The sequence below is a fragment of the Panthera pardus genome, unplaced genomic scaffold, assembly GCF_024362965.1.
Source record: "Panthera pardus isolate Hobbes unplaced genomic scaffold, ASM2436296v1 HiC_scaffold_16, whole genome shotgun sequence".
Classification (NCBI taxonomy): domain Eukaryota; kingdom Metazoa; phylum Chordata; class Mammalia; order Carnivora; family Felidae; genus Panthera; species Panthera pardus.
The window spans coordinates 95,188,610-95,332,365 of NW_026526721.1; the positions used below are offsets into that span (position 1 = coordinate 95,188,610).

The following is a 143,756-nucleotide window of genomic DNA, read 5'->3' on the forward strand; positions in this document are numbered from 1 at the left end:
TTTGGTCCATGGAAATGTAACACCTTTCCATTTATTTAGATTTTTTAATTTTTTAATTTTAATTTTAATTTTAATTAATTTTTTATTCTTTATTTTTGACAAGAGACAGCAAGACAGAGTGCAAGTGGGGGAGGAACAGAGAGAGGGAGACACAGAATCCGAAGCGGGATCCAGGCTCTGAGCTGTCAGCATGGAGCCCAAGGTGGGGCTTGAACTCACGAATTGCGAGATCATGACCTGAACCAAAGTCTGACGCTTAACTGACTGAGCCACCCAGGTGCCCCTATTTAGATTTTTTTAATTGCTTCCAACAATGTTTTATAATTTTCAGAATATAAGTTTTATGCTTCTTTTGTTAAATTTGTTCCCAGGTATTTTATTCTTTTAATACTATTATAAATGGAATTTTTCTCTTAATTTCATTTTTGGATTGTTCATTACTAAGTGTATAGAAATTCAACTGATTTTTGTATATTGATCCTAAAACTTTGACAAATTGTTTAATACTAATAGTTTCTGATACTAATAGTTTCTAATTATTGCTGCAGGGTTTTTTTTAATGTTTCAAGTTTTTATTTAAATTCTGGGTAGTTAACATATAGTGTAGTATTGGTTTCAGGAGTAGAATTCAGTGATTCATCACTTACATATAACACCGAGTGCTCCTCACAAGTGCCCTCCTTAATGCCCATCACGCATGTAGCCCATCCCCATACTTACTCCCCCCATCCCCCGCCAACAACCCTCAGTTTGTTCTCTATAGTTAAGAGTTGCTGCAGTTTAAAATTTACTTTCTATTTTACTTATTACTAATTCATGCACAGATTCTGGAAGAGCTTCAAAACTCCCTCCAACATGGCCAGATAAATAAAAAGTCATTCCTGCCCCAGTCTTTTTTTTTTTTTTTTTTTTAACTGAAATATTCCTCTTAAAATCCTTTGTTTTTGACCACTAATGGACTAGTTGAGCCTAAACCTGGTGCCTGTCATTCTGGGATTTCCCTTTATAAATATCTTGGGATCTTTTTCCTTTCTGAATCCCATGTTTTTCTTTATCTTCCCTAACTGCCTCATTTTCATGGAGCACAAAATCCATTGGCTTCCTGAGAAAGTATATATGAAAGGGAAATTTTTTTGAGACTTAACTTGTTCGAAAAGCTCTATTCCTTACCTTCCACAAGGCAGTTTACTTGGGAATGTAGAATTCTACATTGAAAATAACTTCCCAGAGTTTTGAAGACACTATTCTATAGTCTTCTAGCTTTTAAAGTTAATGCTAGAAAGTCCAGTGCCAATTTCAGTCCTGATCTTCTTTATGGACCTAAGTTTTTCCTCTATACCAGCTTTTAGGATCTTCTATTTGTCATTGTTTAGAAATTTCATGAATAAGTGCTTTGATACTGGTGTTTTCTTCCTCATTCTTTTTTTTTTTTAATTTTTTTTTAATGTTTATTTATTTTTGAGACAGAGAGAGACAGAGCATGAACGGGGGAGGGTCAGAGAGAGGGAGACACAGAATCTGAAACAGGCTCCAGGCTCTGAGCTGTCAGCATAGAGCCTGACGTGGGGCTCGAACTCACGGACCGCGAGATCATGACCTGAGCCGAAGTCAGCCGCTTAACCAACTGAGCCACCCAGGCGCCCCTCTTCCTCATTCTTTTGATGACTATTTGGGAGCCCATTTCAATGTAGAAACTCCTACTTTCCAGTTCTGGGAAATCTTCCTATATAATTCCCCCCCCCCCTTTTTTTTCTGTCTTTCTGGAGAGAATAAGCTATTACTGATAGTTTTAATTGTAGCTATTTATTTTTAGTTTTTTCTATAATATAGGAACCATACTCTGTTACACTACAGTTGCTATTTCTTTTTTTCTTTTCAAATTTTTTTAGCACTTATTTTTTTTTTGACAGAGAAGCAGAGCATGAGCAGGGGACAGGCAGAGAGAGGGAGACGCAGAATCCAAAACAGGCTCCGGGCTCTGAGCTGTCAGCACAGAGCCCGACGTGGGGCTTGACCCACAAACTGTGAGATCATGAACTGAGCTGAAGTCGGACCCTTAACCAACTGAGCCACCCAGGAGCCCCTATCATTGCTATTTCTTTTTAATATGCTTAATAATTTAATATTCAGAATGTCAGAGCACACAACCATTAAATACTTGGTCTCCCTTGAACATATCAGTTATTCTTAGAACCACAGGTAAATATATATTCATTGATCAACATCAGTTAGTCCTTATGCTGATGTTACTTCAAGTACTTTTGTTGTCTAAAGATCATTCTCTAGATTAAGATTCCCCAGGAAGAGTTCATGGCAACAGTATTTCCTTAGTTCTTAAGTGTTCATAACAGTATGCCTGAAGTTCAGCTTGGTTAATTATAGAATCCTTGGCTCATTTTCTTCCTTGAGTATTTTAAATATGTATTCCACTATCTAGGAAAAATAATAAACTATTGTTGAAAAGTCTGCTGACAGTCTGATTGCTTTTTCTTACATTTGTAAGACTTGGTCTTTTTGCCTTTTCTTTCTTTCTTTCTTTCTTTCTTTCTTTCTTTCTTTCTTTCTTTCCTTTTCTTTCTTTCTTTCTAAAGCTCATTTGTTTTACTTGAGTATCTCTTGGTGTTATCTATTCCAGGCAGATTTTCCTAGGTATGCTATATGCCATTTATTTATTTATTTTTTAAATTTTTTTAACGTTTTATTTATTTTTGAGACAGAGAGAGACAGAGCATGAACAGGGGAGGGTCAGAGAGAGGGAGACACAGAATCTGAAACAGGCTCCAGCCTCTGAGCTGTCAGCACAGAGCCTGACGCGGGGCTCGAACTCACGGACCGTGAGATCATGACCTGAGCCAAAGTTGGCTGCTTAACCGACTGAGCCACCCAGGCGCCCCAGCTGTATGCCATTTAAATATGCTAGATCAAGTCTTTAGTTCAGAAATAGTTTTATGAATTAAAGGTTTTAGTATTTTCTTTGGATTTCTTCTTCAGGGAATGCCCTTATACAGATGTTGGTTTGACTTTGCCTATCATCTATTTATATCTCTCACCTTCTAAATTTTTTTATATTGTAGGACAATTTTTAAATGTCTGAAAATTCTTTTATGCTCCCTCTTTCAAAGGGTAGAACCTAATTTCCCTTACCTTGAGTGTGGGCTGGACTTAGTGACTCACTGCCAATGCAAAGAATATGATGGAATCGGTGGTGAGTAACTACGTCCTCATTGGCATCACAGCTTTCTGTGTCACTCATGAATCATGTACACCACAGGGTATACCTTAGGAGAGCAGAGTGGGCCAGGATTGCTTTCCTAACTCAAAGGCCTTTCTACTGTTATAAAGAGTTAATATTGCCTTGTGCTTGGGGCACCTGGGTGGCTCAGTCCTTTGAGTGACTCTTGATTTTTGCTCCAGTCATGACCCCAGGGTCGTGGGATCTAGCCCCACATAGACCCCTGCATCAGGCTCCACACTGAACATGAAGCCTGCTTAAGATTCTCTCTTTTGCTTGGGTGCCTGAGTGGTTCAGTCAGTTGAGCTACTGACTGGCTCAGGTCATGATCTCACATTTCATGAGTTCAAGCCCCGTTTTGGGCTCTGTGCTGTCAGCTCAGAGCCTGGACCCTGCTTTGGATTCTGTATCTCCCTCTCTCTCTGCCCCTCATCCACTCATGCTCTGTCTCTCTGTCTCTCGAAAATAAATAAACATTAAAAAAATAAAAATTTTTTTTAATTAAAAAAAAAAAAAAGATTCTCTCTCTTGCTCGCTCTGCCCCTCTCCACAACTTGTGTGTACGCTCTCTCTCTCTAAAATAAAAAAAATAAAAAATATTAAAAAAATATATTGCCTTGTGCTTTTTGAAAGTACCTGCCTCCTCCCCCACTTTATCTGGATCTTCTCTTGCCTTTCTCCACAGTGTTTCTGTGCTGCTCCATTTAGCATCTACCCCCATAGATTCTCCTCTGAGAGGGACTTTGTCCTGCAAAGGAGATTCCGTTGGTTACTGCTGAGACTTAATAGGGCCTAGACTGTCCCATACAACCTAACCTTTCCTTTGCCTTCACTCTTAGCACCCCTTTCAGGTTCTGTCACTGCTCTAAAAATAAGCTAAATTAGCTTTCTATGCTGACTGAGGACATTTAGATTTTGGAGTAAGTACCTTTGGCAGTTTTTGTTGTTTTTTTTTTTAATGAGTTTACTGGTGCTCAGTGCCACCAGAAGACCCTTTGCCTGTTTTCTACTGCCTCCTGCCACTTGCTGATACCATGTGGGTCTTATTGGTGCTCTCCTTGTACTTGGGAATTCGCAGGATACCTTATTACTTTTATAGTAGGTCATTGTTGTGCATTTGTGGTGGCGGTAGCTATTGCTGGAGAATTAGGTAGATTAAAAAATATACCGAGGCGCCTGTGTGGCTCAGTCTGTTAAGTGTATGACTTTGGCTCAGGTCAAGATCTCATGGTTCATGGGTTTGAGCCCTGCATCCGGCTCTGTGGTAACAGCTCAGAGCCTGGAGCCTGCTTCAGATTCTGTGTCTCCTTCTCTCTCTGCCTCCCCACCCCCCCCCCCCCCCACTCATGCTGTCTCTCTCTCTCTCTCTCTCTCTCCCTCTCAAAAATAAATAAACATTTAAAAAATTTTAAAAACATAGGGGCTTTTTCGGATAGTAGAAATAATATGCACTCATTGAAAACAATTAGGAAAACACAGATGAAAGGGTACCTGGGTGACTCCGTTGGTTAAGTGTCCGACTTTGGTTCAGGTCATGATCTCTCAGTTCATGAGTTTGAGCCCCACATTGGGCTGTGCACTAACAGCGTGGAGCCTGCTTGGGGTTCTCTCTCTCCCTCTCTTTGCCCCTCCCCTGTTCATTCTCTCCCTCTCTCTCAAAAATAAACATTAAATTAAAAAAAAATACACCATTTTACTCTTGCACAGAAAGTATCACAGTTTTAATTTTTAGAAGTCTGGATTTTCTCTTTCCTACATCTTCTGGTTCTTGGTTTATGGACCCTACATCAACTCTTAATTCTGTAAGTATAATAGTGATTTTTAAAATAACCTTTTAGGGGCGCCTGGGTGGCTCAGTCGGTTAAGCGTCCGACTTTGGCTCAGGTCATGATCTCACAGTTCGTGAGTTCGAGCCCCATGTCGGGCTCTGTGCTGACAGCTCAGAGCCTGGAGCCTGCTTCAGCTTCTGTGCCTCCTTCTCTCTCTGCCCCTCCCCTGCTCATGCTCTGTCTCTCTCTGTCTCAAAAATAAATAAACATTAAATAAATAAAATAACCTTTTATTCTCCCTGCATTGTTCTTATTTTCTTTAAGTTCCCTTTTTGTTATTGTTTCTGATCTCATTTTCCTGTCAGTCTTCCCTCCACTATCTTGAGATCTTTGGCCCTCCAAACATATATAGAATTAAGCATTCTATCAGGAGCTCTGTGTATATATGTAGGACTTCTCAATGAGTGAGCTTCTTCATTATTGCTTGGCAGAGATTCATGTAGTTGAAGGACCCTCAACAGTCAGTATCACTTTCCCCAGCTTGGTGTACTCCCCATATACCTCCATGGGGTGGGGATAGAGGGTGATCGAGCTTAATTGCCAGTGTGTTCTTAGAGAAACTAAAGGAGGAGCAAGGAGGGGTCTCATGGTTCAATATAGAGACATAGAGACCTTCCTTAACTTCCCTATCTAATAAGGCACTGAAAACATGACCAGTGTCTCCGTGTCCAGATCCTCTATGTTTCAACTTGTCCTAAAAATAAACTTTCCATCTTTTGCCAGGGTGGGAACGAGGCCATCTCTTGTCTGCCCTGGGGTGAGAAATAAAATTTAATTATTTAACTTCTTACAAATTGAGGTGCCTGGCTAGCTCCGTCAGTAGAGGATGTGACTCTTCATTTCAGGGTTGTGAATTTGAGCCCAATGTTGAGTATAGAGATTACTTAAAAATAAAATCTTAAAAAAAGAAACAACAAAACTTCTTACAGATTTTTAACTACTCACTCTGTTTTGAGCTCCACCCATACTTACCTCTTCCTTCAGAGTTGTCTAGGACAATTATTGGTTCACTTATGAAGTCTTTTGGGATTCTGAAATTTTTAACATTTGTTCCCCAACTCTTACAGGCACTTAAATTTAAAGTCAGTTAAATTCTTTCTTATGCTCTCTAGATTCCAAAATTTTGTTGGCATCTACCCAGGTCTCCTTATCCTTAGAGATCTATGAAGTGTTTTTTTAAAAATCCCTTGTTATTTAAATGGAGTTCAAAAGCAGAAACAAATACATGTTTACCTCTGCCAGCCTTTTAATAATTCCTTTTCTGCTTAAACTGAGAATAGTTGTATTAATGATAATGCTAGAAATAAATCTATGATAATGTGTTTTCTAGAGAAGTGTTCTGAATTGGGCTGAACTAAGCCCATGCATGCCACGTAATAGTTCTTTTTAAAAATTACCTAGGATTTTTACTTTATATTCATTAAAACCTATTTAGGCATATTTAGGCATTTATTTTAGAAAATCATATCACACTTGTATATACATAAGGAAAATGAAAGCAGAAATTAAGGTTTTTCTAAAACTTCCTTATATTTAATGTCCTAGTCCTCTGAATTATATATGTATGTTTGTATGTATATATATATATATGATTCTTAATTGTGTTAAAAAAAACCCCACATAACATAAAATTTACCATCTTAAGCATTTTTTGGAAGATTTTATTTTTAATCTCTACACCCAACATGGGTCTGGAACCCACAGCCCCGAGATCAAGAGTTGCATATTTCGCCAACTGAGCCAGTCAGGTGCCCCCCATCATATCCGTTTTTAAGTGTACAATTCAGTAGTTTTAAATATATTCACACTGTTGTGTATGAACTTTTCCTTCTGTAAAACTGAAACTCTGTAACCATTAAACAACTCCCCATTTTCCTCTTGTCTCCGCCCCTGGCAGCCACCATTCTATTTTCTGTTTCTATGAATTTGACTACTTAGATACCTCACATAAGTGGAACCATTCCATATTTGTCATTTTGTGACCAGCTTATTTCACTTAGTATAACGTCTTCAAGTTTCATTCATGTTGTAGCATGTGTCAGGACTTCCTTTTTAGTGAAGTAAGTTTTGTGGAGAAAGAAAAATGCATCTCCCTTTAACAAGCAGCGTTGAAAATATGACTCACTCTGAAACGCTGGCTCAAAAATTTTAAATAAGTGGTAAGGCCAAACCTGAGGATGGAAAAGAAAGAAAAGGCATTTCTCACTTCCCCCGAATAAATAACAGCTTGGTTGCAAGAGAAATAACATGTCAAATATGTATTATCCTTGGGGTTTCATGGCAAAAAACCTTACCTACTGATAATATAGTAAATATCAAAAGAATACTCAATTAATGTTAAGTTGAATTGAAACGCCAGCCCTTAGTTTCCCCAAAGGGCTCTTAAATAAGCGTGTCTGATCCTGGGAGAAGAGACAAAGCCCAGTGTTTAGCTGCTGCAGTCTGGTTATTATGTTGTGATCTGCAAATTTCCCAATTCCGTTTCCAGGGTTTGCCTCCACACCGTGAAGCCCAGTATAGGGGCAAAGGGAAAATGGAAGGTCTGCGTAAGCCTGAATTGGCATGGGAAGCCAGAGTACTTGTTCAAGTTTGTATATAGAGAGGAATTTCCTGAACCCATTTTGGGGCAAAAAATTATTTTTTTCAGAATGAGCATGGTAACCCACTACTTCCCTGCTGCCTATTGAGAAATGTGCAGATACTTTCTACTTGGCACTCACACATCTGCCTTCCTTATACTTGGTCTTTTTCTAATTCCCTGGCTTCCTCTCTGTTGTTTCCTTCCCTTCCCTTTCTCTCCTTTCTGCCTTGCCGGTTCCCCTACTGAACTTTTGTTTCCTCTTCCATCCCCTTGAGTCCTGCGTCCTGTGTTGTGCCTTGCCTCCCCTGGCCTCCTTCCCATTCTGCCCACTGTGTACTTGTCTGCAGACAACCCAGAGGGGCCTCACAGGCTGGGTGGGGTTTCACTTGGGTAAATTACCACATCCTGGAGCATCATCCAGCAGTATTTTCTTAAGACTTGGGAATTGAAGTCAGCGCATTTAGTGGGGGGAGAAGTGAAACCATTTAGTGGGATGGCACTCCAGAGAACGGCTCTGTATAAATCAACAAATGGTGACATTGCATGAAAATGACCATGAGGGGAGTCTTAAGTGGGGACCAGAGGACCAGCAAAAGGACAAGGGCCCATAAGGTGATGATGGAATCAGGATGGGACAGCCAGGGCTGCTGGTTGTGGCTGGGTTCATTAGCCAGTGGTCTTTCCCACCACCTAACCCACTGAAGCTTGGTCAGTGGTAGGGCTGCACTGGGGCCAACTGTCTGGTTCCATTGCTGTCTGTTCGTGGGTAAACCTGGGCTCCACCCTGTTCTAGTTTGAAAAGAAAATTTAGAAAGAAAAAGATGCTCAATTTTGACTTCTAAAATAATGCTCCAGGTGTATAGAATATTATTACTTCTTCCTGGCTTGAAGAGGTGGACTCTCCAAGGTCATTTTAGAAGCCCCTCTGCAAAATGTTCCTTGAGTCATTCTTGAACGTACTATTACAGAAAAAACCTATCTTATGGGGGAGAAGCCATGAACATTGTAATTTCAAGAATAGTCATTAGGCCCTGGCCCAAGAATGGGATCTAAATTTTATTAACAAAATCTAACATTCCATTGACAGGTTGTGTGGTTTTTTTTTTTGTTTTTTTTTTTGTTTTTTTTTATTGAGAGACAGCGACAGAGCATGAGCATGGGAGGGGCAGAGAGAGGAGGAGACACAGAATCTGGCAGCCTCCAGGCTCTGAGCTGTCAGCACAGAACCCTACGCAGGGCTTGAACTCACAAACTGCAAGATCATAACCTGAGCTGAAGTTGGATGTTTAACTGACTGAGCCACCCAGGCGCCCCATCCATTGACAGTTTTATCCCCAATTTAAGTATTTAACCCTCCCTTAGAATGAAAGCAAATCTCAGAAGGGGGCAATAGATCACCCCTTATGAATCTTTAGCCTTAACTCACACTCCTCACCTCCATTCCCCACATCCTTTGTTCCAGATGAACCAGAATTCACTGGTGGAGCCAACCAGAGGCTTTTGCAGGCCTTCATGCCTGAAACTTTTGAGCCTGATTTTTCTACTTGGGACCCTTTTCTCTCTCTTGTTTAACTTCCCATTCTTCAAAATGCAGGCAATGTCACTCCCTGTTCAAAGTCTGTTCTGCAAGGCAAGCATAGCCCAACTGAGCCTTCCCTGCCTACTTACTTAGGTCTGTCTTCCCTGATGGCTCTTACCCCAGTGGACTCTTTGGCTTACAGGCTTATCTTCCCACTAGGTTAAGCCTCCATCAAAGATGTGAGCTGTACCTTGTTCATCATTGAATCTCACATCTAGAACAGTATCTGACCCAGAGTAGGTTCTGTTTATGGAGTGAGTGAAGTTTTTACTGCCAGTGTGTCTCTAATGGGGGTGGCGGTGCAGGGCTGGGGGGGTGGGGAGGGAAGAAGCCAGGAGAAGCAGCATCAGAGGAGGCTGCTGAGAGGAGGCTGGGCTTACCGAAGGCAACCCCCCTGGGTGATAGTTTTGCAAAGGGCCAGTTTAGAGACATGCTAAATCCTCTTTTACTACTGTCCCTCAGAAGGTAACTATAATTGCTGAAATTTCAAATGTATTAACACATTTGATGCATTTGCCAAAGTGGTGTTTAACGACCTGTATTTCACATAATAAAGTAGGGCAAAGTTAAAAACCCAAGTTTGCTTTAGATTTGTATCTGCCACCATCTGTTGGTTCCCGGATCCTGGGTTACATCATTCTTATTTTTACATTAAACATTACCAGTAATAAAAACAAAGAAAGGGGGGAAATAAAAGCTCATGTAAGGAAATTGATTTCACATGGTCTCGACAGAGTCTTTTGCTTCTCAGTAATTCCAGAAACTGAAAACAACAGGAAGATGTCTTATTGAGAAAGACCACTTTCAACTTGACCATGAGTCAAAGAAGGAAGAAAAATTCCTCAGATGGAGAAACCAAACCCCGGACTTCGTTTGTCAACAAATTCTTCAGGAGCTCAAAACTCAGGCCCACCAAAGCTGAAAGCAGAAAAAAGAGCAATGACCTTGAAGCTGCTGATTTCCAACCCAGCGATGACGCACAGAAAACAGAAAACATCTTAGATACTGGTAAACTGACTGCTGTTATTTCTCTATTTTTTAGAATAATGTTTTCCCCTAAAGACATCATATGGGTTAAACTAAACCTAATATGAGTCTCTATTCTAAGCATTTACTATGTTACTTAAATACTTTAAATACTTCAAGAATTTTACTTTTAAATTATTAGCATTTAAATTACATGTAACACTACAGGAAGGTATAGAGAAAATACCTTGTTTCCTTTCATTTTGATACAGTATTTTGTTCATATACATGCATTTATGGTCAACCAGCCAGTCAATAAACATTGATCGAGTACCTACTGTATGTCAGCCATTATTGTGTTAGAAATGCAGCCACATAACACAGGACCTTATGTACACAAGGAACCAGATGCAGACATAATTTCAGCGTGATAAATGATACAAAGAAACAAAAGCAGGCTAAGGAGACTAAGAATGATGGATGGGGTACTACTTTAGATGGGGTTGCAGGGAAGGAGTCTCTGATTTGGTGGCACCTGAGCAGAGATCTGAATAAAGTAAGCCAAGTAGAGTGAATGAATAAAGCCAGTCACGTAGATGCCTGTGGGAATAGCTTCCCAGGCAAAGGCAGCTATAAATGTGAAGGTCCAGGGTGGGACTGAGCCTGGAGTACTTGAGAGCGAGCCCAAGGTCAGGGGTGCTGAAGCAGGATGAGAGGAGAGAGGACAAAAGTAATAGGACAGTCACAGAGGAGGTAGCTGCGGGCCAGAATGGGCATCTTTTGCAGTTATAATAATAGCTTGCAAATCCCTCTTGAGCTTACACGGAGCTGTGGTCCTACTTCTGAAACATATTTTTATACTGTTCAATCCCCACGTTGCTACATGATGTTTATATGCCTAATTTTAACAGCTGCATGATATTCCATCCTGTGCCTGTCAGTGAATATTTTTGTCTTTCCCTCTTGCCTCTTCCATACGTCATTGTATTTCAGCTTTGTTTTTTAGTACAAATTCTTAGAACAGAGATTACAAATTCAAAGGTTATAAAAATAAATATTGCCCAATCTTTCCTAAAAGCTATGTGTCATGTACAATGCCATTAATATATTGTCTATTAGAGGGGCGCCTGGGTGGCTCAGTCAGTTGAGCGACTGACTTTGGCTCAGGTCATGATCTCATGGTTTGTGAGTTCGAGCCCCTTGTTGGGCTCTGTGCTGACAGCTCAGAACCTGGAGCCTGCTTCTGATTCTGTGTCTCCCTCTCTCTCTGCCCCTCCCCCACTCATGCTCTGTCTCAGAAATAAACAAACATTAAAAAAATTAATACATATATATGTATAATATATATATATGTATAATCTATTAGATTAAATGTATTTTTAAGCATTTTAATCTTTTAATGCAAACATACCCAAAAGTAGAGAGAATAGTATAAGGACCCCCCATGATCACTTCCCTCTAACAATTATCAACCCATGGCCAATCTTGTTTCATTTATACCTACCCTCATTTCTGTCAGATTATTTGCAACAAATACCAAAAATAATATCATTTTGGCTAACTTGGTTGGTTGAGCATCCAACTTTAGATTTTGGCCCAGGTCATGATCCCAGGGTTGTGGTATCAAGTCCCGTGTTGGGCTCCCCACTGACCATGGAGCCTGCTTAAGATTCTCTTTCTCTCTCTCTCTGCCCCTCTAACCTGCTCATGCTTCTCTCTCTCTCTCTCTCTCTCTCTCTCTCTCTCAAAAAAAAAAAATATATATATATATATAATTTTATTTGAAAGTAGATTAAGTACATTTTAAATATTTTTTAGAAATAGGAAGTTAAAGTCTACTTAAAAAGAAAGACAACCTCTATCAGAAAATTGTTGATATTTGTTCTAAAGTATGAGTTGAAGTTTTAGGAACATAGTTAATGAATACCTATAACCATGATTAAATTAATAGTGCAAGGCCAGGCAGCTGGTTTTCCCCACTGACCAACACCGGCCACTCAAGCCATGCATGGCTTGTCCATTTCCACGTCTCCCCAAAATCAATGGTACCTGGAGTCATGTTAATTCTGCCCCCAAAATGACTCTTGGATCTGGTTCCTCCTCTCCATTGCTGTTCTGGCTTTCATTGTTTTTTGTTTTTTTACCTAGACCACTGAAACAGCTTCCTAACTGGTTTCTCTGCTTCTATTCTTGCTCTCTTGCCAACCTGTACTCCATAGTGCCACTGGGTCCTCTTCCTAAATCACAGATATGATATCTTTCAGCTGCTTAAAATCCTTCACTGAGTCTTTCTTGCCTTGAAGAGAGTGTCCACAATCCCAAACATGGTCTTCAAGGTGTTTGTGATCAGATGGATCTCTCTTCATGACCCCTGCCTTCCCCCCAACCTCATGTTCATCCTCTACTCCTGACATTCAGATTTACTTGCAGTTTCCTGAGCTGGCCACATTCTTGCAAAGGGGTTCCCTGTGCCTACAAAGACCTTCCCTTCTGTCACCATCCTCCTGCACTCCTCCCCCCATTTATCCTTCCCTCATGTCCACCCACCTGACTGACTCTCACTCACTCTTAAGGTGCATTCACACACCCCTTTCTCTTGTAAGATTGCCATGACCTGCCCATGGGAACTGAGGTGCTTACTGTCACTATCGTGTGCTCATGTACCCTCTGCCTGCCTCCACCATTGCACTTCTCCTCTGTATTGTGAGCATGGATTTCCTGTCTGCCTGTTTTTTTTTTTTTAATGTTTATTTATTTTGAGAGAGAGAGCAAGCAGGGGAGATGCAGAGAGAGAGAGAGAGAGAGAGAGAGAGAGAATCCCAAGCAGGTTCCACGCTGTCAGCACCGAGCCCAATGTGGGACTTAAACCCACGAACTGTGCAATCATGACCTGAGCTGAAACCAAAAGTCAGACGCTTAACCAAGTGAGTCATCCAGGTGCCCCTGCCTTTTCCATTGGACACGTAGCTCATAGAAAACAGGAACTTGTTATCTTGGTTCCCTGCACAGCAACGCCCACGTTACAAACATACAAACATCATTATGTTTTATGAAACCACTGGGATTCGTGGTTGTTTATGACCAAGAAACCAACCCTGGCAGATATAAGTTGGAAAAGAACTTAATGTGAAGATACTGCTTAGCTCACAGAATCACATGGAGAAGCAGGGGCTTGTCTCAGCGGTAAAGCAGTCAGGAAAAGGTCCCGAATCACTCCATAGAACTGTTCACGTGTCACAACTTTGTGCTCTCCATAGGGCACCAGTCACCACAACCCAGCCAACTGGTAGCAGCTCTGACTCAACTGCCTTATATCTTGAGCTGTGACATAAGCTATCCTTTGAAGAAAGGGTTTTATGTATTAAAAAAAATGAAATATATGGTTTGTAAGTTCATGTCCATGGATCTCATAAATTAGTACTAATATTCATTCATTCATTCATTCAATTATTTGTTCATTCAACAAATATTTATAACATACCTCTCATGTAAAAGGCCCTGCAGAGTCCCATCTCCCTGGGAAGCCCTAGGAAATGTAAGTCACCATGCTCCTGAGAAATGAACAAGGCAGAAATTAGAGTTTCTGTTTTACAGATGAATCACCCAAAGCTCAGAGAAGCCAAATTACTTGCTTACCTGCAGGACCCACAATTTGAACCAAGTCTTCCACTTCTGCGGTCTTAGACTTGCCCATCAGATGAACCGTTACAGAATACCCAAGCAGGATGTGGTCTTAGAAGAGAGTCCTGAATCTGTCTGCGGGTGACCTTTGAGAAACAATTTGTTTGAATAGGTGAATGTGGTCACCAGAACATAGAGGTTGATTGATAAATGTGGTGAAGTGAGACCAGCAAGTACAAACCACCTTTTCCAAACATTTGACAGTAAAGGAAATGATTGACAGAACAGTGGCTTGAGAAGAAAAAGGTTTGGGAAGGCTGGAACTTGAGCATGATCGTAGGTCGATCCTATGGGGATAAAGGCTTAAAAACAAAAGAGAAAGCATAAGGTATCATGCAGAGAAATATTTTAACACAAAAATTTATTTACATATTAAAAATTTTTAATGTTCATTTATTTTTGAGAGTGAGGGTGAGAGAGAACATGAGCCAGGGAGGAGTAGAGAGAGAGGGAGACACAGAATCCGAAGCAGGCTCCAGGCTCTGAACTGTCAGCACGGAGCCAGACACGGGGCTCTAACCCACGAACTATGAGATCATGACCTGAGCAGAAGTCACACGCTTAACTGTCTGAGCCACCGAGATACCCCCTAACCCAAAAATTTAAACACATACACACACATAATGGGTTCTGGAGCAGTCTGTTCTAGGTTCACATTCTGACTCTGCTACTTACAGTCTCTCTGTGTCTCAGGTTCTAAATCTATGAAACAGTGTGATTGAGACTCTTTGAATTAAGCTTAACAAAATGTCCTGGACTCACTGCATGCAAGAGTTAGTCCCTCCCCATCCCCCCATCCCTAACTCCCTTCTGCTCTACTCAAAATTCGGGTTGCCACATAAAATACATGCAATATTTGGGGCATACTTTTACTAAGCCATGATTCCTTGTTTACTTGAAGTCTAAATTTAATTGGACAGGCTGTTTTTGTTTTCCTAAATCTGGCAACCATACCGAAAATAAAATACATTGTATGCAGTGCACCCTGATAGAAATGGAAGGCCTGTGTAAAGAGATAAAATGGTGGATGGTGCTGCCTCCTACTGGGAGAATGTGGCGACATCAACCATCCCTACACAGACCACACCCTATAGGCGTTTGCTTAAAAATAGCAATCTACACATTCAATGCAATCCCAATCAAAATTGCCCTGACATTCTTCTCAAAGCTAGAACAAACAATCCTAAAATTTGTATGAAAACCACAAAAGACCCCAAATAGCCAAAGTAATATTGAAGAAGAAAACCAAAGCAGGAGACATCACAATCCCAGACTTTAGCCTCTATTACAAAGCTGTAATCATCAAGACAGTATGGTATTGGCACAAAAACAGACATATAGACCCAGAATGGAATAGAATAGAGAGCCCAGAATTGGACCTACAAATGTATGGCCAACTAATTTTGACAAAGCAGGAAAGAGTATCCAATGGAAAAAATACAGTCTCTTTAGCAAACTGGGAGAACTGGACAGCAACATGCAGAAGAATGAAGAAGCCCACTTTATTTCACCATACACACACAAAAAAAACCCCTCAAAATGGATAAAAGACCTAAATGTGAGACAGGAAACCATCAAAACCCTAGAGAAGAAAGCAGGCAACAACTTCTTTGACCTCAGCCACAGCAATTTCTTACTCAACACATCTCCAAAGGCAAGGGAATTAAAAGCAAAAATAAACTTTTGGGACCTCATCAAGATAAAAAGCTTCTGCTCTGCAAAGGAAACAATCACAAAACTAAAAGACAACCGACGGAATGGGAAAAGATATTTGCAAATGACATATGAGATAAAGGACTAGTATCTAAAATCTATAAAGAACTTACCAAACTCAACACCTAAAAAATAATCCAAGTGAAGAAATGGGCAGAAGACAAGAATAGACACTTTTCCAAAGAAGACATCCAGATGGCTAACAGACACATGAAAAGATTCTCAACATCACTCATCATCAGGGAAATACAAATCAAAGCCACACTGAGATATCACCTCACACCGGTCAGAGTGGCTAAAATTAACAACTTAGGCAACAACAGATGTTGGCAAGGATGTGGAGAAACAGGAACCCTCTTGCACTGTTGGTGGGAATGCAAACTGGTGCAGCCACTCTGGAAAACAGTGTGGAGGTTCCTCAAAATATTAAAAATGGAAGTATCCTATGACCCAGCAATAACACTACTAGGAATTTACCCAAGGGATACAGGAGTGCTGATTCATAGGGAAACATGTACCCCAATGTTTATAGCAGTGCTTTCAACAATAGCCAAATTATGGAAAGAGCTCAAATGTCCACCAACTGATGAATGGATAAAGAAGATGTGGTTTATATATACAATAGAATATTACTTGGCAATGAGAAAGAATGAAATCCTGCCATTTGCAGCAAGGTGGATGGAACTGGATGGTATTATGCTGAGTGAAGTAAGTCAGTCAGAGAAGGACAGATATCATATATTTTCACTCATGTAGATCTTGAGAAACTTAACAGAAGGCCATGGGGGAAGGGAAGAGGAAAAAATAGTTACAAACAGAGAGGGAGGGAGGCAAACCATAAGAGACTCTTAAACACAGAGAACAAACTGAGAGTTGATGGGGGGGTGGGAGGAGGAGAAGGGAAGAGGGGTGATTGGCATTGAGGAGGGCACCTGTTGGGATGAGCACTGGGTGTTGTATGTAAGCAATGAACCACAGGAATCTACCCCAAAAACCAAGAGCACACTTTACACACTGTATGTTAGCCAATTTGACAATAAATTATAATAGAAAAAATAGCAAGCTGCCAGACACACTGTGGAGAGGTAGCGTTCTTATTACTCTCCTAATATTTAAATCTAAATTGATTACTACTGAAGTCCTACCATTAATTTTCACTGGTACCAATATAGTATTTCTTTTTAGCTATGTGGTTTTTATACTTTGTCAGGGTTAGTAGAATATTACTGCACATTTAGAACTTACACTTCTGTATTGGATTCCAGTAAACTTTTTTTATATGTTTTAAATAGTACACTTTCATTTATAAAACCTCTAAAAAGTCACTGTCAGTGACCCTTTTTTGCATATTCATTTTTTCTTCCAAAAGGATGATGTATTTTATATGTGTCTCAAACTCTGGCACATGGGGTAGGTGCAGCACTCGTATATAATAGGTGTTCAATAAATGGAAAGCTTTTAGGGGCGTCCGGGTGACTCAGTCGGTTGAGCGTCTGACTTCGGCTCAGGTCATGATCTCATGGTTCGTAGGCCTGAGCCCCGTGTCGGGCTCTGTGCTGACAGCTCAGAGCCTGGAGCCTGCCTCGGACTCTGTCTCCCTCTGTCTCTGCCCCTCCCCAGTTCACGCTCTCTCTTAGAAATAAACATTAAAAAAAAATGAAAAAGTAAGGCTTTTATTATTTTAGTGTTATCAGGTTAGTACTGTGTTAGTACAGAGGAACTTGGTGAGGGTGCCACGTAAGTAGTCTCTAGTGACAAGAAGGACAAATGAGTCTTCCTGAAAGTGTCCTGTGGCAGGAGTTGAGAAAAGCTCTCCCAGGCACCACTGTCTCTGCATCTGTCAATGGAATGGTCTACGAAATGAGCAGCAAGTGTTTGATTCGTTCCCTGTAGCCAGCTGAAGCCCATTGGCAGTGATTGCAACGCTTTGCCTTTGGCAAATTTGGCAATTTGTTTGGTCAAATTACCTGTGTTCCCCACCATGAGCATTCACCAGAGACATCTGTGCGTCTCTCAGCTGTGCTCGGCTTCAACCCTGTGCTAACAAGTTTACTACTCAGTCCAGGGAGAACAACACTGTCTACGAGAGGAGAAACCTAGGTCAGGCCAGGAAAGAACAGCCACCGAGTTCCTCAGGCTCCTTTGTAAGAAAAGGGTCATGGGAGTGATCACTGTCCAGCACCCGGAGGCAGGACAGCAGTTAAGTTCTGTCCCCTGGTAAATGCTTCCTCTTCTGGGTTGAGGTTTCTCCAAGGACCAGCTCAGGGTTGTTGTTAGTCTGTTTACTTGTCTTATTGCGATCGCCGTGCATCTTTAACACTATCTGCATTAACAGCAAGTTCTTCTTTCTCCTGATAATGTAGCTAAGCCTCTCACTTCAGAAATGGAGTTGGGATCCAGGATGGAGAAAAACGAGCAGTTCCTGCAGAAGCTGGGCAGAAAGGCTGTCAACAAGTGTCTGGATCTGAATAACTGCGGATTAACGACCGCGGACGTGAGGGAAGTGGGTCTGTATGCAGCTGACTTGGCACAGAGGGACCCAGGGCCTTTGAGGGGAGATGAGCAGGCAAAACACACCCATCACTCACCTGACCACCCGAGGTCTGCAGGGTGGCCCCACCCAACTCAGGAAGAGCAGCGGCACCACTATTTAAAACAACAACAACAAAAGACAAATTAATCTTTCCTCAAGCTACAAAGATTTGAGCCAAGTTTAGGAGGAAGGTTCATTTGTCTGTTTTTCCTGAGTAATTTTACTTCCCTACTGATTGCTTCTTCTTCCCTGAAAAACATTTGTTTTGCGTACGATCTAAACTCGTGTGGCTCATCCGTAGAGCCAAGCCCCGCTGGGCATGTAAAAGGGTGTTGTGTTCTGTCATCTGTGGAATGAGAGTGTAACCATCATGTGTCACACGTAAGCAGGAGTCCGGTCGTGAAGACCCCCCCTCACACAACCACTGCCACCTTATCTTTTCTCTTTCTCCCAGATGCCTTGAGTCAAGTCTTTTATCAAATTAGATGTGTCCACCAACACAGAGGTGTCAAAACAGCTGAATTTTGAGTGAGGGGTCCTTGACTATTTTAATTAAAACGCATGCCATTATATTTTGGACAACTCTCTTTAAATGTTTTTTTTTTTTTTAAGTTTATTTTTGAGAGAGAGAGAGAGAGAGACTGAGTGGGGGAGGGGTAGAGAGAGAGGGAGACACAAAATCCAAAGCAGACTCAAGCTGTCAGTACAGAGTTTGACACAGGGCTTGAGCCCACGAATCGCAAGATCATGACCTGAGCTGAATTCGGCCGCTCAACCAACTGAGCTACCCACGTTCTCCTTTGGACAGCTCTCTTAAGAGAGAACCCTGACTGCACCTGTGTTTCCAGATGGCTGTGTGTCAGAGTCACTAGCAGAGCTGGTGCAAACACAGGCAATTGAGTTCAGCACAAACCCGCTGACTTGAAATCTCTGAGCGCGGGCCCCAGCAATCCTGCTTTTAATTGTTTTTCCTTCTTAATGTGTTCAATAGACTTATGCTTTATAAAGAATTCTGGTGAACAAGTTGAAAGGGCTCAACTGCTTTGAAACCTAGTAACAAACAAAAGGCAAAAACAAATTTCACTCCTAAGCATGGCCTCAGAGTTCTGGAAGGTCTGGAGTTGCTGTGCCTGTAGCTATAAGACCTCAGCTTGCTGCTTCTGATGGCTGCCCCTTAACCTTCAAGACATATTTAAAAACAAACAAGCAAAGATGCTTTACTTCCTCTCAGCTGGCGGCTGGCGTCTCCAGTCTCCAGTCTCCACTCTCGGGTCTTGTCGCTCTGGGAGATAAAGATGGCCTTTGAGAATGTTTTTCACAGGCAGTAACTTCACTTTTAATGAGTGATGGCAGATACTCAGAGAAGATTCTGGTCAGGCTTTGTGCTTATCTAAAATCTCCACAAGTCGGTCCATTTATTTTTTTTTTTTATTTTTATTTTTTTTTAATTTTTTTTTTTTCAACGTTTTTTTATTTATTTTTGGGACAGAGAGAGACAGAGCATGAACGGGGGAGGGGCAGAGAGAGAGGGAGACACAGAATCGGAAACAGGCTCCAGGCTCCGAGCCATCGGCCCAGAGCCTGACGCGGGGCTCGAACTCACGGACCGCGAGATCGTGACCTGGCTGAAGTCGGAGGCTTAACCGACTGCGCCACCCAGGCGCCCCAAGTCGGTCCATTTAAATATAATGGGAGTTTCAGAAGGTTGTGATACCCAGGCAATGATGATCACAAAGAAAGGGTAACTAGTACCCTCAATCTCAGCAACCCTGGCCAACAGTGCAGTTCTCTGCTTTCAGCCTGAGGATCCACTAGGATGAAGGGGTGAGGGACGTCAGGGTGCTCTGCAAAAATGGAAAGGACTAGTGTACATATTACAGTGACAATGCTAGTAACAGTAGAACTACCGTTTCTACTACAATAAAGGAGTTCTATGAAATCTTAAGATACCACTGCATTTTTGGCAGAAATAGAAAATGCCCTAGGAAATGCAGTCTGTCCCGATTGCATGGATGAGGGAGCCGTGCTTTGCTGAAAGTCAACATGTCCACCCCTCCCTCTTCTCTTACAGTGTAATAGGCACTGGGTCCCATGTACTACCAGTTACACATTGCATGTGCAAATCTGTCTTTTCTCTTGTTCCCTTCCAGTTGCTTTGCTGCCTCTTCTCCCAGACTTGGAAAAACTGGATATTTCCTGGAATGATCTTATAGGTGGAACCCTCCATTCAGTCACCCAGCAAATGCATCTCGTCAGCAAGTTAAAAATCCTGAGGCTGGGAAGTTGCAGACTTACCACTGATGATGTTCGAGCACTGGGTATGATGAATGCCTCACTGCTAGCAGCTCTGAAGCATCAAGGGCAAACTATCTGGGTCACAGCCCCTCCGGGGCTCATGGATGAGAGCACAAGGACGATGAAATGCCATGCTGGGCACTTGTATAACTTCTGAAAAGCTAAGTAGCCTGCACCTAGCATTGTGCTAAGCCCCAGGATAGAGAAAGGAGAAAGGTTGGTCAGGTATCTGCTCTCATGGAATTTAAATGGAGATAATTGTCAAATTTGCTTACTCACTGTTACTCACCTGTAAAATTGAGGTAGATAATAAGTTATCTTCCAATTCGAAAACAACCTCTTCTATTTTTCCACCCCCATTTAAAAAAATTGACCAAAACAAGATTTTAAAACTAAAAGCAATGGTTTAAATAGAACTAGAACCTCAAGTTAGTTAATTAGTGAACATAGAATAACATAGAATGTAGGATACAATTTCTCATGTTACCCAACCCTTTACTAAAATGCTTGCTGGTTTCAGCTGCCATTAACATTTTTAAAAATTCTCTTGGTCTGGAGTTTCTTATTTCAATGACATATTTTGATCATTTACATCTCTGCAAAGATTTCTGTAGAGACAACACAGTTCATGTCAAATGTCTTCTCTCTGCCCTCTGTGGAAGATCGAGGTCAGTTGATGCCCCTGGCCTACCCTTCCTGTAGTCGAGGAGAAACACCATCCATCTGAGAGCAGGCCAGGTCCTAGTGCAAATCCTACCCCCCACTTCTAACTAGCTTTGAGACCATGGACAAATGATTTAAACTTCCTGAGCCTCAGCTTTCTTATCTCTGAAATGGGGTTCATATCCACCTCAGAAAACTATTGTGAGGATTAACTAATTTCTTTAAAGCATTTACTACATGCCCAGCATGTGCTCAATAATGGATAGTCCCTCCTTTTGCTCTTCCCTCATCCAAAACTAACTTTCAGTGATTTTAAGTAATCAATTTAGCAGCTGGTTATTGTGTAGCAGAGTTGCAAATTCAACTCACTGCCACTCAGGCACAAAAAGAAAATGTTGTTTCTTTATTTTCTATGATGAGTCTAATCTTTGTTATGATCTTCCAGCCTTAAGAAGCCAGGGAATGGAATTTCTGCCCTGGGACTCACTCCGAACTTGCCAGGTTCAAGAGAGAGTCTGCATCTTTGTTGCTGTGATGTTTTATGCCTTGTTCCCTTTCCCAGACTCCTCTCTGGAAGGGCTTTTGCATCTTCTCCCATCAGAAGGGGTCTTCCTTAGCCTTGATGGCAGATGGGGTACCTGGAGAATAGATGGTTGACTGATGAGAGACTGTAAATCAGGAGGCGTTCCATCATTGCTACACTGGTTACAGTTGCTTAGTGCAGGATGATAGATGGGTGGCTCTCCAGTACCATGTGCACTGCAGACATGGTTAATCAGTCATGCGCTCGCTCTGTCTCTCTCTCTGTCTCTCCCTGATCCTGAGGAATGCTTCAGGGCGATGCCACCCCAGAAAAGCCACCCCAGCTGACTGGCAATGACACACAAAATGATTCCTGTGCTGGGAGAACATGCATTTTAACATGAGGCTCCTTCACTCCATACAGTGAATAACCAATGGTAGAAGTCCAAGCCCAGTAGTGGACAGTGGAGGAGAGGCTTCCGGACACAAGGGACTTTCCAGCACCCTTAATTGTTTGGTGTCGAGACTGACTCTGTATGCTGAGAAAGTGCATTTTCATGTATGTGCCTCTGTTCTACCCAAGGCCGTGGAAGTCATTCCTAAAGAGGATTTCCTTGCTCTTCCCTATTCTCTCTCCCAGCCTCCATTCTGGCCCTCGGATGCTTTCCTATGTGAAAGGGTTTCAGAAATGTCAAGTTCCACCCCATTCTCACTGCATCCTCCTCCACCCGCCAGGGCTGCATGGCTGTTATGAGCGGCTGATGCCTTATGCTTTGTTACTAGTTCTCTGCAGTGCTCAGTTTCAGTTGTGTGTGCTACTCGTGATGTCAGGGTGAGCTTCACCCCTGTGGTGGCCAGTGCCCTGTTTTGCCTCACCTCTTCCTCTGGCCCAGCTTCCCAGCAATGATGACCCCAGACAGGGTGGATGAAAGTAGTTGGAATAGTATAAATATTTATCACCACAAAAACAACTCAATGATAGGTGGGGTTCTTTTTAATTTTTTAATATTTATTTATTTTTGAGAGAGAGCGTGCACAAGCTGGGGAGGGGCAGAGAGAGAGGGAGACACAGAATCTAAAGTAGGCTATAGGCTCTGAGCTGTCAGCACAGAGCCCGACGCAGGGCTTGAACTCACGAACTGTGAGATTATTACCTGAGCTGAAGTCAGATGCTTAATTGACTGAGTCACCCAGGTACCCTTGGGGTGTTTTGCTTTGTTTTGTTTTGCTTACAATTTTTATACATAGGCATGGTTCTGAACTGTGGAGGGACTAGAATTGCTGTGCCTGTACATACAGAAGCACCCACTGCTGGGAGTGGGCTGGAGGTGGGTCATTTTCTTCACTCTGTTCCTCAGCACCTGGCACCTAACCAGTCCCTCGCCTGGCTAATACTAGTCCATAAACAATGGTTGTACTGATTTTGACATGGATCCCCTGCTTTGTGGACTAGCAATCAATCCAGTCTTTGGGTTCTTTGGTAACAGGAGAAGCACTGGAGGCAATACCTGAGCTGGAAGAGCTGAACTTGTCCTGGAACAGTAAAGTGGGAGGAAACTTGCCTCTGATCCTCCAGAAGTTCCAAGAAGGGAGCAAGATACAAACGCTTGAGCTTGTAGATTGCGACCTCACATCAGAAGATGGGGCGTTTGTGGGTAGGTGGGATTTGGATGAGTCCTTCCCAGAAAATAAGTGTGAAGATGCCCATGATCAGACAGCCTGGGGGTCAAAGTTGGCTGTGCTTTCTCTTACCCTGAATTGGAACAGTGGCACACTGTACCCCCAGGTCACATGAAGCTGCCCTCCCCTTTTTCCCCAACAGTCACACCCCGCATTTTTACTGAGCTGCTCTTGTTTGTTTCTCTTCCCTCTAGGTCAGTTGCTACCCATGATGCAAAATCTTGAAGTACTTGATCTTTCCATTAACAGAAACATCGGTGGCAGTCTAAACAGTATTGCTCAGGGATTAAAAAGTACCTCAAATCTGAAAGTACTGAAGTTACATTCATGTGGACTGTCACAAAAGAGTGTCAGAATATTGGGTGAGGTTTTCATATACATGTGCAATTTTACTTTATAATTGCTGTTAGGACATTCAACAAAATATGCACAGTGGTTAGGCTGGGGAATAAGATGATAGGTAATTTAAATCTTCCTTGTTTTATTACTTTCTAAGTCTTTTACGACAAGCATATACTTGCACGATTACAAAAACAACCTTTTAAAATGACTGCCTCTGAAAAGGCCAGGGTATTTTGGGTTTGAGATAGACATGGGGCAAAATAAAAGTTATGTGCTACTAAAGCTCTCCATTTTTCTCTTACTTTTGAAAAATGTCAGCATTATTTTATGCTTAGTAGTAGGAAGGAGTTGGTACTGATAAAAAGAACAGCATCAGTGGCATCTGTAGTTAAAATTTATTGCCTATATAGAGTATCCACAGTAAGGGAGACCATGAAATGAAATTGTGTTTTTCCCTTCAACTTACAGAGCCTGTAATATCCTTCTCACTGGCAGTTTGCCTAAGTCTAGAATTCTCTGAAATGCCAATGCTCCAGTGTAGGAGGAGGAGAGCCATTAGTTGCAGGGTTTGACCAGAGCCATTGGCACGCGTTGCAGACCACGGATGGTGTGTGTTAGAAGCCACGGTCAGGTCCAAAGACGGCCAGGTGGTAGGAAGTCTAAAGTTATTCCTTCGCCTTGGCTTTTCTCAGCCCAGTGTATTTTCTCCATCTCCCTCTACACACCTGCCTTCCACCTTGTAATTTGTCAAAATGGGACTTTTGACTTTCTTTGTAGATGCTGCTTTTAGGTACTTGTGTGAACTGAGGAAATTAGACCTTTCCTGCAACAAGGAGCTGGGTGGAGGTTTTGAAGACGCGTCAGCTCAGTTGGCCATGTTGGAGCATTTAGAAGTCCTGGATCTTCACCAGTGCTCGCTGACGGTAGATGACGTGATGTCGCTGAGTAAGTGTGAACTGTAGAGCCAAGGAAGGACTTTTGGAACCTCAGTGTATGTTTGGAAACTTGGTAAATTCGAGGCGTCCCCTTAAACTTACAGTTTATGGAGTTACTGAAAGCGTCACATCCTAAAAAGTTCTGTGGATGCCCCCAATCTAGTATTTGGCATGTATTAAGTGCCCAGTAAGTATTAGCACATCTAAATTCCCCCTAAACACGTTTGTAAATGATGGATGTGGCACTTGAAGGAGAAAATTTTGAATATGTGTTTCTGTTTAGAAATGAGTCTGTGAGTCACAAAGTTTATTTCAAACAGGGATGTGGAGAGAAAGCTGAACAAAGGGCCTTGAGGCTTTCTGACTAACAAGTGAAGCCAAGCCCTTAGATACAGACAAAGTTACACAAGTCAGCGGGGTGGTGCATAATGGGTGTACGTTACAACTTTAGGGCACACACCCACTTTCCACCATAGACACAATCCTGTAATTACCCCACATAATGTATAAATGCAGTTTCTTATAACAAACAGCGCAAGTGCAGCCTTGCCATTAAGGTTTTTAGTCCATCTGTGACCACAGTAAGCCTTGAAAATACCTCCAGAATCAGACCACGGCTCACCACCTAGACTTCTACTACCCTGGTTCAGGCCACCGTCCTCTCGGGCCTAGGTTACTGAGAGCCCAAATGGTCTCCCAGTTCCTCCTCTATCACTGTGACCTTATTCTCTACCCTTCCCCTCCTTGACTCTACCCCTATCATTTGTGCGTGCTGACCTCTGTCCCTGGGGCCTTTGTCCTTGCTCCCTCTCCAGGTCAGGGGCCCCTCCTGTGTTGGGAACACCTTCAGAACCTCCCCTTTGCTCGGGCCCACAGTTGGTACCCCACAAATGCTTGTTGACTATGACTGATTAAAAGAATGAATCCATGAAAAACAAGACTAGAAACAATTTTTTAGTTGTTTTTAGTACGATTGGGGAAGGAAACGAGTTAAAATAGGTTCTTAGGTCTGATGTCTATATTTTAGACCTGTTGAATTACATTTTTTTTATTTTTATTTTTTTAATGTTTATTTATTTTTGAGAGAGAGAGAGAGACAGAGTGTGAGCAGGGGAGGAACAGAGAGAGAGGGAGACACAGAATCCAAAGCAGGCTCCAGGCTCCGAGCTATCAGCACAGAGCCTGACACAGGGCTCAGACTCATGAACTGCAGGATCATGACCTGAGCCAAAGTTGGACGCTTAAGCAGCTGAAACTCCCAGGCATCCTGAGACCTGCTAAATTACATTTTAGACTCTTATGCCTCAATTTGAAAAACAGAAGCGTCCAAGCCTTTCATTAAAGATTTTAAAGTAACAATCTGTTTCTGGGCTCCAAGTGGAGCCTTATGGAATATCACCATCCCCTTTACTTCTGAGTGTCATGCTTGGAGAAGACACTCCTGGGTTATGAATGCACCAGATCCCAAAGAATGAAGTTCCCTCGGTACAACTGAGTAACGTTGTTACTCATCTTGTTACTCAGAGGAAGGGTACGGTGCTAGAGCACCTCCATTGTTATCACTGGCATAGCACAAGGGATGGATTAGCCTCTCTTACTACATTTGCAGCCACCAACACGGGTGGATGGCCTTGGAAAGCTAATGATTATTTAATGACTGTAGCAAACTGTCTAATTTTGAAAAGATGGAAATGAACATACATCCCGTGTATACCTTATGGTATTAAGTAATTCCCCATTCTTCTTTCTGATCGTTCTAGACAGCTCCAAAGAAATGGAATTACAGATCATTTAGCCAATCATCTAGCTGTATGGAGCACTGTGCCAAGGGCAAAGGCAAATTCACAGTCAGGGAGCTTCAGTCTGGCAGGGACAGGAATAAACCAACTACATGGTGAAGAGCAGAGTGCTGTGGGGGTTGGAAGAGGAAGAAACAGTTACATCTGTTGGGATTGCACGTGCCTGCCTTCTCTCTTCTGCCTTTCTCCCGTCTTCCGTCCCTCCTCCCACAAATGTGTGTGTGCCTCCAGTGTTCTAGACTTTGATGCACACTCTGGGGATGAAGCAGGCCCTACATACAGACCTCACAGAAGCAAAAATAAATAGGGTGGCGTGATAGTGACCAAGGGGTTATGTGACCAAGGTGTCCCTGGAAGGCTCTCAGGGGTGAGCCAGCCCCACAGAGATGCCAGGATGCTGTATCTCCCACACTGGAAAGAGCGAGGCCAAAGGTTTGCAAGCACGAAAAGTAGCAGAAAGATAGTGAAGCAGGAGTAACTCCTGGCACAGCAGGGCCCTCAGGATCCCAAGCCAGTGCTGTCACCAACAGACCTCCATCCTGACTGCTTGCTTTCATTGCCTTCCTCGTACTTATTACTTTATTCTGAGAAAAGAATGATGACACTGAACATTAATTGAGCTGTTAATGTGTGCCAGGCCATGTACCAAGTACTTTAAATATACTCAGTTGTTTTATCTTTCCAATGACCCTGTGAAGTACTGTTATTCTTCTCATTATTGAGATAACTGAGATTCAGGGAAGTTAAGTGACTTCTCTGAAGTCATACAATTCTTTAGCAGCAGAGGCAGCATTAGAACCAGTTTTGTCTCCATAATCTTTGGTCTTAACTTCTAGCCTGAAGAGAGGCTTGGAAGCAGAAAAGCCCAAGCTGTACATTGGGAAGTGTGGCTGGTGTGCGTGTGTGCAGGGGTGTGTCAAGGAGGGAGATTGCGGGACCCAAACACCCAGAGGACTCTTTGTGAGATGGTGCCTAAAACACGTCACTGCTGACATTTTAACAGCCCAGGTAATCCCTTTACTCTCGAGTCTTCAAGAGTTGGATTTATCTGCCAACAAAAAGATGGGCGGCTCTTCTGAAAACCTACTCAGCCGGCTCCGATTTTTACCAGCCCTGAAGTCCTTACTCATCAACAACTGTGCTTTGCAAAGTGAGACGTTTACTGCCCTCGGTAAGAGAATTCCCCAGATCCCTACAAGCATGTACAGTAACACATGAGAACACATATTCCATACATCGGAATTTCATGCCAAGGCTCGGCCATAGGCAAACTTGTGAAGTACTAATTTGTCTTCTCTTCAGGAAATATGCTTCCCTAAAAGTGGCCTTCTGAAGGCCGCATGAATGATTCTGGCATTTGCAAATCTAACATTTAAAATGTAGACCGTACATGGGGCACCTGGGTGGCTCAGTGGTTAAGCATCCGACTTCGGCTCAGCTCATGATCTCATGGTCCGTGAGTTCAAGCCCCACATTGGGCTCTGTGCTGTCAGTTCAGAGCCTGGAGCCTGCTTTGGATTCTGTCTGCCGCTCTCTGTCCTCCCACCCCATTCATGCTCTGTCTCTCAAAAAAAAAAACAAAACAAAAAAAAACCCAAATAAATGTTAAAAAAAAAATTAAAATCTAGACTGTACGCAGCCAACTCTGGAGGTCCATATCCATGGTAACTTGTCATTTCACTGAGGTGACAATATAAACTGGATTGCTGGGAGTCTTATGGGAAAAGCGAGGCAGTTGCCAGTGTGTGAGCCTAGCTGACTGCCCAACATCTACTTCCCAGCATGATTTGTTGTCTTCTCTAGGAATCCAGGCCTGCTGGAAGGTCATGGATACAGCCCAGCCTAGATCAAGGGTCTAGAGAATCTGGAATTTCTGCCTTTTTGAGGGGCAAGACCATCACCTTCAAGCAGAGGGAGATATTCTGAGGCAGAGGCACTTTGTGTCATTTTACTGAATTTGCCACCCAACAAAACACATTGCACACACATTGCTCTGTGCTGACAGAGCAGAGCCTGCTTGGAATTCTCTCTCCCTCTCTCTCTGCCCCTCCCTGGCTCACACTCTTTCATGCATGCTCTCAAAAATAAATAAAAATAAACTTGAAAAAAAAAGTAAATTGGATCTTACTACTACCCAGTTTAAACAGACTCAATGGCTGCCTGCATCACCTCTGGTAAAATCCACATTCCTTCATGGGGTCTAAAAGGCGCAGGTGATCTCGGCCACTCTCCCCCTTGCTCCCTGAACCAGCTTCTTTTGGTTCCTTCCTGTCCCTGGGCTCGCCTTTGTCTTCAGGCCTTTCTGTTTTCTGGATGGAACGCCCCCACACCCTATTCTTTCTTGGGGAGCCCTGACTTCAGGTCTCAGCATGAATGCTCCCTGTTAATACAGCATCTCTGATCTAAATTAGGAGCCCCGTATCTTTTTTATAGCTTTTATCAGAATTTGCAGTTATGTATTTGTTTTTCTCAATGTGCATATTTCCCCCAGTTTATAACCTCCTTGAAGGCAGAGATGACACTTCTTCTTCACTGTATATACCCTAACCACATTTTAGGTATTTCTGACATTAGCTAAGCAAGTAAAACAAAGTAACTTCTCAAAGGGGTCTGTAATCCCCCAGATGGTTAGGTAAACACACGCACGCACATACATGATGCATGCCATTGCTCAGACTAATGTTCAGTTAGGAAAGTGCCACAAAAAATAAATTTAGGGGCAACATGATGTCCCCAATGTGTTTTTTTTTTTAAATTTTTTTTAATGTTTATTTTTTGAGAGAGAGCACATGTGTGCAGGAATGGGGCAGAGAGGGAGGGAGATAGAGGATCCAAAGCAGTTTCTGAGCTGACACCAGAGAGCCTGACGTGGGCTATTCAAACCCACGAACCTTGAGATCATGACCTGAGCCCGACCTCAGATGCTTAACCAACTGTGCCACCCAGGTGCCCCCATGATGTTTTATAAATAATACTTTCTATTTGGAAAAAGTTGGATATTTTTTAAAGAAAATTTTATTTTTAATTTTGTGTCTTCTGCCATCAGAGGATAATAACTCCTTTCAATTATTGCTGCATAATGAATCATAATCAAGCAGATATTACACTGAATGATATCAGTTTGCATTAAGAAGTAAACACATATTTCTCCACCTTAATTTTAGAAGAAAAAGCTCCATTTCTCATTGATAGGTCCCTGTACCATGTAGGTGATAGGGATTTTCTTTTTAGATATTATAAAAGGATATATATTTGCCCCTTGGACACCTGTTATTCTTTAGAAAGAAGATTGGAATTAAAGCATAATTAACTATATCTTGGCAATAAGTTGTTTGGGTTAATTGCAATATTAGGGGCAACTGAGAATCGAGCAGAACCTCTTTTAATCTTCTTTAAAAATCTCTCCAAAATACACTAGTTCCCTTCCTTGTCTCTGTCACTGAAGGTAGGTAGACACAAACATATTCTGGTGTTTCAGAGTCTTGAGGAGACTTGGCCCCCTGTCTGAACCTTAGCGGTAACTGTACAAGGGAATACGTAAAACCAGAACACGTACTGGAAATCCTGACCAGCTGTCCAAATCCTTTGCCTCTTTCTCCCTCCTGGATGTCAACTGAAGGAGGAAAATCCCAGTCAATAGTGAATTCCATTTCGCCGAGTTTTACTTTTCCAAAGTTTCCAGCATTTCTCTCAAATAAAAATAGACAACCGAAGCTGTGGTCATGAATTTCGGGAAAAAGACAACAGTCTCCACAACTGTCTTAACTTTAGTTCTATTAATATGTTGCCCCAGGTTGCTCAGTTTCAAAGAGGGAAGCCTAAATGCTTGCTCTTCTTACTATTCTCAATTTTAGCTGAAGCCTCTGCTCACCTCCCTGCTCTGGAAGTTTTCGACCTTTCTTGGAACAAATGTATTGGTGGCAACCTGAAGCTGCTTCTGGAAACACTGAAGTTCTCAGAGTCCCTTCAAGTGCTGAGACTGAGCAGCTGTTCCCTGGTGACAGAGGACGTGGCTGTCCTGGGTTCGTATCTACTGGTCCCAAAGCAGTGCTGGCACAGGGAGCCCAGTGCACCTGTCCTGCAGGAGGAAGGAAAGGAGGGAGGGCAGCCAGACCTGTGGCTGAGCCCCCTGCAAAGCTTCCCTTCTCTCTGACACCTGCTTAGAAGAGATCTGGTGAAAATGAATAAGGGCAATTCAAAGGCCAGGAAGAGAGTGGCGGGCTTTTCACAAAGGAGATGGGCATAGATGTGGTAATGGGTCATTCCAGCTTCTGCTCCTTGCTTTCCCCATAGCAGGAGAGTTGTGGCGTTCTCTCGCCAGCTTGGTGTTACGCAAATTTCAGTTACCTATGGTCTGCCTTCACAAAGTTTGCCCTGTCCACGTTGTACCTGCACTGTTACTTAATTTTTTCTTCATATTAACTCTTTAACTTAAATGCTTTTATTTAAACAAGAAACAGGGGTGCCTGGGTGGTTCAGTAGGTTAAGATCAGACTCTTGATCTCAGTTCAGGTCATTATATCATGGTTTGTGGGATTGTGCCCCTTGTTGAGTTCTGCACTTACAGCGTGGAGCCTGCTTTCGATTCTCTCTCCCTCTCTCTGCCCCTCCGTGCCTCAAAAACAAAACAAAAACAGGAAACTGATCATCACTATAGCTGAAATACAGGCATCACTTCTCATATATAGACATTGTTAGACTGTTGCCATATGAAAGCTTTGAATAGAGGTTCATTCTTGGTTAGAAAAAGGGGAAGAGAGAGCTTTAGAGGCATATTAGCATCAATCTGACGCTTTCTCCATGTCAATTTAGAAAGATGGAATGAGAATTGAATAAGGAATAGCTTGTACACTGTGGGATTCAGAGTCTATAATACCATTCTCACATATCCCCTAAAATCGCCTCTATACGTCCACTTCCCATTGGAAAACAATGAATTGGAGACTACACCTGTGTCTCTCATCTACTCTTGTCCCCACACCTCTATCGCTGTGTAACCACCAGCTGCCAGATCTCTGAAGCAATGAGCACCCCTCCAAACACATTTTAGTTAATAACAAGTATTAATGTGTGTGGTTAGCCATTGCCACTTTTCTATTGCTTTGATTATTTTAACAAACATCCTTTAAGAATTTCTTAATCACTTGTACCTTATTTTTTTCCTTTATAAATAACAGCACTTTCCCAGAGTAAACTACGTAAGTATTTCCACAACCTATGATCCGATTACCCAGATTTTAAAAATATATAATAAATATAAAATTGTGAAATAATCATAATTAGGATACTCACATGATTGGCAAATTCAAACAGTACAGGAAAGTGAAAACAATGTCTGGGATTTGCTTTAAACTATAATAATACGATCATCTCAAAAACCATAGATTCATCTCAGTATATAGAGAAAAAGCACTTGACAAGACTCAACATCTATGCATGATAAAAACCCTCAACAAAGTGGGACTGGAGGGAACACACCTCAACATAATAAAAGCCATATATGCCAAACCTACAGCTAACATCATATTTTCCCCTCAACGGGGAAAAACTGAGAGCTTTCCCCTAAGGTCAGGCACAAGGCAAGGATGTTCACTCTTGCCACTCTTATTCCACATAGTACTGGAAGCCCTAGCCACAGCAGTCAGACAAAAAAAGAACCAAGAGGCATCCAAATTGGTAAGGAAGAAGTAAAACTTTCACTATTTGCAGATGACATAATGATATATCTAGAAAACCCTAAAGTTCCACCAAAAACTATTAGAACTGATAAATGAATTTGGTAAAGTTGCAGGATTCAAAGTCAATATACAGAATTCTGTTCCATTTCTATACACTAATAATGAAGCAGCAGAAAGATAAATTTAAGAAAATAATCGCATTTACAATTGCAGCAAAAATAATAAAATAATAAAATACCTAGGAAAAAACGAAGGAGGTAAAAGACCTATATTCTGAGAACTATGGAACACTGATAGAAGAAATTGGAGATGACACAAACAAATGGAAAGATATTCCACAGTCATGGGCTGGGAGAACAAATATTATTAAAATGTCCACAGCTACCCAAAGCGATCTACAGATTTAATACAATCCCTATCAAAATACCAACAGCATTTTTTACAGAACTAGAACAAATAATCCTAAAATGTGTATGGAAACCCAAAAGACCTTGAATAGTCAAAGCAATCTAGAAAAAGAACAAAATTGGAGGTATCTCAATCCTAGATTTCAAGATATACTACAAAGTTGTAGTAATGTCAACAGTATGGTACTGGCACAAACATAGACACATAGATCAATAGAACAGAACAAGACCCAAGAAATAAATCTATGCTTATGTGATCAAGTAATCTATGGCAAAGGAGGCAAGAATATACAATATTGGGCAGAGACAGTTTCTTCAATACATGGTATTGGGATAACTGGACACCTACATGCAAAAGAATGAAACTGAGCCACTTTCTTACACCATACACAAAAACTCAAAATGGATTAGAGACCTAAATGTGAGACCTAAAACCATAAAACTCTTGGAAGAAAACACAGGCAGTGATCTGGACATTGGCCTTAGCAACATTGGCCTAGATATAACTCCTCAGGCAAGAAAAACAAAAGCAAAATTAAACTATTGGGACTACACCAAAAAAAAAAAAAAAAAGCTTTTGCACAATGAAGGAAACCACCAAAAGCATGAAAAGGCAACTTACTGAATGGGAGAAGATATTTGCAAATGATATATTCAATAAGGCATTAATATCCACAATGTATAAAGAATTTGTACAATTCAACACCAAAAATCCGAAATAATCCAATTAAAAAATGGGCAGAAGAACTGAAGAGAGGTTTTCCCAAAGAAGACATACAGATGGCCAACAGACACATGAAAAGATGCTCACTATCATTGGTCAATGGGGGGATGCAAATCAAAACCACAATGAGGGAGCGCCTGGCTGGCTCAGTCAGCGGAGCATGGTGACACTTGATCTCAGGGTTGTATGTTTGAGCCCACATTGGGTGTAGACGTTGCTTTAAAAAAATCTTAAAACACAACACAATGAAGAGTCACCTAACACCTGTCAGAATGGTTAAAATCAAAAAGTCAACAAGCGCTGGAGAGGATATGGAGAAAAAGGAACCCTCATGCACTGTTCATGGCAATGTAAATTGGTGCAGCTACTGTGGAAAAGTGTATGGAGGTTCCTCAAAAAATTAAAAATAGAAATATCATGATCCAGTAATCCTACTACTGGGTACTTACCCAAAGAAAACATAAACACTAATTTGAAAAGATATATGCACCCCTGTGTTTATTGCAGCATTATTTACAATAGCCAAGATATGGAAGCAACCTAAGTGTCCACAGATAGATGAATGGATAACGAAGAGTGATATGTATGTATACATATAATATTTCTGAGCCATAAAAAAAGAACGAGATCTTGTTTTAAAAGATACACACAAACCTACACTTCCCTCTTTTTTTCTTAATTAAGTAAGCTCTACACCTAACATGGGGCTTGAACCCATGACCCAAAGGTTGAGTCACATGCGGTACAGACTAAGCCAGCCAGGTGCCCCAAGAATGAGATCTTGCTATTTGTGACAACATAGTTGGACCTAGAGGGTGTAATGCTAAGTGAAATAAGTAAAGAAAGACAAATACTATAGGATTGCACTTATGTGTGGAATCTAAAATGCAAAACAAAAAAAACTCTTTTATTTAGTTATTTATTTTATTTTATTTTATTTTATTTTTTTTACGTTTTATTTATTTTTGAGACAGGGAGAGACAGAGCATGAACAGGGGAGGGTCAGAGAGAGGGAGACACAGAATCTGAAACAGGCTCCAGGCTCTGAGCTGTCAGCACAGAGCCCGATGCGGGGCTCGAACTCACGGACCGCGAGATCATGACCTGAGCCGAAGTCAGCCGCTTAACTGACTGAGCCACCCAGGTGCCCCAAAAAAGTCTTTTTTAAAAAAATGTTTATTTTTGACAGAGAAACAGAGCATGAGTGGGGGAGGGGCAGAGAGAGGGAGACACAGAATCCGAAGTAGGCTCCAGGCTCTGAGCTGTCAGCACAGAGCCTGATGCGGGGCTCGAACTCACACACCGTGAGACCATGAACTGAGCTGAAGTTGGACTTTCAACCAACTGAGCCACCCAGGCGCCCCACAAAAAAATGGACTCTTAAATACAGAGGACAAACTTGTAGTTACCAGAGAGGAGGTAGGTGGGGGATGGGTGAAAAAGGGAATTCAGAGGTACAAAATAAGTAAGTCCTGGAGATGAAAAGTACAGCACAGGGAATACAGTCAATAACATTCTAGGATAAATAAAAATAGAATATAGTCATATCTTGGAGATATTGTGGGTTCAGTTTCAGACTACCACAATAAAGAAAAGACTGCAAAAAAGCGAGTCCACTCAATTTTCTGGTTTCCCAGTACACTATACTATAGTCTATTAAGTGTGCAATATGTTATGTCTAAAAAAAAGAACATATTTGCCTTAGTTTAAAAACATTGCTGAAAAGTGCTAACCATCATCTGAGCTTTCAGCAAGTCATAATCACTGATCACATAACAAATAAGGAAAAAGTTTGACATATTCTGAGAATTACCAAAATGTGACATAGAGACACAAAGTGAGTAAATGCTGTTGGAAAAAATGGTGCTTGGTGCAGAGTTGCCACAAACTGCCAATTTGTTATTTAAAATAAAAAAAGCACTGTCTGCAAAGCACAGTAAAGTGAAGTGGAATAAAACGACATATGCCTCTACTGAAAGAAAGAAAGAAAGAAAGAAAGAAAGAAAGAAAGAAAGAAAGAAGAAGATGGGAAGTGGGTGAAACAAGACTGATGTAATGAAGCCGAATGCTGGGGACACAGGAGTTCATGCTCCTATGTTTTGTACCTTTGAAAATCTCCACAATAGAAAAATACTTCAATAGGAAAAGCATGCATATTGTCTTTAACACTTAGGTCTTGAGAATATGATGAGTCATGTTGTAGAGCAAGGAAGAGATACACATGAACATGGACACCTAGGAATGGAGGGCAGCTGTTGAGTGCCTGGAATGCTAAGCTCCAAATAAATGCACAGTGGAACCAAACTGTGGGAAAGATTAAAGTGATGGGGATGAAGCATCCTGTTTGTTCTGGAAGCCAGGACACGCGAAGAATGACTGAAAGACCTGGGCACGTTTAGTCCTAAAGGGGGAGAAGTTGACGGGACCAGACTCTGGTCCAACACAGCAGGGCTGGTGTGAGGGAGGAGCTGAGGTGTCCAGCAGGCTGTGGGGGCAATCGGTGAAAGTCACTGGAAGGCAGAAAGGGACCCGGAGGAAGGGCTTTCTCCTGCTTGGAACTCTCTCACTGTTGGGGCAACCTGAGGGGATGCTTCAGGCAGGAGCAGGCTGGTGTCCAGTAGAGGAGCCGTGAAAGAGAGAGTCCTCTCTGATCATTGATCTGGAGGTTGGATGAGGAGACCTCCAAAGCCCCTGCCCACTCGAGATTCTGTGCTACTCATCTGATCTCTGTAATCCATCCCTGCTTTCAGCTGGCAAGGGAAGCACACACTGTTTGCTTTGGGTAGCTCTCCTGTCTCCCCTTACAGGTGTTATCACCTTTTCATTGCTTCATCACTATTATTTATTAAGTGCCATTTTAGGTAGTACTGTGATATGTGCTCTTCAAAGGGAAAATTGCTCTGTGTATTAGAGGTCCCTAAGGTGAATTAGAAACTACCCAGGTGTCTTTTGAGCTTGGAAAGTGCTCAGTTAAATATTTGCTGAATGAAGAATGACTGAATGAGCAGTGAACAATTAAACAGTATTAAACAGCAAGAAGACTATTTACAAATAAATGGTCCTCATTAAAGCCAATGAGCCATCACTCCCATATTTAATTAGAGTCTCAGGAAGAGCTGGGACTCTAGTTGAGCCAAGAGCAGGAACTTGACAAAAAAGATATTCTTTGGGTTGGGATTTGGAAAGAAGAAAGGAACAATTTTCAAGCTGTATTGGGATACACAGAGGATAGCTTTGGTAAGTTCAGATGCCCTGATTAAAGCTGGTAGCTAATAACAAATCATTAAGAATTGCCAATCTTGTCATTACCAACCTTGGGGCTACTGTGTTACTGGAAGTGGCAAACAGCCACAGTAGAAAGTATTCTTGTATTTTAGCACTTAGTGTGATCTCATTTTTCAGCATCACTAATACAGACGGGTCATCTAGCCAAGCTGCAGAAGCTTATCCTGAGCTATAACGACAGCATCTGTGACACAGGATGGGCTATCTTCTGCCAAAACATGTGGTTCCTCAAAGAGTTAACGGAGCTGGATATCAGCCTTCGGCCATCAACTTCCCGGGACTGCGGACAATGGTTTAGACATTTGTTATGTGCTGTCACCACACTTCCCAAGATCACGGAGATAGGGATGAAAAGGTGGATCCTCCCTGCTACACAGGAGGAAGAACTCGAACGTTTTCACCAAGATCACAGATGCGGCATTCACTTTGACCTTGGTGAATTTCAGGAAGCTGATTTCCCACGGCTTAACTAAGCTATAAACCATTATCTGGAGGAGGAAAAGAACATGAATGAATCCCAGTGTAATCAAAGGAGCATCAACTTCTGGGCTGTTTAGTGGGATTCATGTTACAAAAGCTTTGTAAATATGTATATGGTAATCTAATATGAGCATGTCTTTATTCTCAAATGACAAGGATGACATTTTCCCCTGGAGTTTCATTTATTTTGGAAATCTAATTCACTTACTATTTAGAAGGCCTGCCAAAGATGTTTAGATTCTGGTAACACATTTCCTTTTTTCTTGCCCTGGAATTTTCTCCCTCTTGTTTTCCTACATGATAAATGTTCTAAATATAAGGGTGTGTAAGTACATGTGTGAATGTGTGTATGAGTGTGAGTGTGAAATCTAATGTGAAAAGCACTAGCTATGTAATAGTTTTATGTTATCATTATTATTATATGTATCTTAATGTAAACTACTTGCATTTTTATCAGGAAGTGTGCCCTTCCATGGCTTATTATTTTATGTCCTGGTGCTTTTTTATCTCAGATATAAACCGTGAATGCTAATAATGGTCACTGACATAAATCTTAGTAAAAAGGTGGTCAAAAAATCAAAACCCAGTATCAAAAACACATCTTGTTAAAATTTTTATTGTTGAAAGAAACTAACATACTAGCTCTGGGCATTTTTTTGGCATGGTTTTTGCTACATAAAACCTACTTAATTAAAGTTTTTGTCTTGCTCTAAGTGATTTTTAAAATACTGGGGTATGTTTTGCAGGAGCATGGAACTCACTGCATGGCAGAAGTGTGTGTTTGCTCACACATTTCTATTCTCATACACTCTAATCATGTTTTGCTTTCTTGTTGCTACACTAATAATTTGTGTTGCAATTATTGCTTGAAAGACATGTGGAATTTGAAATCAATATTACTCCAAAAGAAAGCCATCAGGATAAGAAGCTTTTGGGTGATGTAAATGGGGATGTTTTAGGTAATTGTGGTATTCATTCTCTGGGCATCCCCATGGATTCCATGGGCACTTGTGCTCCTGTGTTTATGTGAACACATGTAAAACCTATGAATTAGGCAAAAACTGGAAACACCAATATCCTTCAGTGGGTGAATACTTAAACAAACTATTGTACTAGGTGATACTACTCAGCAATAAATTGATACATCAACAATGCAGATGGACTTCCAGTTCCACTGAATGAAAAAGCCAGTCCCCAAAGGTTATATAGTCTGTGATTCCAATTATAGGACATTCTTGAAATAACAAAATTACAGAGATGGAGAAAAGGCTAGGGATCAGAAGAGGGGTAGGTCATAGGTGTGACAAAGGAATAGCACAAAGGAGACTTGTGCCACACAAGTCCGCATGACAAAACCGTGTTGAACTACACACTCACACAGAAGCACACATACTACCGAAGGAATCTGAATAAGCTCAGTTGATGGCACCAATATAAATTTTCTGGTTTCGTTATTAGAGTTATGTGAGATGTCAACACTGAGGGAGGGCGAAGGGGCATGGACCTCCCTGTCCATTTTTTCAGAACTTCCTATGAGTCTCTATTTCAGAATTAAAAGTTGTAGGGGTGCCTGGCTGGCTCAGTAGGAAGAGCATAGAACTCTTGATCTTGGGATCATGAGTTCAAGCCCCATGTTGAGTGTAGATATTACTTAAATAAATAAACAAAAAAAAGTTGTACAGAAGGTAGTACAATGAACCTCCATTTGCCTATCTCATGTGTCTATACTTACTGACTTATGGCCGATCTTGTTTCGTTTGGATCCCCCACACTTACCTCTCCCTGATATTATGCCACAGTTCCCAGGCATCATATCATTTCATCCATAAATATTTCAATAAAGTGAGAATCTTTATTTTTACACATAACCATAATTCTATGAATAATTTTAGTGTGCTAGGTATCTGATTCCTAGATGTTTTGCCTTCGTAATCCATCGGGGTTCATTACCTCAATTCATTATAGAATTATTTCTTATTTTTCTTCACAGCTTTTCCTTTTGCATTTTCCCCCCTTTCTTATCTTTTGGAGAAGTCTTTCCTTTCTTTTGCAATTTTAGTTCTTCAAATCTCCCCAATCCTTTCCGGACCATTATTCCGCGCCACCATGCCTGAATCTGAAAACAAGATAAACCCAAACAGCATCAGCTGGTATCACTCTGGACTGCGAATGGTGATCTCTTTGTTCTGGATATGTAGTTCTAAAGATGTGGAGAATGGAATGTCATTAGAACTCCACCTTATTTTCTCTCTCTCAATTGGCCAGTCATCTTGGCAAATGTAAAAAAATAAGAGAGGAAAGAAAAGAAAGAAAAGAAAAATTCAGTGCTTTTATGTCCCGGGCACTGTTTTAGACATTTAGGAAACAGCAGTTAAAAGCGAATGTCACTGGGGCACCTGAGTGGCTCAGTTGGTTAAGCGTCTGACTTCAGCTCAGGTCATGATCTCACAGTTCATGGGTTGGAGCCCCGCATCAAGCTTCTCACTGGGTGGAGCCTGCCAGGAATTCTTTCTCTCCCTCTCTCTCTGCCTCTCCCCTGCTCATTCTCTCTCTCTCTCTCTCTCTCTCTGGCTTTCTCTCTCTCAATAAATAAATAAAAACTTAAAGAAAAAGCTAATGTCACTGATCTCACATTGCAGGAAGGAGAGGATACAGGATAGATGGTAATAAGTGCCATGGAGACAACAGAGCACAGTAAGGGGAAATCAGGAGGGCTTATACCTGTCTTCCCTCCGTTACTGGATTGCTGTGCTTCTACCTACAGCCAGCCCTCACTCGTTCTGAGATCCTGTGCCCTCCCACCTACTCAGAAAGATCCCACCTCTGAACCTTCCAGTGCCTCCCCACTTCTCTCAGAAAAAAAGCTCAAGTCCTTACAGTGGCTTACAAGGCCCTATCCGATCTGCCCCCTCCCTCTCGACCTCACTGACTCTTACCTACTCCCCCACCTCGCTCACTGTGCTCCAGCTGTGCGGGGCTCCCCACTGTCAGACCCTCCTGGCACAACCTCAGCTCACAGCCTTTGTGTGTACTGCTTCCTCTGCCTGGAACACTCTTTCCAATATTCAGATGGCTTGCCCTCCAGTTCTTCCAGTAGTTGCTCACTTGTCATGGCTGTAGACTGAACCGTGCCCCCTCACTCCCTGCTCTTATGTTAAATGTCCTAACCTCCGATGTGAATGTATTTGGAGATGGGCCCTTGGGAGGTAATTAAGCTTAGATGAGGTCATGAGGGTGGGGTCTTCACGATAAGATTAGTGCCCTTATAAGAGACACCAGAAAGCTCGTTCTGTCTCTCTGTCATGCGAGGACACAGCAAGAAGACAGCCATGTGCAAGGTAGAATGAGAGCTCTCAACAGAAGCGGACCATGCCGGCACCATAATCCTGGACTTCCAGCCTCTGAGACTGTGAGAAAATTTCTGTTGTTTAAGACACCCAGTCTGTGGTATATTGTTATGGGAGCTTGAGCTGACTAAGCCAGTCATTTTTCCAATGGGCCTACCCTGACCTTCCTATTTAAATTGAACCTCCCTCAACACAACCAACCCCCCTCCCATGCACGCACACACACACAACTTCTGGCCATCTCAGTTCCCCTTAGCTTGAACTTTTTTCCCATGCCAGTTATCACTTTCTAACAGACTATATAATTTTATGTTTTATATTTCATCTTTTCATTTTCATCACACTAGACTTTAGGCAATAAGAGGACAGAAAAAAAATCTGTTTTGCTCACTGATGCAATTCCAGTGCCTAGAACAGCGCCTGGCACATAGCAAAAAGCAAAAAATAAGTATTTGCTGAATGAGTGAACAACTGAATGAATGAAGTGGGTGGGCTATGCTGTTTTATGTAAGGTGGATCACAGGCAGGTATGAGGAGATGTGAGCAGGGACTGAACTAAGTGAGAGCCTTGTCCATATCTGAACAGAGGGAGGAGCAGGGGAAAAACACCAAGGATCGTTTGTGATGTGAAAACGGGACAGATGAGATGGGAAGTGACAGCAGCAGCACATCCGTTCAGGTGGGGATTTTCCCAGGGAACAGTATCGCCCTCTAGAGGCATTCTAGACATTCACGGGGTTTTCTGTTATCTCCAGGCTTAGCAGTCTTCCAGTTGTGTAACATGTACCCGGTGCACAGAGACTTTTCCAGGGTGTGCAGGCTTGGGTGATCTGGAGGCGATCCATCTCCAGAGCTTCAGCTTGCACGTGCACCCCTTCCTACAATGTCTCTGCCTAGGAAAACAACTGCTGGTTTTCTCCATTCCCACTTCTGCCTTCACAACTGCCACCTGAATCTGACTAGGGTGTGTTGAGCTGGACTCCAGAAACCTCTGGGACACCACAAAAAAAGAGACAATTTAGAGCAGCAGTATTGAAATAAATAAAACAAATGAACAAACAACACCATAAAACAGACTCTTAAATACAGAGAACAGTGGGGGCATGAGTGGACTAGGGGACTGGTGGTGACTAACTGTGGTGAACACTACATGATACACAGAATCGTCAAATCAATATGTGATGTGACCCAAAACTAATATAGAATTGTATGTCGATTACATTTCAATAATAAAAGACTAGCAGTATTGATGTTGGCTCTAGGGACTAGGTAACCAATCCTTTTGTAAAGCAAGTGTTTCCCAGCTCTTTGCCCTCAAGAAAATTGGAAGAAGCCCAGTTGATTTGCCAGCTAAGAGCCTGCTATGAGTTTTTGGGATATAAATCTGGAAGAAGTTCAGAGATGTGTGAAGCATTACCATTTGAAACAAAACAATATGGGCACACACACACACACACACACACACACAAAGCTTCTTCCATTCTTTTCAATTTAGCTATGTAAACAAGGTTCATTTATAAAATGAAAAATGGGAATAGAACTGACATCAATCCTATCACATTCTAGCAATAAGTAATGTTTATGTGGGAATATATAAACTATGTGGAAAAGTCTCTCATCTGTGTATGTATTTCTTCCCCCAAATCCTATAGGTCAAATAATTAACCACCAAAATTTGCAATGGATTTTATGCTGTTTTGTTCAGTTTTACACTACTAAGAATTGTAATATGACTCAATCCAGGATGTAGAAACACTATGGCCACAGAAAAAAATTTAATTTTAAAACTTAATTTGTATAAATATTTTTGCCTGAAAGTATGAAAGATGATCTATAAATGACTTAGAATTACATATATAAAACATTAAGATCAATTCTTAGGGGAAAGTGAAATAGACATACATGTTCGAGAAGAAAACGGATATAAAATCTTTGCCTAGAAAATAAGTTTGCTCAAGTATTTTGTAAATGGATGTGACTGACAAAATCATAGTGGTATTTAGAATCCACTGGATACATTTAAGATACTGATCTAAGAGCTCTATTTCAAGATGTCAATATTCAAAACTCACTGGCAAGTAAATCCTTTGCAATAATTTAAACTTAGTGGCAAAAAAATTAAATATCAACTTTATTATTTTTTAATATTTTTTAAATGTTTATTTATTTTTGAGAGAGGGAGAGAGACAGAGTGCAAGCAGGGGAGGGGCAGAGAGAGAGAGGGAGACACAGAATCTGAAATAGACTTCTGAAACAGCACAGAGCCTGATGCAGGGCTTGAACCCACTGGCCATGAGATCATGACCTGAGCTGAAGTTGGACGCTTAACCTACTGAGCCATCCAGGCACCCCTAAATATCAATTTTAAAATGTGCAAGAGGATGCATGGTTTTTCACAATACTTTTAGGAAGTATCCAAAAAATATTATTTTCATTCTTCCAGTGTAGCTATTCCTGAGAATATACATATTAAAATAAATAATACAAATTAACTTTCCTTTTTCCTTTATGTTGCAGCTTAGGCATTAATTTTCATTTATTAAAATTGTGTTGGGGCACCTGGGTGGCTCAGTCGTCTAAGCACCTGACTCTTGGTTTCGGCTCAGGTCACAGTCTCACAGTTGGTGAGTTCGAGCCCTGCATCAGGCTCTGTCCTGACAGCACAGAGGCTGCTTGGGATTCTCCATGTCCCCCTCTCTGTGTCTCTCAAAGCAAATAAATAAACATTTTTAAAAAATTATGTGGTTTTGGTAGGTTATATTATCTGAGTTTAACTTCAGAAGAAGAAAGAAGGTATCACATAATATTTATCACAGAAGAGAGGGTGTTAGGTTTGATACAGATAAGGGCCATTGACAGAGGAGATCAAAGACTGACTCTTGTTCTGGGTAAAAAGGAAAATCATGGATTTCAGCAGAGCAGTGATAAGATCTGACCTACGTTTTAACAGCATTGGTCTGACTGCCAAGTGGAAGGTATACTGTAGGGGGTGCAGCTATACAAGCGGGGGCACTAATGGGAGGACTAATGTGGTCATCAGGCTGTGGGGCAATGGGGGCTTGACCAGCTGAATAAAGAATACTGAATACTGACTGAAGTGGACCCTGGCCTGTCCTAGTCTGTCTGGGGGTATCCTATGTCTCCATGGGCGAGGTGGGCAAGGAGAGGACAAGATTCTTTGCTCTCCCTGTTTTAAAGGCTCTTTGCCCTTCGATCCTAGTTAATGGCACAGAAGAACTCTGGTCTCTACACCCCTGCTCCATCAGTACTTTCACTTCTGATTTTTCAGCCTTAGCTTAGTAAATTTGTTAATATAAGCTCTTCAGTCCTTTGAATAGTCCAAGAATTTTAGACTGTTTTGGGGATTTGAAGTTTTGAGTTCTTTCAGCTGTTTGTCACCTCCTTATCTGACAAAGACGTGAAGGACAAAAATGCAAAAAAAAAATGCTGAGATGGTATTCCAAGTTTCTCTTGCTTAATTCTGAGGATATAAAGGAAGTAAGAGGCTCTACTCTCGGTGAGGACAAGGTATAGATGTGTAAAGAGCAGCCCCAGAATAGTTTGTAATATATTTAACATTAACCCCTCTCCAAAGCAACTGTGTGCTATCCAGAATTTTTGCTGACGTTACCTTTGTTGCCATTATTTTCATGTTTCTTTTTGTCTTAAAGTATGTCCATATAGCCTGATTGCCTTCGGCGCACACTTCTCCCGGGGGGTCCTCCATAGGATTGTTCATCAGTGTCAAAACCTTTAGATTCCTCAGGCTATCCAAATTCTCTGGAAGACAGGTGATCAAGTTGTCCTCAAGCAGTAATTCTTTCAAAGCTGAAACAGTTGTTTTTTTTTTTAAATGATAGGTTTATCTTAAGAACAAGCAAAATTAAAATGTACGCTCTTTAGTCTACTTGCTCTGAAATATTTGTTTCCTGTGCTGTCGTGTCACAAAAGACACAGATTTCATAAGGCAGACCAAGTTCTCTTCCTTATAACAGTTCAGGGTTGTGAGAGCCAGTGCATGAGAGACAGAAAAGTAGTACACGCTAAAAAAAATTGATAATGGTTCATTCCTCCAGGGGCCAAGGACAGGATAAAGATGTATGGTCAGAAGCATTACTAAGGAACAAGCCCACCCTCACCTCTAACCTTTGAATGTCTTGGGGTCCACTCATATTTCTTCATCCTCTTTTCATTAAAGAAAAAGAATCACAGTTTGAAAACTATCTCTAAACCTGAAGATTCAGCACACTATGGGCAAAAACATTTTTTTTTTATTTGGTCCCCCTAGAAGCTCAGCAAAAGGTTGTTAAATGGATGGATGAACTGATGCATGTACAAATAAAGACTGGTTTAGCCTAGCGTAAAATGTTTGGGTGTTTAAATATGAATCATATAGGACTTTTCATGCCAATCATACAGCCCCAAAAGTCCTGCCTTGCTGGTTTCATCACTCAGGGTCAACACTTTCCCTTTCATTCAAGTGACTTAGTGACCTAGTGCAAATCTGCTACAGGACCCCAACTCCAAATTCTGGCATGTAGTAGGTATTCAGTAAATTAGTGTTGGTTGTATGATGACATTCTGGGTGAATGCTAATTTTCTTAGCAGCTGGTACTTACTCCTCTATTCAATTTACAAGAAACAGTCTAACTGTCTTTGTGAAGTTCTTAGCTGTGCTCATCAGGCATCTGGCCTTCCTTGTCTCACTAGTGAGGCCTGCGAGGAGGTAATAGGGTAGGGCTCAGCTCTCTGAACATTGAGATTGGCCTTTGGTAAATCAAGGAAATGGGACATGCTGGCCTCACACTCCACTAGGCTGAGGATCTACTAAGATTCCTCACCTTGTGCTTGGCAAATGGAATCTGGAAGTTGCTTAAGCAGGTTGTGGCAGCAGTTAAGAATTTCCAGGTTAGGCATGGATCCCAAGGATGTGGGCAGGTACTCCAGATGATTGTTCTCTATATACAGCTCTTTAAGATTCTGAAAAACAGAGGTGCCTGGGTGGCTCATTCAGTTAAACATCTGACTTCGGCTCAGGTCATGATCTCACAGTTCATGGATTTGAGCTCTGTGTCAGGCTCTGTGCTGAAAGCTCAGAGCCTGGAGCCTGTTTCTGATTCTGTGTCTCCCTCTTTCTGCCCCTCTCTTGCTCACACTTGTCTCTATCTCTCAGAAATAAACATTAAAAAAATTAAAAAAAAAAGATTCTGAAAAACATGTCAGTAGACCATAATGATCCTTACATTCTGAAAAACATGTCAGTAGACCATAATGATCCTTACATTGATCCTTACAATGATCCTTACATTCTAATAACCAGAATCATTGGTGAATTCCCATGCTCTTTCAGTGGGGATACTATTCATTAGGATAAAGGGGGAAACATACTTAAAGAGCCAACATCCAAACATAAAAGTATTTTTGGGTAAAACCATTGGACATGGTTCCCATCTACGCAGGGAAAAGAAAACATGGGAATCTAGCATTTGTTTCACAAGAACTTTATGGAAAAATAATTTGATAATATAAGTATATATATCATTTGCTCGCTTTCAAAAGCTAATTGCCTATAGTAGTGTTACAGAACTGAAATTGCCTCAGGTATCAATCCAACACTGCCCAAGCAGGAGAAGCCAAAATGTGTAGATAATGAGTTAACTATTTGCAAATTCACTGGGCAAAAATATAATGTTTGCATGTCACCCTAAGATTCCAGAGAGCATGGCATAGCATGTCAAGGAGCAAGATGATGAGGACAGTTCTGAACACAGGGCAAAGCAATGGAGAATCAGGAAGAGGACCTCTGTGCCACAGGTTGAGAAGCACCTGTGCTATATATACATGCTGTTGTTCAGTTCCACAACCAGGGGCGGGGGTCTGTCGTGGCCCGCACCTACTTTATCATTAGTAAGAGCGCAGTACCACCGACATGGAAAAAAAAAATCAATTCTTTAAAGTATGCATGGATTAAGACACAGTGGTAGGGCTCCTTTGAATGAAGTGATCTTGTTGCTTTGTTAGGATTTAGCACAGGGCTGCGGACCCATTTCCACAGGAAACTGGGGCAACGTTAAATTACTCTGGTTTGTTTGCCATCATGCAGGAAAGGAGGTCACGCTGATGCATCCAAAATGCGGGCTCCCAGCCATGTGAACTTCAAAATAGTACAATTTTCAGGGGCCTCCTACAAAAGCTAGAAATTAAATGGAAAGCAGTGGGGCTCAATTTCTGCAAATGAAACATGCCAAACCGTACAGTTAAGAGGAGTATGGCACAGCATAATCAACGGCAATCACAACAAAATGTTCTTTGAATATGGATCCAGGGGCTCAGAAAAATAGTGGAAGCCTCAGAGTGGAATAATGGCTGCTTGTTAGGGGGTTGGAAATCTAGTATGGATGATTCCACATGCAGCCTATGGGGACACTATTGGGTGTTCTCAGTATCAGCCAACTTAAGGAATCAGTGGGCATGTACTTCTTTGCCTAATCATTTGGGGAGGCTTACCTGTAGTTTACTAATGTCTTCTGGCATATAGGTGAGCTTGGCTCCCTGGTCTTGCCCAATGTATAATTTCTCTAAAGACTCTAAAGAAAGGATTTCTTCTGGAAATGAAGCCAACTGATTTCCTGTTAATCCAAGCATCTTCAGTTTTGAAAGGGATACAAAGTCTGGAGGTAGCTAGAAGTATTCCAAAAAGATAAGTTTCAGGTCAAAATTATTTTTAACAGTAAGAAAATAAATTGGGCTTTTAGTTTTGAGGCAAATTGATAAACATCAAGTACAGCGATTTAGCAATTCCTACTGATGAAAAGTTTGCACACACCTTTGCATATAGAGTATTTATACTTGTAGATCTAAAGTCTGGAGTCCTCCTTTTTCTGACGAGCCTCTCTGCTCTTCAATTTTATGCACTGCTTTAAACTGAAGCAATTTTAAACCTACTTTATTGCAGGTTTTTGAATGGTAGGGTAGCAAATGCTTGATATGACTGAAAAAGTACTAAAGTTATTGGTATAATATTGCAACTATAATATCAACAATTTCAGTTATCAGAACTGATCAATTTAGAAACATGACCTCTCACCCTGAAAGGCTTTAGCTCAGCAATTTAGAAACTTCAGTTGAAATCTCAGTTGGAAGTAAACAAGGAAGATGACTATTATGATTTTATCTGGTCATATTCTGCCTTCCAGTGAATCCCAAGGTTTTACAGGCCCTTTACAGGTATTAGGTAGGCATTTCAGAGACTCCCAACTGTCTGGGCGGGAAGGCCTTGGAAGGGTCATCTATTCTAATCCCTTAATAGGATGGTTGAATATATTCCACAGCTAGCCATCCAGCACACATTTAAACACCACTTCCTGGAATGAAAAGCTCATTACTTGGATGGAGACCTCTAATCACCAGATTTCCTTCTCGTGTCAAGTCAAAGTCTTGTATGTTCACCTTCAGGTCTCTTTCTGGCACTCTGGAACCACATGGAAAAATCTCATTCTTAAAACATGGGATGGTCTCCCTATTATGTTACAGAGACACCTGTTTTCTTGGAGAAAAAAGAGCCCAGCTATATAGCTCAAGAGCTTCTTAACTCACTTTGAATCACCTTCCATCATCTGGCTTTACTCCTAATGGGGAAATCGTTCCCCACAGTTCCCAGTCTTAGCCCTAGCCTCTCCTCCACCCGTTCCTCAATCCAGCACCTCTTCTTCATGAGAATGGTTACAGTCCAGCTCAGTCTGACCCCTCGATGGATGGGTGGGATAGATAAATTGGGGAATAGGCCAAAAGAAAGCCCCCTAGAGGGATAACATAGCAGTAAGTCTCACACACCTGCCATCTTTCATATTTTTTCTTTATTGGGTAGGGGGAGCACCCATTTTCCTAAACATGCTATAAGGTGTTTATAGTTTTATTTATTCCTTTACTTATTTTTCAAAGTCAATCTCCAGAGAAGCTGCTGTTTAAGCTTTCCTTCTTGGCTCTTTCAAAATTCTTTACCAGGCACTTAGATCCCTTTGACACAAAGCATCCAAACTAATGGGAAAATGTTTTTCAATCTAACCCCTTCATTAGAACCTAGTAATTTCACATCGCGGTTTAGCTAGCTCATAGGTTTAGCTTTTCTTTTTCAAAGCACATTGAATGTTTAAAGACTTTTTTTTTTTTCAGGATATTCAAGATCCAATAATTAATCCCATAACAGTCACATTAAAGCACAGTGGAAGTAAATCTGGTTGCATAGAAAACCTACAGAGTGTCAAATGAGGACAGTTATTACTGATGCTCTCACTGAACTATACTCATCGTAAGGTTGAGTTCTCCCTTAACAGAAATGTACCACACAAATAAGACCCATCTAGACACACACTGAAAGCTACTTTTGCATTCACCTAGGCAAGAGAAGGCTACTGGCCAGGCTCCAGGAGCCAGAAACCCATCAGGAAAGTCTTTGGGGTGGGAGAGGTAAGGAGCTGGCCTAAAGGTCACGTGTCATTATACAGACTGGGAGGTTACTGGAGGGATTAGCATAACAGGAAATGAGAAAAACAAACAAAACCCAGAAATACCATCATAAGAACTAGAGAATAGCAGGCAATGGTACACAGAGATTTTCACATTCAGTATAATAATATTGAACATGACCACATTTCAGTGCAGCCTGATTTGTGGTAAAACTTGGTACTGGATGAGGCTTATCTTTAAGGAGCCATCTGTGTGTGATTCCTTCCTCTATTCTGATATCTTAAAGTGTTTCACAGGAAAGGATTAGGTATCATTCATGACTCAATAAGGAATTAAGTCGATGTGTTATTTTTCCCAAAGGCGCTTTATATTTTGAGCCTCTCATTCCCAGTGTGGAATGGCAGACTTTGTCTACTGTAAAAGGAATTTCTTACCTCAGTGGTGGAATGGGGATGGGCAGAGGGCCTATGATAAACTTCTAAAATCCTCCACAATGGGTTGCTGCCTAAGTAGAGATTAAGTCCAAGATTCTCTTCCTAAATCCTAAATTACCATCAAAATGGTTACTTCCTAAAAGGCAGTTTTAAAACTCTATAGGAATTAGAAAAAGAACAACCAATCTCCCCCGCCCCTCCAAAGTTCTAAATTAAAAATCAAATAAGAGATTAAACAAAAACAAAAACACCCCCAACAAACCTTTAAGGCCTAGGACTTGTATAAGGTATGGTGAACACAGCAGCTTGGTGTCCATGGCCGGGAAAAACAGACCTCTTATTTGATCACAGTTGTTGATTTCCAGATGGCCTGATTTCTCCCTCTGTGGTTGTCTTTTGCTTTTAACAGAACTGTTCTTTTAAATTTTCAAATATTAAAACAAATGCATGTGTACTCACCACCGAAATCTTTTGTTAATAAACAAAATGAATGTGTGTCAACTATAGTCAAATAATAAGATTTTTTTAATAAAATCAAATACGGCAATTAAAATTGAGCTCCCCTGGGATCCTCCCCTCATTTCCTTGACTTCCTTTCTCTTCCCAGAGGCAGCCACTACCAAAAATTTAGCGAGTTTTTTTCTAGTTCATGATTTTTTTTTAAATAAATGTTTATTCATTTTTAAGAGGGGGAGGGACAGGGGGCCTGAACTGGGCTCTGCACTAACAGCAGAGAGCCCCATGGGGGGCTCGAACTCATTCAACTGGGAGATCATGATCTGAGTCCAAAGTCCAACTGAGCCACCCAGGGGCCCCTCTAGTTCATATTTTTATACTTTTGTTACATTTGTAAATATCCACAAAGTATGTATTAGGTGTGTATATGTATGTAGTTTTGTGTGATTAAAAATTTATAAATGGTGAGGGGCACCTGGATGGCTCTCAGTCAGTTAAGTGCCCAACTTCAGCTCAGGTCATGATGTCTCAGTTCATGGATTCAAGAGCCCTGCATCAGGCTCTGTGCTGACAGCTCAGAGCCTGGAGCCTGCTTCAGATTCTGTGTCTCCCTCTCTCTCTGCCCCTCCCCCACTGGTGCTCTGTCTCTCAAAAAATAAATAAAAACATTAAAAAAGATTTTTAAAAAATTATAAATGGTGTAAGGTTCTGCAACTTGGTGCTTTCCTTTTTAATAAACATCACAATTTTAAGATCTGTCCACATTGGCACATACTCCTCCAGTTCACTTAAACCTTTCGTTTTTTAATTTTATAAATCTAGCACAATCTGTTTGTTCATTGCTCTATTGACACGGCCTCCCATGACTGTCGTGGGCTGTCAACACTGTGCTATGAACATTTTTGAACACGTCACCCTGCACACATGGGAGTTTCTTTTGGGACAAATCTGATTTTGCAGTTCACCATGACTGGAGGCCTAAGGCTGTAGGTGTCAGAAAGAAATCTGTGTGAGGAAACCCTGTTCAGAGGGGGTCTTGGTTAAGAACGTAGACTCTGGGGCCCTGCAGCTCTGGGTTGGAGCTCGGTTCTGCCACGTACAGGTGTGTGGCCTTGACGGGCTAGTTAAGCTCCCAGTCTCATTTCCCCCACGTATCGCCGAGAAGATCGCTCACGTCCAAATGAGGACATCAACACCAACTCAGGGCGGGAAAAGCCCCTGTGAGGGCACAGTGACAGCCGGGAAGGGAATCGGTACCTGGCATATTTTATTATCATCCAGGGCCAGGATCTCTAGGTTCCTGAGCGCACAGATCTGCAGCGGAAAGCGTTCCAGATGGTTCTGGCTGAGATCCAGGAAGCGCAGGTTGACCAGCCGCCGGAAGGAGCGCCGCAGCGCCCGCAGACCAGTGTCGCGGAGGTAGAGCAGGTGCAGCGAGGTCCACTTGCAGATGAGGCGTGGCACCTTCTCCAGGTGGTTCCCGCTCAGCCCAATCTCCGTCATCCCCGACAGCTCGGCCAGGGAGTGCGGGAGCGAGTGGAGGCGGTTGTGGGACAGATCCAGCACGGACAGTTTGCTGCACTGGCACAGCGACTCGGGTAGGAGGAGCAGGTTGTTGCGAGCCACGTAGAACTTCTGCAGCCTGGTCAGGTTCCCAATCTCCGGTGGGATGGCAGTTAGTTTGTTGTCATCCAGGTCAACGATCTCCAGGTTGGAGAGAGCACAGAGCTCGGGAGGAAAGACTTCAAACTGGTTTTGCTTCAGGTAGATCTCCCTCAGTTTGGTATGGTTCACTACTTCCTTGGGCAGAGATTTCAGGTGGTTTCCGTCCAGCCCAAGCAGCTCGAGGTGGTGGAGGAGTTTGCAGAGGTCCACGGGGATCTCGGCCAGGTCAGTGTGGTACAGGCGGAGCTCCCGCAGCCCCCGCAGGCCTCTGAGGACAGGAAGGGACGAGGACAGGAGCGGGTTGTCGCTCAGGTCCAGGCCCTCCAGGCTGCTCAGCGTGCCCAGCTCTGGGCACAGCTTTCTCAGCTTGTTCTTGTTCAGGTAGAGGATCCGGACGTTCTTTAAATGCTGAATACCCCGGGGGATTTCTTCAATCTGGTTGTTTTCCAGATGCACTTCTTCTAATTCTTTGAAGTCGAAGATCTCTGGTGGAATGGTAGTCAAGCTCTGATTAGAAGCATCAATGAAAAAGGTTCTAGCAGTGGCCCGTTGTGGATCAACTTTCTGATGAATTTTAACGGAATGTCCTGGTTTTATCATGTCACTTGACATGTTGATGGAAAATGCAAATATCCAAAATCTGAAATAGTGTGAAAAGAAAAAAAAAAATCCATTTACTCACCAGGATTCTTTCTGTCCCTGAGAGAGAGAAAATTTGAGTTGTTTGAATCTAGGGCCTGATGTTCTAACATAGCATGAAATGTAGGTTTTCGTGTTTCATGTTGGGAGAAGAGTTCAAGTATAGACTCCTCCTAACAGGTTGACTTACATGAAGAAAAAAAAAAAGATTGTCTAAATTCAGTTTTTAAAAATCCCTATCTTGATTCTCTTTGCAGGTAGATGTGGAAGGTTGCAAAAGATTGGTCTTACCACGAACACTGAGAAAACACTTGGAAAAAATAATATTTTAAAATATTATGTTTTTTTCTTGAAGCCACCAGAGAGTTGTGGATGCAAAGGAGGCCCAACGAATTAATTCTAGAGAAGGACTATCCCTTCCCTAAGTTAGCAAAGACCAGTGGGCACTTTCATGCCCGGTGGCATTTTCAACTTTGGGGACCAGGCAGGCAGAGAAGCCAGCCTTCCATATGCACAGGCAAAGCAACTTCCGAAACCAGGAGAAACCAGTCAAACTTTTAAAAGCCCTGTATGAGCAGCATGGTGGATTAGCACGGAGGAGCCTCAAATGCAGAGCCACCTCTCCCCAGTAGACTGGGGCCGACTCAGTGGCCTAGGAAAAGTTGCAGGCGATCTGGAAAAGCAGAGAGAGGTCCTGTCCTCTCATGCTTTTAGATCCCTAAGCCTGGCTGGAGGAAGGGGCTTAAATCCCTAAGCGGGACATTTGAAATTGCTGGGAATTGAAATGAACTGCAGCTGCAACCCAGAAAGAATGGAGAAATGGAGAAATAAATCACGTCTGTGGATTAGAACACTCAATGTTAAGATGTCAGTATTACTCAAATTGATCTATAGTTTCAGTGCAACCTCAATCAAAATCTCAGTAGGCTTTTTTTTTTTTCTTTTTTGGTAGAAGTTAGCAAGCTGATTCTAAAATTTATATGAAAATGCAAAGAACCTAGAATTGCAAAAAACAATCTTGAATAATCACAAAATTGGCAGACTTGCACTACTGGATTTATAAATTTTGTAAATCTAAGATGTTAATATTGTGTTACCAAAGACTAAGTTGTTGGTCCTTAGTACACACACATACACACGCACAAAGCCTAAGATAAAGGGCAGAGAAGACAATGATGTGATGGTAGCTAGGTTGATTGTAGCATCTCTGACTTGCATTCTAGGATGGGGACTTTCCTGCTGGAGTATGGAGCCTCTCATCCACGCAGAGGTCCAGTCCCTAGATGGAGGGGATGTGCTTCGAGCCCCACACTTAATATTACTGCACCTTGCAACACAACAGTGTGTGGTTTAGATCCCCATTACTATATGCCTAGCCTCCAAAAGAGCTCTGGGACAGTGTTGCTCTCTGTTAAAGAAAAGAAAAGACTTATCACTGGTTGAATTATGGCTAGAATGCCTAGAATTATGCCTAGAATGAATTATGCCTAGAATGAGAATTATGCCTGGAATGACAAATGCCAGCATTTGTCATTTGATCATTAGGTAGATTAATACTGTTCAGTCCTGCAGGGTAAAATTTCCAGTGTCCTAAACTACTGACAATACTGAAGGCCTCTAGACAATCCATAGTATACAGACTAAGGTGATACTAGAAATGAAAATAGAGAGCACCCAGGACACTACCTGGGCTAAGCTTTACTCAATGCATTTAATCCTCACTAGAACCCTGAGAAGCAGGCACCATTATGATCTCTGTTTTACAGATACAGATACTAAGTAACTAAAAGGGCTTATCTCAGAACATAGTAGGAAGTGGGGGCTGGCTATCCTCACTAAGGATATTTACATCATTTGTTTACAAGAAGCCTGGTTTTTATTAAAATCGGTCTTGGGTGTAAGCATTCAAGCTTGATTTTCTTTTGCAGCCCTTCAGGCAGAGTCATCTGGGGAAGATTCTTGTGGATTAGCCATCTGATTAGGGTTAACACAAGTGTGTCTGGGCATCCAGGTGCATAAAAGAACTTATTTTTTCTAATATTCATCTTCCTCCATGATGAGACCTGCCTAGAATGTCTGAATGTGTGTGTACGTATGTTATCTCACCAGAATCTTATAGCCCACATGTGTTTGGAACCAATTTGATGGCCTCTGAAAGCTATATATATTGTATATCCATTAGCAGACTTAATAAAAGGAGGTTGTAAAGTCAGGATTTGCAACAGCTTGGCCAGTAATTCAGCCACAGTAAATAAGAATGAAGAAGATTGATTCCTTATTTGGCTATTTTTTTTCATTGGGATTGCTACCTCAACGTGGTCAAATTAACTTGTTACAAATCCATATTACTGTGGAATTTCTAAGCGTCATAACCGTTGTGTAATTTCAGGGAGCCAGGTTTTGGATAGTTTAATAGTTAGCTCTTTTTTGCTTAACTTTAATGCTTGAGAAAACCATTTAGGAAAAAATGATCAGCCCTCTGAAATTTACATCAAGTGTTGACACTTTGGTTTTCAAGTCTGATTACTCACCAACTGGATGTGTAATGTGAATCTGATAGCATAAATAACCATTTCCAGTTAAATTAGTTTCAAGATTTTACTTAAAACACCTGGGAGATCTTCTCCCTTTAATACAGACAAGCAAAAAGCCTCAATACAGCTAGGACTGGAGAATCATGTAATGGTAATGGTAATGGTAATCCTTTGCTTTGATAACAATTTCTGGGAAACCATAAAATTCCATGAAAAATTTTTAAGTCTCAAGTAATACTGAGATGAAGACTCGTATAAAATTCAGACTTGAGTGGAAAACTATTATAAGCAAGCAACTTTAGATTTTCAGCAGAGGCAAGGGAAAATCTAATCTGCTCAGACAATAATAAAGGAAGATTCTGGGTGTGATATTGTGATAGAATATATATTTGGTCTTTGTTCCCTAGTTCCTGATACAAGAGCGTCTAAAACTTTGGTGTTTTCTGAGTGGTTGGGAAGGAGCATCTTTTGTTATTCATAATAAGCCCCATTCAACCACACCTCAGTCCATACTACTTACTGCCCTCACTCTTATTTGCACCCTGATAGCTCGCTAATGGCAGCTGGTTGCCAGAGGAACCACTCACGTGATTAGGGGGGCGGAGCTTTCAACCCCAGCCCTTGACCTCAGGGGAGGGGAGAGAGGCCGGATGTTGGTTTAATCACCAATTGCCGGCGATGTAATCAATCCTCCCTATGTACTGGAGCCTCTATAAAAACCCTAAACCGAGAGGTTATGGGAGAGCTTTTGGGTTGGTGCTGGAAGGCTAATGTTCCCAGAGGAGGCATGGAAACTCTGCGCCCTGTCTTGATACCCTCTCTTCCCCACGTGCATCTCTTCCATTTGGCGGTGCCTGAATGGTAGTTTTTAGAATACAACGGTAATAGTAAGTAAAGTGTTTCCTTGAGTTCTGTAAACCACTAAAGCAAATTATTGAACTTGAGGGAACCCCGACTGGTAGTCCGCTGGAACTGGCGACAACCTAGGATTTGTGGCTGGCATCTGCAGTGGGAAGCAGTCTTGTGGGACTGAACCTTCACCCTGTAGGGTCTGTGCTAACTCTGGGTACAGTGTCAGAATTAAATTTTTGGACACCTACTTGGCGTCCGCAGAGAACTGGAGACTTGCTTCTTGGGAAAACCCACAGTTGGTGTTAGAAGTGTTCTCTAAGTAGAAATTTCATAATTAGTCCTGGGATACTGAGACATACGATATGTTTTCTTAAGAGAAATAGAAGAAGTCTATTATCTGGTAATGAGCTCTGAAAGGCTTGTAGGTGAAGAGCTCTATCAAGCCCAGGGCCAGTAACCCTTTCCTTTTGAAAACCTCAGATCAGTGACTTAAAGGTAAAAGAGGCCTTAGAGAAACATCTTTTGCCAGAATTGTTAGCTTGTGCCACACCAGTGTGCCCGTATCGCCATCATCACCAAATGATCGATCTGAAATGGCTTCTTAGGACTTGTTGTCTTTAAATAGACTCAAAATGTCATTTTATCCATTTTCAAAAATGTTTCTACTTTTCCTTCTTCCACACATATCACCAAACTATAGATCTAGTAATTCATAGACAATGCATTTTTTTATTTGTAGACTGTGGTTTTTTTCCCCTATTGTCTTGCACAATGAGCAAGAAGGTTTGAGGCACTATTTACTACTAATCACTGATATACTTTCTCATCTCATCAGATATTAGGAATGTAAACTTTTCCACCAACTCCCTCTACTCTTCTTTTATCCATGGGCCAACTCAATTTTTTAATAACACTCATATTTCCACCTGCATATTCAGTACCTAAACAACATGTATGCATGATCAATACCAGAAGTCGGCACTTCAGATACTCGTCAGAAAATTCAACCAGTAATTTGCTCTGTTCTGACACCTGCTAGCAGCTCAGTTCAATCTTCTGGTAGTTGGGGGGGGGGGGGGGGGGGGAAGAGCTAGTGGGTGTGTTAAACATTAATTCTCCCAGATCCTTTGAGTTCTATCTCCGTGTTAGCAGGAAACAACTTCCCTAGACCCTATTATCTGTTTCCTCAAGATAGGACTTCCTTAGATCATAATTAAACACCATGCTGTTGGCTTTTTAAACAGTTAAACAATCATTTGAAAAATATTTCTATAAAACTATAGTCAAAGACGTGTCTGTTAAGTTACTTATATAAAGATACACCTACTGAATCTTCCTACTATAAGGTGCCAGAGGAAAGTAAATGCTGCCATTTACAGGGGCACCTGGGTGGCTTAGTCGGTTAAGTGTCCAAGTTTGGTTCAGGGCATGATCTTGCAGTTTATGGGTTCAAGCCCTGCATCGGCCTCTGTGCTGACAGCTCAGAGCCTGGAGCCTGCTTCGGATTCTGTGTCTCCCTCTCCTCTGCCTCTCCCCTACTTGTACTCTGTCTCTCTCAAAAAACAATCATTAAGAAAAATTTAAAAAAAAAAAAAAGAAAGAAAAATGGGGACTACATACTTCCACATATTTTCTTTGGTTCTGACTTCTAGAAAGCCGAGATTCAAGTTAGACCTCCTGACACATAAGCACCCAGTGAATCCACTTAAGTTTCCTTGAAGCCAGCTCAGCAACATCTGTTTCCCCTACCTCCCTGCCCCTCAGTCACTAATTCTCAAGGGGCAGGTCTTAAAAATTACATCCCTCCTCCATCTGGAAATCATTGGGTTAATGAAAAATGTACTGACGGAAATGAGTTGTACATGTGGTCGGTATTTTTTTGGCCATCCTATTTGATATGCATTTTGACACACAGCCTGTAGTTCTGTGCAAATACTTTGTTTTGCTAAGGTTCACACGGAGAACAGTGCTTTAAGTGCTGTTTGGTGAAAAGCAGCTCTTTTCTGTTTGTTCTGACCTTGTTTAGTAGTCACTCTCTAGAACAAAAGTCTGATTGGCACTTCTTGCTCCTTTAAAAGTGTATCCCTCCCTTCCCCTAGAGCAGCAATTAATCCTTAACAACTCCTTACTTTCCTCTACTTGACTTCAAATACTTTGAGAGGGGTAGGGACTGCAGATGCTGAATTGTGCCCACATTCATGCTTTAGTATTTCAAGCTACCTCTATTGGTAGAACGGGGCGGGGGGGGGGGGGGGGGTAAATGAAAACAGTATTTTCTATCATGTTTAACCTGAAGTAATTCAAGTGATGGGCACAGTCTGTGGGCTACACAGAGACCCCTGCCTCCTAGCACAATTTGCTAACAGTGGAGTGCTCTTCTGGAATTGCCTAGTGGGGTAGCTTCCGGGAGAGAGGTCTTGGACACTTTATTTTTCACCTTTGAACAGTGTTCATAAATGTCCTGGTTTCACCTTGAGGGTGTTCCTTCTATCCTCCAGGCACGGAGTCTCTGGTTGGTTCCAGAGCTCTCTCCAGGGCCCTTCAGCTGCTTCCTCTGCAGTCTATGGTTAACCCCAAACAGAAGACCTTTCCTTTTCCTCCTTCGTCTTTTTCTCTCTCCCACATCCAAGTACCAAATCCCGAGCATGCTTCCCTGTACGTCTTGCTGGGTTTTGTCCCCATCTCCTCCTTTCACTGAGTCCAGCCTCGGCTGAGGCCCTATCTCTGTTGGGCTACTGAGGCTGCTTCAGAGTCTCCCCTAGATCCTGTCAAATCCACCCTCCACCAGCTGTTTCCTATCTGAGGACTCCCAGCACCTTGCCCCCTATCAGCTGTGCTTCTCAGAGGATGCGCAGGGCTCCGTGTGGATCTGGCCCTGCCCGCCTCCCCCCCCCCCCCCCATACTCATCTAGGCAGCCCCAAGTACCTGTGTGTCTCCAGCACCTGGGACGGATTCGCTGGGGCCGGTCAGAGAGTCACCTCCGACAAAAAGCCCTCCCTGATACCCCCGCCCCAACACAAGACTGATCTACATACCCCTTTCAGCTTCCTTAGCTCCGGACCTTATCTGTCCTGGTGCTACCACGTTCTTCTGTACTTGGCCCCCCGCAGATATGTGCACGCTTTGGGGAGGGGACTGTGTCACAATCGTCATTGTAGCCCTGGCCCCCAGCCTATCAGCCGTGCCCACTAAACCTCAAGAACTTCTCCCTGCAAAGGAACCGGGGCACCCTCCGTCTGTGTTTTTAACCCAGGTCAAGGTGACCCGAAGCCAGGCGGGGGTGACCGAGGAGCCTCCATAGCATTGGCGGTCACCGCCTGCCCAGACAGGCCTCAAGGGCCCAAGTGGGTAATGGATGCGCAGTGGGCTGGAGGTGGCGTTCAGCGTCTGGCGGTCACCCGAGCCCTGGTGCAGCTGGCGGGAGGCCTGGGACTGGGCAGGCGCATGCGCGCGGTCGTCATGACAACTCCACCGCGTCTCTGGGGGCGTAAAGGGACATGCGGGGCGGTGGGAAGGTGGCGGCCCGGGCTAAGTCCCCGTCTCCTCCTCCCGCTCCCACTACAATCCCTACTACGTCCTGGGCCCCGGCCGACAGGAGCGGTAAGAAATAGGGTGTCCTTCGGCGCCTGCCTGGCCAGGTGGAGCGGGCGAGGGGCGCTACCCCAGCCGCGGGCTTGCTCGCACCAGCCCTTTCCTCCGAGCCGGCTGCCGGCCTGAGGCGGCTTGGCAGGATGGTGCCCCTGGGAACCCCAGCTGTGGCCAGAACTTTGGGGCCCCCCACATGTGGGTGGGAGGGGAGCCCCACGATCCGCCCCCTTCCTCCCCGAGGGTCTGCCCTTCACTTGATAGGTTGTCCTGGGGGAGGTGTGTCTATTGATTTGTTCTCCCGTCTCAGGGAAGGGTGTGTAGGTGCTCCTCTTGCGCCCTTTTTTGTGTGCAAGCTCCAGAAAGCGGGGCCTGGGTGGGCAAGAGGGTCTCGAGTATGGTCTGCACACCCCTCCTCCTGCCTCCTCCAGCCTCCTTCCTCCTGCCCCATCCTCCTGCCGTCCATTTTTTTTTTTTTTTAAAGTTTATTTATTTTTGAGAGAGCACGTAGCAGGGGAGGGGCAGAGAGGGAGAAAGGGGGAGAGAGAGAGAGAGAATCCCAAACAGGCTCAGTAGGACCCCTTTTGCTGGGCTCAAACCCAAGAACCATGAGCTCATGATCTGAGCAGAAATCAAGAATGGGTTGCTTAACTGACTCAGCCACCCAGGTATTCCTCACTGTTTCCATTTTGGATGCCTGTTTTTGTTTCTTTGTCTTTTTAAATATATTTTTAAATGTTTATTTTTGAGAGAGTGAATGAGAACGAGCAGGCGAGGGGCAGAGAGAGAGGGAGACAGAATCCTAAAGCAGGCTCCAGGCTCTGACCTGTCAGCACAGAGGTCATGTGGGGCTTGAACTCATGAGTAGTGAGGTCATAACCTGAGCTAAGTCAGACCACCCAGGGGCCCCTGGATGCTTGTTTTAAAGGGTTGTGTGCTTGTAGATATGGAACTGTGCTAGAAGCTTTACCTATTCCTTACTGCATCTGTGAGATGGGCGTCTAGCTCTGCCTCTAGCATAAGAGGAAGTTTAAGATGGGAGAATTTAAATAACTTGTACTTGTTCAAAGTCACACAGCTGATCCTGGATAGGCACTTACTCTGACTCACTCCCAACCCTTGGATTTCCCCAGTACTTGCGTGGTGCCAGTGTAGGAGGGCATAGGGGACCACCTCCAAATTGAGCCCCTGCCCACTTTTTTTTTTAATATAGAATTTTTAAAAAGTGGTCCTAGGTGGAAAATATTTGGAATATAAGACTTTGGCATGGATTAAAAATGACATTTGGGTTAGACTTTGACATTTTCTTGTGTAACTGGTATTCCTAGTCTTAGCTTTACAATTGGAACACTGACATTATTTTCCGTGAATATGAATACAGGAAATAAATTACTGATGTCATAAAATCCCAACATACAGTACTTAGGTGAATTTTAAATGAAAGAGAGCATAACAGGAAAAATATACCAGAAACTTTTAAACACTTTAAATCCACAGTCGGGTAATAAGAATTTTTCGTATTAACTTTTTTTAGCTATATTTAGTGTATAGTTTAAGATTCCCTCCTTCTTTCAAAGAAACAGGATTTCTAAGTCTGACGCATTTCTCCTGCATGTCCCAGGTGTGCTGTGGCCAGCTGAAGGCAGGCACTGAGCCTCAGAGATTCTCACGGTAGTCTTCTGTTTTTAACACCAAGGATGGGGCTCCTGGGTGGCTCAGTTGGTCGAGGGTCCGACTTCAGCTCAGGTCATGATCTCATGGTTTGTGAGTTCGAGCCCCGTGTCAGGCTCTGGGCAGACAGCTCGGAGCCTGGAGCCTGCTTCAGATTCTGTGTCTCCCTCTCTGTCTGTCCCTCCCCCCGTTCCGTTCGCGTTGTCTGTCCGTCTGTCTCTCTCAAAAATAATTGTTAAAATTTAAAAAACAAAACAAGGAAGGTAGTAGAAGGGAGGAAACAAGCCCAGTGGGAGTCCAGCTCCAACAAGTAAATGTGCTTGAGATCTGTTTGCTTTGTTTCCTGTCGAGAATGCTAAAGTAGCATTTTGTAGATTGAATTCCATGTGAACCCTGGTCACATAAGTCTGGGAGATGCAGTATTTTTATTCTCCCTTCTCTCCAGGCTCAATAATTTAAAGACTCTTTACGCTCTTGAGTGTTTTTAATGTCCAGAGAAGTGTTATACAGATAGGGGTCTGTTTAGCTTCGTTTACTGCAGTGCTTCCCAAGCTTATCTGACAATAAGATCTATTCTACTTAGAACATCTTTTTTAAAAAATATTTATTTTTGAAAGAGAGCGTGCGGGGTAGGGGTACAGGGAGAGGGGGATAGAGGATCCAAGCGGGCTCTGCACCGACAGCAGTGAGCCTGATGTGGGGCTTGAACTCAAGAACCGTGAGATCATGACCTAAGCCAAAGTCAGATGCCCAACTGACTGCACCACCCAGGTGCCCCAGAGTATCTTTGATCATTTCATAGATTAGTATTCTAAAGAGCACAATTTGGGAGATATTGTGCTAAAATTTTGTTTAAATACATGAAGACTTCCTAAAATAAGTGAAGGGTTTCTTAGGTACCTCCACACACAAGAGAGGAAATTCTGTTGACATAAAAAATTTTCAGAGAATGACATGGGAAAACTCACAACATAATGTTAAAAGATCTGGAACTGTACTGAAATATTCCAATTTTGTTTAAAAATGCTAATAAGTACATATGTGAGAAAAACATTTGGGAGGAAATACCCACAGGCCTCAGTTATAATGGTTCTTTGGCAGTGGGATTGCTGATAAATGTTTATTTTTTTTTTATACTGAAATTTCCAAGTTGTCTGGAATAAGTGGGTTAATTTTTGTTAAAGCTTATTATTTAAATTTTTTTAATGTTTATTATTTTTGGGAGAGACAGAGACAGAATGTGAGTGGGTTAGGGGCAGAGAGAGAGGGAGACAATACCGAGCTGTCAGCACAGAGCCCAACGCGGGACTCGAACTCACAAACCATGAGATCGTGACCCAAGCTGAAGTCACACGCTCAACCGACTGAGCCACCCAAGTGCCCCTTTAAAGCTTATTCTTTTTTTTTTTTTTTTTAATGTTTTTATTTATTTTTGAGACAGAGACAGAGCATGAACGGGGGAGGAGCAGAGAGAGAGGGCACAGAATCCGAAGCAGGCTCCAGGCTCTGAGCTGTCAGCACACAGCCTGACGCGGGGGCTCGAACTCACAGACCATGAGATCGTGACCTGAGCCGAAGTCGGACGCTCAACCGACTGGGCCACCCAAGTGACCCTTTGAAGCTTATTCTTAAAAACTGTTAAGAAAAGTTTACTGCTTTCCTTTTTAATACAACGTTCCTCATCTTAAATCTTGTTTTGCAAATTTGTTTGGTAAACTTTTGGGTTCATATAATGTAGAAATCTACTCAGCAAAAATCTCAGCAAAGAACATCTGTTGAGATGCAGAGACTCAAAGAGGCTGGCTCTGAAGACACTAGGTTGGTTGAGTCGTGAGATCTCTGAGCACAGATTTTTTTTTTCAAGAGACTTACACAAAAGATAGGACAAAAACAAAGAGAGTGGCATGTGCTTCTAAGGAGAGTGACAGCATAGCTTCTACCCTGGAAGGCGTGGGTCTGGCAAAAGATCCTTTTAAATTAATATGAAAAACTAAGACCTTTAAGGAAAGCAGCAGGTGTAACAAAGGAGAGAGTTCAACTCCTGCTTTGTTTCAGTCTTCTTTGTTAAGGGCTGAACAGAGCAAAAATTAATCTTTAGAAAGAGGAAAAGGGGGTGTCTGGGTGGCTCAAGTGTCCAAATTGGGCTCAGGTCATGATCCCACAGTTTGTGGGTTCGAGTCCCACATCAGGCTCGCTGCTGTCAGCACAGAGCCTGCTTTGGATCCTCTGTCCCCACGCTTCTGCCCCTCCCCACTGGTTCCTTCTCTCTCAAAATAAATAAACTTAAAAAAAAAAAATAGAGGAAATGGAAGGCTAGGGTAGGTGAAGAGCTGCTATGAGCCAGGCCTCCACTTAGTGTAAGGAGGAACTGACAGCTATATTCAAAGATGCATCAGCCTGCATGATATAGAGGGTATCCAAGAAGCCTATGGGATGTGGTGATTTTTCAGATCTTTTTAAAGTTTAGATTTTCTGATAGAATTGTCTTTATCTGAAGTCATGATAAGAAAGTGTGAGTCATCCTAACCTAAGGTGGCAGAGTGGAAAGAGGCTTTGGAGTCAGTTTTTATACTCTGCCCTCATTAGCTGTATGGTTTTGGACAAAATATTTAATTTTTATGAATATCCTTTTCCTCAGCTACCAGGCCTGTAGTTCTTCTCCCTTTGTGTCGCTTCCCAGTTAGTGTCTGCCTACCCTCAGTGGGGGCTTCTATGGCTCTTGTTCGAATGGCATTTTCATTCGCCTCGATTCCTTCTATTTTCCCCCTCTTGCTCTTAATCCCATCTCCTTTTCTTCCTTACCCCTGACTCTATTCACATACACATTCGTATCTTTGGAAGAAGTGTAATTTTTTTTTTTTTTTTTTTTTGCGGGGGGCAGCGGGGAGGGTGTAGAGGGAAAGGGAAAGGTCCCGGTATAATTCACATTGTGAAGAGTAATGCACTACTTTTTCAAAAGTTCCAGAAATTATTGGCAGTCTCCAGGAAGATTATTATAATCTATGTATGGAAAAGTCCAGGAAAATTAATTCCTTTGTATGGCATCTACTCCAGGAAGTGGATGAAGAAATTGAAAAGGGGTAAGGAAGACAAATACTTGATTACATAAGTAATATTCACTGATAATCATCTGTGTGAAAATTCTGGAATACTGAGTGATTTGTTTAAAGCCACTTGCAAATCCTTTTTAAAATGGACGTACTTTTTGATTCAGAGAGGTAGATGATGGACAGTGTTAGTCCCGGAGGTAGCGGAGTATATGGGGACGAACACGAGACCAGTGGCTCTCAGCTCCAGATTTGTGCTGAACTCCTGTGGGCTGGATTTATTTATGAAAATCGTTGAAGTCTTTGATGTCATTATCTGTCAAGTGGAGATACATTGTTTTGTGTGTGAGAAAAATTCTATAATATAAAAGTGTCTGTAAAATCTGTAGAATATTCAGCCCTCTTAAGCTACTTGATGTAAATCTATATTGTGACACATACTTGGTTTCAGTAAATGCTATTCATGACGTTACTATTTACACATGAGGGAAGAAGTGCTTTTATTTCTTTACTGGGTTTCTTTTTTGTATTTTAACAGATTGGAAGGAATCATATTAAACATTCCTGGTAACAGTCGCTTAATGCCAGCAGAAAGAATAACAGGTGAAGATTTTTGGATTCTTTCCAGAATTTTAAAGAAGAATCCACATATTAATGGTATATGCTTCCTTAAGAATCGTTGCCTCTTGCTTTCATTTTCCTGATTTTAATTATTCATTATAAGGAATATCTGCCTCTATTCATCCGTGTTCTCCAGGTTTGGATGTTAGATATAACCTCATGAGTGATGTTGGTGCATACTATGCTGCAAGACTGCTTCAGGTATTTTACTGCAACATGTTCTTAGTTCTTTTTGTTTTTTTCCCAGGAGTCAGTTAAGAACCAGTCCTTTCTTTGGAATGTGCGGAGTTTGAATACCCTAAGCCTGCTAAGTTAACCCTTTATTACAGACTTCACTTTGGAACTGCCCAGGCTGAAGTGCTGCATTATGGTTGCATTTTATTTAAGAAATACAGTATGGTCAAAAAAACAAAACAAAACAAAAAACATGTGGTCCACCAATCAGATAGGTGTACTTTAAGAAAAGGCCCTTGTTCCAACCTCAGACGATTGGCAAATATGTGTATGTGTCTGTTTTTTCAGTTAAAATGTTTAAGGCAGCATATATCACTTACTCACTACCTCTCTTGAATTCACTTTTTAAGTTCTTACTTGTCCCAATCTCAACTGCTAAACATGTTTCCAATGAGTTTAAAAGTGATTTTAAAATTCTCCTATCCATGAGATAGCACACAACGTAAGGACAGAGTGAAGATTAAAAAAGAATATAAACTAAATAATTTATTCTCAACAATTACAAAAATGCTGCAAAAGTCATCAAAATGTTCTGTTTACAGTGAAACCACCTAGTCTCGTGGCACACCCACAAAGTGATAGTTTTGCAAAATGTCCAGGTCCTGACCTTGCACTATATTTATAACACTTGAAATACACTGAAAACCCACCTGTATATTTATCAGTAGACTACTGATACCTAGAGCTCCTGAGTCCTCTTTTGCAAACTTGTACACTCACACTTTGTAAGCACATTCGTACTTTGAATCATTGATCAAAAAGGAATGTGGTCTTTTTCTTTCATTTATATTGCAGTTATGTTTAAATGAGAATGGTAATCTCCACCCCCTCCCCCGGCCCTTAATGGTAGTTTCTTGTGCTGGACTTACAGATTTTCTATGTTGCAAAGATTTTCTTTGGAGGTGAATACTTTTATTTAAATAAAGCAGCTCCTAGATTGATTTGTTTCCTAATAATTGCATTCCTAATAATAGTTTCTTTTCTCTCCTTATTATAGAAACAACATAAACTCATTTATTTAAATCTTATGTTTAATGATATTGGGCCCGAAGGTGGAGAATTGATTGCTAAAGCACTACATGTAAGCATTTAAATACCTTAAACCAACATTTTCTTTGGGAATTTTAACTTCTGATAGCTTGTAATCAACATAATAAAATATCACTGTGAACTTACATTATTATGCAAATGTGTACTTTTATTGCACTTCGATGTATTAAAATGTAATATTACAAGCACTTTTGAACTCAGTTTTAAAAAAATGATTATTTATTTATTTTGAGAGAGTGAGCGAGCAGGGGAGGGACAAAGAGAAAGGGAAAGAGAGAGAATCCCAAGCAGGCTCCACATTGCCAGCATAGAGCCCGGTGTGGGGATCAAACCCATGAACCGTGAGATCATGACCTGAGCCAAAACCAAGAATCAGACACTTAACTGACTGAGCCACCCAGGTACCCCTAAAAATAAACAGCTCTATTGAGGTATAATTCACATACATAAAAATTTACTTTTTTCCATAAAAATTTACCTTTAAGGTGTTCAGCTCTGTGGGTCTTTGTATATTCAGAATTGTGCAACCATCACTGCCTATTTTTAGAACTTTTCATCCCCCAAAGATGCCGCAAAGCCATTAGCAACCCTTCTCCATGCTTCTTTCACTCCCCAGTGAGTGTTCATCCATATTGTAACACACTTCATTCCTTCTTATTGCCTAATAATATTCCATGGTTTGGATATATCCTATTTTCTTCATCTATCAGTTAAAGGACATTTGGGTTTCCACTTTTTGTCTATAATAATGCTATAATAATGTGAATTATATATAATAATGTGAATATTTGCACATTTTTGTGTGCATAGGTTTTCCATTTTCTTGGGTATATACCTAGGAGTGAAACTGCTAGATCATTTGGTAATGGTGTTCAACATCTTGAGAAACTGCCAAACTGTTTTCCAAAGTGGCTGTCCCTTTTTACGATTCCACCAGCAATGTGGAGTGTTTTAATTTCTCTACATCCTCACCAGCACTTGTTACGGTCTTGATTTTAGCCATCCTGGTGGATATGAAGAGGTTTTGTGGTTTTGATTCGCATTTCCCTCATAAATAATGTTGAGCATCTTTGCATGTGCCATTCTTTGGAGAAACGTCTATTCGGTGCCCATTTTTAAATGGTTTTAGTTGTCTTTTTAAACTGTGAGAGTTCTTTACATGTTCTGGATGTAAGTCCCTTATCAGATACATGAGTTGCAAATGTTTTCTCTCATTCTGTAGTTTAGGTTGCCTTTTCACTTCCTTAATGGTGTCTGTCCTTTGAAGCACAAAATTATTTAATTTTGATAAAGTTCGATTTATTTTTTCTTTTGTTGTTTGTGCTTTTGTTGTTATATCTAAGAAGGCTTTGCTTAACTCGAAGTCATGAAGATTTACACTTGCGTATTCTTCTAACAGTTTTGTTTTAGCTCTTTCATTTAGTTATTTGATCCATCTTGAGTCAATTTTTGTATATGATGTGAGGTGGGAGTCTAACCTCATTCTTCTGCATGTGGATATCCAGTTGTCCCAATACTATTTAAGACTGTTCTTCCCCATTAATTTTCTCGATCGATTATAAATGGCTTATTTCTCTATTCTTCATTCTATTAACCTGTATTTTGATCCTTATGCCAGTCCCACACTATCTTGATTACTGTAGTTTGTAGCCAGTTCTGAAGTCAAGAAGCATGGGTCCTTTCTGTTTCAAGATGTGCTGGTCCCTTGCATTTCCGTATGAAATTTAAGATCAGTTTATCAAGTTCTGCAAGAAAAACAAGGATTTTTGAGAGGAATTGCTTTCAGTCTTTAGATCAGTTTGGGGAGTATTGCCATCTTAACAGTATTAAGTCTTCTGATCCACGAACATGGGAAGGGTTTCCATTTATTTAGGTTTTTCATTTCCTTCAACAGTGCTTTGTTTTTAACGTACAAGTCTTGCTTTTGCTAAATTTATTCCTAACGTTTTATTCTTTTTGATGCTATTGTAAATGGGATAACCTTAATTTCAGTTTTGGGTTGTTCATTGCTAGTGTGTAGAAATACGATTAAAACAAAATACACACACACACACACACACACACACACACACACACACACACACACAATTGGTCTTTTGCCCTGCAGTCTCACTGAACTCACTAGTTCTAACAGCTTTTTTGGTGGATTCCTTTGGATTTTCCATAAATAAGATCACATTATATGCAGAGATGGTTTTACTTCTTTTCCAATCTGGATGCCTTTTTTGTTTCTTTTCCTTGCCTAATTGCTTGGTCTAGAATCTCCAGTACAATATTAAATAGAAGTGTTAACAGTAGACGTCATTGCCTTCTTCCTGCTCTTAAGGGGTTTGGATTAACTTTAACTATTTGCACTTACATGTCTTCTGATATTTACTCATCAGCATATTGAAATGTCTGTAGTTTTATTTGTGAAAGAATTATCAAAAGAGTGGAATGAGAGTTAAACTTTGCAAATGTTTGAGAAATTATATTCCTTTAGAAGTGATACAGGGAGAATATGGAATGAGTACTTAATGGGTATAGTGTCTCCTTTTGAGGAGGTAATAAAAATACTTTGGAACTAGCTATGTGATGGCCGTATAACACTGTGAATTTATTAAAAGCCAGTGAATTGTACACTTTAAAATGGTTAACTTTGGGTTATGTGATTTCACCTCAAAAAAAAAAAGTGGCATAATTCTGTTAGAAAACAAACTTATAGATTTCCCAGTGAAAGGAAAATTTATTAAAATCTGCTTCATTTACTGGGCATTTTTGGGCATCTGTTTCCTGGGCATTCTCTCCACTAAAAAATTAAGCTAGATTTTTATGAGTAGCTGAATGGTACCTTTAAGGAGTGTATCCTCTTCTGTCTTCATGAAAAACTGATGAGTCTACAAATAGTAATATAGTCTCCTAACTCATGTAATCAAACAAGAATTCTGTGGACTAAAATTTAACGAAGTTTTGGTTCTTTTCCTTTTCAGAAGAATACAACTCTGAAATACCTAAGAATGACTGGAAACAAGATTGAAAATAAAGGTGGAATGTTTTTTGCTGCAATGCTGCAAATTAATTCATCCTTAGAAAAATTAGATCTGGGTGACTGTGATCTGGTGAGTAAAATGGTTATAAGAAATATCGCCTAGGTACTGCGTCATTCTCCCTGGAAACCAGGATAGGTAATTGTTAAAGAGACCAGCTAAATGACCATCTTAGGAATGATTAAGCTTTCCCCTAATATCAGAGAAAAAGGTGGGTTTTTTTATACTATTAGGCATAATAGTGCTATTAATAAAATCAGATTGTATTTATTATAGAGGAATACTTAGAATAAAATTCTTCCTAAGCTTCCATCTATAACCCTTAACCTATATGGGATCTTTTGAGAAAAAGATTGTGGTGTTTTCTGTTGTTATTGTTGTTTCTTATTTAAAAAATGCTACTTCATTAGAAAGCTTATATTCCAGTTGGGAAAACATCAATAAAGAGAAAAGTGCTACAAAGATTGCCAAGTAGGAGGTAATCTTCAGGTTAGGGTAGTTTCTAATATCTGAGGAGGTAACACTTGGTCATGAAGGATGAGGAAAAACTGCCTTGGAAAGCATCCATGGCAGAACATTCAAGGCAGGGGTCCAACACATACAGACTCTAAGATAGTGCTGCCCCAAGTGTTGTATGGGTGGCATTACTAATACAGACTGAGGCGATTTTAATACTCATGTATTTATTTTTACAGATGCTTATTTTGAGGAATTTACTTATTTTAAGGTTTTCCATTTATAGTAGTGAGTTTTAAAATAAGATGGAAAAAGTGAATTGATTCAATGGAAAACTATTAAGTAAATAATAAAACTGACACCCAAATATAGCAAAAATCATGAGAAGTACATGAGTAACGAAATACTGACTCCGCGGGTTTTAAGAACTCAAAAGCCAGAGTGGATGAGGGAGTTAAGAGTATCTCAAATTGAAGGCGGAGGTTTGCAGAGGCCAGATCCAGCAATGTTGTATGGGTTGCGGGTCATACATCAGGGGAAGAGGGGATTGTTATAAATATGTGTCATGGAAAGGCTTTGAGAAGTGACGTTATCTGATTGGTTCTTTAAAAAGATCTCTGGTTTCTTTGTTGGGGAATTAGAGAGTGACAGAGGAAGCTCACAGACCATTTAGGAAGTTACTACAGTAGTCCAGGTGACAATAAGGACTGGGGTTGGGGTGGTGGCACCCAGATGGGCTAATTGAGACATCTTTTGGAGACAGAATCTCTTAAGACTTACTGATTAATTGGATGGGAGGGTGAGTGGAGTGGCAGAGTGCGAGGAAGCCCAGGTTTTCTGGTGTAACACCTGGGTGTGGTCGGTGGTGTCCATCACAGAAATGGGGAAGAATTAGGCCCTTCCAAAAAGGTAAAGAGGGAGGCCTGTGGAAGCTGTGAAAAACGGATTAGTAAATCTTTGCCACCACTCACACACACTGAGGGTTCAAGTATGCATAACACTTGCACCGTGTTCTACACTATGTTCTCAGTAGTGCAGAGTGCTAGCTGGGACCCACGCGTGTATCTATGTATCTGAGGTCTGTCTGCAACACACAGTACCTTGAGGACTTAGGAGCAAACCTGGAGATAAACATCCTAGGAAATGGACTGTGAAACTTTCAGAACTCCCCATCATGTTACAGATTTTAGGCCAGGGAGAAAAGAACACAGTGATCATTCATTTCTGAATTTGACCACGCAAGGTTTACAATTCAAAATACAATTTATTTAACTGAATCCAGGTTACTGATTTTGAAATAGGGATGTTAAATATGTTGTCAGTTTCCTTAATGAATTTATTGTTTTTAGGGAATGCAAAGTGTGATAGCATTTGCTACAGTCCTAACTCAAAACCAAACAATTAAGGGAATAAACCTAAACCGACCTATACTGTATGGTGAACAGGTATGTATTCAAAGTGATGACAGCTAATATTATATGTGAATAAAACGAAGGTACTATTTATTGAAGGTTATGTCAAGGTTCATGAATGCATTATATTTTTAGAATTAACTGCATTTACAAACAAAAGCTTACTTGAAGAAAAATTGAGTCATGATTTTAGACGTTGCTTATTTAAGCAGTAAACATGTCTTTTTTTTTTCTTGTAAACTCAGATTAACAGTGAGTAAACCTGTAGAGAGGCAAAGTAGTTTAGACAAAAACAAATGATTAAAGTTTTATTTTTTTTTAATTTTTTTAATGTTTATTTTTGAGAGAGAGAGAACAAGTGGGGGAGGGGCAGGGAGAGAGGCAGGGAGAGAGGAAGACACACAATCCAAAGCAGGTTCCAGGCTCTGAGCTGTCAGCACAGAGCCCCATGTGTGGTCTCACCACAAACCGTGAGATCATGACCTAAGCTGAAGTCAGATGCTTAACCTACTGAGCCACCCAGGTGCCCCCAATGATTCAAGTTTTAAAGGCTGGATTATAAAAGCTCAGTGTAAATTGTTTTGTTGTCTGTTATATTGGTATCACTAAACCACTTTTGAAATTATGAGTAATAATGGCAGAATGTGAGTGAATAGAAGCCTGGGAAGTCTGGACTTGATCCTATAGGTAAGCTACCTACTGGAGACAAGATGAGGGAAAACATGGTACCTGCTGTCAAGGCTTCTCCTTATTCCTTTAACATTCTTTTAGAAGTGGCAGAGAAGGTTCTCAGATTGAGGATGTGACATTTGAAGGCTAAATCAAAATTTTCTGGATTAAAGCCTCTAAGAAATAAGTGTGTTAAACTATATGAAATCACATCAGAAGCACGATTCCTCTTGTGTGTTGAGTGATGTCGTCATTCCCAAATCTGAGAGTTATGAAAAGCCCAAAGGCCTTTCTCAGGTCCAAGCCCCTGCTTTCAGCCTGGTGCTGAGAGTTTAGCCAGTCAGGTAAACTCTAGCCTGCTTTCTATTCCTCTCTAAGGCAGCCACCACCCTCTCTCTCCCTGTGAGCACTAGTTTCTTCAGTGGCTGTGGAGTAGAATCCTCATGTGCTTCCTCATACTGTGCTGTTCCCAAACATAAGCCTGCAAACCTGTTCCATTTAATGAATTCCATTTATCTGGGGAGCTTGGAAAGATACTGATGCCAGGCATCATCTTAGGCAAATTGTCAAACTCAGCGAATTGACCTAAAAACTCTTTACTATTTCTGGTTCTAGTTCCGTCCCTTAATAAGGGTGGTCACTCGACCGAATTTCTTGACCTAAAAAAAAAAAATGCAAAGCATAAAACACAAATATGTATCATGTCCTCTCTTTCAGGCACCATGCAGAGCAGTATTTGGCCCCATAAGTGATCAGTTTGCATTTGTTAAGATCCTAAACTATAGCTTCCTTTGGGTGTATCTATTTCAGTGTCAGCAATAATTTAAATAAGATACAGGATTACAGAACACTGAATAATAATAAATGCTTTGCAGTGTTCTATAGAACACTTATTTGGGGCCACGTACTTTTTTGTTAATTTAATTCTGTGAGGGAAGTAGAATTTTATCTGTTTTACAGGAAAGGAAACTGAGACTCAGCTAGATGAAATAATTTGCTCAAAGTCATACAGCTAGTATAATGCAAGTATCTGGACAGTTTTAAGGGTATTTTGAGAGCAAGAGAGCGCACGCAAACAGGGAAGGGGTAGAGAGAGAGGGAGAGAGGGAGAGAGAGATCCCAAGCGGGTTCTGCACTGTATGCAAAGAGCCCGTTGTGGGGCTTGAACTCATGAACCATAAGATCATGACTTGAGCTGAAATCAAGAGTCAGATGCTTTATCGACTGAGCCACCCATGCACCCCTGGACAGTTTTATTATAAAGCTCATATACTTTTATTATAAAACTCATGTACTATCTGCTATTGCCACGTGGTCTTAACTTTTAAAGTTTTTCTCAAAGTAGGTTTTTCTCAGAGTATTATGTAGAAGTACGTAATTTGAGCATAGTTATCCATGTTTGTATTCAGCATTTCCAGTTGACTGTAAAACTTCTTATAAATACAGCAATCAAGCAAGAGAACTTCTTACCATAAAATACTCTGACCCATTCATTTCAAGACTCTGACTCTTAAAAATTTAAAGTGCTTGGTATTCAAATCCTCATTGAGGCTATTTACCTTTTGCCTGGAAGCAGCTAGATTTTGGAATTAAAAATAAGTCTTCCAGTGACTAGAAGAGTAAAACATATTTAGAAATTTGGGATGATTATAAAAGGGAAGAACTAGATATCACAGGATTAATGAGTGTTTTTAAATAGAAACAACATTGGGAAATGTGTATTTTGTCTAAAGACTATGAAGAGTAGGAATTAAGAGAAAAGTTCAGGAACATATGGAGGGTGTAAGAAAAATTTAGAGACTGAGAGGACAACAATAAGGGGGCTTAATATGCTCAATACGTCATGGGACCAATTTTTTTTTTTTTCCACCTGGAATGATTGTTTAGGATTATGCCTTTTTAAAACCAGCCTCTTTTACTTTACATCACTTAGTCACTGTACCTTGCAAGTGCCTACTGTCTATTTTTAAAATAAAGTATCATTTGTGGCAAAAATGATTTTTCTTAAAAGCCAAGCCAAAACAAATGAAAATTACAGACTAATAGTCTTGATATTTTCTTTAAAGCTAATTTAAATAACTTAGCATATGTTTGGAACAGGTACAGCTTCAAAATTGTATTTTAGAAAAAGATTTTACCTATTTTTAGGAAGAGCCCACAGTTCATCTAGGCCACATGTTGAAAGAAAATCACTGCCTTGTTGCACTACACATGTGTAAGCATAATATGAAAAACTGTGGAATAAAACAATTATGCGATGCACTGTATCTGAATAGAAGCCTACGCTATCTTGATGTGAGCTGGTAAGTGATAATACATTAATCCAGAAGTCCTGGAAATAATCTATGTAAACATTTACAGTACATAGGCTACGCCATTAGATACTAATTCCAAAGATCAGAAAATGCAACCATTGTTGTCACCTTTTTATCCTAAGTCTTAGTATTTAGCTTGTACTGATATTGTATATCCTACAATGTGAATGAGCAATTTAATCATGAGTAATCCAGAATGAAAGTAAGATTTTATAGCAAATTTCATTAACTTTTTGGGAAATTGAGTGATTAAAATCTTTTAGTGAATGAGAAAGTACTGTTCTATATAACAATTCTGAGGCCTGTTAATCTCTATGAATAAAAGAAGAATACTTCATATTTTCAAATGTAACACGTATTTTTCCTTTCCCAGCAATAAAATAACTCGTGATGGAATGGTGTGTTTGGCTGACGTACTGAAAAGCAATACTACTCTGGAAGTAATAGATCTTTCTTTTAACAGAATAGAAGATGTAGGAGCAAAGTATCTCAGTGAAACTCTTGCTTCACACAACAGGAGTCTTAAAGCGTTAGTATCACTTTATATTTAATCAAAATAACAAAAATTTAAACCTTTAAAACACTAACCTCAAGCCCTTTAACTCAAGATGCATGATGAAATATAAAAATAGTTTCTAAACTGACATATTAAACATTTCAATTTCTTTTTCAAAAGTAATGTCTATTTTTTTTTTTTTTAATGTTTATTTTTGAGAGAGAGAGAGACACACACACAGAGTGTGAGCAGGGGAGGGGGCAGAGGGAGAGGGAGACACAAATCTGAAGCAGGCTCCAGGCTCTGAGCTGTTAGCACAGAGTCTGACGTGGGGCTCAAACTCACGAACCATGAGATCATGATCTGAGCCGAAGTCGGCCACTTAACCGACTGAGCCACCCAGGCACCTCCAAAAGTAATATTAAAAACTATATTGATTCTAATTATGATTGATTTAAGACTGAGAGAATTCTTACTGCCTATAGTATTTACCCTGACTTCTATAGAAAAATCACAATCATTCAATATGACTAAGACTTAAAAATAATCAAAGAAAATACTACTTGGATGACTTAATCCTGAAGGGCGTATTTGTAATCCACCCCAAACATTTACTGAATGATATAAAACAGCCTATTGATTTCTAAAATGTAGGTAGCTCTACTAGGTACATGAAGCATCCAATTAGAGAACTAAGTTTCTTGGATTTTAGGATTACATCAGATGCTGAAGAATAATGCCAAGATTTTACAGCATAAAATTCAACAAGGGTGCCTGGGTGGCTCAGTGGGTTAAGTGACCAACTTTGGCTCAGGTCATGATGTCAGGCTTTGTGAGTTCGAGCCCTGCATCGAGCTCTCTGCTGTAAGTGCAGAGCCTACTTCGGATCCTCTATCTCCCCCTCTCTTAAAATAACAAACTTAGAAAGAAATGTAATAAATGTTGTTGGCTAACTTATGCATCTTCTTTGTGAAAGTATTTACTGGTTTCCAGGGTTATTACTTCTTGTTTCTCCCTAGGTTGTCAGTAGTGAACAACAACATAAAGGGAGAAGGACTTGTTGCACTTTCACAGTCCATGAAAACAAACCCCATACTCTCTAATGTCTACATTTGGGGAAACAAATTTGATGAAGCTACATGTGTGGTATGTTTTGTTTTTTTTTCTTTCTTCTTCACTGAAGGCTTTTTCTGGGGTCTTCTCTATAACATCAGACATTTACAGGTGGCCTTAGAAATGATTATAACATATTGGGGCACCTGGGTGGCTCAGTGGGTTAAGCGTCTGACTCTTGACTTCAGCTCAGGTCATGATCTCATGTTTGTTGAGTTGGAGCCCTGTGTCAGGCTCTGCACTGCCAGAGTTGAGCCTGCTTGGGATTCTCTCTCTCCCTCTCCTTCCCCTGCTCACTTGCTTGGTCGGTCTCTGTCTCTCTCTCTCTCTCTCTCTCTCTCTCGCTCTCTCTCAAAAATAAATATTAAAAGAATGATTACAAAATATAGTAAGACACTGCAGTTCTGATACATTTAAAAATAAACCCTAAAAATGACTGGAAAGTTCTGTGGTTGAAATAGCAAAATATCTCAAATACTACATATTAATATAAAGATCAATGAATGACACAGTCCCAACTCCTCCAAAGTTAAAACATTTTAAAAATCACAATTGTTGATTTATTCTAAATTTGATGCAGCACAATCTCTAATCTGCTGCCCAATAATTAAACCAAGACATGGTTTTGGAGACCTACAGTACTTTTAACTGCTGCTTATGCAAATACAGCCCTTGATACTACTTTCAAAACAAAAAGCATAGTAACAAATAATTTTGATTTGGAAAGAAGATGCTAAAAATCTCAATTTGCAAAAAGGCTATCCAAAACTACCACCAAAACGAGTAATAAAACATACTATTTAAATCTTGATTTTAGAAAAACATATTCTACACACTAGAAACTAAGGTGAGCTTGGAATAAAGCAGAAAGCAACTGAAGTTTTCTTTTACTGTCTACATTTCTGCCTATCTCTGTACACAATCTTACTGACAAGCCAGCTTAACATGTTTGTGTGATCTTACATACATACCAATGATCCATGAGGTAAACAAAGAAAATTCTACAATGAAAAAAGAATGGGGCTACCAGCCAGGCCACCGTCTAATAATATGGAAATGGTCTCTTAGCCTCAGACTATAAATGAGCTTCAGGGAGTTTATGAACTCCAGAGAGTTGGATGCCAAAATCTGATTATTTTTCTGAGAAATGGGTCCCTGGCCATCAAATTTTCAAGGGCATATACAACTCCTTATGTCCCTCATTTAAGATCCCCTGTAGGAATTTTGACCATGGGAACTTTTGGCCCACAAAATCAGTAACACTGAGAATTGTTAACTCTGGAAGTCATAAAATGATAAATACCTTAAAGCTTAGAAATAAATTTTGCAAGATTCTAATTTCATTGTGAAATTAAGTGAACAAAAATCTATATGTGGAAAATAATAAAATTCAGTAATTTACTCAAAATATTTTAAACTGAAAATCAGTACAGCTAACTTGAATATAGAAATTTAATTACGATAAATGAACAACCTATTTTATTAATGATAGTTTGTTCTTTTCTTAAAAATCACAGGCATATTCAGACTTAATTCAAACAGGCCGTCTAAAACCAGACAATACAGATGTGGAGCCATTTGTGGTGGATGGACATGTGTATCTTGCAGAAGTCTCCAATGGCCTTAAAAAGCATTATTACTGGAGGCCAACTTACGCAGAAGTTTGCAGTCAGTCATCTAATGCAGGTTCTATTCTTGTACCAGTAGGTCCAGATCTATGAAAAACAAGCTCTGAAATAATTTTCACATATTTGCCTTATGTTAATATTTTATGGCCTACTACAGTTTTCATTCATAAATTAGAACAAGCTACTTCTTGAAATGTGTAAAAGATATATTAAACTTTGTTTAACTGTCCATTGTGGAAAAACTGAGTAATATAATTTTTTAGAAGAAATTTTACAGGAAAGCAAAGATGGTGGAGCAGGAGAACCCTGAATTCACCTCATCCCACGGACATATCAAGGCAACTGCTCCACTCTGCAAACAACCTGAAGCCTGGCAGAACAGATCTTCCACAGCTAAACCCCTGGAGTGACTAGCCACAAAGGGGAAGGACATCACAGGCAAGGAGAAGCGACCCCACACTGGACACCAATGGCCCTGGGGACTTGCACTGGGAAGACCAGTCTCCATACTGTCTGGTTTTGAACATCAGTGGGGCTTAACTCCAGGAGAGCTGGAGGGCTATAGGAAACCAAGGCTCCACCCTCTAAAAACCAATACACTAAATAACTAAAAAGCAGTTTGAAAAGTGCCTGGGGTATATGTGAGGGAGATTTGTTGCCGCATTTGAGGATGTATACAGGAGGGGCAGGAATCTACAGGAAATCTAGTAGCTTTCTCCAGGAAGGAAAGTGATGGTGCCTGCCAGTTTTCCTGCCCCCTCCCAGCCTAGACAGCCGAACACTTATGGAAGCCAGTTCTGACATTCTCAACCTACCTTCCTAGCATGGTGTGCCCTGCCCTCTACAAACTGCCCATGCCAGCAGGCACCCCTCCAAAGCAACTCTTGCTCTGGAGAGGAGGGAGCTAACCCCACACACCAGTGCGCCTGCAGTTGCTGTAGCTGCACTTCTCAGCTAGCTATAGAGGTTTGAGAAAGCCCTACCCGTCGATGTGTCTGCAGCAGTCACAGAGGCTCACTATAGACAGCTGGGCTACAGGCTAGCCCTACCAGCAAATTCACAGCTGCTACAACCAGGTCTCAGAGCCAGCCACATAGGAAGCAAGCCCGACCCACCAGTAAGCCCACAGCAAGCAAAGCAGATCACTGCAGATAGGCTGTCCACACACTGTAGAGGCTGAAGCAGGGCTTATTAGTCGTGCAGGGGATAAGCGCTGCCCACCAGTGTATCCTCAACACTAGAGGATGATCACTGTAGTCAGCTGGGTAGAGGGCTAGCATCACCAACCAGCATGCCGGCATTAGTCACATATCAACCACAACAGGTTCTGGTGACCAGGGAGGACTGTGCTACAGGGAACCATAGGACCCTTTCTACACAAGGACACTACTTTCTAGACCTAAGGAGCTGACCTAATTAATTCACAGAAACAGACAAGATGAGGAGACAGGAATAGGTCTCAAATGAAAGAAGGCAAAACCACAAAAGAACTAATGAAACAGGTAAGCAATATGCCTGATAAGGAGTTCAAGGTAATGGCCATAAACATACCAGACTTGAGAGAAGAATGGATGAACTCAGGGAGAACTTCAACACAGAGATATAAAATTTAAAAACTAGTCAGAGATAGAGAATAACTAAAATAAAAAAATGGGCTACAGGAAATCAGTGGATTAGAGGATACAGATCTGATCAGTGATCTGGAAGACAGGATAATGGAAAACACCCAAGCTGAACAGCAAAAAGAAAAAGTAATACATGAGAATAAGTTAAGGGACCTCTCTGTGATCTATCAAGTGTATGAACATTTGCATTATAGGGGGTTCCAGAAGGAGACGAGAGAAGGGGAACAGAAAACGTATTTGAAGAAATAACAACTGAAAACTACCTTAACCTGGGGAAGGAAACGGACATCCAGGTGCAAAAAGCAAAGAGAGCCTTACAGGGAACCCAAGGACATATAATTAAAATGGCAATACATATAATTATGTATAATTATATGTATATAATACACATCAAGACATATAATTAAAATGACAAAAATTAAAAAGTGAACCCTAAAAGCAATAGAAAAGCAAACTTACATACATGGGAAACCCCATAAGGTTATCAGCTCATTTTCAGCAGAAACTCTACAGGCCAAAAGGGAGCGGCATAAAGTGCTGAAAGAAAAAAAAAAAAAACAAAACAACAAAACCCCCTGCAACCAAGACTACTCTATTCAGCAAAATTATCACTCAGAATTGAAGTAGAGACAGTATCCCAGACAAAAGTTAGAGTTCATCACTACTAAACTAGCTTTACAAGAAATGTTAATGGAAATTCTGTAAACAGAAAGAGAAGGCCACAACCAGAAGAAAACTGAGAGGAGAAAATTTCACAGTACAAGCAAATATATAGTTAAGTTAGTAGATCAATCACTTATAGCTATAAAAATTAGTCAAGGGATACACAAAAAGAGGCAGAATATGATATATACATAAAACATGGAAGTGGTAATAAAAATTGCATCAGAAGAATAAAATACCAGGGTGGCTGGCTCAGTTGGAAGAGCATATGACTCTTGATCTCAGGGTTGTGAATTTAAGCCCCACATTCAGTGTAAATACTTAAGAAAAAAAGAAAAAACTTACGGGGCACCTGGGTGGCTCAGTTAAGTGTCCAACTCTTGATTTCGGCTCAGGTCATGATTTCTTGGTTTGTGAATTTGAACCCTCCATCAGGCTCTATGATGTGTCTCCCTCTCCCTCTCTGCCCTTCCCTGATTGCTATCTTTCTCTCACAATAAATAAAAATAAACTTCAAAGAAAGAAAAGAATAAAATACTTACGAATAAATTTAACCAAGAAGGTGAAGAGCTTGTACTCTGAAAACTGTAAGCTATTGATGAGGGACACCTGGCTGGCTCAAGATCAAGAGCATATGACTCTTGATCTTAGGGTCATGATTTCAAGTCCCACATTGGGTCTAGAGCTTATTTTTAAAAAATAATAAAGGTGGAGTGCCTAGGTGGCTCAGTCAGGTAAGTGTCTGACTCTTGATTTTGGCTCAGGTCATGATCTCACAGTTCAAGAGTTTGAGCCCCATGTCAGGCTCTGCACTGACAGAGTGGAACCTGCTTGGGATCCTCTCCTTCCCTCTGTCTCTGCCCTTCCCCTGCTCACTTGCTCGCTCTCTCTCAAAATAAATATTTTTTTTTTTAAAAAGTTTAAAAAAAAGACATTGATGAAAGAAACTGAGGATGATATAAACAAATGGAAAGATATTCCATGCTCATGGATTGGAAGACTTGATATTGTTAAAATGTCCATACAATGCAATCCCTAAAATAATACCAATAACATGTTTCACAGAACTAGAACAAAAAATCTTAAAATTTGTATGGAACCTCATAAGACCCTGAATAGCCAAAGCAATCTTGAGAAAGAACAAAGCTGGAGATATCACAATCTAAGATTTCAAACTATACTACAAAGCTGTAATAACCAAACAGTACGGTACAGGCACAAAAACTGATACATAGATCAACAGAACAGAATTGAGAGCTCAGAAAAAGACCCATGCTTATATGGTTAATTATTCCATGACAAAAGAGACCAGAGTACATAATGGAGAAAAGACAGTCTCTTCAATAAATGGTGCTGGGAGAACAGGACCACTTCCTTATCATAGACAAAATTAAACTCAAAATGGATTAAAAACCTAAACATAAGAGACCTGAAACCACAAAACTCCTAAAAGAAAACATAGGCTGGAATCTCTTGGACATGAACCTTAGCGTTTTCCTGGATATATCTCCCAGGCAAGGAAAACAAAAGCAAAAATAAACAGCTAGGACTACATCAAACTTAAAAAGCTTATGCACAGTGAGGGAAAGCATCAACAAAACAAAAAAGCAACCTACCAAATGGGAGAAGATACTTGCTAGTTGCATATATGATAAAAAGTTAATATCCAAAATACATGAAGAACTACAATTCAACACCAAAACCCCCAAATAATCCAATTATTATTCAGGTGCAGAGGACCTGAATGGACATTTTTTTCAAAGAAGACATAAAGATGGCCAAAAGACACATAAGATGGCCAACAGACACATGAAAAAATGCTCAACATCATTAGTTATCAGGGAAATGAAAATCAAAACCACAATTATATCACCTCACATATGTCAGAATGGCTAGTACCAAAAAAAAGCCGAGATAAGTGTTGGGAGAAAAGGGAACCTTTATGAACTGGTGGGAATGTAAACTGGTACTGCCACTATGAAAAAGAGTATGGAGATTCCTCAAAAAAAACTAAAAATACAACTACCATATGATCTAGTATTTCCATTTCTAGGTATTTACCAAAAAACCCCCAAAACCACGAATTTGAAAAGATATGCACCCCTATGTTTATAGCAGCTTTACTTATAGTACCCAAGATATGGAAGCAACTTAGGTGTCCACTGATCGGCGAATGGATAAGGATGCAGTGTACATACATACAATGGAATATTACTCAACCAAAAGAATGAAATCTTGCCACTGGCAACATCAGTGGACCTAAAGGTTATGTATGCTAAGTGAGGTAAGTCAGACAGAGAAAGACAAATAACCTATGCTCTCACTTATATGTGGAGTCAAAAACAAATGAACAAAGAAACAAGAACAAAAACAGACTCACAGACAACAAACCAGTGGTTGTTGGAGGGGAGGGAGATGAAAGGACAGACAAAATAAAGGGATTAACGAGGTACAAACTTCCAAACTTAATAAATAAGTCAGGGGAACCTGAGTGGCTCCGTTGATTAAACGACTGACTCTTAGTTTCAGCTCAGGTCAAAATCTCACATTTTGTGGGTTCGAACCCCGCACTGGGCTCCGTGCTGACAGCGTGGAGCCTACTTGGGACTCTCTCTCTCCTTCTGCCCTTCCCCTGATCTCTCTCAAAATAAATATTTAAGTCATGAGAATGAAAAGTACAGCATAGAGAACATAGTAATATTATAATAACACTGTATAGTAACAGATGGTAACTAAGCTTACCATAGTGAACATTTTGTATATAATTGTTGAATCACTATGTTGTACCCCTGAAACTAATGTCACCTATACATAAAAAAAAAAAAAAAAAAAAAAAAAGGACCGGGGGAAAAAAGGAATAGAGACTAAAATTTTAACCATGTGGAAAAAAAAAAAAAAATTAAGGAATTAAATTTGTTTTTAAAAAGAAAATATCATTAAGTAGTAAAAATAGCATAAAAAAGAAGACGTCATTATTAGGTATCCTAACTGAAAGTTGTCATGAGGTTGTAAAACAGGTTCAGGTGGCAGGCTGTCAGGGAATTTCAGGAGGTTCAGAAGTTGAAAAAGTATTTTATGTATCTTATTTAGGTATTATGGGTATTGACAGAATCTCACAAATATAAGCAAATATATTATGAACATACACGTTACAAATACATATAAGTGGATGCTTTCCAAACAAGTCAGTGATGCCAGTGAAATTTTTAAGATCGTTCTTTTTTAGAAGATGCCAGTAACATTTTTTAAAGAGCTGTTATTTTTATTTTTAAAAAATGTTTATGTATTTGATGGGGCACCTGGGTGGCTCAGTCGGTTAAGCGTCCAACTTTGGCTCAGGTCATGATTGCAGTTTGTGAGTTCAAGACCCGCACTGGGGTCTGTGCTAACAGCTCAGAGCCTGCAGTCTGCTTCAGAATCTGTATCTCCCCCTCTATCTACCCTTCCCATGCTCATGCTCTGTCTCTCAATAATAAATAAATGTTAAAAAAAATTAAAAATGTTTATGTATTGGAGAGAGGGAGAGAGAGAGCACAAGCGGGGGAGAGGCAGAGAGAGAGAGAGAGAGAGAGCAAGAGACAGAAAGAGACAGAGAGAGAGAAAGACTGAGAGAGAATCCCAGACTCCACACTCAGTGCATGTCTGACATGGGACTTGATCTCACGACTGGGAGATCATGACCTGAGCTGAAATCAAGAGTAGGATGCTTAATGGAGCCACCCAGGTGCTCCAACATTTTTTTTATTTAAGAACTTTTTAAGTATTTTTTGAGAGACAGAACATGCACGAGTTGGGAAGGGCAGAGGGAGAGAGAGAATCTTAAGCAGGCTCCAGGCCCAGCTCAGAGGCCCACTGGGGCTCAATCTCAGGACCATGAGATCATGACAGGAGCTGAAATCAAGAGTCAAATGCTTAACCTACTGAGCCACCCAGGCGCCAGAAGATGCCAGTAACATTTTAATGATTTGATTGCAAATAATTACTGTTGTCTATGGCCAATCTTGTTTTCAAATTAAGATTCCTATAAGGATGGGGTGCCTGAGTGGCTCAGGTGCGGAGACTGCTTAGGATTCTTCCTCTCTCCCTGATGAACATGGATGCAAAAATCCTCAGCAAGATAGTGGCCAACCGGATCCAACAATAATTAAAAGAATTATTCACCACGACCAAGTGGGATTTATACTTGGGATGCAGGGTGGTTCAATATCAGCAAAACAATCCATGTGATTCATCACGTCAGTGAAACAAAGGACAAGAACCACATGATCCTCTCAATAGATGCAGAGAAAGCATCTGACAAAATACAGCATCCTTTTTGATAAAAACCCTCAAGAAAGTAGGGGTAGAAGGATCACACCTGAAGATCATAAAAGCCATATATGAAAGACCCACTGCTAATATCATCGTCAATGGGGAAATACTGAGCACCTTCCCCCTAAGGTCAGGAAGAAGACAGGGATGTCCACACTCGCCACTGCTATTCAACATAGTATTGGAAGTCTTAGCCTCAGCAATCAGACAACACAAAGGAATAAAAGAGATCCAAATCAGCCAGGAGAAAGTCAAACTTTCACTCTTCACAGATGACACGATATGGGGAACCCAAAAGATTTCAAAAAACTGCTAGAACTGATACATGAATTCAGCAAAGTCGCGGGATATAAAATCAATGCATAGAAATCGGTTGCATTTCTATACACCAATAAAAAAGAACAGAAAGAAATCAAGGAATCAATCCCTTTACAACTGCACCAAAAACCATAAAATACCTAGGAATAAACCTAACCAAAGAGGTAAAAAATCTATACACTGAAAACTGTAGAAAGCTTATGTATGAAATTAAAGAAGACACAATAAAATGGAAAAATATTCCATGCTCCTGGATAGGAAGAACACCGTTAAAATGTCAATACTACCCGATCTACATATCCAATACAATCCCTATCAAAATAACACCAGCATTCTTCACAGAGCCAGAACAAACAATCCTAAAATTTTTATGGAACCAGAAAAGACCCCAAATAGCCAAACCAATCTTGAAAAAGAAAACCAAAGCTGGAGGCATCATGTTCCCGGACTTCAAGACGTATTACAAAGCTGTAATCATCAAGACAATATGGTACTGGCACAAAAACAGACACTCAGGTCAATGAAACAGAATCAAGAACCCAGAAATGGACCCACAAATGGATGGCCAAATAATCTTTGACAAAGCAGGAAAGAATATCCAATGAAATAAAGGAAGTCTCTTCAGAAAATGGTGCTGGGAAAACTTGACAGCGACGTGCAGAAAAATGAACCTGGACCACTTTCTTACACCATACACAAAAATAAACTCAAAATGGACGAAAGGCCATGTAAGACAGGAAGCCATCAAAATCTTAGAGGGGAAAGCGGGCAAAAACCTCTTTGACCTCAGCCGCAGCAACTTCTGGAGACCTGACATGTCTCCAGAGGCAAGAGAAACAAAAGCAAAAATGAACTATTGGGACCTCATTAAAATAAAAAGCTGTGCACAGCAAAGGAAACAATCAGCAAAACTAAAAGGCAACCAACGGAATGGGAGAAGATATTTGCAAATGACACATCAGATAAAGGGTTAGTATCCAAAATCTATAAAGAACTTATCAAACTTAACACCCAAAAAACAAAGAATCCAGTGAAGAAATGGGCAAAATACATGAACAGACACTCCAAAGAAGAAAACCAGATGGCCGACACATGAAAGAATGCTCAACATCACTCATCATCAGGGAAATATCAAAACCACAATGAGATATCACCTCACACCTGTCAGAATGGCTAACATTAAGAACTTAAGCAACAACAGATGTTGGTGAGGATGCGGAGAAAGAGGATCTCTTTTGCATTGTTGGTGGCAATGCAAGCTGGTTGCAGCCACTCTGGAAAACAGTATGGAGGTTCCTCAAAAAACTAAAAATAGAACTACCCTATGACCTAGCAATTGCACTACTAGGCATTTATCCAAGGGATATAGGTGTGCTGTTTCAAAGGGACACATGTGCCCCCATGTTTATAGCAGCTCTATCAACAATAGTCAAAGTATGGAAAGAGCCCAAATGTCTGTCACCGGATGACTGGATAAAGAAGATGTGGTGTATATATGTATGTGTATGTATGTATATGTATGTGTATACACACACACACACACACACACACACACACACACACACACACGGAGTATTACTAGGCAATCAAAAAGAATGAAATCTTGCCATTTGCAACTACGTGGATGGAGCTGGTGAGCTAAGTGAAATTAGAGAAAGACAAATATCATATGACTTCACTCATATGAGGAATTTAAGATACTAAACAGATGAACATAAGGGAAGGGAAGCAAAAAGAATATAAAAACACGTGCTGTTTTATAGAAAAACATAAGAGGCTCTTAAATATAAAGAGAGGGTTACTGGAGGGGTTGTGGGAGGTGGGATGGGCTAAATGGGCAAGGGGCATTAAGGAATCTACTCCTGAAATCATTGTTGTACTATATGCTAACTTGGATGTAAATTAAACAATAAATAAATAAAAAAAAAAAAAAGAAAGAAAAAGGGATTCTCCCTCTCTCTGCCCCTCCCTGGGTCATGCACACTTGTACACGCTCTCTCTCAAAATAAATAAACGTTAAAAAAGATTCCTATGATGAGGCAACTGACGCTATGATGCTTTGACCTACATACACAAATTTATTCACACATACCAAGAAGAGGCTGCTTCATCTGAATGATTTACTTGTCAAGCAAAGTGTGAAAAGACATGGACAGTTTTAAAAGGTTACTTTAAATTGAGCTGAGGTTCTGCAGTCTAAAAGAAAATACCACCTATCTCTAAATGTTGACAGCAAGGATGTGAAATCAAGGTGGTGGTCAGCTTTACAGACGTCAGAGTATTGGCCTTCACTTAAAGTATTGTTAATTCCTCAAATCGTAGCTGTTATTTATTTTTAAAAATTAGCAATAAAAAACTCCCACCGAAGTCCATTCCTTTAAACAAATAAGATGAATACCCCCTACTCAGTATTTAATGATTTTTGAAGTTTTATAGGTCTTTCCTTCTATTTAACACCTAATACCGCGTTCCTATACTCCCTGGGGGGGGGGCAGGAGGGTGCGTACAGAGGATGATGGTGGTTATGTAAAGGGAAGAACATCTGAATAAACTGTATGAGGCATTATTTTCACTTAATGTTACGGAGTCATTGAGCCAGAAAAGACCTAAATGCCTTACCAAATCCATTCTCATGCTTTCAGAGATGAATTTGAATCATCCAGGACAGGACAGATGGTTGCTATCAGGCTGAGTCTGCGCTGAAAAATAAAATCTTAAAACATCTGGAATTGGTTGAAAAATACATAACAGTTCATGTTAATAACAACGTGTGAAATGGATTTCAAGGTTTTTTTTTTTTTTTTTTTTAGATAAATATTATTTATATGTTGTATCATAGAAAACTACCACAATCTGGTAATGGAATTTTAGAAATAACATGACCTTCCATTGATGCAAAAATCACTTAAAGATCTGCAAATGTTTACAACGGAACAAAATTATACTGTATAGATTACAGAATTCTATAAATGACATTATGTATCCTGACGCTTAAACTGATTTTACTAGTTATTGGCTTTACTTAATAGGTTTTATCAAACCTTACTTGGCAACATTCTCTTCTCTTCGTGTTCCAATCTTATTTTATTTCCATTTTAAGATCTCTGCTATGCGGATATAAAGACTGGTTGTTTTTTTATAGAGTTCTTTTAACATTATTACATGCTGAATAATCTAGAACTAAATATCTGTATCTAAAAGGCTATATATCTCGGGGCGCCTGGGTGGCTCAGTTGGTTAGGCCACTGACTTCAGCTCAGGTCATGATCTCACAGTTAGTGAGTTTGAGACCCAAGTTGGGCTATGTGCTGACAGCTCAGAGCCTGGAGCCTGCTTCGGATTCTGTGTCTCCCCTCTCTCTACCCCTCCCCTGCTCATGCTCTATCTCTCAATAATAAATAAATGTTAAAAAAAATTAAAAATAAATAAAAATAAAAAGCTGTATATCTCAGAAAAATCAAATGTTTTTGTATTGTTAAAAATGCAATAGAAAGTGAATAAAATTTTTTGTTTTTTAATCAAATTTGAAAAACTGCAGAATTCAGTGGATGCAATAAAACTAAGCTATGGGAAAACTTAGGAACATTTTAAACAACTGTCATTACATCTGTAAAACATTAAGCTAGTGAGGAAATTGCTCCCAGCAATTAGAGATCCAATAAATTCAGACTTGAGCAACAATTAATATGACAAACCTCATATACCTGAATGTCTGTCCAGAGAGTTACGTTCATTAAACTAGAGATGCTAAATCAGCATTTTTAAAATGTGGAGCATCAGAACACACTGGGGCAAATGTTAAAACTACAGATTCTTAGAGTGAGACCTACTGAATCAAATTTTCTGAGGACAGTCTGGGGAATCTGCATTTTTACAATCCAGGTCATCTTTAATCTATTAAAGTTTAAGAACCAATGCTCTGGTTTTCTCATTCTTCAGTTTTTTTAAATATGTACTTTTTTAAATGCAAAAGTACACAAATCTTAAGTGAAGAGATAAAGGAGTTACCACAATGCTAACCCACCTGTGTCAGCCACAACTTACATAAAGATAGTAAATACCACACGCTTCCCAGAAGTGCCTCCAACCTTCTTCCAACAGGCAACCACTTTCCTGATTTCTAACACCACAGTAACAGTTTTGCCTATTTCTGAATTTTATAGAAACGGAATCGTATACCCTTTGTGTCTGTGTGATTTACTTATGTTTAATGTAGCAATAGTCTCTTATTGCTTTGAAGTATTCTGTAATATGCTGGGTAGCAGAGGAGTCTACCAGATTCTGGAACGAGGTGGCCTCTCGTCAGTCTAGGAAATAGTCACAAAAAAATAAACCTTGGTAACGAGATCTGCCTGTCCAGGCTAATCTCTGTTCCTGTGTGGAATAGAAGGGACCCCCACCCCGCTGCAAGTTTCTACATTCTCCCAAGGGAAGGTAGCTAGCTGAGTGGGAAGCAAGTTCATGAATGGCAGGCAAACAGGCTTACTTCAAGCCTGTGGTGGGGTGGCACAGGTTAAACCTGCAACCTGATCTACAATGGCCTGCTTGAGACAGAGCAGCAGAAGTCTGAGTTCTCCACGTTTGTTAAATCTAAGGCGAGGCCAATTCAGTCAACAACCACCAGGCTCTGACCAAGCTAGGAAAAATCTGATCACCTATTTTACAAGCTGTTGCCTACTGCATCAGAGGCCAGCAGGATGCCCAGAGAATGAAGACCTGAACACATGGTCTTCCCTGATGCCATTATGTCATGTAAGCACCCTCCGTATAGCTGGACACCAGTTTAAAGAGAAGACAAAGGGCAGAAATAAGACAGCATTTTTCCAAAAGTTTAAGCATTACTTTAAAATATTATAAATTGTATCTCCTTTATATTAGACTAAGTTTTAAATTGGCTGGGACTAAAGGTTAATTTTTTCCAGACTTCCCACTGGGTGGGAGCTCAAGAGTAAATACATGCACATTCTGTCAGAATACTCTATTTCCTCTGCACATTTGAACCATGAATAAATCTGTGACCATGTGTATGTTTCCATTTTTCTCTTATCATCCTTTAATTTCAGGCTCAAATACAGCCTCTTGATTATGGTGTTACAAATATTATGCTCTTCATTTTGCGATGTTTCAGGTTTGAAAACAAAAAAGTGCTTGATATTTTTTACATGTTTGACAAAAACTGATCTTGATCTACACTCTGCTTTTCAAGCTAAACAGTAGTATTCAATGTCTTAACTACCACTCAAACCATATCCACCTAAGCTTACTATAACTGCCTTCTCAAAGGATCATCATGCTTCAATTACCCAACCTAAAGTTGTCTTTGATTTGCACCTATTTAATTTCTCTGTGCCATATGACTGGTGTAAAGCCACTTTTGTCCTTGTGAAACTTGCCGCACCCCGATTTTCTTCCTGTTATCACTTTGTATCTCCTTTCCTTCCACCCTCCCTGCCTCCCTCTCTCCCTCACTTTCTCTCTTTGAGAGAGAATCCCAAGCAGGCTCTCAATCGATTGGGCTCAAACTCTCAAGCTGTGAGATCATGACCTGAGCCGAAACTGGACACTTAACCAACTGAGCCATCCAGGCACCCCATCTTTGGCTCATTCTTTAAATGTATTTCCCTGAAGATTGTTTCCTCATCTTTTGTTCTGTACCATCTCCTAGGGCTGCCTGAATCATTTCTACCACAATAATTATCAGTCTTATGCTACAAGATCTGTATCTTTAGCTCTAACCTCTCCTGGGCTTAAGGCTCCATTTCCAACTACAGCTAGACATTGTCACATGGCTGTTTTATCACCAAACTCAATGCATCTAAAATAAAGTCTTCTTTTTTTAACTTTTTTTCAGTATTTATTTATTTTTGAGACAGAGAAAGACAGAGCATAAACGGGGGAGGGTCAGAGAGAGGGAGACACAGAATCTGAAGCAGGCTCCAGGCTCCAAGCAGTCAGCACAGAGCCCGACACAGGGATTGAACTCACGGACTGTGAAATCATGACCTGAGCCGAAGTCAGATGCTTAACCGACTGAGCCACCCAGGCGCCACTAAAGTCTTCTCTTTTGTAAGCCTCTTCCTTATCTTCCCTATCACAGTTAATGGGATCACCATCTTCTCAATTAAGGATCAAAACTTAGGTGTCTAAGTCGGAGCTATCTAACTGCAAGGAAAAGACACTGATTCATTCATGCCTGTTTAAGAAAAGGATTTACCTTAAGGATCTAACAGGGGAAAAAAAAATCACTGGCACCCAGGGACAAGGAAATGAAGCACAGCACTGTGCCACTTAAAGAATGGGACTGCAAAGCCAGAAACCAAGGCCACACCTCTCTCACAGGGAATCAGTGGCTGGTTCTGTGAACTGATTTCACTCCCTTGCTTCACTCTATAGATCAGCTTTCTCTGCTTATTCATAATTTCCTGTAGACTCCAGCTTGCTTCACTGACTCTGGGCCAGTTCTAAACGATCTTTCCACTCACATGTATACCAAAACCTAACAGTCTCTGAATTTCAAAACTCAAATTCTTGAGAATCTAACCGCTCAGTCGGGCCTAAGAATTGTTTCTCCCTGGTAAAGTGTTCAGTTAGCTGTGGACATAGTATGGAATCATGTGTTATAAATGTGGCTATCTAACCCCTGCCCTTCAGCAGTCAACTGTGCTTGGGTGTGTGAGATCATGGGTTATAAACCTGGCTATCCAATCCTACTCCTCAGCACAGGCAGAGGACTGAGGACTATTTCATGTAAGATGATTGTAGGCACAGCACTGGACATGTCTTTCACTCCTCCCTGTTTCATACTTTTTTCATTCTGCCTATTTCAGTTAGCTGTGTGCACATTCCTTCCTATCATCCATTTCTTCTTGTTTGCCTATCCATGGGAGTAATGGCCCTTTTTCTGCCCATTCAACTCTGGCTGACTGCTCAATATTTTCTTTCTTGCCTTCCCCTGTAACACTTGACATTGTCTTGTTTACTGCCAGTTATATTCAGGCTTTTCCTTCCCATTTGACTTAGGGTGGTATTTAGTTTATTTATCTTTGTAGGTTTATGTATTGATTTCAATAATTTTCTAGCATTTGAAATACTGGCCAGACATTTTAATCCAGGTATCTATTCACACCTATGGTATTTATTTTAGTGCATTCTTCTCGATATTAAATACCCTACTTCTGGGTGGTTATTATGTTTACATGATAATGATCTAATTCCTTAAACAAATAAACCAAATCTCTCTTTTTTGAGAAAGTGCACGCATGGGAGCATGCGCACATGCAGTGAAGGGGCAGAGGAAAAGGGAGAGGGAGAATATTAAGCAGGCTCCATGCCCAGCGCGGAGCCCTACACAGTGCTCAATCTCATCACCATGAGTTCATGATTTGAGCCAAAATCAAGAGTCCAGACACCTAACCGCCTGAGCCACCCATATGCCCCCCAAATTTCTCTTGAATGAATGGGGGGCAGGGGTTGCAGAGGACAAAAGAGTAACAATATCATTGTCAAGAAATTAATGCTCCACCAAAAAAAAAAAAAAAAAAAAAATTAATGCTCCAATAACTAAATCTCCAAGTTGTTTATAAATAAAGAGTAAAAATGTAGAATATACAGAAATTGCATTAAAATACAATTTCTTTTTACTTGGTGGTATTTCTAGTAAAGTTCTAAAGACTCAAAATCTAAGTACAAGATGGAAAATTATATCAAGAGCTTCATTTTTAAATGCTTTCCAAAAGAACACCAAGAAACATTTAGGATATTGGTTCTCAATGTCTGGTTACATTAAAATCTGCTATGGGGCTTTTCCATCATATATATCCCACAGATTGTATGATTTAGTAAGACTAAGGTGGGGTGGGACTGGGATAGTGTTATTTTAAAATGTGTCTGATATGCATTAAATGTTAGAACTATTATTCTAGGATATTTTTAAAAACAAGTATATGTACATTGTTTTTATACATGTACATTTCAACTACTCTCACTCGTACAATTTCTGTAGAACTGAAACATACAGAAGTGCTAAACTACTTTTGCAACAGAACATCAGAACCATTAAAAAAATTTTTTTTCTAAAATTTGTCTATCAAAATTATCCTATGAAATTAAACATAAAACAAGTACCATTTAAAAACAGCAAAAAATCATTTATATATAATCTATGGTTTCTTTTTAAAAAGTCTAAAATCTAACAATACAGTAGGAATAATCTAATACATACAAAATTATTTTAGAAAATAATTTCTCAGTGAGAGCTTCAACATCCTAAACACTTTCAAAAACGTAATAATATTAAGAATAGACCTTTCCCAAAACTGCATTGTAACAAATATATTTAAAACCAGACTTATTTAAACGGTAATTGAGTGTTAAAATGACACCAGATACAACTAAAATATAAGCATATTATCATAAAAAATTGTATAGCATTATGAGAAGAATGACAAGACAGGGACCTCAGCCTTCAAGATTTCTCACATGTCACTCTGGAAGAGCATCGAGACATGTCAATTTTAAAAGAAAGTATTTTAGTTATGAAGCAGATAATGTGATGGAGAAAAAAACACAGTAAATCAACCTTACCCATTCTAATCCAATAATATTAAAAATAATAAATCTGAGGACTAATCTATAAAAAATGCTAATTACCATTATTAGAAGAAATTTGGTAACTACAGCTCTCATAAAATTTTGACATCACTGTAGCCATTTTGAAATTTTATTCTTTAGATGCTTGGATTAATGAAGATGTGAATTAAATATAACCTCTCCATTTCAGCAGACTTCTTAAAGAGGCTGTCTTTTAATTTTCTTTAATTTCTTCACATTCCAATAAATTCCTATTGAATTTAAGCCAGAATAGATTAGTTGAACATTTTATAACTTTATAAATTGTATTTAAACCCAGCATATTAATACACAAGCATAATTAGATTTCTTAGATAAATAATTAAATCCTAAGTTTGATGTATATTACACAAAGGGAATATTTCAAACTGTGAAGTCAGTCCCACTGGTGGCAAACTACTGCGAAAATGGTGAGTGTGCTGCGAAACGGTGGCCTCTCTAGAGTGTACAAGAATTAAGTAGTCTCATTACATCCTCTTCTAGTTGGTTCTTCTGACTAGGATGCCAGAGAAAATTCAATTAAGGAAATCAATATCAAAAAAACCCCAAACCCCACGTTAACTTTATTACAGAAAACAAATAAGCCACAACTAATGCATGGCAGAAATAAGAAATAATGTCACCATGGTGTTTGATCAGCAGCATAGGAACTGACTCTGTGGAACTGGTAATCTAATGTCCAAAGATCAGGCAGTAATATAAATGAATTATGCGGGAAAAGTGGGATGGGGAAGTAAATATCAGAATGATACTGAATTTTTTACATTCAGTAAGAAGAAGACAGACTACTGTAGGCAGTCTGACAACAACCAAATGTTGTGGTTTGATTCATAAAATTTTAAACTCAAAACTTACAGAAAAATGTAAAATATTTAGCAAACTGGCTTTCTGGTAAGTCAAATGTTCACTGATAAATGAAGCTAATTTCTTAGTTCTTTATGTAATTACAATGTGTCAATTGAGAAGCCAAGTGATTTAGCGTACGCATTAGGTTTACGTTTAAAAAATTCTTTTTGGAACTTAGTATTTTAAAAAGTGCGTAACAGGTGTAGCAAGGCTTATCAAAAATCTTCAAAATTCATATTTTCCTCATCTCCAGTAATCTAGAAACCTATTAAAACATAACCTGAATCAAATTTTGAAGCTGTCTTTATTACGATAAAGATACCAAATGATCTATTTAAAACTCATTTTGCAAATAAATGTAGTCTTGGATAACTCAAAAGTACTGATCACTGCTTTTCTCCAGAATTCTGAGGCCTAAATGAACAAAAATGTATATACAGTTTTCTAGCTTTTAAGAAAAACACTTCTTTTTGTGTCATTAGAAAAGTTACCTCCAAGGGAATATATTAATAGAGAAACAGCACAATTCTTATTCAGTACCTAAATTCTCTTAAGTAGAAGAATGAAAATTCACTTTCCCCCCATAGTTTATGTACTGGTCTATGGGGCTTGGTAACAGCAACACTATTGGCCTGATACTACCATAGATTTTGCTTAAATTTTGAGGGGAAAAAACTAAAAAATCCCGCAGGTCAAAACTGACTCATATAAATGGAAAGATTCCACTTAAATAAATGAAAAGCAATTTAAAATGCAAAATAAAAATGAATTAAGGCAGCTCTAAGAGAAAAAAACTCATCCATTCAAAATAGTGCTACTACAGTATAATTCACTCCTTAACATGTCATGTTTATAATCTAGGCATAGAAGCCAAAAATCAAAACAAGCATTGCAGTTATGATGCAGCATCAGGTGTTTACTTCAGCTGAATGGAAAATAATGGTCACAACTCAAATGAATGCTAATTTAATATGAATATATGCACCTTACCAGAGATGTTTATGTTTACTACCAAAGACGTCTTAGCAATTCCATATTCCTCACAAAGTCAGTATAATTGCTGTAAAAAAATCAACTGTGGTTCCGAATACCCATTCACAGTTGATCTCAACAACGTATCTGATGTAGGAGACTGGTTATCTGTGACAGGCAGAAGGATGTGGTGGTCCTCAGTTCCAAGCGGAAGAGATAGTGGTAAAGTCATATCAGAAGGCTTCACATCCAGTGTTTCTGATAAAGGACTTTTTTGTATAGAATCTTGTTCATTCAACGGATGATCCTCTATACTAGAATCTAGAAGTTTATCTGCACCTGAAATAGAAGAGAAAGAAATTTATGCTATCTTTGGAAACAAAACAAAAACTCTTAGATAGACTAAATCTGCTTACCATTCCCAGAACTTACATTCCAACCTCCACAGCTTTACTCATGCTGTTTCTTTTTTTTTTTTTAATTTTTTTCAATGTTTTTTATTTATTTTTGGGACAGAGAGAGACAGAGCATGAACGGGGGAGGGGCAGAGAGAGAGGGAGACACAGAATCGGAAACAGGCTCCAGGCTCCGAGCCATCAGCCCAGAGCCTGACGCGGGGCTCGAACTCACGGACCGCAAGATCGTGACCTGGCTGAAGTCGGACGCTTAACCGACTGCGCCACCCAGGCGCCCCATGCTGTTTCTCTTATACTGATTTACCCTCATTATTTACACAAGTCCAATATGGGCCTCAAGCTTAGGTTTAAGCACCAAGTTGAACTTAAAAGGGATTTAACTGTTCTAGATAAGGGTGAGCTGTTACCTATTTTATCACTCACTTGTCAATTTTTTGTATACTACCTTGTGACATCTGTCTCTTATTGCTACTGAACATTCTGCTTCATACTGGTATGGCCTCTCAGACTGTAAACTCCTCAAGGGTAAATGTCAAATTATACTTCTCTGATTCCTTTAAAGTACTTAATAATAGTGCTATACACATAACAGATTTGTTCCCTGAACGTATTAATGAGTAGTTCATACTATTCTCTGAGTTCAAGTTCAGAGATACAGCACTTTTGTGTATTTTTCAGAAGTGAGAAATTCTGCTCAAGGGCATAAATTATCACACTGATTATGATACACTTTTGCCTTCAAATTTTCCATGAGCTTTACCATGCTTCTGCCACCCCAAAGTTTTTACATGATTTCAATCTGTTTCATTAGATAAAACTGCATATTTGCTTTCATAAAACTAGAATTCTGTTCTTGCCTAACTACTCTTCAGTTCAAACAGCCAATACAACCTGAACTTCCTTATCCCGGTGACTCCCTTTACAATATTCTCTCTGCCTGGGAGGAACCCTCCTTTTCCCATCTCCATTCTCTGAACCCCTCTCTCTCCTTCAAGTTCCCTAGAATTAAGTTTTTCCAATACTCACCTCAGAAGGACTTAATCTCTTCTTTAGCACTTCTGTCTCTACTATACCCTACATTTTGTCTTGTAATCACAGTTATATATTTAGATTTCTGGTCTCCTACACCAGATTGTAAACTCTTTGAGGACTAAGACTGTGCGTTTTTCAACTTCGTATTATTCTGCAGTTATGTGTACTTTGGAGGCAGAGGCATTTAACGTTTGTTGAATTACTCACATTGCAGTTTTCATATGTTACTTCTTAATCCTTATGATGTCGCTGTTTACTATCAAAGACTTGTTAACATCTCTATACACTGAAGAAGCCTAGTATTTTGTTTTTAATTATGACAAACATAGTGAAACGTTTTCAAGGATTCATTTTAAGCAACAGACTTAAATTTTATAGTCTGGCTTTTCATTTTTATGTAACAGTTTGGAGCTACCCATTTCCCTACTTCCTCTTACATGTTTCTGGATTCATGTGTTCATGATGCCCTTTTTGTCGCATAACTAATCCCCAGGTAACCCAGACTCCAGTCTGGAGAATAGTGATACACGTTTTGTTTATATATTCTTTCTTTCTTGTAACTTCATAAATCAGGTTTTTAAAAGAGGAAATATTTCAAGTACTGTTTATTAGACGGTCAATATGGAAAGAAATTTCTAGTGAACTTATCTACAAATTATAAAGCTACCTTCCTAATACGTATTTATCTAGTTTTTAAAAATATGTATCTAATTTAAATTGTTATAATGTGCATCTCAACATTTTGGGAGTAGCACCATTATGAGAGCCCTAAATTTAAAAAAAAACACAAACATTTACCGGAATGGACTTTTGTTTTGTGCTTCTTTAAATTTTTAATATCTGTGTAAGAATTTCCACATAATTCGCAGATAAATGGCCTTTCTCCTGAAAAGCAAGTTAAAAAGTTTAAACTCAGTATTTTTGAAACTAAGACAAAAATATCAATGTTTTCGAATGCAGTGTAAACATTACTGTACTGTTTAAGTTTAGTTTCAAATTACCATTTAGTCACGTGGTTATAATATAGTCAAACAAAAACTTCCATACACATTAGGCGTTCTGTTATACTAAGCATCCCCATTTCAGGAAAAATTGAGCCCTTTTGTTAAGAGAAATTTAACTTACTCTTATTACTATTAGACATTTAGTGAGTGCCAGTTATATGCCAGATACTAAGAGGAACAGCTGGGGGAAAATGTTAAGTATTTCTGCTTTCTGGCAGCCTACAAATTAGAAAATCCTGTACAAACAGTGACAGAATAAAATGCTACAAAATTATAATTCCTTTGAATAAGAAGTGTTCAATGCTTTACAAACTATGAAGCCTAAGAGTAAAGAAGCCGCCAATAAATTTATTAAATGTCTACTAGGGGCTCATAGTATTCTAGATAGGAATAGCGAGAAATAATTTTTAAAATGACAAAGAAAATGAAAAGAGTCCATCTTCAAAGTGGCATTTTCCCTTGTTTTAATTTTTTTTTGTTCCATATTTTCTTCATATTATACAATACTCTTACAAGAAACATGTCAATTCTAACATTCATTCTAAAAACTTGCTTACTGAACACTACTTGATAAGAAAATCTAGTATTATCTTGGTATTATATATTCCTTTTCATTTCTTGGTACATCTTTGCAATTTAATCTAAGTCATCTAAAAACTATTATTATCTGGCATATTTTTTAGAAAATCTATACAATTCTAGACCCAACTTAATTAACACTACTCCAAATAACTAAAGAAACAAAGCAAATAGAAAGTTGATAGTTATACATTAAAATATTGCTATAGGTAGAGTACGACTAGAAACCATATAGTCCATAATGGTTTAAAAGTCAAGGTTTACATAAAAAGAAATTAGAGAGAACAAAAAATAATACGTTCTCCCTAAACACAGACCTGTATGGGATCGAAAGTGTTTGTTGAGCTCTCCTGAGGAAATAAAACTTTTCCCACAAATACCACATATGTATGGTTTTTCACCTAGATGGAAAATAAAAGATAGCGAAGTGGTGTACTATACCAATATAATATTTTATCAATTACAATAATCTAAAGTAACCTGTTCTAAAATACTGAATTAAAACCTCTTTATATTGTATTTTAGAGGTATCTTCAGTGTGATCCAACTTAGAAGATTAGTAATTACACTGCTCATGTAACCTGATGCTTTTCATATAATAAAACTTTCTGCAAACATCCTTCTAGTAGACTAGAGTTGGGCAAGAAGTTCAATTTTTATGATTACAAACGTGATTAAAAATTCATCAATCCAGGACTTTAGTTCTTGCTATCTACTATATTATTAAGAGGAATGAAATTATTTAGGAAAGATCTATTTTAAGAGGTACTCTATCAAAACTGAAAATCTTTGAGTACAACGTGCTTCAAAACTGGTATTTTGCACTTGAAGTAGCTGTTTAATTTGTGAATCTCAGAATGTCTACATAGGAAAAGTCCTAAAAAGTCATAAAAATCAATGTTCTACCTAAACCCACTTTCACCCCTTAATTTCACTCTACTGTTTTATCCAAGGGAAGTGAAACAAGAGGCTAAGGGGGTTTTTCTAAGGTCATAAAATACATTTCAACTCAAGTTTATATACCATCAAAATTACCTGATTTTTAATGTATATAGTTACATAATTAAAAAATTCCATCCACTGTGTACTATCTTAGAAAATAAGTCTGCTTTTATAGTTAATATTTATGTGAAAACCACAAACACAAAAGGCTTCAAGAAGCACACACACAACAGATATACAACAAAATCTAAAATCTACTTTCTGTAAGGGCTCAATTTCCCTTTCTTTTTACAACTTTCCTTATTTTAAACATCTCTGTCAAATTCTTACCTGTATGTTTTCGAGAATGAGTGATAAGAGAACTAGAGACAGCAAATGCCTTCCCACAAGTATCACACACATACGGCTTTTCTCCAGTATGCCTACGAACATGATAGGTCAATGTGCTGGCTTGAGCAAATCTCTGTCCACACCTATCACAGACATATGGCTTCTCTCCACTATGCTTCCTATTAGTAAATAAATAAAGTTATATAGTGGTAAGTAAAACAATTTGGATCCAATCTATATAATAAGCATTTTTTATACAATTTTTCATGTAGTATTTCATATTAACAGACCAAGAATATATATTTAAAATCAACAGTTTCAATGTATACAAATCAAAAATAAATGTTTTGGCATAATGTTATCAAAACATTAGTTCTAAGGTAAGTTAAAAAAATTTTGCCGTCATCTTTATATGGTTGTCAAGTGTGTCCCTAATACCGCAGGCAATTATTTTCACTTGTCCATTCACTCACTCTTTAAAACTCTTTCCTTAAACCTCCAGCAACTCCTCATCCATCCTTATCTTTAGCTGATGTCCTTGCTTCCTGTTTTACTGAGAAAAATTTAAGCAATCAGAAGAAAATTTCTACCATCCCAACCTTCCACCTATAGGCATCTGTACCTATGTATCTGTTATTCTTCTCATTAACTCTAACATGAGGGTGACAATTCATCTGAATCCAAACACTCCCATTTGCATACTTAAGATATTATCTCTTTCCTACTCATTGGTAACACTCCTATAATTTCCTCCACAGTTCCTTTTTCCCATACAAATATACTGCTGTCTCTGATCTTTAAAAAAAGACCCTTTGGGCCACCTAAGTGGTTCAGTCAGTCAAGCATCGGACTTTGGCTCAGGTCATGATCTAGTGGTTAGCGGGTTCAAGCCCTGTGTCGGGCTCTGTGCTGACAGCTCAGAGCCTGGAGCCAGCTTTCGATTCTGTGTCTCCCTCTCTCCCTGCCCCTCCCCTGCTCACACTCTGGCTCTCTCTTTGGCGCGCTCTCTCTCTCTCTCTCTCTCTCTCTCTCAAAAATAAACATAAAAACAAAACAAAACAAAAAAACCTTGACCTCTCTTGCTCCTCCATTTCTTGGCTCCTCTTTATCAAAAATTTGAGTCTCCAATTGTTCTACTTTAATTTTTCTCTACTAGTCACAACTAACATTGCTTTTGTTGAGAGCACTGCTGACCTCTCACTTTGGTAAATCCAACAGTTAAGTCTCAATCTTCACCTCTCTATCACCAAATTTGACAAAACTGATTGTTCTCTTCTGGAATAATTTCCTTCACTTGGATTCCAGGGCAGTCTACTGTTGGTTTTCCTCCTATATATTGGCTAGTCACCTCTGCTGGTTCTTGACTATCTCCCAGAATTTTTTAAGATTAGAGTGCCTCATGATTCAGTCCTTTTGATTGCTTCTCTATCCACATTCATTTTCTTGGTGACCTCATTCAGTATTATAGCTTTAAATATTATCTATATGCTGAAGACTCCCAAATTTGTATCTTCAGCTCAAACCAGCCCCCTGAATTACAGACTTACATAACCAACTGTCTATTGGTACATCTCCATTCAGATGACTAACAGCTCAAATTTAACATATTCAGATCTCTGCTCAAAATGCCTACACGCCCTCTTAAACTGCTCTATCCACAACTCTCTTCCATTTCAGTTCATGGTAATTCCATCTTTTCATATGCTCGGGCTATAAATCTCAGAATCTTTGATTCTACCCTCTTTTCTATCATACCCCACATCCAATCTGCGGCAAATTCTTTAAAAATATGTCCAGAATCTGACCACTACTTATCTCTTCCATTGCCATCACTGTGGCCTAAATCATCATCACTCTCACTTGGATTTTATCTATAGCTTCCTGTTAATTTTGCTTCCATTCTTGCAATGTTACAATTGTTTTCCAATATAGCAGCCAGAGCCACCCCTTAAAATGTAAGCAAGATAAAAAAAAAAAAAATGCAAGCAAGATCATATCACCTATTTCTCATTCTGATCTTATTTCTCTCCTTCACTTACTCCCCTCCAGCCACCATGGCTTCCTCTAGTTCCTTCACTATGCTAAGAAAATTTAATGGTAGAACCACAATTAGAACTCTACTGTCTTAAATACTAACACAGTAGTCTATTCATAAGACTAAGGTGAATGCCAGACTCAAAGATCAAACAACTTTTTTTTTTTTTTTACCTTGCATGAATCTTGAGATTGCTAGAAGTTGCAAATTGTAAATTGCATACATCACATTTATAGGGTTTTTCCTCACCATGATGCATACGACTATGGAAGACTAGCTGGCATTTCTGAGCAAATCCTTTATCACACAATTCACATTTGTATGGCTTCTCACCTAAAAGAACAAGCAAATAAAATTTATATTTAAAAGGAGATATTGTTTTAGTTGCTTAAGCCACATAGGCTTTCAGAAGAGTTCATCAACAGTACTATTTTCAGTATTCGGAAATTGTTAACTGCTAGAAGTAATAAAGCAAACAGAACCTTTCTTCCAGATCAACTATCAAAACCTTGATAGAATTAAAAGAAATCAGTGTTTCTCAATTCATAATAGTGAAAAGGTGGTCAATGAAAGAAATACATACTGCATCTTAAAAGGTACATATCTAAGTGTACCAAACGAAAGTAAATGCAGAGGCTGAAGAATGAAATGTGTATGTAATGCTAAGAAATGTGTTCAGAAGTTGACAAAGATTAGGAAGCAGGAGGTGAGATGTATTGGCAAAATCTGAGAACTGTACTGAGTTGTAATTACTTTTCCCCTTTATCAGTTCTCTTAATCTCTGTCTCTGTTAAATACTTAGCAAGCTAGAATCAAGTATATGTTCATTTTAACTATGACTGAAAATGGTATACACAGGTCATACATTAGGACTTCAGAGTATCAGCTGCAATAAAACAAAATAGCCATTAAATACTTGGTCACAATTACAAAGAAATTTTCAACAGTCTTAACATGCTAAACAAATATTTTTGTGAATACAAGTATATACCAAATGTTGGTCACAGTCAACACTGTATATTAATATGTACTGTACAAAAATATTATTTCAGTCACAGTATAAAAGCAATTATATCTCCCACAAACCAGTCTTACCTGTATGAGTTCTTACATGCGTTTTCAGCTGGTTACATTGCGTAAATGCCTTTCCACACAAGTGGCAGACATAAGGTTTAACTCCTTTATGTATTCTCATGTGCCTTCTCAAGCTGCTGGCTTCTGAAAACACTTTCCCACATGTGTTACACATTGGCTTGGCCTTGGAATACCTCTGATCCAGCTCTTCCCCAGAGCTCTCCAGCTCATAAGAATTCTTGACACTGGCTATATTAGACATAGAATGTTCTTTCAGAGCACAGTTTGGCTGTGATTTTCCACGTTTCCGTTTCACTGTAACAGTTTGCACAATATCTTGTGCTGGAAAAGTATTTTCCACAACTGATGTCAACTCGAGTTCTGAATTATCATTTCTTTGTGCAACTTGTTCTATTACAGGACTGGACAATTTATTTGCATCTAAGAATAATTCAACAGATGCATTCTCTAAAATGTCACTGGGATATTGCACTGTTTTATTCTGTCCTGTTTTCTGGGAGTTGAAGGCCTTCTTCTTCTTTTTCGTTTGAGATGACTTCTTTGCTAAAGCCCCTTGTTTAGGATTTGCCTGAACTAAATCTGTAGACACTTCTGATTTTTCCCGACTGTTATAATCCCGTAGAGTAAGGAGACAAGTCTGTTGATTCAATTCAATGTTTCCAGTAATACTAGATATCTCTGTAGAAGAGGGATTAGCAATAAAAGCAAAATCTTCCATCTTTATTTTACATTTAGTGACCACCTCTTCCACTTTGAGATAGTCAGCAGCCTGATGAATTTCTTTAACATTCCAACTGTAAGGAAACAAGGCTAAATGACAATATTCTGAACAAATAAAAACTATTTGTGAAACAGAGCTGCACATATATTTCAATGTCTTTTAAAGACCTAACGAAGCAGAATGATGAAAAAGGCATAACTAAAAGAATAAATTTACAAAAATTCATTCACTCGTTCAGAATAATCTTTAGGCAAAAATCTCCAGTTTTACAGAACTTCAAAAGATGAAAAATAATGGTTACTCATAACTACAAATGTACCACTATAAGAAAATGTTAAAATTTCTGTGTGTTTTAAAAAACACTTGGAACACAAAAGTAGCTGTTGGCAACTTACTGCCTCCTCCCATTCATTCTGAGGCCTATTCAGATAGCAACTACCTTTTCTGGGATTGGCAACAGCAAGAGTCTAAAAAATTGTTTCCTACCTTCCTCTGCTCCCCTGTGAGGGACTTTAACGGTGCTTCTCAAACTTTCCCGTGCATGTGAGTCACCCAGGTATCTTGTTAAATGAGGATTCAGGTTCAGTAGATCTGTGACGGGACCCAAGTGTCTGCATTTCTAACACAGTTGCTGGTGATGCCAGTGCTGCTGGTTTACTGATTACACTTCAATGGAACAAGGTTTCAGAAAGCTCTAACAACCCTCCCACCTGTGTGTGATACTCAACCCATGTTAGTTGGAGAGTCTGTCATTATTAGAACTATATAGAAAGACTTAAGTTCACCCTGTTCAACATTCTAGTCAGTATTTACTGAGCATATACCATGTGTGGTACACTAAGAGGGGTATTAAGAAATAAGAAATAGTCCCTGCACTCCAAAAGTTTACAATGTGGTGAAAAATTGTTTTATTACTCTAGCACTGGCTCTGGCATTACTAGGTGAGCTAATTAGGGTAAGTCAGCACCTGTTGGCACTCTGCTTTTCTTAGCTATAAAATCTGAGAGTTGAGTTGGTATTAACATGAAAATAGGACCCTTTTATAATTATCTGAGGATGGATGGATGGATACACACACACACACACACACACACACACACACCCTTCAAGTAATCTTCCTGCTCTTTTCCCCAAATATTATTTAATTCTTCAGAAAAAATTTTAAAAAATCTTTTCCTTTTTCCCACATGATTATATGAGCCAGAAAAAAGTTTTAGTCATAGCTGATAATACAATTATAGTGCTATTAATATATCTTTATTTTTTTTTAAGAAGAGTAAAATTTGAAATGAAATTAAACATTAACTAGCTCATGAACCACTCAGGTCTTTGAAAGTATACTACAGTATTTACAGATCTCTATCCATTTTCTCATCAACTGATGAAAACTTCTTTACCTCAAGTGGCACCTGTATGTTTCCTCTTTTTAAATTTAGTTTTCCATTGGCTTTTAAAAAATTGCCTTTTATTATACACAGAGTTATTTTCTCAGCTCATTATAAACAGATTTATAGGCCCGTTTGGAAACCTAATCACAAGTTTAGGGAACATTTTATTCTCTAGGAAAATATACCTAAAGTTCCTAAATATAGTATAAATAAACTCTAAGAATATAATCTATTTGCAAATGGAGTCTTTCCCCTAGATAAGAAAATATTAAAGATTTCTTATGTCCCTTAGCTATAATTTTGGAATACATAACGGATGATCTTTGTAATGAAGTTAATTCTATATTTGCAAAGATATAACACAAATAGCCCAAATATAAACACAATCTTGTTCATCTTTTATACAAAATATTTTTAGCATGCATACGGTAACACTGTCACTTTCTAAAAACGTTACCTTTGTCCTTAAGCATTTTTATTAATTTTGTTATAGTCTATTATTATTACAATAAATGAGAGCACTAGAATGAAACCAAATTTATCACTCATTATACTTAGGTCTCAAATTATAATTGTGCTTAGTGATCCATACAGTGAACTACCAAACATATAACAAGGTCTGGTAGCCTTTAAGACCAATATAAACTAGCACTGAGATGCACACTAATTGTTCGGTACTGACACAGTATTTCATACCAATTATTCATCTATTTCATAAACAAACTATAATCTCAGTTACAGTTAAGAGAACCAATCAGCAGTTGCTTACACCAATGACTAATCTGCTTTTGTTTACAAGCATGAAGTTACAGTGCTTGCAAACCTGCTTTCATCTTTTGAACAGTCACTGAAAGTCATTTAATTACATGCTACAAGGTATGTGGCTAAATGCTTTACATGAATGGTTTATTTAATCCTCAAGACAGGTCTCTGCAATCTGTAATAATCCCATTTTACGTACAAATGAAGGCTCAGATGTACAAAGACATTAAGTAATTCATCCAAGATCACAGAGGTTAGAATAAGATTTGACCAAGGTAATCTGGCTCCTGAGTTCACTTAATTCTCTATTATTTTGCTTTCTTCACTAAGTGTAATCACTAAATTATACACTTTCTACTTTTGATGTAAGTCTTCTCACATTTGTGGTGGGGCTCAAACAACTAGTTCCCAGGAAAGGTATGTATCAAAAAAGACTGAACAAAAATCTGGCTCTTTTTCACACTGGTGCTTTGCATGAAGGCTCAAAGTAAGCTGCTCTTCAGTGTGTTCAAATCAATTCAAGATTATTTGGAAAAGTTAATTGAGAAAGGGAAACTATTAAATTGAAGATCAAGCAAAATTCACTGGTTTTGTGGTTATTTTACATAATGTGCTCTAAATATTTAGATGAGGCACCTGTAGAGTCAACTATTCAGTAAATTTAAATAATTTGTCATGTAGATTAATGTGTTCCTTTAATCAACCCACAGAGAACTGACTTGAAGATCTCATTAGGTTAAAATTTAAAAATAATTCAAAAATAGTGTGTCTCCTTTTCAAAAGAATTAAGGAACATTTTGATTCTAGCTTTTTAAAGAAGTATATTTCCACAATAAGTTGCAATGTAAAACAGAGAGAAGGATTCTGCTTAATATCTATGTGTATATATAGAGATCATCTGGAAAATGAAAGATTTTTATCAAAGTGTTAATAGTGATTATCAGTGGACGGCAAAATTTCAGGTGTTTCCTTTTTGTTTCTTTCCTATTTTTCTCCAAAAATTGTGGAGTTAAAGGGAGAGAGGAGAGTAGAAGAGAGAAAATAAATGAAACTAATGTTCAATGGGAAGCAGGCCTTCAAGTAAATCCTTGATCTTCACACTAATACCAAGGGAGTTACTACAATCTCATTTTTACAGATGGGGAAACTGAGGCCCTCAGAGGTTGCATGTTGCTCAAAGACATACAGTGACTGACCAGCTAGATCTAATTCTAAAGAGCATACCTGTTTATGTCAGATTATGACTTCCATAAGAGATGGAGGAAAGAAGACAGGAGTAATTTGATTGGTTTCGCTTTCCTTTTTTCCTCTCTACGTTTCCCTCCACAACTAGTAAATTCATCAGGATTAAATTAATTATACAGTCCACTATGCATGGGAGACACAAGTGACTGCATTATTAAATTCCTCAGAACCTACTTCCCGTTAGTGGAGTGACAGCATTAAGCATTTCAGAGAAGCATTCTAGCACCTTGGATCTGGTGTAAGCATTAGTACTAATAGCTTTACAGAGGTAACAGGAGTCACTGCCATTTACACTCCAAGGAAATTATTTTCTTGAATCAAGATCAGGAAGAGGTCCTGCACATTGCTATCTATGGTTAGAAATGGGAATACATGAAATGAACACAGAGGATCATCCTTCTTCATCCACACCCCCCTACTACCTCAAGCACGTTAAGAGGTAGGGGACAGAGTGAGGAAGAGAGAAGATCAGAGGAATATAAAGACCAAGGAAACTGGAATTCACTTAGAATTGATTATGTATGATCTTCAAGTTTCCATAACTGAAATTGCAGGTTTTGCTTCAGCACGTAAATCAAATGTGTCAGAAAAAAGGCTTTAATCTAATTAGCATCTGTGCTTTTTGCGCTTAAGAAATGTAGTCTGTTCATCCCAAATCAGTAATACTGACATCTTTATCAAAAACAACAATAGCATTGTGCACAGCAATATATGAAGTTAAGGGACTGAATGGAAAAGCTACAAATATACTTTAGCTCTAAAGACCGTTGACTAGCTTTTAGAAATGAAAACGAAATGTGTACTTTACCTGTCAAGATTTAAAGTTCCTGTGTATATAAACTCCAACAGTTTCTGAAATCCATCAGCCTTCACTTGACTCTGATCAAGGAAGACATTGTTCTCAGAAGTGCTTCTGTAGATCGCACCAAAATACTCACTAAATGAGGCAAGGACATTTCTATGAGCTTTAAACTGGAATTCCCCAATCACTACGGTGCAGTCACAAAGAAAACCTGCTTCCCGCTGTTTGTTCAGTCTCTCTAAAAGGTGCTCACAGTGGTGCGAATACTGCATTTTGAGATCAGAATGGAATTTTACCCTTGTTCTAAAAGACAAAAAGAGACAGTAAGTCAGTAACCCTAAGTTTTCATCAAACGTTTCACCCAAGCAATTGGTAAGGGGAGAAGGGACATAGAACATGAACAAGAATAAAGTCAGTCCTCATTTGCCCCCACAGAAAATTCTTATCAAACAGATTAGTTAAAAATGCTGAAGGTTAAGTGCCTATCTTTGGCCAACTAACACAATCGTTTGGACACATCAATATACGGCGATACGTGAAAACACTTCCACGAGCTGAAAAAAAGCACCGCAAGATTTCACGCTTTGCAGCAGTTGAACCTCCAGACTTCCAAGCTCAGTACGCATGCATGTGTTGGGGAAAAAATTAACAAACCACTAAGAAATGACTCCTTTGGACAGATGAGGGAAAAAACACAGTATGAGTTCTTTAAAACCGCTCTCAAATCCCCACAACCTGTTAGTTTTCCGTGGTGCACACAGTTGCTTCAAAACGCGGGGCGGGTGCCCAGGAGGCGGAGGAGCAGAGAGCCAGAGTTGTCAAGGTTCCGTCACTCGCCCGGAGGAGGCCACACCCCCTCTCATCCCCCTCCCGACGGCAACGGAGAGTGACAACCAAAGCCAGTCTCTCCCGGCTTCTGCCGCACTGCCCTTCGGCCAGCTCCCACGACTGCCTCGGGTTCCCACAGCAGAGGTTGTGGCCAAAGCCAACACCGGGGCTGCCTCGCCCAAGCTTTCCATGTTAATATCTTCGCCTCGACCTGAATTCAAACTCCATGAAGTCTGCTCACTCCTGACGCCGCGTCCGGAGAAAGCAGGATTGACAAGCTGGGGCGTGAAGAAAGACTCACCTAGAGCAAATCAAGGGGCAACAGTTTCTTCACGCTCTCTCCGCCATCTTGGAAGGACGTCACCGCTCCCCGCTCCGCCTCTTCCTTCTTCCTCTACGGAGACATCATATCCGGCCCGGGCGTCCAGAGGAAACGCTGGAGGCTCTGGGACCGTGGAGGTCTGGTACCGGCGAGGACGGACCGGGCTAGCCCGCAGAGATTTCGCTCTCCTGCATACCAGGGTCTCCAGCGAAACTGTGAACGTCATGGATACGGGACTTAAGGGTTCATTCGCAGCGACCCGCTTGTCTTCCTCATTCTAAACATTCTGGTCGGCCGATAGTCAGCATCTCTCGTTCAGGGCCGAGGTCGGGCAGCACCGCCCGAAAGTCCTCTTTCCGGGAGCCAGATTGCACACTGCATGCTGGGGCTTGTAGTTTCTTGGTTTCTCCCATCATCCTCTCCTTCCTCGGGACCCCCGAGAGTGGGAACAGCTGCTTTGTGTACTTAGGCTCCTGGCCATAGAGGATTTTTGAACTGAGACTGGTCACTCCTTTTCAGTTTATGTACCCGAAAGCTCTTGAGAACCCTGAATTGTGTTTGCATCAGCCAACTGTAGCTTAGGTTTCAGGATATCCTTACCTGGTGTTAAAAGTCTGAGATGCAAGAAAGCGGGGCAAAGCAGTAGGGCACCTGGGCACACGCAACATTGCAGGAAGGTGGGCTTTATACCGCAAAAGGTTCTGCGTCTGGGCCAGGAATATTTTAACGTAATAATTTACATCGAATTCAGATTTTGTACAGTGAAGGAAAAGGATGCCAGTTATCTGTGTAACATACAAGAGGCATAGAAACAGTAGGATAAGTCGTGTTGATATTGTAGGGTGAATTTTCCCCTAGTACTTACGGATACCATAGTTCGAAGAAAACCAGAACTACATTTATTCTTGTTAAAGATGTGTCAGGACCATAGACTATTTACTCATGACTTCATTTTAAAAGACAGTCTCAACTGGAATTTACCCATTTCTTCTGAGATTTTTTTCAAGGACACTGTTTGCTCTTTAACTTCTTTTCTCTAGGCGGTAAGAAACATATTTGTGAATAAAGCCACTACCATAAAGTTTATAAGGGGAAAAGTTGAGGCTGGCTCTAGATTACACCTTTCTGATTCCACTTTTATATTTTGTTGAAACCCTTTTCGGTAGTTCATTCAGAAATATGAGTCTCTACCAGGTGTTAAGCACGACACTAAGTATGTATAAAATAAGACTAAAACATGGTCTCCCGGCAATGAGGAATTTGCAGTCTGAAGGGGAAAACTAATGGAAAACCACATGACTTGTAACACAAAAGGTGCTTAGGAAGCAACAAGGCTAACAGTTTTACCGCTGTGTTTGAGCTCCTCTCTAGGCTGTATGTTACATTATTTTTAAGTAGTAGGTTGTGATTTGAATTTTTTTTTTTTTTTGAAGCACTTCACATGGCAAGCTGTCAATAAAAACATTTGCTGAATAACATAACCAGGGTGAAAGTTTAAATTCTCACTGTTCAGTAAGTTGCTATTAAGAATGCATTTTAAAAGTCTGGAATAATTGGTGAAAACCACATGGCTCCGTTTCGGGGGAACCCTGTAGAAAAAGAAAGAAAAAAAAAAAAAAAAAAAAAAAAAAGAAGCTGTTTCCGCCCGGTTTCGAACCGGGGACCTTTCGCGTGTTAGGCGAACGTGATAACCACTACACTACGGAAACTCGGCTAGGTGTTGTGGTTCAGAAAGTCCTTCATATGGAAGTAGTAATTTGGCGTTCACAGGCACGTAATATTGAGATAGCTTTTAACAGGAAAAATAAAACAAAACAATCAGAAAAGGAAAATAACAAAATGTTTAATTGTATAGTGCTGAAACTATTCTGAAAGTTGGAATTTGCATGCACTTTTTTTCAGACTCTTAGGTACCGCTGCAGAAACCAGGCACTCACTCCTTGCCCTTCCTTTGGGTAACACTTCTGTGGGAAAGAAATGTTTTATTTCGTATCCTTTCCTGGAGAGACGTTGCTCAGAAGGCAGGGTGTAGTGCGGGGCTTCAGTGGCCTCCCTCCTCTTGCAGAGGCTTGCAGCACCAAGTGCCACCGCTGTTACTTAGGTGACCCTTTCAACCTCTGGTGGAGAGACAAGTAAATAGCTTTTGAATTTCCTCCCCTGCTTTCAGAGACCAAACAGAGGTTCGAACTTGCTGAGGTGTTTTTAAATCCTCTACATAGTGTGTAAAATTGAGGGGGTAAAAAATCAGACACCAAAGATGCACTTTTTGGCACACAATGTACTTAAATTTTTCTAAACCTAAACTTCATAGGACCTAAGGAATATCACTTTTCTTGCAAAGAGGCAGACACGTCCTTATGCCTAAAAATCAAGCCTTTTTTTTTTTTTTAAGTTTTTATGTATTTTGAGAGAGAGACAGCAGAGTGGCGGAGAGGCAAGAGGCAGAGAGAGAGAGAGAGAGAGAGAGAGAGAGAGAGAATCCCAAGTAGACTGCACAGTCAGTGCAGAGCCGGATGCGGGGCTCCAACTCAGGAAACCATGAGACCATTACCTGTATTTTTTAGGAAATAGGAATGACCTTCATATTACATAGGGGATAACCAGATGAGATTGCTAAAAATCAATCAATCCAAAAAAGTGAGCTTCTACCATTTTGGTTTTGACTACATTTTGCTTAGAAACTGCAGGAAAGAAGCTCAACAAAGTATTTGCCTGGTGTATAGAAACAATAATAAAAGTATATAAAGCCAACTTTAAATCCTAGCATTGTTTCCTTTGTGTTTTCAAAAGTTGACAAGGGTTTCCAGAAGCACAAACCAGGCGTCTTCTGTGACAACTTTCTCTAGTCAAATCTCCCCACCTTTTCCTAGGTTCAAGGCCACATTCTAGAACTTTCAACATGCCCATGGACAGACACTTATTAACCAGAATTCAAAGGCTTTGGAAAAGAAAACTTTTTATGACTCATCGAGGTATTGGGGAAGGCCCCTTGTGAAGGGTTAGATTTATATCATTAGGGAAGAAAGTTGGGTTTTCCTGATATTGGTATCCCGGGATTCCAGGGGGTGGCAAGTGACCCAGCCCCTGTGAGATGCGGGGGGGGGGGGGGGGGGGGCGGCAGTAGTTTGGAGGATCAATGGGCCTGGGCTCTCCAGGGCTCGCTTGCCAGGCCCAGGCCCCGTGGTCAGGCCAGCGCTTCTGTGACGCGACGTTCCAGGCCGTAGGCCTTCTGGCGCTGCCCAAGGGCCCGCGCTACGCACTTTCGCTCCCTAGCGCAGCCCGCAGCCCACAGCCCGCAGCCAGGGCAGCCGGAGTAGCCAGGCGATAGGAGGCTAGGAGGCGGAGACGGCATGAACTACTACTACCAGCTACCAGTGGTGATCGACAACGGCTCAGGAGTGATTAAGGCGGGCCTGGCTGGGTCGCGGGAGCCCCAATTCGTCTACCCCAACATTATCGGCCGGGCCAAAGGACAGGGCTGGGTAGCGGAGGGCGCGCTGGAAACGTGTGTAGGTGACCAAGCGCAGGAGCGGAGAAACTCGTTGTCCATCAGGTACCGTCTTCTCACAGCGGGCAGGACCCTAGTGGAGGGGAAAGAGGGAGGGTCTAGATGAGGGACATAAGGGTGAGAGGACAAGGAAGACAGGAACAGGAAGTTTCAACCCGCTGGTGCAGGCCACAAATCTCTGAGGGTACCAGACATCTGAAGGGTTAGCATTACTTGCTCTTTGTATGTAAACAGATCTGTTCAAATGTATAAATAAAGTCACCGTTCATAATGTACAAGTTTATTTAAGGATGTCACTTTCTCCCTGTGGGTTATTTTCTTCAATTAATTGATATTAAAACTGTACTATTATGTAAAGATTTCCCAATTTTTAAACTTCGTTTAAAGTTTATTTATTTTGAGAGAGAGGAAGCAGGGGAGGGGCAGAAAGAGAGAGGGAGAAAGGGAATCCCAAGCAGGCTCTGCCTAGAGCTTGGGACTTGATCCCACCGACTGGGAATTCCTGACCTGAGCAAAGATCAAGAGTCAGATGCTTAACTGACTTAAGCCAGCCAGGTGCTCCAAAGACTTCCCAATTTTTTTTTTTTTTTTTTTAAAGATTCTTTGTCTTCCAACGCGGGGGACAAATGGAAAGCAACAAAAATTGCAGAGGAAGTCAGCTATGCAGACTTTTGCTGGCAGTTACCTTCTCTAACTGGCTGTGACAGTCACTGCCAACAAAGGGTACTGGTAATAAGTATGGGGATTAACCCAGGTTTGAAGAGAGTAGATGCTGAAAAAATTAAAAGCTGCCACTAAAAAAAAAAAAAAAAAGCTGTCACTTATCTTACTGCTTTTCCTACAGCTACCCAGTGGAACGTGGTCTCATTACTTCCTGGGGGGACATGGAGGTCATGTGGAAGCATATCTATGATCATAACCTGAAACTAAAGGCCTGTGATGGCCCAGTCTTGATTACGGAGCCAGCACTGAACCCACTGGCCAACCGGCAACAAATCACTGAAGTGTTTTTTGAGCATCTGGAGGTGCCTGCCTTTTATATGTCCATTCAGGGGGTGCTGGCTCTCTTTGCTGCTGGCTTCACAACTGGTTTTGTGCTGAACTCAGGTGCTGGGGTTACCCAGTGTGTGCCCATCTTTGAGGGTTACTGTCTGCCTCATGGTGTCCAGCAGCTAAATCTGGGAGGCCTTGACCTCACCAACTACCTCATGACACTGTTGAAGGAGCAGGGCATCATGCTGCTTAGTGCTGCAGACAGAAAGATTGTCGCAGACATTAAGGAAACTTCTTGTTATGTGGTAATGAACTACGAAGAGGAAATGGCCAAGAAACGTGATTCTATAGAGAAAGTTTACCAGCTACCTGATGGGACGATGATCAAGCTCTATGACCAACTCTTTCATTGTCCAGAGGCCCTCTTCTCTCCACGTCTTAGGAACCTTCAGACCCCTGGCATCGATAAGTTGTGTTTCAACAGCATAATGAAATGTGATACAGATCTGAGGAATTCGTTTTTCTCCAATATTATCCTTGCTGGGGGATCAACCTCTTTCCCCGGTTTAGACAAGCGGCTAGTTAAAGGTGTAGCAAATATGGTACCTGCCAATACACCTGTGCAAGTTACAGTTCCCCCAGAAAGGAAACTATCAGTGTGGATGGGAGGCTCTATTCTTGCATCCCTGTCTGCTTTCCAGGACATGTGGATCACTAAGGCAGAATTTAAAGAAGTTGGACCCAACATAGTACATCAAAGATGCTTCTGAATACAGATAAAATGGTTAGAAAAAAATGCTTTGAGTATATGTGACAGAAAACTTTGGATATTATATGTGTCTGAGAGAACAAAGTATTTCAGTTGTTGGAATGTCCATGTCTCTTCCATTTCTGTGATGGGTGAAGCAAACAACCTGTTTCTGGAGTAGAACCAAATTAAATGCTAGAGGAAACATTATTCTTGACCTTGAAGTTCTCATCTTTCCCTTGGAAAAATTTGTAGTGCAACATGTGTGCCAACTGGGTGATACAGATTTAAGTTTGTTGAGGTTTACATAATGAACAAAGCATATTCAAGGCATGCTTAATAGACTGGTTTTATTGAAATAAAGAGCTCACATTGAGCAGACTAAGAGCAATGACTAGGAAAGTAAATGAAGGCCAAGGACTGGAAAGGGAGGCTTTGTGTTACACGTCCTATAGGCAAAGGAGAACAATTAAAGAATGAAAAGCAGGAAACCTAGGAAATTAAGATGAATGTGGCAGTGGTTTGGAGAATAAATTGGGCTGGGAAGGCCCTGGAGATTTGGTGATCAGTTAACCAGTTATTATTCTAGATATAAAGTAGTCAAGTCATAAGACTCAAGATTATAGACAATAGGAATTCAGAAGAAGTAATTACAAAAAAACCTGACAAGTCTTGGTATCTAGTTAGATATGATGGGGGAAGAGTCTGAAATGACCTGGGTTCTTGATAATGATGGCAGTATTCATGTAACTCAAAGTATTTCATATCTGCTCTGTGCAAAGCACTATGTTAAGCACAATGACTGCTAAAGCAGGAGTGAGATCCTGTCCTTAAGAAGCCAGCAGTCTAGTATAAGAGGTGAGATTTATGCCTTAATTATAATAATACTAGGTAGAAAGTGATTTGGTGTCCTAAGAGAAGCATAAAATGGTCTGGGGGTTCATAAGGAGGAAAATACCTTGAGGTCTCGTGGAAGACTTTCTGGTAGATTTGGCTCTGGGGCTAGATTTGAAAGACAGCTGAAATTTAAACCTAATGTAATGCCCTTTCCTCAGAATTCAGGGGCAGCACATGTGGATTTAGGTCTAGGCTCTACCACCTACCAGCTGCACGAACATTTTGAAGATAAATTTTTCTTATCCATAAAGTGGGGCTGCTAATCCCTGTCTGTCTCACAGGGTCATTGTAAATTTCAAATAGGATAAACTCTGTAAAGGTACCTTTTAATTTTATTCTTTTTTGTTTAGTACATAAAACTATGTACTAAAATATAAGGAAAAGAGAGAGAGACAGAGTGCGAGTGGGAGAGGGGCAGAGGGAGAGAGGGAGACACAGAATTAGAATCAGGCTCCAAGCTGTCAGCACAGAGACTGATGCAGCTCGAACACACGAACTGGGAGATCATGACCTGAGCCAAAGTCAGACGCCCAACCCAACTGACTGAGCCATCCAGGCGCCCCTAGATACTTTTAGAATACAATGAAATCTGTTATCTTCTGTTGTAGAATTAGATGCTACTTCCTCCATGCAGTCAAAATTCATTGTGTCCTCCAACGCATTATTTGTTCTCCTATTGACCACTTAATTTATGCAGCCTTATCTTTTAGTTTGCTTGTCTTTCTCCCGCAATAGATATATTCTTAGAAGAAAGGGATTGTGGGATTTCCCTTTTCATCTCTATCCCCTTCCCTGATGCTCTCTATGGTGCACTCCCAGTAGGTATGTAGATATGGAGAATTGACCAAAAGAAAATTCTGGCCAGAGGTAACATTAGGGCAAAGATTCCAAGGTGTAATAATGATGGGCACATTGTACAAGGAGAAGTGGGCCTGAGTCAAGCATTTGTGAAGAGGTGCATTTCATTCCTACGTACTTCTCTCTCACGTCAGTGATTATAAGGAAAACTAGATTGGATACCGTGTAAAAAATGATTATCTGAGAGCACTGTGGAACAGTTGATGCTGCACGCACCAGATTCACAAGCACTGTAGAGAGCATGAACTTATTCTTCAGAATTCTGAAACTGTTTTCTAAAAGAAAATAGGGCTATCTACACATTTATCTAATTTAAACTTCAACATCTCAGGGGGGCCTGGGTGGCTCAGTGGGTTAAGCATCAGATTCTTGCCTTCAGCTCAGGTCATCAGCTCGTGGTTGATAGGTTCAAGCCCAGGATTGGGCTCCATGCTGACAGTGTAGAGTCTGCTTCGGATTCTGTCTCTCCCTCTCTGCCCCTCCTCCTCTTGCTCTCTCTCAGAAATAAACTTAAAACACAAAGCAAAACTTCAACATCCCAGAGAGATGAGCAAGACAAGCATTACTCCCATTTTACAAATTAAAAAAATTGATATTTAAACAGGTTAAGAGATTTAAGTTTAAAGCGATCCCAAAGTAAATTGCTTGCTACATTAGTCAGGCAAACAATTCTGAACCATGGTCTCAGGTAGTTAACTCAACAACCTACCTGGAATATTCTGTACTGACTCCAGCCTCTAACATGGGCTCATAGATGATCCTTTTCAAGTAATCTAGGGATAGGGAATAAAATGGAAAATCACGTTTGTATTTTCCCTGCCCTTAAAATCATTGGAAACCAACCCCTCTAAGATTTTATCTTTCTTTCAGACTGAGGTGTCAATAGCGACAACTCCACAGAATTCACCCAACTGAACATGAATATGTAAAACAATATTATTGTTATGCCCAGAATTCGTGATCCCCAAATACCGCCAGGGAGCCGAGTCCGATGTAAAAGCAAAAGAGCCTTTATTCGAGCTAGCTCGAGCTCAATCCCCTACCTGCACCGCCGCAGCGGTGAGATACCAGGGAGAGAGAGCGAGTTTCGAAAGGACAAAGGTTTTATTGGGGCCTAGGGGCAGTTGGTAAGGTAATGGCTATGGCCTCAGCCGATTGGCTGGGGAAGGGTCCTGGGGAAGGGTCCGAGTCCTGTTAGGCAGGTGAGAGGGGTGGGGTTACTCAAGGGGAGGAGGTGTGGTCAAGGTGAAGGACACAGAACAAGATGGAGTCGGAGGGAGTAGGCCCGCCCTTTCAATTATACCATTACAGAAACTTGGTACAATTTATGGTGGATTTTTAACCTAATCATGACACAACATTAAAGCAAAGTTAATGACTGAAAAGCTTTCATTTCCTAATAAAAGGTAAATTCAAATCTTGAATGTTAAGATTAAGAATGAAGTAGTTATACTTAATAAAACCCATCCTATGTTCAAGAAGACGTTGCAAAAAGGCCTTCTAAGGAGAAGGGAGCAGGGCAGGAACTCCAAGGCAATCCAACGAGTCCAGCCAACCTTCTGGTTTAGCCAAGGCTATCCGGGAATCTATTTTCTTAAAGATCTCTAACAAATGTGACTAGAGTTGAGAATCACTGTCATATTTCCCAGGCCCTAAAATTTTTCTGTGAACTTCATTTTCTTAAGGTGGTCAAGCGCCCCGAGGCCGGTCCTTAAGGCAGGTGCACCCGGTCCTTAAGGCATGGAAAACGGAGCCGTGCAGTAGGACAAGTTCGTTTTTACTTTCCAAGTACGTCGGAAAATACCTAACGCTTTTCCCAGGAAATGTGGGGGGAGGGGCGCAACTGTCCTCACGGCCGGAAATAGAGCATTCCAAAAAAAAAAGGGGGGGGTGGGTGGGTGGGTGGGGACGGATCTCGCGAGAACCGCGATGGGAGGGCTTTAGCCAATCGGCGCGTACGGCGGCCGCTGTCTTTATAGGGAGCCGCGGCGTTGTGCACCTCGGGTTGTGGAGGGTGGGCCTGGGAGGGGAAGCGGTCAGTTTTTGTCTAACCCTAACTGAGAAGGGCGTAGGCGCCGCGCTTTTGTTTCCCGCACGCTGTTTTTTTCGCTGACTTTCAGCGGGCGGAAAAGCCTCGGCCTACCGCCGTCCACCGTACAGTTTGGAGCAAACAAAAAATGTCAGCTGCTGACTTGCTCGCCCCTCCCAGGACCCTGCGGTGGCTCGCCTCCTTAGCCCCCGCGTCCCGCCTAGAGGCCGCGGTCGGCCCGGGGCTTCTCCGGAGGCACCCATTGCCGTCGCGAAGAGTTGGGCTCTGTCAGCCGCGGGTCCCTTGGGGGGCCAAGGGCGAGGCTCTGACCGCAGGGAGAGAAACGGGAGCAGGTCCCCGCGCGCGGTGCGCTTCCCTGAGCTGTGGGACTTGCACCCGGGACTGGGCTCAGACACATGCCGCCTGCTGAGGTGCTGTTGGAGGCGCGCAGTCGGCTTTCCCAAGGGAAGGGGTGGGGGCGGGGCGGAACTCCTTTTGTGCGCGTCGGTCTCCCTTCGCCATCAGTGGTGGGTCTGTGTGGTCGCGATACCCGCGGATTGGACTAGGGTGCGTGCAGATTGGCAGAAGGATGCGTGGAGAACATTTATGAAATTGGCCCAGATGAGTGGGCAGTGAGCCAAGCAGTCAGCGAGCCATTCTTTTGTAGGGTTTTTGTCCTAATCCCCTGCCTCTGGTTTTGTTGCCCATTTGTACCTCATGTATTAGCTGATCTGGGGGTTTTGTTGAGGTTTTGCCTTTACGAAAGTAGATCTGGAAAGTAGATCAGGCAGCCAGTCCCCTCGATGGGATTGTTAAACATTTCGTAAGTATTTGTTAACCAGAACTAGTGTGTTCTCAAAACAGTGAATATTGTTCCTTTAATGGTGCCAGCTTGTTAATTTTCTTTGCCTCTGCCGGTGGTTGCAAAGCATTAAGTGGCGACAAACGGAAAAGAAGGAAATATGTTACCACCCCCGCCCCCCATTTGGATCTGGTGGTCTTTCAGGAAAGAAAATAAACTGATGGCCTACTAGGTTAAAGGAAACAACCTACAGGCCCTTCTGCCCAGTTATCTCCAAAGACTAAATCCAAATTTACGTATGGATTCATCCCAAACGAGTGCCTTCACTTCCTTAAGACAGCTATTCAGGGAGTTGTTGCTGGGAGAGATGGTAGCCAGCGACCTGCATTTTAACATTTATTTTTTATTTTAAAAAAAATTAACATTTATTTTTGAGAGACTGGCAGAGCATGAGCAGGGGAGGGGGAGGGAGAGAGAGATACAGAATCTGAAGCAGGCTCCAGGCTCTGAGCTATCAGCACAGAGCCTGACCCGGGGCTGGAACTCACAAACGTAAGATCATGACCTGAGCCGAAGTGAGACTCCCCATCGACTGAGCCACCCAGGTGCCCCTGGGGCCTGCGTTATGAAGACAAATGACCAGGGTGATATTCTGCTCACGTCCCGACCTGACAACGGAAAGAACCAATCTGGAGGACCATGTCAGCAAATTTGTAAATGTGTAGGTCTGCAGTACCTCAGCCCATTACCTAAAATAGGTCCTTTAGTGTTGTCCAACACAATTCTTAGCCCAATTATAGACGTGTGAAAAAGCTGGAATTCGCTGTTGCTGGTAATGCTCTCTAAGAAGAAAAATAATTTTCCTCAGTCAGCATGGTTTTCTGGAAAGCACACAGGGTGAGTAGGTTGAGATAACTCCGCTTCACCAAGCTTCCATGTACTCAGAAGGTGACCTTTTAAGACCTCTTGAAGACTGCCCGGGTTCCTTGAACTATAAATAAATGTCTTTTGTTCCTGCTCCACCTAGTGGTACTTTAGCTTCTCCGCATTTACAAGATTTGTGGTGGTATGGGGCCTGCGGCAAGGATGGCCATCTCCTGGGAATGTTTTTCTCTCATTTTTAAAAAGAAAATATTAATTGAATAAATACAATTTAAAAATAAGTCCACAGCTGTTTTTTAGTTCTTGTATTTGAAGTCCTCCCTCTGACTAATGTCTTATAAACATTCCAAAGGAAAGCTCTTCTTAGTATTATAAACATTTGATATATTTATTCTAGTTTGGCAAAGTAATTCTCTTAAGTGATACGGTTTTGGAGTAAAAAGGGACCATCAGGGTCATCCAGTGATATAATTTACATGGAAAGCTTTTGTGGATAATAATTATGGCAAATGTGAGTTATTGCTACAAGACTTAAATCCCTCTAGCAGATAAAGAAACATGCTTAAATGGGGTTAGATGACTTACCTAAGTTAATTACTTGCAGAGTTGGGACCAGCAACAAGGCCTCCCAACTTTAAGTTCAGTGCTCTGTTTACTATGTGGCATCTTAATGCTGCATTGGTTTATCTGGGAAGAATGACTAGCATTAATTGCACCATCATTTTCTGGTTTAAAACGAAATCGCATCCTTAATGGTTACTTGCCTGTGAGCTTAGGTTCCACCCCCAACCCCCACTCCCTCCACAGCCACCTTTGATGTGATTTTGTGCTGGAAAGTCCCATGTGTGCTTCACTATTTTACACGTACAGCTGATCCTTGTCATTTGTGGTAGTTCTATAAAGTTATAAACATTGAACTAGTGAATACTGAACCATTTCTCTCGGGGGAAATATGGAATTAGGTTTCTGTGAGCCTCTGGTCACAACATCTGCACCAACTGATTAAGGCATAATCTTGTTTTATGTGTGTTTCTGTTTAAAGAAATGTATTAATATCTTAATATATGTTCAATATATGATTGACTTACTATTTTTAATACTATATTATTTAACATATAACATTGACATTTACATATATATTTAATATGCATATATCATTAATGTACTCAAGTTCATATAGCTCATGCCTGTACGAAGCATATCTAGCACGTGCATTTCCTATATGGGTCATATCGCAGCCTTTTTTTTTTTTTCTTTTTTTAAAAGTATTTATTTATTTATTTTGAGAGAGAGAGCGAGCAGGGGAGGGGCAGAGAGAAGGAGAGAGAGAATCCGAAGCAGGCTCTGCACTGTCAGCGTGAAGCCTGACGCGGGGCTCAAATTCACAGACCATGAGATCGTGAACTGAGCGGAAACCAAGAGTCGGACTGAGCCACCAAGATGCCCCAGTATCACAGCCTTCTTGCACTTAGGAACACCAGATAGCACTTCAACACTATGCTTGGGGGTCGTTTTAAATAACAAAATCAATAACAAAAAAGCACAAAAGTGCCAAAAAAGTGCCCCTAAATAGAACACAAAAAGGGCAGTTATTTACAGTGTTATTTTTGGAACGAGAATGTAAAGTGTCCCCTTGTTTGGCCTCTGCTGGGAACCTTCAAAATCAGTTGACTGAAATTTTTTACTGCTCTGCATGTGTTTGTGAATGACTGTAAAAACATTGCAGGTATTGATTTTGGGTTTACAAATTTTAGTAGATAAATTCAAAATATGAAACCCACGAATACTGAAGATAAAACTCAAGGTCTCTGTGACACTTGTACCTAAGAGAGACTATAGGTATCCATCCACGTGGCCACTGATGTACTTGGGGCTTGTTTCATGCCTCTTATATTCTTTAAACAAGTGATTTACAGAGTGGTATAGTGGGAGAAAGGGGTATGTGAATTTTGAAAATAATAGTATCTGCCCCACTTATTTTTTTCAGTTAATTATGCCGAATATCAAATAATAAAGGAGGATGTGAGAATTTTACGCTTATGAAGGAAGCTATAGCTTTAAAGATATTGAGAAACATAGGTTTTGCTTTGTCTTTAGAATGAGAGGCTTCTTTTCTAAGGTCCTCCATTGGCTCTAGTTTTTGACTCTGAAGATGACATGAATTTTATTTCAGCTTGTCCTGGTTCTGCAGTCAAACCTTTCATATTAGCCTGGCTCAAGACCTTCTAAGAGACACCTGTACGGCACAGGCATGCGTATATGCACACATGCACCCAGACTCATATGAAGTGTAGAGGAAAAGTAGCTTGAAAGTAAGATAATGAAAGGGCAAAAGGTAATTGCCCTTCCTTCCCCACGTATTCCTTGAAGTTAATAATGTGAGATGGAGTAAAAACAGCCAAAACACCCAAGGCCTAGGCCAGGGTTTGTAAATTTAAATGTTTGCCATGGATGTGAAGGAAACAAAGGAGTGAATCACTCCAAGAATAAGAAAGTAGAGACCAGGGAGATGGTGGGGAGACACGAGTGTCCCTTAGAAAGCAGGCAGCAGCTTTGTGAGAATGGAAGACTAAGATTGCCAATACTTCAGGGGAGTACAAAACATTTAGATTTTTATGTGAACACAGTTTTAAATGTTGGTAGCTAATCTGAAATAACATTTAAATATCATGTGGGTGTATAAAGAATTTGGGCTGGTCTTTGTTTCTGAGTTTGGGGAAGTAGCTTCTATACCTTTGGAATTTCCCAGGTGGTAGGAGTGCCTTTCTTATTCATGGTGGGTCTCTCATACTTTGTGAGATGACTAATAGTTGATGAGATGACTCAGTATGGGGCTGGTCGTGCCAGAAAGAGCAAATGGGGGATTATCAACCCAACCTTCTGGGAAGGGGTTTGTGGGGGGGGGGGGGGCAGAGACTGACACATGATTTACCAATCATACTGATATAATGAAGCCCTAGTAAGAACTCTGGACACACGGAAGCTTGGATGAACTTTCCTGGTTGGTAGTAATCCACCTTGTCGCATATCAGTGTATTGGGAAGATGATACATCCTTGAGGACGCAGGAGAGAACAGTGGAAGCTTCACATTTGAGACTTTCCCAGACCTTGCTCTCTGCATCTCTCCTTCCTGTCCTTTTGCTATAATAAAACTGTAATTATAAGTATTGCATTTTCCTGACTTCTGTGAGTCATTCTAGCAAATTACCAAACTTGAGGAAGCAGCAGAAACCCCTAAATTTGTAGCCAGCAGCTTAGAAGGGAGGGTGGCCTGGGACCCTTGAACCTGTGACTGGTATCTGGAGTAAGGGCAGTCTTGTGGAGGACTGTGCCGTTAGCCTGTGCAGTTTGGCCTGACTTAGGTGGTTGGTGGCAGAAGTCATTGCAGTGGGCCAACTGAAGAGCCTTTTGAGGTAAAATCTGGCTCATTATAGGCCACTAATTTATGACCTTTGGCCTAGGTAAATTCAATGATACCACATGCCAGGAAGGCTTTCCCTAGAGATGTGGGAGTTAGGGCCATCCCACCAGTTCAAGGCCCACCCAGAATAATCGTATTTGAGAAGACGCTCTGCTGTTGGCATCTTTTATCGGCCCCTGGGTATATCATTGGAGGCAGGACTTTCAAAATTAAACTTTAATAATATTCTGAAATAGTAATGCCACTCCTTCTTCATAATATTTAGGGCCTAGGACATTTGTTCCTGGGGTTCTGCCTGAGGGAGGCCTATCGTTCATCAGTGTCCGTTCTGTCAGATCCTGGTGAAGCTGTGAGGAGGCTTCTACCATCACTTGGTAGAATTGAGGCCATTTTACCCCTACCTTTCCTTTGTCCTGGTTCAGATCTCCCCTCCTAGAGAGTTATCAAAGTGTACAGTGTCTTCCTTTGTGTTGCTTCAATTCTTCCTGGAGAGAAAAAGGAAAGAGGAAGGAATGGGAATGATGTTATCCTTGTGGTCAAGCATATTTAGCCTGTGTTCTGACCTAGCTGGGGGATCTAGTGTAAAGCACCCAGCTTCAAATTCCACATCTGTCGAGTGGATATAGTGAGACTTACCTGGAGAGGGGGTTCTTTAAGAGAGGAGAAGTAGGTGTTATTCTCTTCCTTTGCAAAGAATGATTTTGCAGCACTCTACTGGGAGTGTTTTGGCTACTCCAGCAGGAAGAGTTTTGATTTGTGTTAGGCATATAGGTAAGAGAAGTGTGGATAAGAATGGTAGTGCTAATGGTCTGTTAGTTTTTCTAATATCATACTAATTATGAACGTGATGCACATCTGTAATAAGAAATGTCCTAGATGATGTTTCCTATCCTGTATTTTGTCTTGGGGTCTGTAGGTTTTTACTTTGGTGATATTTATGTGTGTACCATGGCTGTCTATGTAGGTATTTCTTGACTCACGATGAGGTTATGTCCTGATAAACCTGTTGTAAGTTGAAGATCTCATAAGTCAAAAGTACACCTGGTGTACCGAACATGATAGGTTTGCCTAGCCTACCACTGACGTTAGCTTACCCTTGGGCAAAATCTCTAACACAAAGCCTACGTTACAATAAAGTGTTGAATATCTTATGTAATTTGCTGGATATTCTTTTTTTTTTTTTAATTTTTTTTTTAACGTTTATTTATTTTTGAGACAGAGAGAGACAAAGCATGAACGGGGGAGGGTCAGAGAGAGGGAGACACAGAATCTGAAACAGGCTCCAGGCTCTGAGCTGTCAGCACAGAGCCCGACGCCGGGCTCGAACTCACGGACTGTGAGATCATGACCTGAGCCGAAGTCGGACGCTTAACCGACCAAGCCACCCAGGCGTCCCAATTTGCTGGATATTCTACCGAAAGTGAAAAACGGAATGGCTGGTCCGGGTACAGAAGGTTGTAAGTGTATTGGTTCACCCTCATGATGGCATGGCTGACTGGGACCTGAGGCTCCCTGTTGTTGCCCAGCATCTCGAGAGAGCATCCCACCACATATTGCTAGCCTGGGAAAAAGTCAACATTCAACATTTCAAGTATGGCTCCTACTGAAAGCATACTTATCGCATTTGTACTTTCCTAAAGTAAAGAAATTGTAAGTCAAACCGCTGTAAGTCAGGGACTGTCTGTGTTAGAAATGTTAAAATGTATAATTATAGCTATTAAAAGCAATTTTAGGGAAACCCATCAGAAAAAAAAAAATACAACAGTGAAGAAATAAAAATACCGGATTTTTCATATCAATTTTCGAATGAGGATATTGTAGCTAAAATGAAAAACATTATTTATATCATTTGCAGAAAATAGTTGTATTCACCTCACAATCACTTTTTAGAGTGCAAGGAGCTTACTAAAGTGAACCAAATGACTTATTTTCAACCTTGGAAGAAAAACTCAATTAAAGCTGCAATTGAACTGTAATGGCACCAAGGAGCTGGACTTGACCTCACATGCCAGATGATAATCATCTTTCAAGTGTACAAACAAGGAAGCATAGTTATCAAAGAATGAGAAATACATTTGTTCAAAGACCATTTACTGCTTTAACAAGAGGTGAAAGCTTGCCAGAAATGTATAAACACCTAACACTGTGCTATTCATAGGCTTAACATGTTCAAAGACTTGGGGGGCAATTTAAAAATATCTTTGAAGTTGTGAGTATTCATCATCATATCTAATAATGCTTACTTTCTGGAGCCCCTTTCCAAGGAGGGCAAAGCAATTTATCTGACTTATTTTCATGACATCCTTGTGAGATAAAGCAACTACCATTATCTCCCTTTTGCAAATGGAGAAACTGAAACACTGGGAGGTAAAATCACTTCAAGTAGGTCAGTGGCTGGCCCAAGAATTTAAGCACACACATTAAAGCTTTTAATTCCCATTTTAGTTTAACTACAGAAAACTAAATAAATAAGAATTAAAAAAAAATAAGAATCTCATAGTTTTTCTTTCTCCCTTTTTTTTTAAATGTTTATTTACTTTCAAGAGACAGAGTGTGAGTGGGGGAGGGGCAGAGAGAGAGGGAGGCACAGAATCTGAAGCAGGCTCCAGGCTGTCAGCACAGAGCCTGATGCGGGGCTCGAACTCAGGAACCATGAGATCGTGACCTGAGCTGACGCTCAACCAACTGAGCCACCCAGGTGCCCCTTTCTCTTTTTTAGTTACCGGCCAATCAATGTTTTTCCTTGTCAGTCTTGGTGAGGGAAACTGTCTAAAATCGGGCTTTCCACAGCAACTAGAATCTTCTTACATTGGAATGAATGAAATATTTTCAAAGCTGTGAAGTTCGTTTAACAATTGCTCACTAAATGCCTACTCTGTCACATGTTGCACTGTTCAAGATGTTAAGATTTCAAAGGTGAAAAACGTGCTTTCCATGTTTAAAGGTCTTCCTGAAGAGAAAGATTATATACACACTCTATATGGCAGTTCGGTCTTATTTAAATTTAAAGTCTTCATCTTGTCCCCCAAATCTATTTCTTCCTGTTTTCCCCTCTCTCTCAGTGCCACTGCCACACACTCAGTTGCTCAAAGTATTAATCTGGACACCATCCTTGACTCACTTTTCCCTCACCCCACCGCATCCTCTGGTCCATATTGAAAACATACCCTGAAGTCTTCGAGTCTAATTCATTTCCATTGCTACTGCTCTAAGAAATACAATTGGCTGCAAAGATCTTCCAACTATCCTCTCTGCATCTTGTCCCCTACGCACCATCAAGTCATTTCCCACAATGCCATGAGTGATCTTATGAAGGTACAGACGGAACCGTGTTTCTTCTCTGTACAACCCTTCAATGGCTCACATTGCATGCAGAGTAAAATCCAAAGTTCTTATCAAGGTTTTGCAAGATCTGGTCCCTGCTTACCCCTCTAACCTCATTTTAACCCCTTTTCTCCTCTTGCACTGTGCTGTAGCCATGCGGGTCTCCTGATTTCAGTCCCCCGGACTTGCCGAGCTCTTTTTCACCTTAGGCCCTCTGCTTCAATTGCCCTGCCCTGCACTTGGGGTTCTCAGCCACCTCCTCTTTCTCATTTCAACTAAGATACTACTTCCTTGGAAGCCTCTCTGACCTTTTAAAGCAGGTTCTCTCTCCTTTTATGACATTATTTGGTTACCTTCATCCCATGTTTTCCTCATTTGTAACAAATTGTTTGCTTATAGTCTGTCTTCTTCGCTAGGCTGTAAAGATAGGTACAGGGACCACATCATTTACTCATTGATACATCCCTGGTGCATATGTAATAGTTGCTTAATAATTAGCTGTTGAGTAAGTGAATGAGTGCTGTTGGGACAGAGACAGGCCACTTAAATGTGACTTCTGGTTTTTTTTTGCTTTTTGTTTTTTGTTTTTATGTTTTATTTATTCTTGAGAGAGAGAGAGAGAGCACGAGCAGGGGAGGGGCAGAGCAAGAGAGGGACACAGAACCTGAAGCAGGCTCTAGACTCTGAGGTGTCAGCATAGAGCCGGATGCGGGGCTGGAATCACAAGCTGTGAGATCATGACCTGAGCCGAAGCCGGATGCTTAACCGACTGAGCCACCCGGGTGCCCCTGTTTTTTGTTTTTGTTTTTTTAAGTTATCTCTACACCCAGTGTGAGACTTGAACTCACAACGCTGAGATCAAGAGTCACACACTCCGGCCACTGAACCAGCTAGGTGCCCCTGTAATTGCTGTTTTACCAGCACAGACAGAGGCAAGCTGCTAAGTAGATATCTGCCAAGTATATTTTCTTTTTTCCAGTTACAAAATTAGTGTAACAGTGTTACAAAAAAAGCTGAGAAGTAGAAAACAATCACGTTTCAGTAAAACTCTAGTATTATTTGGTATATTTCTTTCCAGTCTCTTTCTTTAAAAAAAATTTTTTTTAGGGGCGCCTGGGTGGCGCAGTCGGTTAAGCGTCCGACTTCAGCCAGGTCACGATCTCGCGGTCCGTGAGTTCGAGCCCCGCGTCAGGCTCTGGGCTGATGGCTCGGAGCCTGGAGCCTGTTTCCGATTCTGTGTCTCCCTCTCTCTCTGCCCCTCCCCCGTTCATGCTGTGTCTCTCTCTGTCCCAAAAATAAATAAAAAATGTTGAAAAAAAAAAAATTAAAAAAAAAAAAATTTTTTTTAATGTTTATTTATTTTTGAGAGAGAGAGAGAGAGAGAGAGAGAGAGAGACAGTGTGAACGGGGTGGGGCAGAGAGAGAGGGAGACACAGAATCCAAAGCAGGCTCCAGGCTCTCAGCTGCCAGCGCAGAGCCCAATGTGGTTAGAATTCGTGAACCTCGAAATCATGACTTGAGATCGTATGTTTAACCGACTGAGCCACCCAGGTACCTTTCCCGTGACTTTCTACGTGTATATTTTACATGATTATATCTGATAAGTACATTTTACCTAATTATTTTCCAAGTTCTGCTTTTGTCAATACAGTAGTAAATCATAGGCTTTTTTTTGTGATACTACAAAAGACTTCAGATCCATTAGCTAATACTGTTGCCTAATGTTCCATTCAATGGATACACCAGTTCTACATAACACTTTGCCTATTGATGGATATTTAAGTTGTGTTCAATTTTTTTCTTGCTATTGTGAATAATTATTATGTACAACATTTGCCATGTTTTTAGATTATTCTTTTACTTAGTTACTAAGCGTGCATGACTGGGGCGCCTGGATGGCTCAGTTGGTTAAGCAGTCCACTCTTGATCTCAGTCCAGGTGGTTTGTGAGATCAAGCCCTGCGTTGGGCTCTGTGTCTGCTTAGGATTCTCTCTCTCCCTCTCTCACTGTCCTTCCCCCGTGGCCCCCCCCACCCACCCCCGCCCACACATGCACTCACTCTCTCTCTCAAAATAAATAAATAAACTTAAAAAAAATAAAAGAATGCATGATTAACACAAAGGTATTTGGTTTGAAGGAGAATTACTCAGACTTGTAGAGTGACTTTGGGTAATCTACCTATTTTGCTTTGTCTTCTAAAATTTTCAAAAAAAGAATTTTCCTTGATTACCATATATATCTACTTATATAGAGCATTAGATCTGGCCATAGCTGCAGGTAACTTGGGTAACTGAATATTGAATCATTGAATCTCTCCCACAGTCTTTCTACTAAAATGGAGGATACGTTATATATTCCCTGTCTTATCTTTCCTCATTTTCTTCCTTCCTTACTTTCACTGCCAATCAATTTTAACAAAGCAGGAGTTAGAGATGACAGGGAGAACAAGAGGGGGTGGGGTAGGGGAAGGGAGTGGGAGGGCAGAGAGGGGGAAGAGACAGAGCATGGTTAAAAACTCTGAGTCTATTTCTCAGCTTCATTTGTGCTTCTGTTACAGGGACGAAGGAAATCAATACATAGTCTGGATATGGACATGGTGGTGCCTCTTCTGCATTATACTTGTCCTCCTGCATTCAGTTGTAGTCATGCATTGTAGGTGGAATGGATTGACCCTTGCCTATATATAGATGGTTCTAATCCCATCTTCTTTGCCATTGTGAGCAGCTCTGGGATGGTCCAGTTGGAACAAGTTTAATGGTTGGAACAGTTTAATGGTTGAGTGAAATTAGAGTCTCTCTCCTTGAATGGCAATGAAGGAGCAAGAAATCAATGTTCTGTTATTAGAATTAGAAGGGAAGCCAGTCTGAGGACAGAGTCAACACATAAAGACAGGCAGAATCCAGAGACACACAGAGCAAGAGGGGGTGGGGCCCTTGATGCACTCTACTTAAAAGCTTGCTTTACTTCTGGACTTTCTAAATACATGAACTGATAAATTGCCTTGATTGTTTAAGCCATTTGGGAGTTGAGGTTTTTGTTGCTTTCACTCAAAAGAACCTTAACTAATGCAGAAGGACTGGCATGAAGGACTGCAATATGATTGCTGTCTTGCCAAGTAACCTTATTGTGGTCCAGTCCCAGAAGAGGGGTGACAGTGGCTTCTGTCCTAGAATGAAATGTTCTTTCCACCACAGGAGGCATGCCTCAGGGACTTCTGGACCCCCTCTTCTCCCACTTCGTACTCCCAGGCCCTGGACACAATGATAGGTATCATTACCATTTCTAAAGACAGGACGTGAGACTTTCAGATACTGTATTTGCAAGTAAATGTTTTCCTATTAGAAATGTTTTGTAATTACCAAGTGCCATAGATGTGGTTTGTGACTATTTATGACACACGATATTTATTTAATTTAATTTATATATATTTTATTTTTTTTTTTTAATGTTTATTTTTGAGAGATAGAGACAGAGCATGACCAGAGGCAGGGGACAGAGAGAGAGGGAGACACAGAATCCAAAGCAGGCTCCAGGCTCCGAGCTGTCAGCACAGAATCTGACGTGGGGCTTGAACTCACAGACTGTGAGATCATGACCTGAGCTAAAGTCGGACGCTTAACCGACTGAGCCACCCAGGTGCCCTGTTATATATATTTTATTTTAAAATTGTGTAATATGATTTATAAATATAAAAGTAATATAATATAATATCAAATAGCAGAAGCACAAGGGCTGTAATTCTGAGGCAGAAGCAATCTGGACAACAGCCCTAGGCTAATCAGAGATAGAGGTCCAAAAGCTAGGAACTTGGAACCACAGAGTGTGCTTGAAATGTTTATTCATAGTGGTGAAAAAAAATTGTGTTTGTGTGTGTGGCACAGCAGTGAAAATTCGCACTTCTCTTGCTCTTCTCCATCTTCCACTCCCATTCTGTCCTTTCCCCCCACGCTAGCTCTCACCTTATTCAGTGGCTTGTTTATGACAGAGGGATTCACATGAATGATGGTGTAACTGAAGTGAGAATATCTATCTAGTTCATTTTGGTCTTAAAGTTAATGTTTTAAAAGAATTAACGCATGGAATTAGATGACTGTCCAAGATGTTATTCCTGGTATGGAGTAAGTCTTCCTTTGGTATTTACTGCAAGAAGCTGACTCTAGCAAAAAGTAACACTGCTGCTGATGATACTTCTGAGTGGTTGACTTCCATATTTATAGACTTCTCCTTTGCTCTCAGACAGAGTGGTGTTCCTCTGTTTTGACCTGCTCATTAATGTAATTTTCTCTGCTAGTGCAAGATACGGAATTAAAACAGAGTTATAGGGGCGCCTGGGTGGCTCAGTTGGTTAAGTGGCAGACTTCAGCTCAGGTCATGATCTCACGGTTTGTGAGGTCAAGCCCCGCATGGAGCCCCACGTGCAGAGCTGGCCTCAGATCCTCTGTCTCCCTCTTTCTCTGCCTCTCCCCAACTTGTTCTCTCTTTCTCTCTCTCTCAAAAATAAATTAAAAAAAAAAAACATTAAAAATATGAAACAGTTATATTGAGAGCAGAGAGGAACAGAGGGGATGATTTGAATTCACCAGGTCTCTCTACTTTTCTCCACTCCTGTCTTCATTTTGCCTTTTTCCAGCATTAACTCTGACCTTGGTTGTTTGGTCTTTGTCTCAGAGATTCAGATGCTGATTTTTTAATAGGGCACAAGGAGTCAGCTGTATTATTCTCAATTTCACACTACTTATACCAGTATTTCCCAGAGGTGTTCTGCACAATGTTTATTTTTTCTATTTGTTTATTCATGTATTCATTCATCCAGTAAACATTTACTGAGCACCTGCTATGTTTCAGTGTTATGTTAGGTGCTAGGAATGCCAGGCACTGGGTGATCAAACTGGGGTCCTGGCAGTAAACTAGAGAAGACATACAGTGACAAGTAAATTAACAAATATGTAATTTCAGAGTGTGAAGGAAATGAACAGGGTGATGGGCTAAGGTACAATGGGTGAAAGAGGAGGGTTTACAGAGTGGATAGAGGAGAGAAGTGTATGTATTTGGATTATACTTTGTAGGTAGATCTATGATAGACATTTTATGAAATGGCCATAAGAGAATGGAAGAGGGAATTGGGCATGATTCCCAGGTTTCTGGCTTGAGAAAATGGGATAAGTATAGATGGGATTTAATAATATGAGGGAAACAAGTCTTTTAGAAAAAGCAATGATTCACTGTTTTCATGTTGAGGTGAGATGTGAAAGTCTAAGTTTGTATATAGGACAGGGCCCGTTTGTGTGTACATCCCAATGTAATTATTAGTAATGTTCCTTTTTAGTCTCAAAAATCCTGGATTGTGGGGGCGCCTGGGTGGCTCAGTCGGTTACGCATCTGACTTTGGCTCAGGTCGTGATCTCATGGTCTGTGAGTTCGAGCCCCGCGTCGGACTCTGTGCTGACAGCTCAGAGCCTGGAGCCTGCTTTGGATTGTGTCTCCCTCTCTCTCTGACCCTCCCCCGTTCATGCTCTGTCTCTCTCTCTCTCTCAAAAATAAATAATAAAACATTAAAAAAAAAATCCTGGATTGTGCAATACATTACAGGGTCATCCTGTGTGTTGGCGAGAGTAGTTTTGGTAAATTGGAGAGGTGTGATATTGTTATTTAGAATAAGAAATACATATTGGTCTTGTACTGCATTTCTGGCACAGAGCTCCTAAAACTTTTGGAATTTCCTAAGTGACAAGAGTGATAATGATGTCTTGATATTCATGACAAACCCCTTTTAGGCATACCCGAGTTTATGCTCATAAGGTAACTTTTGGAAAGCACCTGAGGATGAATCTGGTTGCTAGAGGAATCAACCACATGGTTAGGAGGCTGGAACTTTTCAGTCCCCTTTCCCCCCCACCATGTGAAGTTACAGCCTACGTCACATGCAAGGATTCCTTCATTCTTCTAATCCTCAAACAACTCTTTGTAGAATATGTGAAAATAATTACCTTATTTTAGTAGTACAAAAACATTGTACTATAGCTACTATTATCTGAATTTTATATAGGATTAAATCGAGGGTGAGCAAGGTCTGTGATACTCTCTCTTGAGTAGTGCTGTTTTTGTACTTCCAATTTCGCTATGCCCCATGTTACTCATTCAACCTTTCTTCTTTCTGCTCTTTCGTGGGGTGGGGGGTGGTGGAAGGAGATGAGAGATAGCCATCCTTTAATTGCACTGAAATTTACAGTATTAGCTTGAGTGTCTGACCTGGGAGTCCTCCCACAATTTGATCTTGGTGCTTACGTATTCTCTATTTTTTAGTGTTTAAGTCATCTCTGTACCCAGCATGGGGCTCGAACTCACATCCCCGAGATCAAGAGTTGTATGCTCTACCAACTGAGCCAGCCAGGAAGTCCCAGTGCTTGTGTCTTCTTAACTTGAAAACCAACTCTTATATTCCAACAATTATGAGTGTAGTAATGGGGAGACTATGGCTTCACATGTGAAATCTGACTAGCCAGAGAAATCAGACTTATTGTCCCTGAAAGTAGAAAGAACACTAAAATATGATATCTGGGCTTAAATCTCAATTTTGCCATGTAGTTTCTCACTGACGTTGGGCATTTCACTTAAACTGTTTCCTCCTCTCTAAAAGGAGCTTATTAATATCTGTTCTTTCTAACTCACAAAGATTTTTAAAGATTAGACAAGTCATGTGGAAGTACACTGCTGTGCAAGTTTAAGTTATACAACTTCTTTCCTTAAAAGAAATATTTTGAGTCATCACTTCATGTCCTGAAAATGAGAATAAAGAAAATTCATCTACACCCATGAAAGTGGCCTGATTCTCATGTTAGAGAGGAATCTTAGGAAAAGTATAAAATACAAAGAATGATGTAAGGAAGAATTTCAATTAGTTAGAATTCAACTAACTAAAACCTTTAATTAATCAGGATTAGTTTTTAAATTTTCTGATTCTAGGGGCACCTGGCTGGCTCAGTCAGTTGAGCATCTGACTCTTGATTTCTGTTCAAGTCATAGTCTCATGGTCTATGGGATCAAACCTTGCATTGGGCTCTGCACGGACAGCAAGGAGCCTGCTTGAGATTCCCTCCCCTGGCCTCTCCCCGACTTGTGTGCATGTGCACGTTCTCTCTCAAAATAAATAAACTTTAAAAATTTTTTGATTCTAAACCCCAAAAAACATTTCTTGAATTTATCCTGTGATTTACCCCATTGTCCATCTATGTACATTACCCTGCACTGGGAAAGTGTGAGGCAGATGGCAGAGGGAAGTGTGGGATAGACAGGGTTCTTGATGACACCGCTGCGTTGCTATTTTGACTGGCTCTGGAATCCCCTGCCCCTGGACTTTGTTCATGAGATCATAAGTTTCTTTATTATTTGAGGCTCCTTCAGTTGGGCTTACCTGTTATTTGCATCCAAAAGCATCTTAATACATTTGCCTCTACTAATTTTACATGAGGTAACCTAATCCTTTATTCTCCTCAAAGATAGGCTTTTATGATCTCTTTTTTGATCTCTTCCTGGCTCGAACTAACACCCAAAGGCGCAGGGCTTCACAGAAGCAGCACATAGCAGAAAATAGATAAAAAGCAAAAGTTTGTTCTAGAATCAGAAATTCCACTCTTTCCCCCCTACTCCACCACTTGCTTCATCTAGTCTGTGGAACTCCTGATAATTGACTCTGGTTGCCTGGACTTGGGTATATCTCTGCCTTTTGGTGCCTTTGCCGGTGACTTGAACTTGGCCATATATTGTCTAAACCAGGATAGTCGCTGCCGATTTTAACCTCATCTTCTCCTACATTCTCAGTTCTAGTCAGCCTAGCTCCTCTTTTCCTTACTTGATGACTGCATAATTATACATTTCATCCTAGGAATCCTACCTATCCTTATTCATTCAAGCAAAGCAAGAAATTATCATTCTGGGGCTTTTCTGAAGCCACTAAAAGATTACAGAAATTTACACACGAAAGAAAATGGCGTATAAATATAGCAGGGTTGCGTAGTTTACCAAGTCTCACGGTGGATGGTGGCAGCGCCGGATTCAAGCCCAAGTCTATTTGTCTCGAAGTCTGTTTGGTTGCTATTCATCATGCTTTTCATTTCTTTCAAAACAGGAACAAAATCATACTTAATGTGCAAGGTAAGCCTTATTTAATTTCTTAAAACAAACAAACAAACAAACAAACAAACAAACAAACAACAAACATATACTTACCATATGGCCCAGAAATTACACTCCCGGACATTTATCCCAGAGAAATGACACTTACGTTTTTACAAAAACCTGCACACTAGTGTGCATAGCAGCTTTATTCTCGACAGCCCTAAAGTGGAAATAACCAATATGTCCTTTAGTGGGTGATGGCTAACCAAGCTGGGACCTCTGTACTATGGGATGTTACTTAGCAATAAAAAGGAACAGACTAATGATACATACAACAACTTGGATAAATGTCAGGCATTATGCTGAGTGGAACAAGTCAGTCACCCAAGGTCATATACTGTATGATTCTGTTCACATGACATTCTCTAAGTGATAGAATTATAGAGGTGGAGAAAAGATTAGTGGTTGCTGGGAATAGGAATGGTGGAGAAAGGGGAGGGTAGCTGTACCTATAAAGGGGTAGTAGCATGGAGGGGATCTTTGTGAAATAGTTTTATGTCTTGATTGTATTGTGGGCTACATGAGTCACATTTGATAAAATGACAAAGAATTGTACACATACATTGTACTAATGTCATTTTCCTAGTTTTGATAGTGTGCTATAGCTATGTAATTAGGGGAAAGTGGGTGAGAGGTATATGGGACTTCTCTGTTCTATATTTGCAACTTCTTGGGAATCAATAATTATTTCAAAATAGAAAGCTAAAAAAATAGCCTCATTGTCTCTCACTTCCCTCTCTACATCCTCTTCCTCAATCCAGCTTGTCACTCAGCCAGAGACCCAGCAATATTAGTGTAGGGTCCCAGGGCTAGCCACCTCAAAATGTATCCCAATGGCATATTGATTATCTTGAATTGTAGCTACTTGGGGAAGGTCTGATGCAGGCACACTCAGATCTCTTCTGTCCCCCTGAAATCAGGAAATAAAACTCCCATATGAAAGATACCCTCCCTGTACTAAGAAGTAAAACGATATCCTGATCATCAGTTAGGAACTTTAAAGCTGAGAAAGCTGTAGAAATAAATCTTATTATTTTTAAAAAACCTATTACCTCAGCCTAAATTCTGCTTAGAATTTCTTACTACTTAAAGCTCCCAAACATCTGTTTTCTTTATTTTGTTAACTCCTCACAAACTTATTGTCTCTTTGTCTACAGTGTATAAAAACTGCTTGCCCTGGTCATTTCTTTGGGTCTCAATTTCACTATTGGACCTCCATGCAGTATGTAATAAAACTTTGTTTCTTTTTCGTCCTGTTCATCTGTCTCATGTCAATTCCTAAACTAGTTAGAAGAACCTGGGAAGAAGAAAGGAAATATCTCCTTCTTTGGCATTAGACTCTGTTCTTTCCCTTCCCCCTAAATCTAACCAGTCTTAAAGCCCTGTCTGTCCATTCTGTCGTTCATGTCCTGACATTCATGTCACTCCTGAGCGTGCAGCTCTCTGTCTCTGCCCCGAGTCACACCCTCCAGCCTGCCCTGCTACAGTATCTCCCTGGCTGGCTTCCTATCCGCCACCTATCTTTTCTAATGTCGGTGACTTCTTTAAAATGTGAATCAGATCCTTTTACTTCCCTGCCCAAGCACAGTTGGTGGCTCCCTGATGCCCATTGTTTCAAATCAACTTAGCTTGGTAAACAGGAGCCTTCAGTTCCTGTTCTCTCCTCCTCGTAGGAGGAATAAATCTGCATGTCCTGGAGTCGTGTCTCCTCTGCAGTTTTGGTAGGTTAGACAGCTGGGTTAGCAAGTCAGAGTAGACCAGAAAGACAAGGTGATACCAGTGCATGGGCTTCAAAGTTTCTCTCATTCTATCAAGGCTACAACTCTGACCAGGGGCCTCTGTGGTGCATTGATGTTTCCTATTCCCTAGAGTATTATGGAGCAGGACCTCTTTCTATTGGGATGTTAGCCCTGGGGCATGTGGACCATCTATGCAGGGCCTGAGCTGTGGGATAATGAGAGTTCAGGGGACTATGAACACTTCACTACTTCTCTGCTGGTAAGCTGTTCTCCTATAACCTCTATTTTATATCTTGCTGCATATATGACACTTAGGTGTATATGCCTGGAAGTACTCTGCGTGATGCTATCTCACCAGACTCACCGGCTGATGCCCGCTGTGCATGTGGCATCCAACAATGACCCATAATTCTCAGGAAGTGTACCCCTCTGCTGGCTCATGTGCTGTTTGGCTTTCTATCACTTTCCTGATTCCTGCCATGTCCCCCAAACAGAAACAGGCCTACTAGCTTTCATTTTTACATAGGGCCCCTTCATTCTTCCATCAGGGAACTTCTAACATTGTTTTATAAGCCCAGTGGTGAGGTTGCTTCCTTCTCGTCTCACCTAGACTATCAAACTCTTTGAAGGATGAGACGGTTTCATTTTTAGCTTTGTATTTCTGATGCTTGTGAGAGCCTTGCACATGGCTGGTGTTCGGTACACATTTGTTAAATGAGCAAATGACTTGTGACATGTGCGAGGGCCCTTTAAATAGTAAACACTATACCAATATTAGTTATGATGAAAACACCTTAATGAAGACAGCAAGATAAGCCATATGAACCAGAATTGCTGATATAGCCAAATCAGTTACCAGTACATTAATCCCTCCACAGACACATGTATACATACATGTCTGTAACATACATGGCGCATAGCATGCAATCAGTTTTCATACTGGGACTAACACGCTGCAAGACTGGGGTCTCTCTCCTTTCTCTTCGTAGAAGGGGCTTACTCCACACCATCCACACATCACGCTTCACATCCGCTTCTCTAGACTGTGAGATAGCGGGCATAGGATGTGGTGTGGTGCTCGGCTGCTGACGGAGTTAAATAAATACTCTTTAAAGGGGAAAATACTTTTTTATGTGCAAACCCAACTGAATTTCGGCCACCACATCATGTCCTCTGGCTCAACACCAGCCATCAGAATAAGGACAGGTCATTCTTCACATTGATAGATCTGGAGTCACAGAACTCTGTCTCCCCTTACTAGTAGGTGAGTTTTAATGTGCTAGATTGTCTGACTCAGATACATTGCTTTTGTAGTACCTTTTTGCCCTACAGGGGCTTTCTCTAAATTTGAACTTAAGTATGTACCGTTAGAAGCCTAAAGGAGGCTAAGTGTTAACTACCCTATTTTTCTAGAGAACATTTATTTATAGCTAAATCTAAAGTCGAAAACTGACTTTGTCTTATGCATTTCTAGTGGCTTTATGAAAAAACAAAGAAAATAAATTTTATCTTAAATTTTGAAATGATGTTAAGATAATTAAAAAGGGATAACTTACTTATATTTCATTTTTAGTGTAGTATCTAAAATTGTGTACCACACGGAGACTGAAAAACTGATGATTCACTTTCAATTTGTAATCCAAGGTGAGAATAATCACACAGAGCAATTTTTCTGATGTTAGGGTTGAAATTTTTCTGGTTTGCTATATTTTCTATTCTCTTTAGTTTTCAAACTACTTTATGAATACTAAATAGTTGTACAAGTGAGGAGAAACTATTTTCATAAAGCCATTTTTTTTTCCATTTTAAATTTATGATCTGTCAAAACCTTAGTAAGGTTGAAAAGTTTTGGCTTAGCCATTTTATTTTTTCTCAACAGTAGATGGCAATATCTGTTCACCTGTAGCAAAAGCCTCAATCACAGTAATGACCAAAGACTTAACAGATTTTTATTCCCTCCACCCTGTAAAGTGGAATCAGTCTATTTAAAATTGTAAAATTGAAGACAGAAGCAGTTTGCATGTCAGTACAGTCTTTTAAAATTTTGGTTGAAGGGGTGCAAAAGTATATGAGTAGATGAAAACTATGCCTTCTTTCACTCCAGGATAGAGAGGCTGGCGGGTCTAGGAAAGGCTGCTGGATCTGGTGAACAAAGACAGCCTAGCAGTAGACAGTCTGAGGCAAGAACAAGAGGTTAAGCTAACAATTTTTAGCTAGTTCTGTTAAAATTTATGCTCAGATCTTGTTACATACCCATAGAGATTGTTTGCTTATTTTTTTAAGTTCCAACGTGTGGTTTTTTTGCCGAGAAAATTTTAAGCTTCACACGTTTTTATTTTTGAGAAATAAAATAAGAAATAAAGAAATAAAACAACGCCAGTTTTATACCCAATGCCTATGTTTATGCTTTGCTTCTCAAGGAGTAAGCGGTGGGGGGGGCGGGTAAGACTAGGATTTGGGAGAGATTTCCTTCATGTGACCCTCCTTCTGATCGCATCAACAGGGGCAGTTGCACATCTTTATAAAGTGGATTTCTAACACGTGTTTGAAGAAATGGCTCCCCAGTTTCAAAAATTTCAAAAATTACAGTTAATGGCCTAAAAAACTAGCTGTGCTACAGGTTATACAGCTTTACTTCTGTGAAAGAACAGTAAACAAATCTTAACATCTAACATCATCTGTGCCTTTGAAAACTCTAAGTGTGGTATTGTGTACCATGATGAGAGAAATATATTGACATACCACAACTCCCTAGCTTTTACTTTAGGAATTTCCATAATGAATGCTATCTTCATTAAAATATATCTTTAATATGGAACATATAGTACTCATTGGATTGCTTATTGGCTATAATTTTCTCTAACTATAACTTTTCTAGAACTTTCTGTTCTATATTTTATTTTTTAAAGTTTATTTATGTATTTTGAGCGAGAGAGAGCGCAAATGCAGAAGTGGCAGAAAGAGAGGAGGAGAGAGAGAAAATCCCAAGTAGGCTCTGCACTGTCAGCAGGGAGACTGATGTGGGCCTGGAATCCACAAACCGTGAGATCATGGCCTCAGCTGAAGTTGGACGCTTAACCCGATGGAGCCGCCCAGGCCCCTCTCTGTTCTGTGTCTTAAAATAAGTCATCCTTTTGCCAAAAGAGTTTCATTGATTGTACACCTGAAACTAACATAACACTGTATGTTGATTATCCTGGAATTTAAAAAAAAAAAAAAAAAAAACAAACAACAGTCTCATTGATAGTTTGTTCTTTGGAGGACTGTGGATAGGAAAACAACTATTTTGAAGAGAACAGCTGGGAAGCGTGGCAAGAGACTGCTACTGCATCCCCAAGCGACAACCCCTATACAAAGTACAAAGAAAAAGAAAAAGTGGGGCATAGCTGATAGTATCAAATAGGTCTAGCTTCCTTGACATCATACTGGTCAAGACTTCACATGTTTTTATGGACCGCATTAACACTGGGCCAATTTTCATTGAAAAATGACTCTTCCCTTGTTTTTATAGTGATGATCATCCTCCTGGAATAAAAATATCCAATTGTAGTATATAAAAGGGTAATAGTCCTTTTGGGTTCTTTTTAAAAAGTGGTTCACTTTAAGTAGTCAGATTTTAAAAATAAATGTTTTGAGGAGCCAAGGAGGAATGAGATATAATCTATTTCTGGGTCAGTCTGTGTTGGTGACTGTTGATGTCAGTAGAAAATTCCTTAGGATTCTGGAGATTTTCACTGATACTTGAATTCCTATTAAAGAACAGGTCCAATGGCAGTCTGTCTGTCTCATTATTTAAGAAGTCTACGGCATGTGTGGTTAACTGAACACAGTTACTGCATAAATAAAGTAACCACATTCCATGAAGTTTTGATGGGTTTATGGTCAAATGAAGGAAATTATCTTGGCTATTTCATGGTGGATCTTTTCCATAGAGTACGGCTGTGTTTCTCTCATTATTTCCTGTGAAGTGATGGGTTTCACAGTAGAAGCTTAACTATTTTTAGGATCACCGGACATCGGGCCAGTTTTACTACTTATAACAAGTCTTCCTTAGGCAAAGATCCAAATCTCATCATTTCTTTTATCATATTAATATATCTGTAAACTAATGCATTATAGGGTCTATTATATTTAGCTGAGGAATATCTACAGTGTGTATGTACATCCATGTATATTTCATCACAGGAAGCAGCTTGAATTTCTTTATAACCCACGGAACTCTCATTTATCTTGTTTCCCAACAGCCTTTCGCTGTTCACCTGGTTTTATGGCCCCTACTATGTACAAAGAAAAGTGTGAACCTAAGAACAGGCCTTATGATTGTAAGCTCCCCCACATCAGAATACATTAAAGGTTCAATTTAATATTATGCATCTGTGGGCAGCTTTGAACAAATAGAGCGTGATGGTTCTGAGTGTGAACTGGTAAAGCCTGCTAATTTCTCTTCCTTTCCATTCACTCTTATCTCAAATTCTCCAAGGTGGAACTTTTATCTGCATGTTTCCAAGAAGGAGTTCAATTAATAACAGAGAAGAATTAAGGCTGATATGATCATTTCGTGTCTTAATTTAACTCTTTTAAATAGACTGCTGGGAAGAAAATACCATTTTCATGTTTTTTTTTTTAATTTCAGGTTTTTTTTTTTTTGGTCATGTTACAGGTTTAGTATTTCCTCTCAGTAACTTATCCTAGATAATATGGTATCTGATCACTTACCCACATAACATATACGAAATTTAGGTAAATAATATTTAAAATGTAATCAGTATATGGCTTGCTCAAGCCATGGGTGCTACTTTCTATTCAGAACAACAAACTCCTTTTAAGTTGTCCCCATTTGATGCCCCTATGTATCATCCCTCCCAGGCTTTCTCTTCTAACCCCACCGGTGTTACCATTCTGTCAACCATGGCTTGATGCTCTGGGGTCTGCTTTAGCTTTCCCCCACTTTTGGAGAGCCAGGGTGAAGGACAGCTAGTGCAACCAACATGCAGCCAGATCACTCCATTTTGAGACTTCATCAAATTGACTCAGCCCCTCCTGAGTAGGCAAGGAGGTAGTGGGGAAGGAGGTATCCCCTGCCCCTACCCTCATCCCCACTATGTCTGAAGGCTTTTGGAGAAGACTGTGTCCCAAACCAAGGCCCTTTGATCCTGCTTTTCTGTTTCTGGGAGTCTCTACTGTGTGTTTATCTTACTGTCTGTGCTTCCTGCCTGCCTTTGCATGTGTCTTCTTCTTGGGCATCACTCAAATCCCTTCACTGCTCCAAATCCTGACAACTCAGGGTTACGTGGAGATCTTACGAAAGGGTTGGGGCCATGAAGCTGTGTAAATACAGCTGAATTTCAGATATTTCTGTTCTCAAAAGCTCTTGGCCAGTCCTGCCACTGGGCACTTGCTCTCTTCTGGACTGGGAGGAGGAATCAGCTCCCTTTCTTCTTCCTTCAAAGTCTTCCCTTTTACTCAGACCCGCATGTGTCCCTTAAGCCCACAGAGTCAGGTTCTCTTCTTCCACAGAACAGTTTTGCTCTCTTTGTCTTATTCCTGCCTCATTCAAGCTGTGCCCCAAGGATTCTACAACCAAAAGGGCACATCAGGATTCTGTATCTCACCAAACAGACTGTTGTCTGAGATGAATTCTGCTACTAGCTATTAAAGTAACATTGATTTAATGTACTATGCTAAATATTAATAGTTGCTGGATTAATATCTTTCTAGAAATATTTGCATGTTCACAGGGGATTTGCCTGAGGAATCAGGTGACTTCTCAAATAGAGTTTCTGGACTACTTGTGGGCCTTTTTGGTGAGATGTGTCTGACTAGGAGAGCCAAGGTTCATAATGAAAATAGAGTTTAAGTAGGTGCCTGTGCTAAGCCATTTATGTGCATTATTTTGTTTAATGAACAATTTTATGAGGAATCTATTGTGGGATAGGAAACTGTCGCCTGTGAAGTAACTCACCCAAGGTCACATAGGCGATGGATTCAATCTAGATGGGTCTTACTCCAAAATCCTGTGCCCTTCACCACTAGGCACTGTGGAACTTTTATCCATAGACCAGTTCATTACATTCAAGGGCAGAAGTCCACTGACTTCAACGTGTTATTTTTTCCCCTAATCAGTAAATAAGTCATTGTTTAAGCACACACTCTTTCTTTATATGTGAACAAGAATCCATTTGTTGTGGGATATGCTGGTTGTGTGACAAATTTAAACCAATGATAAGGTTTTGAGATAGTACAATATTGTCTAAAAATTAACTTCAGTTCCTTTATATTTTTGTGAATATAATATAATATAATATAATATAATATAATATCTATTTTCCCATTTATCTTCCTGCACCTGTCTCAATATTAAAATATTTGGAAATGTTTTGTTTGTTAAACAATGGCAACGTGATACATTTTATGTTAAAGTTAAATATGAGAAAGCAATTAATACTTCTAATTGAAATATAATTGCCTTTACCATGGTAAAAAACAGGATTTTCATGAACACAATTACAAAGTCATCTCATGGTGTAAAAAAAGATGATTTGCAAATAATTCATAACGAAAGAAATGTCCAGGGGCACCTAGGTGGTTCAGTTGGTTAAGATGCTGACTCTTGATCTCGGCTCAGGTCATGATCTCACAGTTTTGTGAGTTTGAGCCCCACATCGGGCTCTGTGCTGAGAGGGCAGAGCTTGCTTGGGATTCTCTCTCTCCTCTCTCTCTGCCCCTTCCCAACTCACGCTGTCTCTCTTTCTCTCAAAATAAATAAGTAAACATTAAAAAAAGAAAAAAATGTCCAACTAAAATTTAGTTAAAATTTTTTCAGTAGGTGGTACATTCACACTGTTCAAAAATCCATAAGTTATGAAAAGGTAAATCATGAAAATTTCCCTTCTCTTGTATTTCCTGAAACCCCTTTTTTCCAAGTCACTATTGTTGTGTGTATATATATATATATACACACACACACACACACATATATAACATATACACACATATATACATATACATACATATACATAACATATACATACATATATACATATACATACATATATACATATATATACATATATATGTTTTATTTATGTTTGTTATGTTTGTTTTATATATATATATATACATATATGTTATATATATATTCTTATGTATTTGAATATGTATTTTTATTTCTCCCTCTTATACATAAATGTTAGGATATTTAAGCACTCTCATGTACTTTGCTTTCTTAATATCAGTACATATTTTTCCTTTTCTTTTTAACTGAATGATTTTTTTTAATGCTTATTTATTTTTGACACAGAGAGAGAGACTGAGCATGAGTGGGGGAGGGGCAGAGAGAGAGAGGGAGACACAATCAGAAACAGGATCCAGGCTCTGAGCTGTCAGCACAGAGCCTGATGCGGGGCTCGAACTCATGAGCTGTGAGATCATGACCTGAGCCGAAGTCAGATGCTCAACCAACTGAGCCACCCAGGTGCCCCTCAACTGAATGATATTTTTATACGGATGTACCATACTTTATTTAATCAGTCCCCAACCAAAGGATGTTCAGCATTTTTCAATCTTTTGCTATTTTAAACAGTGCTTCATCAATGAACTTTGTGTCATTTTGCATTTTGTGTCATTATGTGTGTGTATCTATAGGAACTGAAATTGTTGAATCAAAGAATACATGCATGTATAATTTTAATTTTTTTAATGTTGATTTTTGAGAGAGAATGAGAGACAGAGCGCGAGTGAGCATGAGTGGGGGAGGGTCAGAGAGAGACAGAGACATGGAAGTTGAAGCAGGCTCCAGGTTCTGAGCTGTCAGCACAGAGCCCAACAGGGGGCTCGAACTCACGAGCTGTGAGATCGTGACCTGAGCCTAAGTCAGACACTTAATGACTGAGCCACCCAGGTACCCCTATAATTTTAATTAATATTATGCAATTGCCCATCATAGAAATGTAACTAATTTATAACATACAAGAGATATAATAATATTCAACCAATGTATAAGAGTTTCTATTTCCCACAGCCATGTTAACAGGGTATTGTTTTACATTTCTCCTATTACAAATGAGGCTAAGCTTCTTTTCATGTATTTAAGGCCAAGTTGCATTTCCTCCTCTGTGACTTGTTTGTTCCTATCTTTTGTCCTTCCCCAGAAGAGCTCTGGGTCCTCCTCCTAGTGCAGAAGAGAGCCAGTGGCAGGAATGGCCAAGGGCTTTTGAGAACAGAAATATCTGAAATTCAATTGTTAGTGAAGTTTTTTCTATAGAATTATTATTATTATTTGTTTCTTAGCAATTGCTGTTTGGAAGATTTGTCTGTCATGTATGCATTGCAAACATTTCCCCCAGCCCCATTCCTCACAGGTAACCACTACTAACAGTTCGGGATTAGAATAAACAGATTAGTTTGGTATTGTTAAAATTTTTTTCAGAATCGCTGTCTCCTATCCAGGAATAAGATCTGTTTCAGACTTTTCTAACCTCATTTATTGTTTTTTTAAAAACATATATTTATTTTGAAAGAGGGAGTGAGAGTGTGCTGTCAGCATAGAGTCTGATGTGGGGCTTGATCCCACAAACCATAGATCATGACCTGAGCCGAAATTGAGTTCAGTGCTCAACCAACTGAACCATCCAGGTGCCCCTGTTTTTGTTTGATTCATTATTGTGCTTATAGCGGTCTTGAACATTTCTTCTATATTAATTTCTAGTTATTCTGTGGATTTTTGTTCTCGCATTTTCTTTTTGGCTCAGAAATATCCTCTCATCTTTCTCTAGTTCAATGTCTTAGTGTTCTGGTATGTAGGTCTGTCACTCTGTAACTGTTCGGAACTTCTTGGGGGAGGAGTATCCAGATGCTTCACGTGGCCATTGGTCG

At 40.4% G+C, this 143,756-nt stretch overlaps 5 protein-coding genes, 1 long non-coding RNA gene and 1 other non-coding gene across 14 annotated transcripts; 3 read left to right on the forward strand and 4 right to left on the reverse strand.

Moving 5' to 3' along the window:
* Positions 1-9,901: 9,901 nt before the first annotated feature.
* On the forward strand, positions 9,902-37,637 carry LRRC31 (leucine rich repeat containing 31). Its single transcript, XM_019440532.2, has 9 exons — positions 9,902-10,229; positions 17,945-18,088; positions 20,265-20,432; positions 23,082-23,249; positions 23,469-23,636; positions 24,394-24,561; positions 27,354-27,521; positions 30,205-30,372; positions 36,562-37,637. Exons 1-9 carry the CDS (start codon positions 10,037-10,039, stop codon positions 36,915-36,917), a joined length of 1,701 nt encoding a protein of 566 aa, XP_019296077.2. The 5' UTR covers positions 9,902-10,036; the 3' UTR covers positions 36,918-37,637.
* A 1,117-nt stretch (positions 37,638-38,754) lies between these two features.
* Positions 38,755-58,694, reverse strand: LRRIQ4 (leucine rich repeats and IQ motif containing 4). Of its 3 annotated transcripts, none has more exons than XM_019440533.2 (6): positions 58,354-58,694; positions 50,885-51,932; positions 46,779-46,952; positions 45,113-45,251; positions 43,903-44,099; positions 38,755-39,040 (listed from the first exon to the last, which is right to left on the reverse strand). In XM_019440533.2, the coding sequence occupies exons 2-6, from the start codon at positions 51,902-51,904 to the stop codon at positions 38,909-38,911; spliced, it is 1,662 nt and encodes a 553-aa protein (XP_019296078.2). In that variant the 5' UTR covers positions 51,905-51,932; positions 58,354-58,694; the 3' UTR covers positions 38,755-38,908. The 3 variants fall into 3 exon arrangements, with proteins under 3 accessions (XP_019296078.2, XP_053759622.1, XP_053759620.1); XM_053903647.1 differs by lacking the exon at positions 58,354-58,694 and adding an exon at positions 58,244-58,309; XM_053903645.1 differs by lacking the exon at positions 58,354-58,694 and adding an exon at positions 57,755-57,862.
* Positions 58,695-58,785: 91 nt separating this feature from the next.
* On the forward strand, positions 58,786-76,883 carry LRRC34 (leucine rich repeat containing 34). 4 transcript variants are annotated; one of them, XM_019440536.2, is made up of 11 exons: positions 58,786-58,918; positions 63,534-63,654; positions 64,160-64,278; positions 64,379-64,443; positions 65,474-65,557; positions 68,496-68,624; positions 70,358-70,453; positions 73,238-73,392; positions 73,778-73,933; positions 74,920-75,046; positions 76,531-76,883. In XM_019440536.2, the coding sequence occupies exons 1-11, from the start codon at positions 58,816-58,818 to the stop codon at positions 76,732-76,734; spliced, it is 1,359 nt and encodes a 452-aa protein (XP_019296081.2). In that variant the 5' UTR covers positions 58,786-58,815; the 3' UTR covers positions 76,735-76,883. The 4 variants fall into 4 exon arrangements, with proteins under 4 accessions (XP_019296081.2, XP_053759625.1, XP_053759624.1 ...); XM_053903648.1 differs by lacking the exon at positions 58,786-58,918 and adding an exon at positions 59,493-59,571; XM_053903650.1 differs by lacking the exon at positions 63,534-63,654 and having other exon boundaries at positions 58,826-58,918.
* LOC128777283 (uncharacterized) lies at positions 66,278-87,522 on the reverse strand. Its single transcript, XR_008422514.1, has 2 exons — positions 86,178-87,522; positions 66,278-67,271 (listed from the first exon to the last, which is right to left on the reverse strand). It is a non-coding gene; the product is annotated as an uncharacterized LOC128777283 (long non-coding RNA).
* A 4,162-nt stretch (positions 87,523-91,684) lies between these two features.
* Positions 91,685-107,859, reverse strand: MYNN (myoneurin). Of its 3 annotated transcripts, XR_002077646.2 has the most exons (9): positions 107,485-107,856; positions 106,362-106,658; positions 101,438-102,231; positions 100,516-100,675; positions 98,308-98,486; positions 97,353-97,436; positions 96,251-96,337; positions 94,023-94,343; positions 91,685-92,398 (listed from the first exon to the last, which is right to left on the reverse strand). XR_002077646.2 is itself a non-coding variant. In XM_019440530.2 (8 exons), exons 2-8 carry the CDS (start codon positions 106,625-106,627, stop codon positions 94,081-94,083), a joined length of 1,833 nt encoding a protein of 610 aa, XP_019296075.1. In that variant the 5' UTR covers positions 106,628-106,658; positions 107,485-107,856; the 3' UTR covers positions 91,875-94,080. The 3 variants fall into 3 exon arrangements, 2 of the variants coding, with proteins under 2 accessions (XP_019296075.1, XP_019296076.1); XM_019440530.2 differs by having other exon boundaries at positions 91,875-94,343; XM_019440531.2 differs by lacking the exon at positions 97,353-97,436 and having other exon boundaries at positions 91,875-94,343; positions 107,485-107,859.
* A 1,282-nt stretch (positions 107,860-109,141) lies between these two features.
* TRNAV-AAC (transfer RNA valine (anticodon AAC)) lies at positions 109,142-109,214 on the reverse strand. The gene has a single exon. It is a non-coding gene; the product is annotated as a tRNA-Val (tRNA).
* A 1,641-nt stretch (positions 109,215-110,855) lies between these two features.
* ACTRT3 (actin related protein T3) lies at positions 110,856-112,964 on the forward strand. The gene is made up of 2 exons (XM_019440535.2): positions 110,856-111,058; positions 111,858-112,964. Exons 1-2 carry the CDS (start codon positions 110,856-110,858, stop codon positions 112,774-112,776), a joined length of 1,122 nt encoding a protein of 373 aa, XP_019296080.2. The 3' UTR covers positions 112,777-112,964.
* Positions 112,965-143,756: the final 30,792 nt, after the last annotated feature.

Coding starts and splice junctions, on each gene's coding strand:
- LRRIQ4 (XM_053903645.1), bottom strand. Junction 44,100..45,112: donor TTCCATTTGCCAAGCACAAG/GTGAGGAATCTT, acceptor CAACTGTTTCAG/CTTTGAAAGAATTACTGCTT. Junction 39,041..43,902: donor TGAAAATAATGGCAACAAAG/GTAACGTCAGCA, acceptor TCTTGTTTTCAG/ATTCAGGCATGGTGGCGCGG.
- ACTRT3 (XM_019440535.2), top strand. CDS start 110,856: ATGAACTACTACTACCAGCTACCAGTGGTGATCGACAACGGCTCAGGA. Junction 111,059..111,857: donor AGAAACTCGTTGTCCATCAG/GTACCGTCTTCT, acceptor CTTTTCCTACAG/CTACCCAGTGGAACGTGGTC.
- LRRC34 (XM_019440536.2), top strand. CDS start 58,816: ATGCGGGGCGGTGGGAAGGTGGCGGCCCGGGCTAAGTCCCCGTCTCCT. Junction 64,444..65,473: donor ATGCTGCAAGACTGCTTCAG/GTATTTTACTGC, acceptor TCCTTATTATAG/AAACAACATAAACTCATTTA. Junction 70,454..73,237: donor CTATACTGTATGGTGAACAG/GTATGTATTCAA, acceptor ACCTATTTTTAG/GAAGAGCCCACAGTTCATCT.
- MYNN (XM_019440530.2), bottom strand. CDS start 106,627: ATGCAGTATTCGCACCACTGTGAGCACCTTTTAGAGAGACTGAACAAA. Junction 102,232..106,361: donor GGAACTTTAAATCTTGACAG/GTAAAGTACACA, acceptor GTTTCCTTACAG/TTGGAATGTTAAAGAAATTC. Junction 98,487..100,515: donor AATCTCAAGATTCATGCAAG/GTAAAAAAAAAA, acceptor ATTTACTAATAG/GAAGCATAGTGGAGAGAAGC.
- LRRC31 (XM_019440532.2), top strand. CDS start 10,037: ATGAGTCAAAGAAGGAAGAAAAATTCCTCAGATGGAGAAACCAAACCC. Junction 24,562..27,353: donor AGATGACGTGATGTCGCTGA/GTAAGTGTGAAC, acceptor ACATTTTAACAG/CCCAGGTAATCCCTTTACTC. Junction 27,522..30,204: donor TGAGACGTTTACTGCCCTCG/GTAAGAGAATTC, acceptor TCTCAATTTTAG/CTGAAGCCTCTGCTCACCTC.